This window comes from Tamandua tetradactyla, chromosome 23, assembly GCF_023851605.1.
Source record: "Tamandua tetradactyla isolate mTamTet1 chromosome 23, mTamTet1.pri, whole genome shotgun sequence".
NCBI lineage: Eukaryota > Metazoa > Chordata > Mammalia > Pilosa > Myrmecophagidae > Tamandua > Tamandua tetradactyla.
Genome location: NC_135349.1, coordinates 23,368,436 through 23,486,972, shown reverse-complemented (window position 1 = coordinate 23,486,972; position 118,537 = coordinate 23,368,436). Strand labels below are relative to the sequence as shown.

At 48.5% G+C, this 118,537-nt stretch overlaps 9 protein-coding genes and 1 pseudogene across 20 annotated transcripts in view; 4 read left to right on the top strand and 6 right to left on the bottom strand.

The window, feature by feature from the left end:
* STX4 (syntaxin 4) overlaps positions 1 to 8,305 on the top strand; it is a 14,298-nt gene extending 5,993 nt beyond the window's left edge. Inside the window, exons 9-13 of one of the 4 annotated variants that reach the window (XM_077141174.1) lie at positions 213 to 323; positions 409 to 2,452; positions 2,625 to 2,707; positions 3,450 to 3,530; positions 8,101 to 8,305. In XM_077141174.1, the coding sequence (XP_076997289.1) occupies positions 213 to 323; positions 409 to 492 (195 nt within the window). In that variant the 3' untranslated portion in view covers positions 493 to 2,452; positions 2,625 to 2,707; positions 3,450 to 3,530; positions 8,101 to 8,305. Of the gene's footprint in view, positions 1 to 212; positions 324 to 408; positions 2,453 to 2,624; positions 2,708 to 3,449; positions 3,559 to 8,100 lie in introns of those variants that run through there. The other 3 variants (XM_077141175.1, XM_077141176.1, XM_077141173.1) reach the window with 3 other exon arrangements.
* A 3,502-nt stretch (positions 8,306 to 11,807) lies between these two features.
* ZNF668 (zinc finger protein 668) lies at positions 11,808 to 19,904 on the bottom strand. 2 transcript variants are annotated; one of them, XM_077141164.1, is made up of 3 exons: positions 19,795 to 19,904; positions 13,754 to 14,425; positions 11,808 to 13,242 (listed from the first exon to the last, which is right to left on the bottom strand). In XM_077141164.1, exons 2-3 carry the CDS (start codon positions 14,401 to 14,403, stop codon positions 12,030 to 12,032), a joined length of 1,863 nt encoding a protein of 620 aa, XP_076997279.1. In that variant the 5' UTR covers positions 14,404 to 14,425; positions 19,795 to 19,904; the 3' UTR covers positions 11,808 to 12,029. The 2 variants fall into 2 exon arrangements, with proteins under 2 accessions (XP_076997279.1, XP_076997280.1); XM_077141165.1 differs by lacking the exon at positions 19,795 to 19,904 and adding an exon at positions 14,790 to 19,370.
* Positions 19,905 to 20,566: 662 nt separating this feature from the next.
* Positions 20,567 to 33,229, top strand: ZNF646 (zinc finger protein 646). Of its 4 annotated transcripts, none has more exons than XR_013167948.1 (4): positions 20,567 to 20,977; positions 22,150 to 27,587; positions 28,918 to 32,407; positions 33,122 to 33,229. XR_013167948.1 is itself a non-coding variant. In XM_077141161.1 (3 exons), exons 2-3 carry the CDS (start codon positions 22,232 to 22,234, stop codon positions 29,037 to 29,039), a joined length of 5,478 nt encoding a protein of 1,825 aa, XP_076997276.1. In that variant the 5' UTR covers positions 20,567 to 20,977; positions 22,150 to 22,231; the 3' UTR covers positions 29,040 to 33,107. The 4 variants fall into 4 exon arrangements, 2 of the variants coding, with proteins under 2 accessions (XP_076997276.1, XP_076997277.1); XR_013167949.1 differs by lacking the exon at positions 33,122 to 33,229 and adding an exon at positions 33,024 to 33,117; XM_077141161.1 differs by lacking the exon at positions 33,122 to 33,229 and having other exon boundaries at positions 28,918 to 33,107.
* On the bottom strand, positions 28,346 to 35,681 carry PRSS53 (serine protease 53). 2 transcript variants are annotated; one of them, XM_077141167.1, is made up of 11 exons: positions 34,302 to 35,681; positions 33,377 to 33,397; positions 33,110 to 33,272; positions 32,553 to 32,818; positions 32,268 to 32,422; positions 31,896 to 32,115; positions 30,962 to 31,112; positions 30,640 to 30,884; positions 30,411 to 30,556; positions 29,985 to 30,201; positions 28,350 to 29,720 (listed from the first exon to the last, which is right to left on the bottom strand). In XM_077141167.1, exons 1-11 carry the CDS (start codon positions 34,357 to 34,359, stop codon positions 29,701 to 29,703), a joined length of 1,662 nt encoding a protein of 553 aa, XP_076997282.1. In that variant the 5' UTR covers positions 34,360 to 35,681; the 3' UTR covers positions 28,350 to 29,700. The 2 variants fall into 2 exon arrangements, with proteins under 2 accessions (XP_076997281.1, XP_076997282.1); XM_077141166.1 differs by having other exon boundaries at positions 28,346 to 30,201.
* Positions 35,682 to 35,798: 117 nt separating this feature from the next.
* VKORC1 (vitamin K epoxide reductase complex subunit 1) lies at positions 35,799 to 37,809 on the bottom strand. 2 transcript variants are annotated; one of them, XM_077141177.1, is made up of 3 exons: positions 37,557 to 37,805; positions 36,700 to 36,809; positions 35,799 to 36,273 (listed from the first exon to the last, which is right to left on the bottom strand). In XM_077141177.1, the coding sequence occupies exons 1-3, from the start codon at positions 37,727 to 37,729 to the stop codon at positions 36,065 to 36,067; spliced, it is 492 nt and encodes a 163-aa protein (XP_076997292.1). In that variant the 5' UTR covers positions 37,730 to 37,805; the 3' UTR covers positions 35,799 to 36,064. The 2 variants fall into 2 exon arrangements, with proteins under 2 accessions (XP_076997292.1, XP_076997293.1); XM_077141178.1 differs by lacking the exon at positions 36,700 to 36,809 and having other exon boundaries at positions 37,557 to 37,809.
* Positions 37,810 to 43,048: 5,239 nt separating this feature from the next.
* On the top strand, positions 43,049 to 47,283 carry BCKDK (branched chain keto acid dehydrogenase kinase). Of its 2 annotated transcripts, none has more exons than XM_077141170.1 (12): positions 43,049 to 43,172; positions 43,719 to 44,083; positions 44,210 to 44,278; positions 44,374 to 44,484; positions 44,795 to 44,842; positions 44,923 to 45,042; positions 45,120 to 45,218; positions 45,388 to 45,461; positions 45,777 to 45,905; positions 45,999 to 46,088; positions 46,576 to 46,734; positions 46,825 to 47,283. In XM_077141170.1, exons 2-12 carry the CDS (start codon positions 43,889 to 43,891, stop codon positions 46,967 to 46,969), a joined length of 1,239 nt encoding a protein of 412 aa, XP_076997285.1. In that variant the 5' UTR covers positions 43,049 to 43,172; positions 43,719 to 43,888; the 3' UTR covers positions 46,970 to 47,283. The 2 variants fall into 2 exon arrangements, with proteins under 2 accessions (XP_076997285.1, XP_076997286.1); XM_077141171.1 differs by lacking the exon at positions 43,049 to 43,172 and adding an exon at positions 43,308 to 43,570.
* A 1,624-nt stretch (positions 47,284 to 48,907) lies between these two features.
* On the top strand, positions 48,908 to 59,543 carry KAT8 (lysine acetyltransferase 8). Of its 2 annotated transcripts, none has more exons than XM_077141168.1 (11): positions 48,908 to 50,176; positions 51,547 to 51,621; positions 51,701 to 51,876; positions 55,301 to 55,354; positions 55,457 to 55,621; positions 56,401 to 56,490; positions 58,145 to 58,285; positions 58,370 to 58,463; positions 58,561 to 58,711; positions 58,906 to 59,060; positions 59,364 to 59,543. In XM_077141168.1, the coding sequence occupies exons 1-11, from the start codon at positions 49,966 to 49,968 to the stop codon at positions 59,426 to 59,428; spliced, it is 1,377 nt and encodes a 458-aa protein (XP_076997283.1). In that variant the 5' UTR covers positions 48,908 to 49,965; the 3' UTR covers positions 59,429 to 59,543. The 2 variants fall into 2 exon arrangements, with proteins under 2 accessions (XP_076997283.1, XP_076997284.1); XM_077141169.1 differs by lacking the exon at positions 48,908 to 50,176 and adding an exon at positions 50,305 to 50,832.
* Positions 59,544 to 59,620: 77 nt separating this feature from the next.
* Positions 59,621 to 63,535, bottom strand: PRSS8 (serine protease 8). Its single transcript, XM_077141172.1, has 5 exons — positions 63,200 to 63,535; positions 61,534 to 61,696; positions 60,945 to 61,216; positions 60,701 to 60,867; positions 59,621 to 60,587 (listed from the first exon to the last, which is right to left on the bottom strand). The coding sequence occupies exons 1-5, from the start codon at positions 63,282 to 63,284 to the stop codon at positions 60,264 to 60,266; spliced, it is 1,011 nt and encodes a 336-aa protein (XP_076997287.1). The 5' UTR covers positions 63,285 to 63,535; the 3' UTR covers positions 59,621 to 60,263.
* Positions 63,536 to 65,438: 1,903 nt separating this feature from the next.
* PRSS36 (serine protease 36) lies at positions 65,439 to 74,831 on the bottom strand. The gene is given in 16 exon segments (XM_077140228.1): positions 65,439 to 66,164; positions 66,342 to 66,463; positions 66,552 to 66,817; positions 67,089 to 67,230; positions 67,382 to 67,403; positions 67,405 to 67,620; positions 68,029 to 68,192; positions 68,299 to 68,555; positions 68,897 to 69,026; positions 69,147 to 69,396; positions 70,972 to 71,138; positions 73,137 to 73,417; positions 73,888 to 74,053; positions 74,292 to 74,327; positions 74,529 to 74,564; positions 74,795 to 74,831. Coding segments are annotated over 16 exon segments (2,571 nt in total). The 3' UTR covers positions 65,439 to 65,885.
* A 14,595-nt stretch (positions 74,832 to 89,426) lies between these two features.
* Positions 89,427 to 89,586, bottom strand: LOC143667863 (U2 spliceosomal RNA; annotated as a pseudogene).
* Positions 89,587 to 118,537: the final 28,951 nt, after the last annotated feature.

Below are 118,537 nucleotides of genomic sequence, written 5' to 3'. Positions count from 1 at the left end.
GGGCCTTAGCTCCAAGTTACCACTGCAACCAGAGGTTGTATGGGGAGCCAGGGAGAAGGGGCTCCATGATAGAAGGGGGTTTGGGAGATACCCTCAGGAGGCTTAAGTTTCATTTGTCAGGGATATTCTTCAGTCAGTGGAGGCTGGAGTGGACAGAGAAGCTGCTGGGTCCTTCACCCCGATCACCCTAAGCTGGCCCCTCCTCTGAGCAGGGCGAGATGATCAATCGGATCGAGAAGAACATTTTGAGCTCAGCAGACTATGTGGAACGTGGACAGGAACATGTCAAGATAGCACTGGAGAATCAGAAAAAGGCACGGAAGGTGAGCTTCCTTCCTTCCACCTGAGGCCCAGGCAGCCTTCCCTCTTCTTATGAATACGCTTCCCTGAATCCCTCTTCTCCCACAGAAGAAATTCTTGATTGCCATCTGTGTATTCATCATCGTCCTCATTTTGGCCATCATCATAGGTGTCACCGTAGCGACTGGATAGCATCTGCATTCTTGGTGAAATATTGTACGCCTAACCCCTGGCCTTGACTCCCTGTGGCTCTAGCCTTTCTTTCCTCCTCCCTTCAGACCTTCCTCTCCTTCCTTCCCTTGCAGGCACTGGGAATACCAGGGACACAGGGTCTGGCCTTCTCTCCCAGCAGCTGGGGGACAGGGCAAAACCTCCAGCTGGACCCCCTTCCCTACACTGGCCCCTTTGCAAAGGGGAAGACAGTTCTTCTGGGGCTAGCAGGCACTCAGCTTGGGGGGTCTTCCTCCTCAGGCCAAGATGCCTGGGAGAGGGCCTGCAGCATTGTTTGGATGGGATTGGTGGTTTTGTAAGAAATTAAAAAAACAAACAAAAAAAAAAACTTGGTGACTCCTGTGAATGTATATTCCTGGAAGGGCTTGCCAGGGCCTTTGATTATCCAATGTTGCGCCCCCCTGGCCATCCTTGGGATAAGGCCCAGCCCAGGCAGGCTCTAGTCAGACTGCCCCAGGCGCTGTGACCAGAGCAGGCAGGCCTGGCCTTCTCTCCCACAGGAGAGGTAAAAGGTAAAGAGGCCCAGCCACATCTGGTTCCCAACTCAGTACTGTTCATGGTAAAGACCACTGGGTGGGCCTATCCCTGAAACAATGAGGCTGGGCCAGGTGGCAGGAGGTGGTTAGTAGGGCATCAGTCAGGCATTCTGGAGGCCAAGAAACAAGGAGAAGTGAAAGAGTCATTGAGGTTGTTATTTTGGATAGAGTGATCAGGAGAGGTCTCCACTCTGAGGAGTGACAGTAAAGTGGAATATTAAATGAGGAGGAGCCAATTATGGGAAGAAGCAGGGAAAGAGGTTTTCAGGTAGGGGGACTAGCAGACCAGCCCCTGTGGTGATCAGAAAAATGCACTGCCTTTTAAAGAGTTCACCTGGGAGAGCCAATGACCCTGGATAAGGCTTTCTGGTTTCTAAGGGGTCTTCTGGCTGAAGATGGTACAGGAGGCAGAAGAGGCTCTGGAGATTTCTGAGGCACTTGAGCTCCAGACCCTGAGTCTAAATTTCTTAAGGTAAGCCGGTTCCTGGTCAGATCCCTAGTTTCTGGAGGAGTCATGGCTCCTGGCCCTGGGCTCCAACACCTGGCCCTGATCCCAAAATCTGGGGCCAGGTTCAGGCTACCCAGTCCTATCCTATTTTTGATCCCACAGGCCTTTGCTTCTGCCAGTGCTGCTCCTGGCTGCCAAGTCTGGCCAGCCGCAGTGCCATTGGGTGGCTCAGGTGTGGGTGCCTGGGAGATGTGAGTCTCCGAAGGGCTGGACATGACAGCACCAGTGCGCTCTCGGACTCCGCCCCTGGACCTGTGCTGGGGGGGTGGGGCCAGAGGAAGGGACTGGGTCCAAGGGCGGGGCCAAGCCAAGCGCCAGTCTGCTTTTAATACTCTGCGGGGGCAGTCGCTGGCAGCTTCGCCCCTTGGCCCCCGAGTGGCCGCAGATACGCGGCGCCCGCGCCAGGACCCACGTGGCGAGCTGCCCGGCGTAAAAGTGTACGGGGCGTGGCTGAGGGGGGCGGTGCTAGGTCAGCACTGGAAAACGATAGGGCAACAATGCTGAGTGTGGTCCCTGAAGAGCATTAGGATTGGTCTGTGGGGGCGTGGCCACCCCAGTATTAAATAACAATTGGGTCCAGATTGCCGGAAGCAGACTGAGCCTCAGACAACTAATCAGCAGCCGGGAGGAGGGAGGTGACCTTGGCTGCGCCCAAAAGTGATTGGATCACAGAGGGAGGGAGGCGTGGCCAGGGCTCCTCGAGGGGCGGGAAGTGTGGGCTTGTGGAGGGTCTGGCAGGGGTGGAGGGCCTGCGAGAGAGGAGCTTTACTTGAGGAGGCGTGGCCAGGTTACCGTTACCCCAGCCCCTGAATTCACAGCTTTTACGGGAGGATACCAACTCCTTCGTCCTGCGTGAGATCCTGTATCTTGTGTATAGGTGAGTCCCTAAGCACCAACGGAAAAGAGTTTCTTATTTCCGAGAGTGTGCACCCAAAACTGGAGACCCAGCTGATAGGGAAGCTGCGGGACAGGGCGGATTCTGCCCCAGTAAAAAGACTGATTCAGCCTGAGGGTTTCCGGGCTCCCTGATTCTCTCTCTCTTCCTCCAGCCTGCATGCTGGCCAGTGCCACCATGAAGGGCTGTGGACTGGACTGTCTCCCCCAGGAAGCTGTCTCGGGCCTTCTGGAAGAGGTAGCTATATGGCCAGGTGCACCCCAGGATGCTAGGCTAAGGAGTTTGAACTTTTGTGTGTTGTGGGGACAGTTTTTGAGCAGGCCTGGCACAGGCAAATGCACAAGCAGATCCATCCCCTGGAGACTTGACAGGCTTTCCTGTGTATTTCCCTTCCCTGTGGGAAACTGGGGGACAAAGATCACTTTTTTGCACTGCAGTCCTAGCTTGACTGCTCTCAGCTCAATTTTCAAGGAACAGGGCCTTGATTACTTACGGGTTTCCCAAATCTGCTTTGCATTGCCTCACTCATTCAGTATTTCATGGGTCCAATTCTCAGTAAAAGGAATCTTTTTGGTCTGGTTGACTCTCTGGGTCAGGCCACTCTGACCTGCCTATGAAATAAAGCTGCCATTGAGTTGAGATTTTACATGTTATGTGCGGTGTTACATGGTACAAAATGCTGCAGCAGAACAGAATGTTTATCTGGTGGGGGGAGGATGGACAAGCTCAGTGGTTGACAACTCTGGCACAGCCCTGTGATAAACTGTATTATCGCTCCAAATATTTACTGTCCCTCCTTACTACAGGAGGATAGGATTATACATTCATGCCCCACTTATAACAGGCTTAGCTACCTGACTTGCTTGGCCAAAGGAATGTGAGCAGAAATATCAAGTATCACTTCCAGGTAGTATCTTTATGTACCATTCAGTAGTCTGTAAGTTTCTCTTCTCTTTTCCATGGGCCTGGCAATTTCCAGATCAAAATTTCTTCAGACTGGAACCCAGAATGAAGATGATATGAAGCTGAGCTGTAGCCAACCTGCAAAATGATGTGTAATGTAAGAGAAAATAAACCTGTTGCTTCAAGATGGGGGAGTGAGCTGTTTTAGGGCTTCTACCCTTCAAAGAAACTTTGAACAACTAGCAAGAATAGGGAGAAACATCTTTCTCAAAGCTCCAGAAAACAGTTAAAGGACTGTAGTAACAGGCCAAATATCGAATCAGGAAAAAAGGCTACTTAAAAGCAGTAGCATCCTCTGGCCCCTGCCTCCTCCCCCCCCCGCTGCCACATGCACTCACAGGCTTGGCCAGAGCCTCCCAGAGGGAGCAGAATACTGGGCACATGTATGTCTGGCCCAATCTGTCTTTCCTGAAGGGACCTTCAGGGACTTGCCACCCCAGAACTTGCTATGCATGTTCTAGTTCACGTAACTCCCCTAGAGAAAGCTGGGAGAGAGCAGTCAAGTTGTGCTGCTTGGGGCAAGGGATTTCTGGCTGTAGGAGATACAGTATACAATGCCATACCTGGACCAGACCTAAAGGAAGAGGGGACATTGGGAACCTTGTGAACTGTGGGGGTAGTGGGTGGGAGAGGGGTGCCCAGGGCCACACGCAGGTGCTCAAGACAAGATGCATATGCAGAAAGAACCAGTGCTTTGGGAGCTTTCTCTAAACTGAGTGTATGGATAAGCTCTGAAGGAGAGCACCCACACAGGTAAATCTGCAAAGCTGGCAAAGCTCTTTTCTTTTTGTAGCACCTGGCAATCCAGGAAAGCTCTGTCCTAATACTAGTTGGATGCAAGCTTAAGGCCTCAGAGGCTAAATTCAATTAAAATATCAAAATGCCTAGGTTTTGGTGGGTGTGGGCCTGGCCCTGGCACTCTGGGATCAACAATGCCATCCTGACCAAAATGAGGAAAAGAAGTGGAACAAATAAGGTATTGAGTGGCTGAGAGAGTTCAAATAGAGTCAAGAGCCTACACTGGAGGTAACTTTTATGCGTGCTTTCAGTTAGATATTGCTACCTATCATAACTTGCCAAACCCCAATCAAAAACATTCCTGCCAATCCTAAAGAGTACCTAGGGCATTATATAAGAGTCTACGAAGGTTCCGTGTACTTTGGAGAGAGTAATTCTCCAAAACCTACAACCTCCAGATGGGTCCCTGGACCAGAGAAGTCCTGAAGTGCAGAGGGACCAGCCTTTCCAGAAGATCAACTAGTTTCATCCCCCACCCCATATTATTGATGGCCCTTTCTGACATGAAAAAGTTAGCATGAGCATTGCCCCAGTATCCCTAAGGAGTTGTAGAAAGATTGAAGGTATTGGTGGAATTATACAGAGAAGGTCGGGTTTAACAAATGAGTATGAGTGGTGAATCATTATATTGATACTTCTGTTGGTCTCCAGTGTCTTGGAGTAGCTAAAAGAAAAAAAAAATTGTGGAACTGTAACCCATAGCAAACTTAAAAATTGTTCTATAACTGCTTGTTAATATGTACTTGGAAATTTATTGCTTTTTTGTATATATGCTATATTTCAGAATTTAAAAAAGTTAAAAAAAGAAAAAGCCTAGGTTTCAACAAAAGATCGAAACATGCAAAGAAATAGTGACAGGATAAAATAGGACAAACTTAAGTCCCTGGTTTCCTGTTCAGCTCTGAAAGAGTAAATAGATAACTGCCAGTCCCTTGTTTCTTATCTAGCTCCAAATTATAAAAGACATGAATATACACACCCAAGAAACTTAATTAACTCCAGACAGTATAAACCCAAATAGATTCATGTGGCAGCATTGTAATCAAACTGTCAGATGAGAATCCTGAGAGCCACAAGAGCGAAGCAACACGTCATGTACAAGACAGCCTCAGAAAGATTAGGTGCAGATTTCTCATCAGAAACCATGGAGGCAAGAAGGCGTGGGATGATGTATTTAAAGTGGTGAAAGCAAAAATTGCCAGCCAAGAATTCTATATTCAGCAAAACTGTCCTTCATAAATGAGGAAGAGATTAAGATATTCCCAGATAAACAAAAGCCAAGGAGTTGTCACCACTAGCCCAGCCCTAGAAGCAATGCTAAATAGAGTTCTGTTGGTTGAAAGAAAAGGACAATAGACAATAAACTGAAGCCATATAAAGAAATAAAGATTTCTGGTGAGGATAAGGACACGGCTTACCAGAACTATTATGCCAGAACTATTTTTGGGTTTGTAACTCCACTTTTTACTTCCTGCAGTATCTAAAAAGCAAATACATATAATATAATGAGAAGTCAGTGGTTTTGGACTTATGTAAATATAAGTTGTGATAAGAACAACATAAAGGGGGCGAGATGGAGGGGTATAGGAACATATTTTGTGTATATTATTAAAGTTGATATAAAAGAAAATGAGATTGTACAGGTTTAGGATGTTAAATCTAAGTCCTATGGTAACCACAAAGAATATGTGGGCTCATAGAGACAGAAATTAGAGTACAGGTTGCCAAGAGTAGGGGGCAGGGGGAACGGGCCTTAATGCCTAATGGGTGTCAGGTTTCTGTTTGGAGAGATGGGACGTTCTAATAATGGGAGGTGGTGATTGTACCACAACACTGTGACTATGATTAACCCCATTGAATGTTATGCTGGGAGTGGTTAAAAAAAAGATGGGAAAGTTTATGTTGTACATTTGTTCCGACAATTAAAACTTACAAAAGAATTAGCAACTAAAGAACGGTGAGAACTGGATACAGTATCCTGGATGGGATTTAGCAAGGGAGGAGGGGAAGCTCAGATGGACATTATTGGAACGTAGGAAGAAACTGGGGTGTAGATTGGGTAGCCTATCAATGCTAAATTTCTTGGACTTGGTGACTTCACCTAAGGTGGCTGCATGGGTGAATCTCCGTGTTCTTGGGAAATGTACATGGCAGTTTTAAGTGTTCAGGGGGCATGATGTGTGCAAGATACACTCAAACAGTCAGAAAATGGATTGATAGATGGAATGATACAATAAATGTGGCAAAATTTTAGGACTGGTGGATCAGGGGGTGGGGTGGGGGTATGTTGGAGTTCTCTGTATGGGGTTTGTATTATTTTTGTAACTGACTGAAGGTCTGAAAGTATCTCTTAATTAAAAGTTTTTTAAAAAAAAGCACCAAGAGAGTTCAAAAGGAGGAGAAAGGAAAAAGAGGGGGTTTGCCTTACTAGATATAGCAAAATTTACTACAATGCTATAGTAAATAAAATCATCTATTGGCAAAGGGTAGATAAATAGGCCTAAGGGACAGACTACATAGACTAGAATGAAATCCACACATTTAGGGAAATGAAGTGTTGATAGAAGCAGCACTGCAAATTAGTGGGAACTTGAGACTATGCATTCAATAACTCGTGCTCAATCAATTACTTAACCATATGGGGAAAAATGATATTGGACCACTACCTCACACAACAGGAAAAATCAATTACAGGTACATTAAAAACTCAAATGTTAAAACCTGAAAGGTTAGGAAATATTTTTCTGTATTTGGGGTAAGGAAGGAGTTTTCAACAAGATACAAAAAAGTAGTTTGACATATTAAAATTAAATTTTTTTCTGCACACTGGGAGAAAATATTTGCAAACCATAAACCCAACAAAGGACTTGTATCTAGAATACAGAAAAAATTCTCAAACCTCAACAGTAAAAAACAATAAAATAAAATAAATCCAATTTTTAATCCAGTTAAAAAATGTGCAAAAGACATGAACCTACCAAGGAAGAGAGATATACAGGTGACAAGCACATGAAAAGATGTGTTAACATCATTAACCATCAGGGAAATGCAAAATAAAACTACAATGAAATATCATTATACATCTATCAGAATGGCTAAAATAAAAAATAGTGATAAAACCAACTGCCAGCAAGGATGCAGAGAAACTAGCTCTAGGATACTGAGTATCTAGGATACTGCTGGTACTGTAAAGTAGCCCAGCCACTCTGAAAAATGGTTTGGCAATTTCTAATAAAACTAAACATGCCCTTACTGTTCAACCTAACAATTGCCCTCCTGTGTATCTATCCCAGAGAAAAGAAAACTCATGTTTGCATAAAAGCCTGTATACAAATGTTCACAGCAACTTTGTTTGTAATACCCTAAAACTGTAATAACCAAGATGTCCTTCAATGGTGAATGGTTAAACAAACTGTAGTACATCGATACCATGGAAACCCACTTAGCTATAAAAAGGAATGAACTATTCAGATGCCCAACAACTTGGATGGATCTCAAGGAAATTATGCTGAGTGAAAAAAATCCAACCTCAAAAGGTTACTTAATGTGTGATATATACATATACACACACACACACATTATGTATTATACCTAATACAAAATATATATATAACATTCTTAAAATAAACATAGAGATGAAAAGATTAGTGGTTGCCAGGGGTTATTAGGGATGTGGCTATAAAGGAGGGGAAAGAGGGAGTTCTGTATCTTGACGGGTGACCGTTACACACATTTATGCATGAGATAAAATTGCATAGAACTGTGTACACACAGGTGGATATATGTAAAACTGATGAGATGTGATAAACTCTGTGGATTGTACCAGTGTCAGTTTCCTGATTGTTGTTTTTTTTTTTTGGTATGGGCAGGCACTGGAAATCGAACCCGGGTCTCCAGCATGGCAGGCGAGAACTCTACCACTGTGTCACTGTTGTCCACCCAGTGTCCTGGTTTTGATTTTGTTGCCAGGGTTATCAAAATTTTATCACTTTGGGAAACTGAGTGAAGAGTACCTGAACCTCCCTGTACATTTTTGTGAATTTATAATTAATGCAAAATAAAATGTTAAAAATAGTTATATGAAGCCCTCTTGCTGTGAGTCATTGGTATTTGGGCGTTGTTTGTTAGCATAATGTAATCTGATTTGAGGTCTTTTTTTTTTTTTTTACTTTTTATTTTGAAATAATTTCGAACTCAGTGATTTGCAAAAGTAATAAAAAACCCATACAAAGAAACTCCAACATACTCTCCACCCTGATACCCAGATCTACCAACTTTTAACACATTTGCCATATTATCCTATCAATTTAAAAAATGGAAAATGACAAATATTGGCAAGGATGTGGAGAAATAGAAACCCTCGTGCATCCTTGGTAGCAATGTAAAATGGTGCAGCCACTGTTGGAAAACAGAAAGTTAAGTATAGAATTACCATGTAACTGGCTATTTCACTTCTAGGTATATGCCCAAATAACTGAGAGCAGGGACTCAGATATTTTGCACACAAATGTTCACAGCAGTATTATTCATAATAGCTACAAAGTGAAAGGAACCCAAATGTCCATCAATGGATGAATGGATAAACAAAATGTTGCTATATCCATACATGGAGTATTACCCGGGAATGAGAAGGAATGAAGTACTGATACATTCCCAGGAACAAAAAGGAATAAAGTACTGATATATTCTACAGTATGGATGAAAGATGCTTAGTAAAAGAAGCTAATCACAAAAGATCACATATTGTATGGTTCCATTTATATGAAATGTCCAGAACAGAGAAATCTAAAGAGACAGAAAGTAGACTAGTGGTTGCCAGGGTAAGGACGAAGGGGGTGGAGGTGTTGAGAGAAAATGGGGAGTGACAATAATGAGTATGCTCATTGTGGTTTTTTTTTTTTTTTTTTTTCCACATGGGCAGGCACCAGGAATCGAACCCGGGTCCTCGGGCTTGGCAGGCAAGCATTCTTACCTGCTGAGCCACCGTGGCCCGCCCTCATTGTGTTTTTAATGGGCGATTAAAATGTTCTAAAATGTTTGCAGAGGTTGCACAACCCAGAATATATTAAGAAAACATTGAACTGTACACATTATTTATTTTTTTTTGGACTGTACACTTTAAATGGGTTAATTGTATCGCATGTGAATTATATTTCAATAAAGCTTTTAAAAGAATTTTTAAAAATATTATCAGACCACCTGGGTCCTCAGGGAGTATGGACTAGGATACAGGGTGTCTTGGGTGTCAGAGAGCAAGGGATGAGTTGCCCGGGTCCAGAAAGGGAGCAGGGGTTATGTGTCCCTTCTTAATATCCACAGCAGCTGCTTCATCCTTCATTGTCAATAGATGTCTAGGGGTACCTGTGGACTCGCCCATATAGTACCTTTACTTTTTAAAGGTGCCTGCCCTTTAAGAAACCTCAGCAAGGTCACAAGGCAAGTCAGTAACAATAAAGTTCCTCGCTTCCAATCCCAGACTCCTAGTTGGGTTTTGTTTCTTGGCTGAATCCCACTGCCCCTTGGTTCCAGCCTGTATCGACAGGGAGTTACGGTCAGTGCTTGCTCTCCTCTGGGTTTAGAGACGGGCAATGAGTGTCTACGGACAAACTGATGTCCTCCTCTAGTAGCCATGACTCTCTGGCCCCAGCTGTGACCATGTGGTCCTTGGTCTGCTATGCTACACTGCCCAAGGCCCCTGCCAACAGGGGATACCTGCTACTTAGGTCATTGGCACTGATCACCTCTGGGCTCCCTGCCACAACGTCCTCCTTGATTAGCATGTGGGTCTGAAACTGGGTTGCACTCTGCCCACATTCTGAGGTGGTCCACTTGGTGGTCCTCAAGTCTTGAGAAGATAAGCATAGAAGCAGGACCAGGTTCACTCTGACCTTTGTCTTTATTTTAGCAAGTAAATGGGGAAGGTCTTAGGGGCTGGAATCTAGAACCCCAAATCAGTTCCTGAATATCCTTCTAGAAATCTTTCCCTATTCTTTGTAGGAATTTGAGCACTTAAACATAATTTGACACAAATGGGGTCATACTAGCTTTATGGTTTCACACTTTTTTTTTACTTGACCTAACATAATTTGGCTATCTTTCAACAATATAGGTTGATATGCCTCCTTTTTTTAAACAGCTACATAATATACGGTGGCTAGATTTATTGTTCCTCTGCTAATAGCTATTTAAGGTGTTCCCAGTTTTTGTTATTATAAAATTTGCTTCACTGAACATTCTTCTCTCTTTATTTTTTGTCACAAAGGTGAAAAAAAAACCCACCCATAAATTCCTTGTGTACTTGCTGGGTCAAAGGACTGTGCATTTACCTTTTTGAAAAGCATGAACAAATCATTCTCCCAAGAGGCTATACCAATTTACACTAAATGTTGGACCTTGTTCTTAATTTGGATCTTGGAAAAATTACTTTAATATATGAACATATTCTTAATAAATAATAAGAGGATATAGAAATAACTGTCTCTTATTACCACCCTCCAGCCCCTTAACCAGCTAACTTTCAATGTTTCGGGGATCATCCTTCTCTCTTTTTCTATGCATCTACTTACGCTGGTTTATGATTTGGGGAGTTACTCCTTGCGAAACAGATATACATTGCTGTACAACTGGAATTTCTCATGCAATAAAGTATTTTAGAATTTGCTCATGCCCATATCTTCTAAAAAGCTGTATAACATTCCAGAGTATGGATCTAACTGGATAGTTACTTAACAGTCTATCTTTTTTCCCCACTGATTTGACAATCACATTTATGATAAACTAAATTCTCAGAAATATTCAGGACTACTTCTCAACCCTCTCTTCTACTCTAGCGCTTATTCCCCCACAGTAATGTCATGTTTTTACTCCATACTCTAGTATGTCTGTTACTTCCACCTTCTTTTAAAAGCAGTGAACTTTAGATTTTCAGGTCTGTTAAAAAATTGGATAACACTGTACAAAGGATGAAATGGGGGGAATCAACATGTTTTATGAGTCTTTCCATTCAGATATCTGGTATATATATCTCCATCCATTTAGTTAGGTCTTATATCCTTAAATCCTTCAGGACAGAATTCTCATTTCCTTCATATAGGTCTTACACGTTTCTTATGAGGTTTACTCCTTTGTAGTTTATGGGTTTTGTTGTTATTGTCAATGGGACCTTCCCCCAACCTCAGAATATTTTCCAATTTGTTACTGTAGTATATAATAGGAAGGATATAAACTTTTGACCTCAGTTTATTATCTACAAAAGGATAAAAGTAGAACTACTCATTAAAACGTTTCCATGGTCAAATAAGTAGGGCTAAGCAAAATTAAAACCGATTTGTTCACTGTGGGATGTGTCAATACCTCTAATGAGCTTTTGATTATCAAGAACCCCCAAGAAGGGCATACAGGGAATTTGTACTCACTAGGCCGAGAAACTCTTGTTCCAAGACATCTACTTTGGGAAAGAATGCAGCCAAAGACCCTTCTAGAATCTAATTCTGTCAATCCATTGATCCCTTTGAATCTTATCTGATGTCCAAACTCCACCCACCCCACCTCCAGAACGCAGTAGGCAGACAGAGCGTCAAAGTAATTCTTTAATGAGTGCTGCAGAGAAAACCATCTTTCTCAACAGTGTGGCCAATCCCCACGACCCCCAGCTCTCTCAGTTGGGTTGCGGTGTACTGGCTGTGCAGGGGCAGGAGATCTGGAGTCTAAAGAGCGAGCAGGGGTGAAAAAAGGGTTCTGGGGAAACCCTCTTGAGGGCTGGGCTCCTGGGAGTGTGGCTGAGCGGGCGCGGGGAGCCTCAGGCTGGCCCTTCTTCAGGCATTCCTAGCAAAGCTACAAGGGGCTCGAGGGGCGGGGGAGTCCCAGCAGGCACCGGGTGGGTGCGCTCGTGTTTGCGCAGGTCACTGGCACTCAAGAACGCCTTGGGGCAGTGAGGACAGGTGTAGGGGCGCACGGAGCTATGGGTGCGGCTGTGCTTGCGCAGCCCGGCCCGGTCTGAGAAGCTCTTGCCGCACTGAGTGCAGGGAAATGGCCGGAGCTCCGGGTGTGAGCGCTCATGCCGCCGCAGCAATGTCAGCGTGGAGAAGGACTCCTTGCACTCGCGGCACATGAACTGCGGCGGTTTCTCATCAACCTCCTCCCTGCCCAACTCGCCGGCCCCTGCCAAGGGACCAGGGGCTTCCCCAACGCCAGCTTCCTGGCATTCCACATGCTCGACCGTCATGCCCACCACTTGCCACTGCATGGCCATCACCCCGCCTGACTCTGGGGGCAGCCCTAGCAACCCAGCTGGAGGGTCTCCGAGCCCGGCCCCTGCTGCCGGTGCCGCTGAGCCCTCGCCTGCCACGCCAACAGGCAACGCCAGCCCCACTACCAGCTCCTGTTGTGGGGGAGCCCCTGCGGCCTCACTGCTTCGATGGGTCCGCTCATGCTTCCTCAGGCTTGAGGACACCACGAAGGACTTCCCGCAGGCGTTACAGTGGAAGGGGCGCTCCCCAGAGTGCACCCGGCTGTGCTTGGTGAGACTGGCCCTTTCCGCAAAGGCACGCCCGCACTCCTCGCAGCGGAAGGGCCGCTGGCCCGAGTGCACCAGGGCGTGCCGCTTGAGGTCCCAGGATGCCACGAACGTCTTGTCACACTGCAGGCACTTGAACGGCCGGTCACCCGTGTGCACCCGCCGGTGCATGGCCAGGTCTGCAGGCTGCCGGAAGTCCTTGCCGCACTTCTCGCAGCGGTAAGGCTTCACGCCCTCGTGCGCCCGCTGGTGACGCCGGAAGCTCGAAGGGTCGGAGAACATGCGGCCGCAGCGCGGGCACAGAAAAGGCTTCTCGCCGGAGTGGGTGCGCTCGTGGCTCTGGTAGGAGCTGAGCTGTGTGAAACCCTTGCCGCAGGCGGGGCAGCGATAGGGCTTCTGCGCCGCGTGGATGCGCTGGTGGCATGTGAGCGAGGACGAGCGGGAGAAGCTCTTCCCACACTCGGAGCAGAGGAAGGGGCGCTCACCTGTGTGGGACCTGAGGGAGGTGGGGGACCTGGCATGAGGGTGACGGCGCCACTACCTGACCCCAATTCCTGTTCGCTGTTACTTCGGGGCCTCCTAACAACCTGGAGGCTTTGGCCAATCCCCTCAGGGCTCCAGGGCTGCACCCCGGGTTCAAGAAAGCAGGCTGAAATTTAGAAAAAGGCTTAAAGGGCCTGGGGTGCCTCAATTCCAGATAAGCTCTCTCGCTGAAGACCAGGACATGCTCACCTTCCTGGGCTTCACCGAAGACCCTCTGAGCCGCCCAATTTCCAACTCTGCCCCCTTCCGTTTTGGCCAAGAACCTAGGCCATCCGGAACCCACCTCCAGCCTCCTAGGTTCCATCCCAACCGGTCTGCCTCCCCACCTCATGCCCCATGCTGACCACCCCCTTCCCTTGGTCATCTCTGGAAGGGACCACCCGTCCCCTCCATCTTCCCATTGGTTAACCCCAAACACTCTTGACCCCACTAGCCACAGGGCCCAGCTCCCAGATGCGTCTTACCGCTCGTGGTTGCGAAGGTCCTTTAGCTCGGCATAAGCCTTGCCGCAGCGCTCGCAGCCGTAGGGGCGCAGGCCGGCGTGAGTGCGCCGGTGCTTGCGGAACACCGACGGGTCAGCGAAGCTCTTGCCGCAGTCGGCGCAAGCGTAGGGTCGCTCGCCCGTGTGGCCGCGCTGGTGTATCTTCAGCTTGGAGAGCGCGCCGTAGGCCTTGGGGCAGTGTGCGCAGCGGAAGGGCAGCTCGCCGGCATGCGAGGCCAGGTGCACGCGCAGGCACACGGGCTGCATGAAGCGGCGGCCGCACTCCGGACACGGGAAGGGCTTTTCGCCCGTGTGGCTGCGCCCGTGGCTGCGAAGTTCGGGAGCCGTCTTGTAGGCCTTGGGGCACAACGGGCAGGCATATGGCCGAGGCTTAGACGTCGTTGCCCCGGGCACCCTGTCTTCGCTGGTCTCCTCCGCCTTGGATTCTGTCTCTGGCTTCGGCTTCGCCTCAGCCAGCTCCTCTGCGCGGTCTGCAGGCCCATGTGTGGCAGCGTGGCGTGCTGCCCTGGGAGCGTTTGGAAACGTCTTGGTACATGACAGGCACTTGTAGCGACGGCCGCAGCGCTTGTAACCAGGGGTTTGGGTCTGGGCCTCTGCAGGCTCCACCTCCATGGCCTCAGTGGGCGGGGCTTCTCTGTGAGAGAGGCAAAGTTAGGCAGCCACATCCCTAGGCCATGCTCCAAGGACATGCTCCAAGGCCCAGCTCCTCACCAAAGTCCTCTCATGGCTTCAGAGGGAACCCTATCTTATCTGCATTTCCCACCCGGGGCCACTCAGTCTGAACCACAGCTCCCCTTCCCCCCTTCCTTCCAGGGATTCCTGGCTCTTACATCTTTGGCTCGAATTTTCTCCTTTGGTCAGCTTAATGATGAAGGCAGGAGGACCAGATGACCCCCGAGAGGCTGGGGTCACAAAAAGGTACCCCTGTACTTCTCTAAACTCTGGCCTTTTCCAAAACCTGTGACATCCCCAGAAGGCCCAGTTTCCATCCATCTCACCATCTTCCTTCTTCACCTCAGGCTCTGAGGACTGTGCCAGGCAAGGCTATTGACACAGAGGGTTCACTCAGATGTGGCCCTGGCCTGCAAGTCTCCAAGTATCCAGAACCGGGTCCAGAGAAGGGCAGAGCCATGGGCTAAATGTGATGGTTGGCACTGTCTGTCTGGCAGTGGTGGGTCCCTCTGGTTGGTCAGCTCTTGGAGGCAAGCAGCTGTTCACACAGAATTCAGGCCTTGCACAACTGGAAGGAACTCCACCCCAGACAGGAATCTTGGTCCACCCTCTGCTCTGGAATTCCTTTTGGCTTCTGCTCCCATACCTCTGGCAATGGGGAACTCATTCTCTCATAAGACAGCCTGAGACATGGCTGGCAGTTAGAAGCCTCTTTCTGTGTCATAATCAATGAATCTGAGCTGGTGTGGCTTCCTAGGACACACCTCCTGTTGGGCCCCCTACTCTGTCAGTACCGAGTCCAGACACCCTCCACACAGCTGCTTCCAGGAATCATGATTGGGAGGAAATAGGATTGACGGCTATGTTAGTTTTAACGGCTATGTTAGTCTTAACACCAGCTCATCCTCCCTGGGGATGAAGAGAAGAGGATTGTGACTGATCCAGTTAGGGAGAGCTCAGCAGCTACTGCTGGGAGTGGGTATGGGGATGGGAGAGAGGATAATGGTGTGGAGAGGAGGAGCCACGTGTGTTCAGAGGCTAGGTGGGGAGATAGGAGGCCTGGGTTCTCCTTCCAGGCCTGTGGATAACTTGCTGTGAGACCTCAGTGAAATTAGTGCTTCTCTGTAGGCTTCAGTTGCCTCATCCGTGCAACTCAGGGGGTTGGTGGCTTCTAAATTATAACGTTGGGGTTGAAGAGGATGCTGAAGCTGAGCCAAGCAAGGAGGGTTCTGGTCAGGCTGAGACTCAGGCTTCTCACCCCAGGAAAGAGCTGGAGGAGCAGCTTATCTGGGGACTAAGGTTGATCCAGGAAGGACACAGGAGCCCCTGGGGTGTGTGGCAATGGCTACCTCCTCAGAGTTGGCACCTTTCTGCTTGGTGGCCCTGCCTCAGTTTCCCCCACAATCTAGTGAGCACAGGCAGCGAAGTCTTCTCTCTAAAGTACCACGCAATGCTCTCAGTCCCCTGCTCAAGATTTTTCTCTGTGTCCTATCATACCATTCACCCTCCCAAATCTGTCCTGGCTGTTTCAAATTTCAAGAGTCCTTTGTTTGATCCCACCTCCCTTGGGAAGCATTTCCTGCATGTTCCCTTGTAGGTTTTTTTTCTGTTGTTGTTTTTGGTGCATGGTGCAGGAATCGAACCTGGGTCTCCCACTTGGATCCCTTCTAGGTTTTGACCCCCAATCCCACACAACTCTTCCACCTTCAGGTTGGTTATATCACTTTCCCACTAAATCCTGGGACTGGAGGTAAGTAAAACGGCTTGAGGTCCAACCTTCCTCACAGCTTGAATTCTGCCTATGGTTTCCAGGGGGTACCCTCTTCCTCCCTGGACTAGGCACTCAGTACCTTCCTTCCAGACCATCTTTGGAGAGTCTGCCTGATGGAAAGCTTCTCCTTAATACAAATGGTAGATCCTGTTTATTGAGCACTTGCTCTAAACACCAATGCTCTAAGTGTACTGACTCACTTAACCTTCAATTCAACACTACGAAGAATGTTCTATGATTACCCCATTTCATGGATAATAAGGGAACTGAGGCCTCAGACGTGGTATAGCATTGTGGTTCCAGTGCAGACTCTCTGAAACCAAACTGCCTGGCTGTGCATCTTGATGCCATCACTTCCTAGCTGATGTGGCCTTGGGCAATTTACTTCATCTCTTAGGACTCCAGTTTTCTAATCTTAAAAATGGAGATAATGATAGTAGGCTAAGGATTGAATGAGATAAGAACAATTACTGCCCTCAATTACTGAGACTTCTGAGAGCCAGCACTTTGCTGAACCTGCTACCTTATTTAATTCTCTCCTAGCTTCCTGAGATAAGAATTATTGTCCTTATTTTACAGAGGAGGTTCCAGGAGGCTCAGCAGTTTGTTGACTCAGCTAGTAATCATGCAGCTGACACTTGAATTCAGGTCTATTTAACTTGTCTTCTCTTAGGCCCTGCTCAGTTGTCTTGGTTTCCCAGACTTGGCTGTTGCCCAGAGCAGCCCCATAGTGACCAGAACCCTGAGGTCAGGTCTTACACGTGTTTTTTTTTTTCATGCCTGTATAACTGTGTTGAAACCGGACCCAGTACCCTTCATGGTCCAGAGGGCTGGGTCCATGGCCCCTACACTCCCTACTCCTGGACCTGGGTCTCAGTCTTCCTATTTGTGACCCGGAGACCAGAGCGTTCAAGGGCAAATCCCTCCTCCTGAGGTTCTTCCCAGAAGCATAGGTAGGGTAGTGCCTGGTTGGTCCCAGCAGGTACCCACTCCATGAAGAATGGAGGGCCAGGTAGGCTAGGTCCCAGCCTAGAAGCCCACCATTAACATCCCATTTCACTGTTTACGGGGAACTCTTTCACCCACTCTCTAGAGTGATGTTTCTCCAAGTTAGGTCTGGAAGCCCCTTGCATCAGAATAATCATCCAGGAATCTGTGCTTTAAACACACTCTCTGGATCATTTCAAACCAACACTTAAGAAACCAAGACTTCAGAACCCTAGATCTTCACCAGCTCCTGGGAGGGAGACACTTTTACTCCACCCCTTTTACAGATGTGAAGACTAACACCGACTTCCCCCAAGGGAAAAGAATATGACCACCCGCACAGAGAGCCAAGGAGGCTTTCTCAAAGATGCCTGTTGAAGACCCAAGTCTTCAGGTCTCTGGGTTGGGCTGGGCTGGGTCTTATTCTACCAGTCTTCATTCATTCAAGGTTGATGTGGCCAATCGTGAGACTTTCCACTACTCCCTTAATAAAGACCAGTATCTTTTGCATTGGTAGCAAGGCCCCACCACTATCTAGCCCCATTTAACTCACCTCTCCCTCCTCTTTCCCCCGGCTCACTAGGCTCCACCCATACAGTCCCCTTTTCTTTTCCTTAAAGATCTAAATTCTTTCTACCTCAGAGTCTTGGCATCAGCAGTTCCCTCTGCCAGAACCACTATCTTCCCACCCGGACTCTGATCTAGCTGCCTCTTTCATTTGGTTCTCAGCTCCCTGACACCTCCACAAAAAGGGCTTTCTTTCCTCAGTGCCAATCACTCTCTGTATCCTTCTAATTTCCTCTAAGGTACTCATCTGGATAACATTCCTTGTAAGCTTACCAGGTACCATTCTGAGCATTTTATGTGTACTACCCAAATTAAGCCATGCAAACTGCCTAGAAATGAAACAATTTTATTTCCCCTATTCTATAGATACTGAGACACATGGAGGTAAAGGAACTCTAGTGCATGGTCATAGTTAATATTCAAAGCCAGGTGTTTACCAGATCCTTGCTTTGCTAGCATTTACACATTTTACAGCTTGCTTGATAATTCTCTGTTTCTAGCACCAGAGTCCAGGCTGGTGAAGAGCAGGAGCCTTAATTGTCCTGGACTCTGGTGCTACTCCTAGAACCAGGCTGGGCACTCTAAAACAAACTGAATGTGCCAACTCTGAGATGGAATACGAACCCAGCTCTGTAGCCCCCGCCTTTCTCATAGTACTAGTTTAAGGAGCTTGTGAGGCTGCTGGTCAGCAACCAATTATTAACTGACTTCTCTGTCTTTCCAAGTTCACAAGGTCTGAATGTCACTTCAGTAGCTTGCAGTGGGCTTATTATTCTGGTGATGGAGCCTTGTCTCAGTGTCATTACTACTTTGGGGGGAAAGAAAGTTCTGTTGCCTGAATAGGCTCTAAACACTAGGGATGCAGAGACTTAATTCTCAGAGAGCTTAGGCTAGGACCCTGGGGGTCAGAGTGAGAAAGGAGCCATTTTTTGTCCTCTCAGCACCTCTAAACAAACAGCACCACCCAGGCCTCACAGCTGTGAGAGATCTGGTGAGTTGGCAGATGGGGAACTGTGCACGATAACCAACCATCCTCTAGGCCTCCAACCTGGTCAGTTCTCACCTTCATCCCAGCCTATCATTCCAGCCTAATTGAAAGGCAGCATTCCCTACCAGCCAGGGCTCCCTTCTCATACTTCCCCACCTCAATGCACCTCCACATGCGTTTCCTCTGCTTTGGGAGCCCTTGCTTGTCTTATCCCAAGGGAAAACATTTGCATTCTTCAAAAATCCCCTTCACCACTGTCCTCAGGCATAGTTCACGGGCACTGGAGGTAGGGGTCCCACTGCACTTTGGGGCTCCTTTCTCCATCGTAAAATGAGTTTGAAGGGCATTAGGAACACAAGTCACACTGAGGAGAGGCCGAGAGCAGCAGAAACGGTCTCTAACTCAACGGCCCTCACTCTGCGACAGCCTACGTGTCGGCGCTTTCGCCAAACTGGGAGTCCCCGCAGGGCAGGGCCCTCAGCTGACTCATTTCAGAATAAGACCTCGGAAAAAGTGGCCTCAGAGATCGTGACAAGAGGAATGAACGATGAGTGAGGAAAATGAACAAATGAATGGACGGAAGGCCGGACGCGGGACAAAGACCTGCAAAATGGTGCTCTCTAGGACCGCGGGAGGGGCGGCCAGGGGCTCGGCCGGGGAGGGGGACCGCAGGTACCCGGACGCCGCTGGGCGGGCCGCAAGACGGGGACAAAAGCCCGCAACATGGCAGGCTCTAGGACCCCTGGGCCTACGCCGTGCAAGGCCGGCAGCCGTGCGGGCCGAGTCCGGGTGTCCGCGGGCGCAGGTCCGTAGTGGCAGCCGGCGGGCTCTAGGACCCACTAGGCCTGGTGCCCTCCCGCGCCTGCCTGAGGCCACTCTCCTCCCGCCCCGCGCGCGCTGCCCGAGCCGGGCCGGCCCCGTCCACCCTCCGTGCCCATAGGGAAACTGAGGCTCGCTCGGATCACGTTCACGCCGAGGCCGCCCGGGCATCTGCCAGCTCCCTGCCGTCATTTCCTACCTGAACTGACTCAGACTGGCTCCGCGGCGTCGGCTTCGGCTCCTTGCACTGACGGAGCCCGGGACACTGCCAAGGAAGGGCTGGCGCTAGGACCCAGCGCGGGGGCGGGGGGGAGGGGGAGGCGGGGCCGGCGGACCGGCAAGCGGAAGTAGAGGGGAGTTTTCCCGGCAAGGAAGGAAGGAAAGGTTTACAGGAGCACCCCTAACCGCTGATGGCCGGGAACCATCTTCAATGGGGTCTCTGTAGGAACTGAGGGCAGGAGACGCCGGACAGGTTTACGATATACACCGGGCTATTGTTCGCTTGGGGTCGGGTCACCAGAAATGTCTCCGAGAACTAGAAGGGCCGTGCTCAAGCTTTATAATACCTAAATCCGCTTATATGCCACAACGTTTCCTTTAATAGCAGGGATTGAATTTAATGAGGCTTCCTCCATCGGTCTTGGGAAGTGTCTTCCAGGGAGCCTCAGGAAAAGTGTCGCTAAGGTATTGAAGCCAGGGGCTGCAGAACTCTTTTTTTCCCTCTTCTGCACTTGTCCAATATACACCGGGACGATTTTAGCGCCTTGCGCCGGAAGTGTGGCTAAGGTTAGTGCAGAAGAACGGAAACGCCGTGACCTGCATGGGCGGGACCGGAGTCGTACTTGTCTATTTCTCCTCTAGGGCCGGAAATGTGTCTGTGTAGAACGGCTGATTGGAGGCGGGGCAGGAAGTGTTCCTGAGGCGGGAGTGGGGGTGGGGCGCGGGTTTGCGGGGAAGCTTTTGCGGTTCGGACACTTCCTGTTTCCTAGTAACAATAGGAAGTGTTCGAGGAGCTGCGGGATAGACTCGCAGCTCGCGTCAGCTGCGCCCTTTTTCTCCTACCCTCTTCTTTCTCACGCCCTTCTCTTTCTTTCCCTCCCCTCCCACCTCCTGGGGGAGCCCTAACTGAGCGTGCGTGCGCGGGAGCGCGAGACCCCCCACCGCCAACCCTTAGGGCGCGCGGCAGCAGTTAGGGTGAGGGTCCCAGTGCGCAGGCGCTCTCCCGTTCGCGGTCCCACTACCCGCCGCCCGCAGTCCCCAACGGGCGCGCCCGCGGCGGGAACGAGAAAGGGCCGTCTGTGTGAGGTAGGGGGCCTGAGAGGAAATTGGCAGTGGAGAAGAGTGAGGGGAGAGAGGACTGTTGAGCACAGGGGCTTTGTGAGGTGAGACTTCGGGGAGCAAGTTTACTGAGGGGCTTTAGAGTCGGAGATAGGAGTGGGATTAGGGTCCCCTGAGAGTGAAGAGTCAGATTTGGAGGAGGACGAGGTGAGGTAGGAAGCGGGAAGGGCTGCTGTGGAGAGAGCAGAGGCTTTGCAATGAAGACTGCTCATCTTGGGTAACAGGCATTACTGAGTGTTTGAGAATTAATTGACACAGTGAATATGCCTTGCTTAGCACAGTGTCTGGCACATGGTAAAATTCATGAGTTGCTGTCATCATCGTCGGTGTTGAGAGGAGAGAGAGAAAAAAGGGATGGTGTGGAGGCATAGGAAAGAAAATGATGTAGGGGATAATGAACAATCTGAAATGGGATGGAATTTTCCAAGATGGCAGATAGTTTAGGTTCAGGGGGAAAAGGTAAAGGAAGTGGCCAATAGAGACTTTTAGGAAGTAGACCTTGTGACACTGAAAGGAATAGGAAGGTTGGGGACCAAGCCAGCCCTCTCTCTGAAACAAGGCTCTTAAGCTATCCTCTCAAGCCTTCAGGTGTCTCCTAGACAAAGAGGCTGTTTTTTTCATTGCCTCTAGACTCTATCAATAGATAACGCTCTTTAACTGAGGGGTGAAGGAAGAAAGATTGGATTTCTCTTATTGAAAGGCCCAGAAAGGGTTCTCGTTTCCTTTTAAAAAGTGTTTTGATTGTGGTAACATATAAAACAAATTTCTCATTTTATCCATTTTTAAGTGTATAATTCAGTAGTATTAATTACTTCACAGTGCTATGCTCCCACCCTGGTTACCTTGTAAGATATTAGGGGAGATATGTTTTGTTTTCCCCAGAATTATATAGAGCAGAAATTTAGGGATAGTAAGACCTTTTTGATCTGGTCTGAAGAACAGGATCAATAGGTCTGTAATCAGAGAGGTAGGTCTTATCCCTCTCACCTATAGTTTATCTAAAATTTGAGGGAGTAGTTAGGCCTAAGGGAGCTCACACATTTGGGGAACTTGTATGCAGGGAGGTCTTGAATAATGTTGCCTCTACATTAGATCCAGAAAGCAGGTCTCTGGACATTGATGCTTAGTGAGCTTCTCTAACCCCTGAACTTGTTGCTCATAGAGCCAAGAGGCAGAGTTAATTTGTGCCTATCTTATTACTGCTCCTTCTTCCTAGGCATTGGCCCCTCCATCAGAGAAACATGCTGTTGCCACCTGCCTTTGCTTGCTGAACCTTCAGATTTCTACTGTGCTGCCCCATGGAGGACTCACCTGCTTCATTCAGCTGCTCTGACTGTCAGCGCCACTTTCCCAGCCTCCCAGAACTGGCGCGGCACCGAGAACTGCTCCATCCATCTCCCATCCAGGACAGTGAAGAGGCTGATAGTATCCCCCGACCCTACCGCTGTCAGCAGTGTGGGCGGGGCTACCGCCACCCAGGGAGCCTGGTCAACCACCGCCGGACCCACGAGACTGGCCTTTTCCCCTGTACCACCTGTGGGAAGGACTTCACCAATCCCATGGCTCTCAAGAGCCACATGCGGACTCATGTGCCTGAGGGCCGCCGTAGGCACAGGCCCCCACGTCCCAAGGAAGTCACCCCTGTTTTCCAGGGTGAGATGGTGTCCACTGACTCCTGGGGCCAGAGGCTTAGCCCAAGGGAAGGCTGGGAAAGCCAGACAAGGCATACCCAAGAGATACCTGCCTCTGAGTCTGGGCCTGACCCCAGGGCAACCCTGGGTACTTGGGCAAATCCATCTGCCAGACCAAGGGATGAATGGGAAAGCCAGCCAGATCCTCAGGAGGGCACAGAGGGCTGGGGACCCACCGCCAACTCTGCCAGAGTGCCACCTCTCCCCACCCCAGCAAGCAGTCTCCTTAGCAATTTGGAACAGTATTTGGCTGAATCAGTTGTGAACTTCACAGGGGGCCAGGAGCCCACCCAGTCCCCTCCTGCTGAGGAGGAACGGCGGTACAAGTGCAGCCAGTGTGGCAAAACCTATAAGCATGCTGGGAGCCTCACCAACCACCGCCAGAGCCATACCCTGGGCATCTATCCTTGTGCCATCTGCTTCAAGGAGTTTTCTAATCTCATGGCTCTGAAGAACCATTCCCGGCTCCATGCCCAATATCGGCCTTACCATTGTCCCCACTGTCCCCGCGCCTTCCGGCTCCCCCGGGAGCTGCTGGAACATCAACAGACCCATGAGGGTGAAAGGCAAGAGCGGCCATGGAAAGTGAAGGGGATGCCTCCCACCAACGGGCACACAGAGGAAAGCAGCCAGGACCAGGTCCCTCATACAGAAATGGTGAATGGTACTGGGGAGCTTAGTACTTCAGGGGAGCTAGAGGACAGTAGCCTAGAGGAGTATCGACCTTTTCGCTGTGGGGACTGTGGCCGCACTTACCGCCATGCTGGGAGCCTCATCAACCATCGCAAGAGCCACCAGACAGGTGTTTACCCTTGCTCCATCTGCTCTAAGCAGCTGTTCAATGCTGCTGCCCTCAAAAACCATGTACGGGCTCATCACAGACCCCGGCAAGGGACCAGGGAGGATGGGCAGCCATCAGTCCCACCAGCTCCCCTGCATCTGGGTGAGACTACTGCCAGAGTGAAAGAGGTCCCTGTCACCACCCTGGAGGACCATCGCCCCTACAAGTGCAGTGAATGTGGTCGGGCTTACCGCCACCGGGGGAGCCTGGTGAACCATCGGCACAGCCATCGGACAGGAGAGTACCAGTGCTCACTGTGTCCTCGCAAGTACCCAAATCTCATGGCCTTGCGTAATCACGTGCGAGTGCACTGCAAGGCTGCACGCCATAGTGTGGGCCAGGGTGCAGACTGTTCCCTCAGCCCCCTCAAGGTGGAGCTTCCACCTGACCTGGTGGGAGCAGAGGCAGCCCCACATACAGATCAGGGGCATGGATGCAAACATGAAGAGGAGGCCACCAGTATCCCCCCGGCAGCAGATGGGACAGCACCACAGATCTGTAGTGTCTGTGGGATGCTCTTTGAGGACCCTGAGAGCCTGGAACATCATAGCTGGACCCATGGGACAGGGGAAGGGGAAAAGAGCAGGGCAGAGACCAGGATGTCACCTCCTCGGGCATTTGCCTGTCGAGACTGTGGAAAGAGCTACCGCCACTCAGGCAGCCTTATCAACCACAGGCAGACCCACCAGACAGGGGACTTCCATTGTGGGGCCTGTGCCAAGCACTTCCACACCATGGCTGCCATGAAAAACCATTTGCGACGTCACATTCGACGGAGGAGCAGGCGGCATCGGAGGCGGGCAGGAAGTGCTGGCAGTGGGGGCGGAACCAAACTCCCGTCAGAGGGGTACTGGGCCCAGGAATTGGTGGATGACCACAAGGACCCAGACTTTTCTCAAGATCCTTCAGGTGAAAGACCCATTGAGACTGAAGGCAATTTGGAAAGTGATGGGGATTGTTTGCAGGTTGAATCAGAGGGGGACAAATGTGGACTTGAAAGGAATGAGGCCCGTTTCCAGGGTGATAAACAGAGCAGAGGCACTGAGGAAGGACTGGAAAGAAAGGCCTGTTTCCTTGACAACTTGGACATCCCAGGGGATGAGAGAGGCGGTGGAGCCACCTTCTGCCGTGGCCTCACTGGGATAGATGAAGATGAGAAACCAGCCACTGGCCAACCCACATCCCCTTCCCACTGTCCTGAAGCTGTTAGCAGCTGGGAGGCTGAGGCCTCCCACACATGTTCTGATTGTGGACATTCTTTCCCCCATGCCACCAGCCTGCTGAGCCACAGACCCTGCCACCCACCAGGCATCTATCAGTGCTCTCTCTGCCCAAAAGAGTTTGATTCTCTGCCCGCTCTGCGCAGCCACTTCCAGAACCATGGGCCTGGGGAGGCGGCCTCAGCACAACCTTTTCTCTGCTGCCTCTGTGGCATGATCTTCACTGGCCGGGCTGGGTACAAGCTTCACCAGCGTCAGGCTCACAACTCCTCTGGTATGACTGAGGGCTGGGAGGAAGAGGGGGAAGAGGAAGGCACAGTGGAAACAGCCTCTTCCCATAGCCCTCAGCTGCAGCTCTCGGAAGCAGAGCTGCTGAATCAGCTGCAGCGGGAGGTGGAGGCTTTAGATGGAGCCGGCTACGGGCACATCTGTGGTTGTTGTGGCCAGACCTATGATGACCTGGGAAGCCTGGAGCGTCACCACCAAAGTCTGGGTGGTGGTTCTGGGCACACCATGGACAACTCTTCTTGTCGCTTAAGAGAAACAGTTGAGGCTGTGGAGATGGTTGCAGATGATACCTATGAGGACACATTGGCTTCTGTCTCTGAGGAGTGTGCAGATACAAAGTCTGGAGAGGGAGTAAGTGCCACCATTGCAGGTGGCCTTTGCATGCAGGGTAGTGAAAGTTCCCCGGAGGCCCAGCCCCGCCCTTTCCGCTGCAACCAGTGTGGCAAGACCTATCGCCATGGTGGCAGCCTGGTGAATCACCGCAAGATCCACCAGACTGGAGACTTTGTCTGCCCTGTCTGCTCCCGCTGCTACCCTAACCTGGCTGCATACCGTAATCATCTACGAAACCATCCCCGTTGTAAAGGCTCTGAGCCCCAGGTGGGACTCAACCAGGATGCTGGAGGTAGCAGTGAGCTCCAGAATGTGATGGAAGGACTGGGACAGGCAGAAGTGGAGACATTCCAGGAAGAACTTAAAGCCGAGCCCCCAGAGGAAGTGGCAAGGGTGAAAGAGGAGGCATGGGAGGAGACAACTGTGAAGGGGGAGGATATGGAGCTGAGGTTGGAGACAGCAGAGAAGGGCTGCCAGACCGAGGCCAGCTCTGAACGTCCCTTCAGCTGTGAGGTATGTGGCCGCTCATACAAGCATGCTGGAAGCCTCATCAACCACCGGCAGAGCCACCAGACTGGCCACTTTGGCTGCCAGGCCTGCTCCAAGGGCTTCTCAAATCTCATGTCCCTCAAGAACCACCGGCGCATCCACGCAGATCCCCGACGTTTCCGCTGTGCTGAGTGTGGAAAGGCCTTCCGCTTGCGGAAGCAACTGGCCAGCCACCAGCGGGTCCATGTTGAGCGGCGTGGGAGTGGGAGCACCCGAAAGCTGACTCGGGAAGATCGGCCCTTCCGTTGTGGGCAGTGCGGACGTACCTATCGCCATGCTGGGAGCCTCCTGAACCATCGGCGCAGCCATGAGACAGGTCAGTATAGCTGCCCTGCCTGCCCCAAGACCTATTCAAACCGTATGGCACTAAAGGATCACCAGAGGCTGCACTCAGAGACCCGCCGCCGGCGGGCAGGGCGGTCTCGGCGGGCAGCTATGCGCTGTGCCCTCTGTGGCCGGGGCTTCCCTGGCCGGGGATCTCTGGAGCGGCACCTTCGGGAGCATGAGGAGGAGGCCAAACAAAAGCTAGTTAGTGGCCAGAGAGGCCCACCTGGCACAGAGAGCAGTGAAGGGAACCTGACTGATGCCCAGGCACTGGTGGGCAGATCTGGCAGTGAGTCAGAACCCCACTTGGAGGATGGAGCCACGAAGCCAGGGGAGCACAGTCAGAGTCTTTACAGGGCAGCAGGTTCAGAAGCTGCAGGGCCTCTGTCCTGGGATGAGGGGAAGGCTCATGGGTGGCAGGCAGACAGGGAACCAGTGAATCACGATGAAACTTGGGTTCCTCTGGGAGAGGTACTAACCAAGACAGAAGAGGAACCAAGGGACAGGGTCCCCAGGAGCCCTTGCCATCTTGCTGACAGCCAACATGATCACCCTATCCTGAGTCAGGTAGATTGCCGGGACAATGGAGACAGCAGCTGTCAGCTGCAATCAGAGAGCTGCCCCTTTTCCAGCAGTCAGGTCAACAAGACCTGCCCATCGGGCAACCTCTTAAACCACCATGACACCCATAAGACAGATTACCACCACTGTCTGCTCTGCACCAAGGAATTCTTAAACCCTGTGGCTACCAGGAGCCATGGCCGCAACCACATAGCCCCTCAGACCTCTGCCAGCCCCGACCGTGGCAACGCTTTTCAGTCCCACTATGAAGCAGCCAGCTACCTGCGGACTCATGCCAGGGATCTCAATCAGGCACCACTCCAGACTGAGGAGTTCAGGGGTCCTAGAGCTGAGACTCTGGAAGAGGAGGTGCATCTCCCTAATCAAAGGAAAACTGAAGAGCGCCCACCAGAACCTCTTCGTTCTCCCAGAGAGGATGCTGGGAGAACTAGTGGGCAAGGGGTGAAGCTCTCAACAACTGAAGACAAGGAACGGCCTTTTCGCTGTGCCCAGTGTGGGCGCTCCTACCGCCATGCCGGGAGCCTGCTGAACCACCAGAAGGCCCACACCACTGGACTCTATCCCTGTTCCCTTTGCCCTAAACTTCTGCCCAACCTGTTGTCCCTCAAGAACCATGGCAGGACCCACACAGACCCCAAGCGCCACCGATGTGGCATCTGTGGCAAGGCCTTCCGGACAGCTGCCCGGCTGGAGGGCCATGGGCGGGTCCATGCACCCCGGGAGGGACTCTTCACCTGCCCCCATTGTTCCCGTCACTTCCGTCGTCGAGTCAGCTTCCTACAGCACCAGCAGCAGCACCAGGAGGAATGGACTGTGGCCAGCTCCGGTACGGGGGCATGAACGGGATCGGGCAGAGGACTGGAGGGTCCAGAAGGAGGTGGGCATGCAGCCAAGGGTGAAACCGGGCCCCAAGGTGGGTGGTGGGGGGCAAGGAGTAAGGGGAGAGGATCACATGGATTCCAAGAGGTGACCAAGGGCTTGGATATGGGATGGGAGAACTAGTTCAAGAAGCTGAGACCTAAACAACTCTGTCAGCTAAATGATGGTATGGAATTGGGGCAGTGTGGGGGGAAGTGGCAGAAGGAGCTGTCTGGGCTCTTTGCTGTGCCCTGGCCAAAGAGAAGTGCTCTTTTTATTTTGGGAGAAGTGGCACGGCCCGTCTGTCTGCTACACTTGGAGACTCTCCTCATTTGGCCAGTAATGTAATGACAACCAGAGAAAAAAACAGCTGTTGATTTGGTCTAGGTTCTAGTCCTTCCTAGAGTAGGGAGGGAGCCAGAGAATGAAGAATGGGGTGTGGGGGGCACCTCCAAACTGGACTGCATTATGGCTTCGTTGTTGACTTGCTTGCCAAAACTGGGTCACTGATTGGCACACAACTCTGTTTGTCTTTCTTCACATCTTGTCATCTTTCCTCTTGGAGACCAGATGTTTTGTCCTTTCCTACCTGTATTGCCCCACATCTTTTCCCCTTTATTCAACCTTTTCATCTCTTCTAGCATTATTTCCTTTTTAGAATCCAACCAAACCACCCTTTCCACTTGCATATCCTCCTCCATCAGTCCTAAGCATAACTGGAGTACTGAGTCACTGTTAATTGTTTCTTTGTAGCCAGGCCCAGCTGCAGCAACAACAGTCATTAGTCCCTTATCTCACATCCTCTATCAGGGAATTTGCATGGAAAATACCCTCCACCTGGCTGGCTGGCTGGCTGGCTTGGGGCTGTGGCTGTGGCTGTGGCTGTGGCTGTGGAGGAGTGGTCAGCCAGTTCCCTCAGCAAGCCTTCTTTCCACATCCATTGGAGAGCTGAGGCCCTTCTCCTGTGACCCATTCTATCTGGTGGCAGCCAGGGGTGGGTGTGCTGGAGATGGGCCCTTGACAGAGCTTGTTGGGAAATGAGGGGATGGTGGCTGAGATTCCCTGAGAGAGGCTGAAGGGATGGCTTTCAAGATAAAGAATTTTTTGTGATTCAAGAAATGGAATGAGTGAGGAGTCAGTTAGCCAGGTCTGGGGAAATAACTGGGGCTCCCGGGATTTCCAGGTCCTCATATGGGGGCTCTAGAGGGGGATTAGCCAAAAGGGTTGGGGTGGATGGGGGGTGGGGCACAAGTTTTGTGTGGTCTGTCCCCTCAGTTACCTCCTCTCTCTCTCCCCAGGAGCCCCAACAGCACCACCGGCAGGCAGAGGGGACTTGTCAACGCCCCCTGCACCCACCCCCACCACCCCACTCCTGGACCCTTCACCCCAGTGGCCTGCAGACCTCAGCTTCTCCCTCTGAACTCCAAGTCTCCAAAGATCAGACCATTGGGGGGTGGTGGTGGAGGTTGATCTCCATGGTTCACTCAGGAGTAGTTTGGGCATTCCCATGTCTTCTTTCCCCTCTCCCTGCCAAGAGGACCCAGATCTGGCTGCTTTCCCCAGGTGTGAGGAAGGTATTCCTCCTGTCCCTGTCCTTAGAGGACCTTCCTCCTCCAGCCTTTGTCACCATGCTCTGCCCCATGACCAGGCCCTGCTTAGATCCTGGGCCAGGCCCACCAGCCAGAATCCAACACCAGGGAGAGGCTGAGTCAGAGCAGCAGCAGGAATGCTGCCTGTGGAAGAAGGGGAGCCTTTTGCTACAATTTGTAACTTATTTTCTAAAGTCTATTTTGTAACAATTTATTTAAGTTTTAAAAAAGGAAATTTGCTCCCCCTAAAAAAGGAAATTTTTGAAATGCATGGCTTGCATGACTATATTAGGTGAGGCAAAATAGAAAATGCTGGTTGTGGATGCCAGGGCTGGAGTAGAGCCAGGTGTGGGAACATCACAGGCACCATCTCCCTGTCCTGCAGGGGCCTGGGCAGAGGGGAGTGTGCTGCGAGGGTCTGCACAGGGGCCAGGAAACAGTAGCTCTCCTCACCATGTTGGTGGCGGCCTGCAGTCAACCGTGAGGTACCTGTCAACAGGCAGCTGGGTGGCCTGTCAGAAAGAAAGGGGCATGGAGGTTGGCCTCATCCTACTAACTCTTGGAAAGTGGTATTAATGGCCCCATGGCATATGAGGAAACTGAAGTCCAAGTCACAGAATGACTAAGAACCAGAATTTGAGCCCAAATGGATCTGTGTACTCCACCTCACCCAGGTCAGCTAGATGTCGGTCAGAACAGTTTTCCTAGATTGAGAGAAGAAGGGCAGGCTGGGGGTTTGGAGAGGGACTCTGAAGGGAGGTCCCAGGGCCACATACTCGTGTTGGCCGGGCAGCTTCCGGCCTCGGCCTCAGGCTTGGGTTCCTCAGCGAAGTACACCTGCCAGTTCAAGCCAGTGACCCAGGCCTCCTGGTCAGGGAGCGCTGTGAAGACTGCGGGTCTTGTAGGGCCTCGGCAGGCATCTCCGAAGTTGTGTAGCCCAGCCAGGAACCATGTGCCCCTTACCTCATACATCAGTGGTGCCCCAGATAGGCCCTGTCAGGGATCAAGGGATACAAGGTGATGACTCATCTTTCTTCTCCATAGCTGCTAGGGGCAGAAGGGGCTAGGGACCCAGGCCCTGGCTATTTGGGAGGCAGTTGGCAGGGACAGAGGCCAAGCCTGGTAGAGGGCTGTTCTTAATTTGCAGAGGGAGAAGATGCCAGGGCAGGGTCTGCAGGGTGAGGTGTGGAGACTGGGCTCACCTCACAGTGGGGTGGCTCACCCACAGCACTGGTACACACCATTCCTGGCAGAATGGTAATGCCTTCATTCCCAGAGGCTGCGTGTAGCCTGTTGCAGGCCCTGGGCCCCAGGAGTGTCACAGGCACTGTCTGGAGGAAGCTGAGACCTAGATGGCAAGGGAAAAGACTCATCTACCCCAGCAGCCTTTAGGCTGCATGGGTAGCTGCTGCTAGCTCCAGTCCTACCTACCTGCTCCTTGGTGGGCCAGCCCTAGGACCCAGCCATGTTCCCCATCAGGCAGGCGGTGGTCAGCATAGGGCAGGCAGAGAGGCCGCAGGCTGGGACCCAGTGTCACAGGCTGGGTCAGCAGCAGGAGGGCCACATCACTGCCCCCCTCTGGGTGGGTATAGGCCCCATGCAGGATGAGCTGCTTCAGGCCCCATTCCTCTGGTCCGGTCCCCAGTCTGACACTCCATTCCTCTGGGATCTGGCGCCTGCAGAGGCAATATTGATAGCTCAGGGTGGCAGGGCTGTCAGCAGGGGTGGGGGGCACACAGGAGAGGGGGCTCACCCAATGAAGCAGTGGGCAGCAGTCAGAACCACCTCCTCTGACACGAGGGCTCCACCGCAGACCAGCTTGCCCTGGTGTTTCAGCCTGGCGACCCAGGGCCACAAGGAGGGGGCTCCTGCCCGGGGGCCTTCTCCCCTCAGTGACCCGCAGGCTGAAACATGTAGATTATGTCATCGGACCTCTTGGTGAATGCTCAGTGGGTGCCAGTCGTGTGCTCAGCATTTACTGTGGGCTATTGAGTCCTCCCTAGGCCCTGATGGGTTGGATTTTGTCACCCTCATTTTACAGATGAGGAAACCAAAGCCTAGAGAGGTCAAGTGATTTTCTAGCCCTGTGACCACAGACAAGTGGCAGACTTGTGTTACAAAGCCAGGGCCTGAGTTTTTAGCCCTGAAGATCTGGCCAGGCCTCCTGTCTTAAGCCTCAGAGGAGTGGCCCTCTTCATCCTGTCCCTACCCCACCCATTTGTACCCCTCCAGGCCTGGACAGGCCCCAGAATTTCTGGCTCACCTGTGCATATCTGACCAACATGCAGCTTCAGTCCCAGGAGTTATTTTGCATATGATTTGCCTATTAGTCAGTTGATGCCAGAATTCTGAGTGGGAATCTGGCTAGTCTTTCTGGGAGTCTATCCAAAAACTTGCAGCTGTCCCCAAGAGCCTTTAGCCAGATCTCAGCGAGCCCTCTTCCAACATAATCTCCAAACCCATAAAGTTCAAAAGCTTCTCTGCCCTTCAGTCCTCATGTTCCCGAGTCTGGGGACTGAAAGGGGTCTTAAGAATCCCTGTTTAGCCTCTGGCAGTGTGGATGCTCTCCATTAGTGCCTGTTCCAAGCTAAATTTTGCTTCACTGTGGCTTCCAGCCACCTTCTAGAAGTATTCATGCAGCCTTGAGTATTGCCATGTGAACCACACCCACTGTCCCCTACTCATACCTACACAGCTGTCCTCGTCACTGATCTCTGGGGTGTCTGTACTCTGGGTCAGGAAGGCTGCCTCCTGAGCATGAGCCTGCAGCCAGGAGCTGTGGGCAGCCGTGTCGGTCAGCAGCACAGGTGTATCTTCCTGTGCACAGCTTGATGCGAAGCTGATGATCCCAGCCTGGACCCAGTGCCCATCAGGCTCCTGGCATAGAACAGGGCCCCCGGAATCCCCCTGGAACCAGGGCAGTGGAGCCAAGAAGAGACACATGAGCTCCAGTTCTGGGCAGACAACCTCTGTAGCCCTGCCACCCTCCACTGCGGGTCAAGCCCCCAGCCCAAGAATCAGCTCTTTCCCCTTTGCTCTCTTTCCTTCTCTCCTCAGACCTGGCAGGGTCCCTGCACCCCAGGCTGGGCACCCCCACAGAGCATCCTGGGCTGGGCTGGGTTGGCCAGTTGTCGCTGGTGCAGCCGGTTGTAAAGGCAGTTACACGTGGGGCGGCTGATTAGACGCAGACGCAGATTCCGTAAGGTCCTGGGACCTGGCAAAAGAGATGGGGCTGGGCTCTGCAGAGGGAGGCTGGAAACTGGGACAGTGGGGGGTTGAGTTGGGTGGCCAACCGTGGGCCAGTGGAGTGCCTTTCCTAGGCTCTGGGCTGGGGCAGCACTCACCACCGCTGGTGTTCTGATTCCAGCCAGTGGCCCAGCAAGAGGCCCCAAAGGGGAAGCGGTGGGCAGGCTGGGGCAGGCAGAGAGGTGTGTGGGTCACAGGGTGAACAAGCCGCAGCAGGGCCAGGTCTGAGCCCTGGCTGTAGTGGTTGTAGGTCGTGGGCAACTGCAGGGCAGTCACCCCTACCTCCTCGGTCCCTGGGCTTAGCCCCTCATGCTGCAGAGAACCCAGGACAACGGACCAGGAGTCCAGTTCTGTGGCTGCTGGCCTGAAATGGGAGGGACAGGGCCCAGACTGTTGAGGGACAGTGATCCCCATGGGAGACAGAACAAGGTGGGTGAAAGACAGGTAGATATAAGCCAGATTCTTCCCTTCTCTCAGTCTCAGCTGTAGACTTACAATGAAAGACTAACTGCATAACATCTGTCTGGCACATGGTAGATTCCCAATAAGTAGTACTTTTATTATTTCAGGGGCAGGGACCAGTTGTGAGGGCTTGGGGCAAATCACCCCCCAACCCCAAAGTTGGAAACCCCAGCTGACCCCAAGCTTGACTCACTTTTCAAAGCAGTGGGCAGCCGTGAGAACCCAGGAGTCTGCCACCAGGGAGCCGCTGCAGATGTGGACCCCGTGTCGCCTCACGCTGGTCTGCCACGGCCATTCACCAGGTACCGTGTGGCCCTCTTGAGGTCTGGGAGGGCCGGGGCCACGCTGACCACAGGCTGCAGGGAGGGGCAGGTCAGGCCAGCAGTAGGCTCCTTTCCTGCCCTTACCCCGGGCCTGACCCAGACTCAAGTAAGGCCCAGATCTACATCCTAGAACTTACCCCACTGAGCTGCTTGAAGACCTGGGGAGAGAGAAGCACAGGTGAGATTTTGGGGAAGACTCACTAGATCACCTGGGCTGGATGGAAGGGATGGGTTGGAGGGACAGACCCTGGGCCCTTGTCTGTGACTCTGTGGCTACCTCACCAGCCCCTCCCTGAATGAAAATATTTATATGAGGTTGAGTAGCAGCTTTAATTGGAACGTATTCAAAGCATAGACTCCGTGATTAATTCTTTTTCTCAGCTGTGCTCAGCACTCCTGGGCTGGAGGAGCATGGTCTGAGGTTCCGCCTAAGACCAGGCCAACCCTCCTCTGGGCTTCTGGAATCCCCTCCCACCCCCCATTCCTGCTCCAGCCGCTGAGTCAGGGGAGGTGGCCTGTATATTCAAGGAGCTTTAGCCTAATTGTCCTCTCAGCCGTGGAGGCCTGAGAGGAAGGATTACAGGTCTGTGTCACATCCAAGGGGAGACAAACCCCACCCCTGTTCTGATGATTCAGCTGCCCCCACTTTCCCAGAAGCCAACAGAGACCCACCACAGGGCCCCCTGCCTTGCCTCTTCCCCATCACTTCATCACAGGCAGATAAATCCATTGAACATCTAAGCCAGGAGATCTGAATGACGTAAAGAGACAGACCAGAGGGACCCAGACCTGCCTGGAAGCAGAGAGGCAGACAGGGCACAAATGCACCAGATACATACACACAGGCAGAGCCATGCACATGTAATTACAGTTCCCACAGCCAAGAAAATCACACTGTGACACAGGTGGCCACACATCTCCCCACACAGAGCCAGAGAGTCACATCACCACAGGCAGATGGTCACAGGCAGACGCCTCACACACCCAGGCTGCAGGGGCTGCTGGGGCAGAAGGCAGCCCCGGAAGGCCCCCCCCCCCGCCATGTGCACTGAGGTGGCTCACCCTCTCCGAGGACCACTGCTCCCAGGATGAGCAGCCCCAACCCCGGGGTTGGCTCCATGCTGCTGCAGGATACTCTGCTGCCTGTGTTCTCCAGCAGGCCACCTGGGTCTCCTGCTCCGCCCCTGCCCCGCCCCCAGCTGGCTGGGAGTCAGGTGTCTGCTTTCAGGAGCTGGAGGGGAGCCAGCAGCCCTGGGGCTGTGGCTGGGTGACCCTGGGCCAGGCATCATCCCTCTCTTGGGCCTCAGCCATGGAGCCATGCTGTTGGGATTCAAATCCTAGTCCCCCCCCCCCCCCTTACTACTTGAGCAACCTTGGACAGGTAGCATGTTTGTGCCTTGTCTAGAAAACTAAGTTGTTAAAATGTCAAAATGCCTGGACAAAAGCCTGGCCCAACTTGAGTCACCTCACCCTGGAACGCTTGTGAAGGGGACAGCAGGCAGACCCTCCCAGGTCTCACTCTTCCTTTCAGCCTCCCCAACTCTCTTCTAGGCCCAGGTCCTGTGGGCTTCTTACATCATGCCCATCTCTTCTGTCGAGGTAGTGTGTGCACGGTAGGTGTCAAGGCCCTGGGGCTCTCTGCTACTTGCTGGCTCTGAGGCTTGGCAAATCCCAGCACCTCTCCAAGCCTGCCTCTCTGTGAGAAGCAGGGTTCCAGTGATACCCACCTTTCTTACAGGTGTTCGAAGAATCTCAACTAGGAGGAAAGACTACTCAGGGTGCATTCTTTTCCCCTTTTGGATTCCTAACTCAGGTCAGCCCAGACTGTTCAGGAATCCTGACCCCCCCCACAGAGGCAGCCAGGGGAACGGTTAAGAGCAACAGATGCTGGAGTCAGATGGGCTGGATCGATTCATAACCTGGGGACTCCCTAATCCCTTTCCCCAGCTCTAGCTATGTGATCTTGAGCAAGTTACTTACCCTTTCTGTACCTCAGTTTCCTCATGCAAGGTAGAGATAATAAAAGAATCTACCTCACTACCTCATAAATTGCTATAAAAATGAAATAAATTAATACGTGTCAAGTTCATATTGCCTGTCACATGGAAGGGCTCAATCAATATGACGGAAAACTAAACAGAAAACACTACAACCTGGCCCTGGCCCTCCAGGGCTACCAGGCCTGCCAAGACTGGCCTGGGGTTGTAGGTAAAGCAGCTAGAGGGGCTTGAGGTTAGGTTATATAGGAAGAACTTCCCAGCAAGCAGGCACAAAACCAGAAGGACAGCTTGCCCCCACAGGTGCATGCTTGGCTCTGCCAGGAGAGGAGGCCTGACTCTTGTGGGCAGCAAGGGTAAGCTGCCAGCCTGTTTCCTGGGGGTGGGGGCAGACAGCACCCAAGCCTTGCTGACTCCACACGCTGGAGATGGGACTAAACACACTCCCCAGGAAGGTCCTTCATTCACCCTCTGACGCATATCCTTCCAAGCTCCAGAGGAAGCATGACTGGGGGGTGCCCCAACACTAGGGTTCTTGACAGACAGATGGCACCCACACAGCTAAGATGTGTTCAGTTTATTTTAAAAATCTTATTGCTCAGACCTCCCTCTATGGGTAACAGTGGGAACTTTGGAAACCAGTCCTTGGGGATAGGGCCAGAGGCAGGCACTAGGGTGGAGGAAAGAATGGCACATTTGGTTCACTGTCCTGGAGGTGGGGTATAGTGGGTATTGGGTCTCAGGGCCTTTTAGGGACCCGGACATGGCCCTCTTGGGCAGGCTGCAAGGGCCAAAGCAGAGCAGAAAGATCTGGCTTGGGGTGGGGGCTCAGTGCCTCTTGGCCTTGCCCTGGGGTCCCTGGAGCCCCTGGAAACTGAGTACTGCCAGGCCCACATTGATGGCATAGGTCGTGATGCAAACGATGCAGAAATCATACAGCACGAAGAACAGGATCCAGGCCAGGTAAACAGAGCCAGTGAGAGACACCAGAGAACTCAGCACCAGCAGGACAGAGGCCCAGCGTCCCCTTAGGCAGCCTGCAAAGCAGAGAAGAGTGAGGCATGTTCTTCACCCTAACTGTAGGGGCTGCTAAAACAAGAGGCTCTGACAGGCCCCTCCAGGCCTCGGTTCCCCTCCCTGTTCAATGACCCTGGGGACCCGGCTGAACTCCCCATCAGAGGAAGAACAGACCATCACTTGACCCCTACCCATCAAAGGAATTTCTGAGTTTTTCCCACAGAACTGGGGTCCTATGTGGTCCTTTTGGCTCTGATGGTCCCCAAACCAACTGAAATACCCCAGTTGGTTCCTTCCCCTCCCTCCCCGGATGCCCAAGGATGAGGAGCTGCGAGCAGCACCCTGGTCTATGCATGTGATCGGGTTGGGCTGGCTAAGCAGGGAGAGGCCGGCTTTAGAAGGGGCAGGGTCTGCAAGGAAAGGGAAGAGCCTGGATGGTCACTCACCTAGCAACAGCTGTAGTATGTAGAAGAGGCAACCGAATAGGCTGTTGGACTGATTGAGGACGCTATCCGGACCCAGAACGTGCTCCACCAGCCCGAAGCCCCGGCCCCACCTGGGAGGGGTGCGGCGCCAGGTTAGGGGTGTCAGTCTGATGCCTTAGACGCTATGCTGTAAGGTTGTTTTCCAAAAGACGCCTAGACTGTCTCCCTTCCCCCCACCTGGTGTCCAAGGGTTGCTGACCTAGGGCCACATCGACAGGATTCCATGTCACAGCCTCTCATTCCATCCTCCCAAGATGGCAAGTGTGGTATTACGGGCTCACCGACCTTTGCAGTTACCAGAATTCCGGGTCCAAGTCTCTTTGCTCCGAATGCCCTAATCTGCTGTTTCCGGGCCGCCCATTCCGCTCCTCTGCACTCCGTCATCTCGCTCACCCCAGGCCCTCAAGTATGGGTGGGGAGCCTCGGCCACTTTGTTCCTGGGCAACGATTATCACCTGGTCCCCGGCACCACCCTCAAGATATCTTCAGTCCCCAAGCGCTAACCTACTTTCCTCTCCCGCCGGGTCACCGTTATTCCTCGGCATCCGGATCCGCGTGCTACTCTTCACAAGAGCTCCAGACCCCAGCACCATCTACTTCCCTGCCCCAAATGCTTATCATCAGTATCTCTGCGTACCCCAGGTTCTGTGCACACCCGATTCACCGGGCAACACCCCCTGGAACAGCTCCCGGGCATCCCGATCCCCGACTCTAAAATCATCAGACACTCCGGCCGCTGTGCACATCCTGTCCCCAATGGACCGCTTCCACGAGCAGCCCGGTCCCCGGGACCCCACACCGTCCAATGCCGCGCCCACCTGGAGGAGAAGACTCGCGAACAGCTGATAGCGGTGCCCACGTCGCAGAGTGCGCGGTAATTCTGGTCCCGGGCGCGCGCCGCCTTCACGTGCAGCGCGTAGAGGGAGAGCGCGAGGCCCGCGAGGCAGAGCGCGAGGCGCGCAGAGCCGGGGTTCCTCCAGGTAGCGCCCATGTCCTCGGGGTCCCGGGCCGGTGCGCGCTCGCGGGGAACCAGCCACGGGGCAGGATATGACCACGCCCCCTCCCGCCCCTGTAACACGGCGATTGGCCTGCTGGGTCTCGCACTCCCTAATCCAATTGGTTGTTCCTGAAACTTGCTAGGCGTGATAGGTAGGAAGGAAAACAGCGAGGAATACTGGGACTAGTAAACCGGATTAAGGGGGGCGAGGAGCCAGGTAGAGGCCCCTGGTCAGGCATGATGGGAGTTGTAGGCGGAGCGGCTGCAAGGAACGAAGGGAAATGGAATCTCTGTCTTTTGAGTTGTCAGCTTACAATAATATGGCTAACAGTAGATATCGCTTACTCTGTGCTAAGCCTTGTTCTAAGTATTGAGACAGCCAGGCCCCAGAGACCAGCGGATCAAGGAATCCAGCAAATACTGCAATCGCTCAGTAACCAACGTTTTCCCCTGAAATTAATATTTCAAACACCATTCGGACTACAGCCTCCCATCCTTCCAATCCTTGTTCACTAGGGCCCTTCGGCTTTGAATTTGCTACTTCCTTCCAATCTGTCTACCAGCGCCTCCTACCGGCCAGTCCCTCCTTCCATCTCTAGTTTAAATTCGCAGATCTTTCACTTCAGCCACATCTTGACAGTATCCTAAACTTCCTTGTCCCTTTGTTCTCTCGTGCCACCCGCCTGGCAAAACCTGAGCCCTGTTAGGACTAAAGTATACTAGAAGGCTGGGTGAAGGATAGTATCGTCCATATTTTAAAACCTCAATTTCTAGGTGAAACTAAAGGGTGAGATGTTTATTTGGTGCAAAACTTATATTTTGGGTAGTGCATTTCCTAATTTAACTTTTATGGTCAGTTTAGTTGAGCATCATAAATACATGGACTCTTGAATAGGGAGTGAGATTTTGTTGGTTTGCCCAGGTTAGTATGATGCCCCAATAAATCCCAGAGCGATTTGGGCAGTGAATAAAGAAGTATTTGCAAAGTCCCCTTGGGGGAATGGGGAGAAAGTGGAAAATATCCAACTTACCCATTTGGAGAATTTCAAATACTCTCGCAAGCAGTGCATAAAACCAAACCAATAGGCCAAGTCCTCGATCTTGGGGTCCACCCCATGAAACTTATCCCTGCAAAGGACAGGCTAAGCCTACTTAAAATTATGCCTAAGAGTCACCCCTAGAGAACCTCTTTTGCTCAGATGTGGCCTCTCTCTCTCTAAGCCAACTCAGTATGTGAACTCCTGCCCTCCCTCCTATATAGGTCATGGCTTCTAGGGATGTAAATCTCCCTGGCAAGGTGGGACAGAAAGCCTGCGCTAAGCCAGGACCCGGTACCAAGAGATTGGGAAAGCCTTCTTGACCAAAAGGGGGAAGAGAGAAATGAGAAAAAAGTAAAAGTGTCAGTGGCTGAGAGACTTCGGAGTCGAGAGGTTATCCTGGAGTTATTCTTATGCATTATATAGACATCCTTTTTTAGTTGATGGTGTTTTGGAGTGGTTAGAGAGAAATACCTGAAACTGTTAAGCTGTGTCTTCCAGTAGCCTAGATTCTTGAAGACAATTGTATAAAGAAATAACGTTCACAATGTGACTGTGATTGTGAGAACCTTGTATCTGATGTTCCTTATATCCAGGGTATGGACAGGTGAGTAAAAAATATGGATAAAAATAAATAAATAAATAATAGTGGAGGGAAGGGGCAAAATAAATTGGGTAGATGGAAACACTAGTGGTCAATGAGTGAGAGGGGTAAGGTGTATGGTATGTATGAGTTTTTTTCTTTTTTCTTTTTATTTCTTTTCCTGGAGTGATGCAAATATTCTAAAAAATGATCATGGTGATGAATACACAACCATGTGATGATACTGTTAGCCACTGATTGTGCACCATGTATAGAAAGTATGTGTGTGAAGACTTTTTTCAAAAAACAACCAACCATCAAGATGATGGATATGCAACTATGTGATGATATTGTGAATTACTGATTATATATGTAGAATGGAATGATCAAAAAATAAAACAAACAAACAAAAAACAACCAAACAGAACGGTGAGCCCTGGAACAACTCAACAGTAGCCCCCTCTCTAAGCCTTGTAGGCCAGCAGAACTCTTCCCTTCATAGAGATTTTCATGTTGATAACCCATCTCTCCTATATCTTTATCTTTTTCATTCCCACTTGCACTGAAACTTGCTTCTCACCCCCACTTTAGAAACAGCAACAAACCTTCCTTTATCTGGACTTCTTCCACCAGGTCCTACCTTATTAACCCGCTTGTTCCCTTCACAGTCAAGTTTCTAGAGAGATTTTCTCCCCCTGTCTACTTCCTCACCTCTTCTCTGCTGCCCAGCACACCATAAATAAGCTCCTGCCCCTAAGACTCCCTTGATATAACCTGGTACCACCAAACAAAATCCAGTGGGCACTTTTCAATTCTTATCTTCCTGGACCTTCCAAAAGTATTTGTCCACTATGGAGCACGCTGTCCTGAAAATTGTCTCCTCCTCTGACTTCTGTGATGTTTCTCTCTCCTACCAGCCTTCCACCCTCTCTGGCTGTGCCTTCTTAGGTCTACTTTTCTTTTTTCAGAGAACATATGGGAGGCAGAATAACTGTCCCCTAAAGATGTCCACATCCTAATCTCTGGAAGCTGTAAATATTTATGGTATATGACAAAGGGGAATTAAGGTTGCTATTAGAATTAAGGTCACCAATCATCTTTTAAAATGAGAGTACTCTGGAGTACTAAGGGGTGGGCCCAATGTAATCACAAGTGTCCTTAAAAGTGAAAGGAGGAGGCAGAAGAGAGCCAGAGGGAGATGTGTCTACTCAAGAGAGGCATGAGAGAAGGAACATTGCTAGCTTTAAGGTTGGAGGAAGGGGGCCCTGAGCTAAGGAATATGTGTGGTTTCTAGAAGGTAGAAAGGGTTGAGAATCCAATTTTCCCCTACAGCCTCCAGAAAGAACTGCATCTTGGTGACATCTTGATTTTAGCTCAGTGCAACCTATGTCAGACTTTCCGATTACAGAACCATGAAATAATCTTTATTTTTTAAACTATAAAATATATTCTTCATTTATTTAACAAATGCTTATTGAGTATCTGTAATGTGCCAGGTATAGTGTTAGGGGCTTGGGATAAATCAGCAGATCAAAGAAATATTTCTGCTCTCATCTTACATTTTGGAAGAGAAGAAAAAAAATAAGCAATTAATATAATAAATATGTAAAGTATATAGTATAGTACATTGTCGGTGATAAGTGCAATACATAAAATAAAATTTAAAAATCAGAGCAGAATGAAGTGATCATAGTTTTAAATAGGCCAGAAGGGTTTCATTCAGGCTCTTTTGAGCAAAAGCTTGAAGGAGATGAGGGAGAAATCTGGGCAGATCTCTAAGGGAATGGTCTTCCTGGCAGCCAGTGAGAGGCCCTGAGTGGAAAGTGCTTGGTGTGTTCCAGGAACACAAAGGAGGCCAGTGTGGCTGGAGCAGAGTGAGTGAAGGGGACCAGTAGAAGGAGGTGCAGCAGAGAGAAATGGGGGGCGGGGGGAGCGAAAGCAGGGCAAGCCTTTTCATATTCCTGGGCCTCATCTGTAAAATAAGGACAATAAAATTAATATATATTATTATGAGAGTGGCTGGCCAATGGTAAGCGCTCTGTTAGTGGTGGTTACTATGAAGATTACTATTCATGTGGGGGAGCATCTCTGAGCCCGCCTCCTCTCTGGAAGGGGGCTCTTGGAGGTGCATGTTCAGCCTAGGCCGCTGGGGGGAAGCAGCGAGTTCGGGCACTCCAGGGCCGGTGGGGTAAGGCCTTTCCCAGGCGCCGCCCCTCTCTCTCAGCTCTGGTCCACGCCGGCGCCGCGTGAGCGCCGCGTCCTGGCGCGTGCCCTGCTTTCCCCGCTGGGTCCGGCTGCCGTCTCCCTGCCCGCAGCACCCTGGCTTCATCCTTCTCGCATCCCCTCAGGCCTGGACAGTGACTGTCCTTTCACTGCTCTCTCTGCCTTTGTTGTCCCTGCCCTTCACCCCACCCCCACCCCCACCCCATCCTCCAAATCACAACAGCCAGAGGGTTCCGTCTAAGGGGCGTAGCTAACAAGTTAAAACCCTTCAGCGTGTGTCCATCAACAGAGGAATGGCTAAACAAAATGTGGTCTAACCACACAAGGGACTATTATTCCAGCCTTAAAAGGAAAAACATGCTGCTACATGCTACAAACATGGGCGCACCTTGAAAACATTATACTGACACCAAAGGACAAATATTGTATGATTTCATGTAAATGAAATATCTAGATAAGCAAAATCATAGCGACACGAAGTAGATTAGAGGTCAGCAGGGACTTGGAGAATGGGAAGTTATTGCCTAATAAGTACAGAGTTTCTGCTCTGGGTGATGAAAAATGTTGGTCATGGGTGTTGGTTGATGACAGCACAATTCTGTAAACGTAATTCATATCACTGAACTGGACGCTTAAAATGGCAAATTTGGATGTTATTGCAATTTAAAAACAACAATACAACTTCAGTGGCTCCTCACTGAGTTAGGACAAATGCAAACTCCTCACCCGGGCTGCCAGGGCCCTTTCTTGATCTGGCCTTGGCCACCCCATTCAGACCCACTTCTGGCCAGACTCTATGCTCCAGGCACGTCTTCCCATTGTCCAAGCTTCCCCGACCCAGCCAGGTCCTACTCCTGCTGCATCTGTACCTATCTCCTGGCCCCTATTTGATGCTCCCCTAGCCTCCTGTAGGTCACAAATGAGAACATGGAAATTTACCATCTTCAAGTCTGCCTTCCTCTTCAGAACAGGAAAGGATCTCTTTATCCATCAGTGTTTTCCATTGTGACGACTAACAGTGACACCTAATATTTACATAGTGCTAGCGCCACGCCTGGCGCTGTCCTAGGTACTTAACATATATCCGTTTAAGTAATCTACGCAATAACCCCGAAATTTTACCCTGACAGAAATTAAAGCCCTGAGCAGTTAAGTAACTTCTCCCAGGTATTAAGCGGACGAACTAGGGTTTCAAACAGGCGGTGTGGTTTCCCATAAACGAACCAAGGGCTGGAAAGAGAAAGATGGGACTTCGGTGCAGGAACAAGGCTCGCTCTGTGTGCCTTGCACCTAAGGGTCTTCCCGCCCCCTTCCTTTTGCTCCAAGGAAGCCCATTTTATAGTTCAGGAAGCAGAGACTCCTAGATAGCTCCGGGCGCCCGGGCGAGGAGCTTGGAATTTATCTGGGGCCCAGGGGCAGAGGCACCGCCAGGATGGGCGGGCCGCGTCGAACTTCAACTCCCAGGAGGCACGGCGCCCTGGGCCCGCGCGACGTCACGGCGGCGGAGGGCGCAGGCGGCTCGGCTTGGCTCGCCGGGCCGTGGACCGTTCCAGCCGTTCCCGCCCGGACCCCCTGCCCCGACCCCGGCCCCGCGGTGAGTGAGTCAGCCCGCGCAGACTCTGCCCCTGCCAGGCTCCGCAGTGCGCGGCCGCTTTCCGCCAGTGCGCAGGGGCGCGCCCGGACGGGGATGGGATGGGAAGAGGGACTGGTACCTACCATATGGGAGGGGGGGTACGGGCCGGACCAAGTATCCCCGCGGAGGGGGGACCCAGAGTGGGTTTAGCCGGCTATGCTCCGAGCCGCACGTAGGCAGGCCAGGCCCCCGGGGCCCGGATCTGAAGCGCTGGGTAGGGGTCCGCCCCGCCCCATGAACGAACGTGCCCCAGACAACAGTTGGGGGAGCCGCAGTTTTCAGGCTGGAGGACAGTGAGGAGCCCTTCCTCCCCCAAGACCTCCAGAAGAGCCCCCGGTGGAAACCTAGGAGACAGCAAGGTTGTTCAGGCTCGGCCTGTATTTGGAGAGGTGGTTGAAGGGGTGGTTCCCAGGTCTGGGGAGTCTGGGGAGACCCGTGCTCACGGGGAGAGGAGGCGCGGGTCAGCCAGACTCGGAGCCTTACATCCCGCTTCCTTTGCCCCCGTAGATGGGAGCTGCGTCCCGGGGGCTGAACCTGTCCGCATCCTCCAGTGGCCTTCACCCCTGAAGCCAAAGAAGAGTCCCTGCCCACACCGCACCCCCCTCCCCCTTTGCCCTGTTTGGGATCGCCTTCGTCTGTCCAACCTTCTACCCTGAGTCCGACAAAGGAGCAGGACGATGATACTGGCGTCGGTGCTGGGGAGTGGCCCTCGGGGTGGGCCATCGCTTCGGCCCCTCTTGGGACCTGCCCTCTCACTCCGAACACGCTCCACGTCAGCCACTGACACCCACCACGTGGAGATGGCACGGGAGCGCTCTAAGACTGTCACCTCCTTTTACAATCAGTCTGCCATAGACGTGGCAGCAGAGAAGGTGTGCAACAGTGGGGGCCCGGAGTAGAGGTGGGGCTGGGGCCTTGTGTTCAGGGAAGGAGCAGAGCTTATGTAGGGAGGTGGGAGGTTCTGAGGTCCAGTGCTCAAGACCCATTTGTCCCTCCAGCCCTCAGTCCGCCTCACTCCTACCATGATGCTCTACTCTGGCCGCTCTCAGGACGGCAGCCACCTTCTGGTAAGATTCCTGCCACCTATTTGTTCCTTGGCCCCTGGACCTTGGGCCTAGTCACTTAGGCACTAGCTCTACCTTCCCTTCTCTTTTTCTACTAGAAAAGTGCTCGGTACCTGCAGCAAGAGCTGCCAGTGAGGATCGCTCACCGCATCAAGGGCTTCCGAAGCCTGCCTTTCATCATCGGCTGCAACCCCACCATCCTGCACGTGGTATGATGTCTCCAGAGGGTCTGGGTCTTCCTAGTAGAGAGGGTCTCAGATCATTGTGCCCACCATGGGGCAACTGGTGACACTCAAACCCAGAGAGGAAGAGACTTGCCTGCCAAAAGATTTCAGGGCCACAGAAGACTCTGTCCCACCCTTCAGAAGCCAAGGCTGTGTATTCATGGAGGATTGAAAGGCCACGATAGAAGTCTGAACCCAGTGAATTGGGGGGAGGGTCTCATGGGTAGGCACAGGTGGCTGTTCTCTTCCTGGTACCCATGGCAGCCCCGTGACTCCCCACCTCTCTTCCTTGTAGCATGAGCTGTACATCCGTGCCTTCCAGAAGCTGACAGACTTCCCTCCGGTGAGGACTGGGTCAGGGCAGGGTGAGGGGCTGAGAGGTCAGAGCCGGACAACCTGTGCTTATGGCTTTGTGACCTGCAGATCAAGGACCAGGCAGATGAGGCCCAGTACTGCCAGCTAGTGAGACAGCTGCTGGATGACCATAAGGATGTGGTGACTCTCCTAGCTGAAGGCCTGCGGGAGAGCAGGAAGCACATACAGGTCAGTGCAGTGAGGGCTCAGGCCTGGTGGGGGTCTGACAGGGCGCATGAGGGTTCTGAGGCCCCTCTCTTTACCAGGATGAAAAGCTCGTCCGCTATTTCTTAGACAAGACATTGACGTCGCGGCTCGGGATCCGCATGTTGGCTACACACCACCTGGCGCTACATGAGGACAAGGTGGCGGGCTGGAACCTGAGATCCGGCTGGGGGTGTCAGGGGAGCCAAAGGCTAGAGATCTGGGTCAAGGGCTTAGGGGAGAGGCTTGGGGCTGCTTCGGTGCAGGCAGCTGGTGGCTGAGGAGGGGGGTGGAGGTGTTGCCTAGTCCTGACCCGCTTTCTTCTGCCAGCCTGACTTTGTCGGCATCATCTGCACTCGCCTCTCGCCAAAGAAGATTATTGAAAAGTGGGTGGACTTTGCCAGGTAAGGCTGAACAACCAAGAGGGTGTATGTCTTGGGGACAGGGAGGAGTGGAATCTGAGCCCTTGCCTGGCGTTTCTCAACGCCAGCACTACGGACATTTTGGGTCAGTAAGTCTTTGCTGTTGGGGGTATGGCGAGGTGTTATGTGAATGCTAGGATGTTTCATACCACCCCTGGCTTCTACACAGTTGACTCTGGTTGTGACAACCAGAAATGTCTCCAGACATTGCCACACGTCTTTTAGGGAGCAGAACTGCTCCCAGTTGAGGACCACTGGTTTAGGGACACCTGTCTGGACACATACTCCTATTCACAGACGCCTGTGTGAGCACAAGTACGGCAATGCCCCCCGCGTCCGCATCAATGGGCATGTAGCCGCCCGCTTCCCTTTCATCCCCATGCCACTGGACTACATCCTGCCCGAGCTACTCAAGAATGCCATGAGGTAGGCTGGAGAGTATGTACTGGGGGTAGGGAAGGGAATGTGAACTGGGGTGGAGCTGGGGTGCCACCATCTCCCGGCTCTGTCCCTTCATAGAGCTACAATGGAGAGTCACCTGGACACTCCCTACAACGTCCCTGATGTGGTCATCACTATCGCCAACAATGATATTGATCTCATCATCAGGTCTGTCCTGAGTGGGAGTTGGGCTGGGGTAGACAGGGGGTTCCTGGGCACTGTTTCTGACTTGTTGGATGACCACAAGCCAGTACCTGCCCCACTCTGGGATCTAGTCCCTGGTCAAACACGACACTCCCTAGTTCTGAGATTATCTATGAACTGATATTAAAGAATCTGGAGCTAACTGCTGACCCCGGGGCCCTGCTCCTCTCAGCAATTCAGGGGTCTATTGTTGAGAGACAGTCAGGAGTAACAGTTGATGATGCTGGGCTGAGAATAAACATCCAGTCCTGTGAGAAGGGCTAGGAAGTTGGTGGTACGGGTGGACGCAAGGGTAGAGAAAGGCAGATAATGCAGACAAGGCCCAAGGGTCTGGGGGAACCACATTCCACCTCTGGTGGAAGGGCCAGGAAGGCAGACAGCACTATCTGATGAGAGGTGGTGAGCACCCCATCAAAGCTGACCCAGACCCATGACATGGGCATTCTGCCAGGATTTCGGACCGGGGAGGGGGAGTTGCTCACAAAGACCTGGATCGAGTCATGGACTACCACTTCACAACGGCCGAGGCCAGCACCCAGAACCCCCGGATCAGCCCCCTCTTTGGCCACCTGGACATGCACAGCGGCGGCCAGTCAGGACCTATGCACGGGTGAGGCACCCCCTGACCAGGATGGAGGGAGGGGTCCCTGGGGACTTGAGTCTCTGAAGCCCCCTGTCCTGTCCCCATGCCCACCTTCAGCTTTGGCTTCGGGCTGCCCACGTCACGGGCCTACGCGGAGTACCTCGGTGGCTCCCTGCAGCTGCAGTCCCTGCAGGGCATTGGCACGGACGTCTACCTGCGGCTGCGCCACATCGATGGCCGGGAGGAAAGCTTCCGCATCTGACCCCGGAGCACTTGGTCTGCATGCCTGTCTAGCCTGGGCCACCCTCTGTTAGGACCTTCCAGGCCAGGCAGGTCTCCCCCTGCTCCACACGCTGCTGCATCTTGGGTCCTAGGTCCCCAGACAGGTGGACTTAAGTGGAGCTGGGAACCACCCCCCACTACCTACCCACCTAAACAGGGACTACTTCCCTGCCTCCAGGCTGTGGAGCAGGGAAGTGGGGACTCTTGAGGCCTCCAGCAGCAGCTCCATCATTCTCGTTCCTGAGGGACTCTCACTTTGACCTGCTGTTTATTAAAGTTCACATTTTGAATGCCCTTTTGGGCCCCATGTGTGGGGAGGGCAAGTGAGCTCTTGCTTCTGGCCCTGTTGATGTTCCCTGGGCCCTTGGGTTTAACTGGGTCCTTCCCCAGTCTTTAACTATTCTGATGGCCTAGCAGACCAGGAATGGAAATTGAACCAAGTTTCTTGCACATTGGTTTGACGGGAGCGGGGTTGACTGGCAGTTTATGAAAAGACCTATTACTCATTTAACAAGTGTTTCTAGATCCCAGAGAAGTATTGAAGGTCTGTGTTGGCCCGGCTCCAGGCCTCAGTTCTGACTCTTCCCTTCCTGCTAGTCACGGTTTCTAGAGCTGAAGGTCACCAGACTGAGCAACTTCCTGAGCCACCTGACTCCTGAGCCTCAGTAAGGTTAAAAATACTGCCTGCTAGCTGTGTCTCCTGCTGCCAAGGAAAGGAACACACAAGGTTGTGTCCTTGTGGGCCTTAGCAGGAACTGGGTGCCCCACTAGAGGAAGGGAGGCCCTGATATGGGTAAAAGGAAAGGGCTCCAGATAGCAGGTGGGCTCAAGGTTAGACTTGAAGTAGAGCTTCTTGTGAGAAGGGAAACTCCAGATGGAGTTTTAGGTGGGAGCCCTTGCCCATCTTGCCAGAGGAGGAGAAGGAGGGCCTGAGGACCTGTCTGGTGGGTCTGGGGAAGAAAATCTTAAACCTCTGTCTCCTGCCTTCACATCTGAGAGGCCTAGTGGCTAACTGCTTGAGGCCAGCCCTCAGCTTACTCTATCTTCTACCTTTCATGGTGACGCATGGCCGTCGGGGTGGGGGTGGGTTGAGGGGAAGGACAAGAAATTGTATCTGGAGATCAAATGGCAGGTGGTAGGAAATCATTGATTTGCTGGGCTGAAAAGCCTACTGGCTGCAGAGCAGGGAGGTGAGGCTGGTGAGGTGGTCAGAGGGCAGAGCCTTGAATGTGTAGCTAAGAAGCTGGGGTGTTTTCCTGGAGGCAGTGGCATCAATGGACGGGTTTTAAACTACAAAGGGAATATCTCAGGTAGGATTCCCTAGACATAGATCCTGCGAAGAGCATTGGTGTCCAAGAAAGTGCTCCTAAGAGAGACCCAGAAGGGATCGAGGGAAGCAAGAAAAAGAAGCCAAGCAAGTATTATGATCTGAGGCAAAAGTCCAGAGCCAGTTAAATTATGTCTTAGAATTGAGGCCTGGGAACTAAACTGAGTCATTAACTACTTGCCTATCCATGGCTAAACGCTGTGTTGGGAAATAGAGGAGGAGAGCTTTTCTAGGCAAAACAGCTCTTGGCCCCTGGGCAGGTCACTAAAGAGCCTCAGGTGCTGGCCTGTGAGAACACATCAGAGGGAAACTGGGCACACGGAAAGAATGAAAAGAGGTCTCGCAATCTGGCAGAGCTTCTGCCTAGTCCTAGGAGGAATAGTCAAATGCGCATGGGCTAGTGGTCTGTAGTTTTGGGGTAGAACAATGAGGGGGCTGACAGTGTGACCCTAAAAAGCCCTAGGCTAATCCTTAATTAGAAAGGACAGCATAGGTACCTGAATTTTTCAGGTGAAGTGTGAGGCACTGGGACCCTGGATAAGTGGGACAACAATCTTAAAGATACAAGGGGGGTGGGGGAAGGCATTAGAGTTTTTTTTTCTTGCCTGTTGTTTTTTCTTCTGCTTCTTATGCTGTCAGACGTTTGGCCCTCACTGGCTCCCACGTGCCTCCATTTCCCCAAAAAGCCAATTTACCAACACTTCCCACCGCTACTCCTCATCGATACCCAGCTCTCAGATATTTATTGATCCTCTGAGTATCCCACTCCTCTCATAATTGTCTAAGCCCAGTAACCAAATTATAAATCAAAGGTTGAGAGAGTGGTCAAAGAAAACGTTTGTTGCGCACTGGTCTTGACTGGAGTATGCAAAACACTTTAACGTGTCCAGTTTAACCTCTACCGAGGCTCAGAGAGAAAAGGCACTTACTTGTATACCCTACCCAGGAATTTAGGGGCAGGGTAGGGTCAGAACCTACAAGACGCTCTCCATTGTATCCATTGCTTTTAATTTATGCTCAGGGAACGTCTGGTTTGGAGGGGCCTGGACCTTTCTTTAGAAAGCCTTTATTCTGTAAAACTAGTTTGTTAACTCTCCCTGGACACATTTATCCTGCTTCCTTCACCCCAACTCAACTCCCAGCTCGAGCAAGGGAGACAGTTTCTACACTCTTCAACAAAGGGCGCTAATGTTAAGCTGGGGGAGCTGGGTAGCATGGGGAAGGAGGTTAATTCCAGGCTCAGAGAAGGCCTGATGCCAAAAGGGAAACACTGCGACATTATCCACAACCCCGAAGCCAGACAACAGTGGAGGCCACGCAAGCTCTGGCCCACGTCTTAGCTTCCTCTTGGCACCAGGGCCTTTGAAAAGACAGAGCTGAGTCATCACATCAGGGAAGTCTTTCTCCTCTCTTCGACTCTAGGGTGCGGCCATATTTCTAAACGGAACCTAAGGAACTCAAAGGCAAGCTGCGCAGTAGATGTCAGCTGGTCCCGGCGCCGCGGAGACGGTCATATAAACCAATGGAGTCCTGCTACGTCACAGAGCCCGCCCCCTACCCCGCCCTGAGGCTGACTCCGCCAAGCAGAGTTAACCCGGAGCTAAATACGCGGCGAGGCGCGGGTTTCTGACGTCACTTCCACTACAGCCATGGCGGCACAGGGAGCGGCGGTGGCGGTTGCAGCGGCGACTTCAGGGATCGCGGGGGAGGGCGAACCCGGGCCTGGGGAGAATGCGGCAGTCGAGGGGACCGCTCCGTCCCCGGGCCGCGTCTCTCCGCCGACCCCGGCACGCGGCGAACCGGAAGTCACCGTCGAGATCGGAGAAACGTACCTGTGTCGGCGGCCGGATAGCACCTGGCGTGAGGGCGGGGCCCAGCATCGGGGGCGGGGTTTTGAGATCGAGGGGCGGGGTCTGGGAACGCGAGCTCAGAGGACCCCAGAGCTGGGACTGTAAGTTGTTGAGGGCGGGGCGGGGGGTGGGGCGGGACTGAGGAATGAGAACGCGGAGTTGGGGGCTCTCGTACTCTGCGTTACTTTGGATTCCTTCCCGGGCGTCGCCTACAAACCCCACCTGTCAGGCAATCATCAGATTCTTTTTCTTCTATGCAGAGTTGTTATCCCACATTCTTGCCCTATCTTAGGCTTCTCTCTTTTTCTTGTTAACTCTGCTTCCTCACTGGTCGTTTGTCTTTGGGTCTTCCCAGTCCATCCATTCCCTATGGCCTCCAACAGAGAGGAGCTGAAAAACGAGCTTCCCCTTCCCTTGCCTTCACTCATCTCCAAAATGAACTGCAGACTCCTTAGAATGACATTCATCCCTGTGGCCTGCTTTCTGGTTTTTAGTTATCCCTAACAACAGCTTCATCAGACCAGACTGTCTGTGCCTTCTGAGGACCACCTGTGGCTTCTGCTTGGAATGTCCTCTCTTCCCTTACTCCTTGCTCACCAGGCTAGCTCCCACTCAACCTACTCATCATATCCTCTGGGATGTCATTCCTGACCCCCTTCAGGCAAAGTGAGTCGTTCCCTTCTATATGTACCTACAGTATATTCCTCATACCTCAGCTATGGTATATGTAATGTTGTAATTGCCCGTCTGTATCTTCCCCTACAAAATTGGGAATGTCTGAAGGGCAGGACCTGTTGTGATTCATTGCTGTGTCCTCTGTACCCAGCAACGTGGGATGGGGTCACACAGTGGTTACCTTACTTGTTTATTGACTAGTTTGCTAGATGTCAAATTCTGTACTAAAAACTTTACAGACATTAACTCACCCTCCAAGGTGGGTACCATAATGCCTGTTTTCCAGAGGAAGAAACTGAAGCACAGAACGCAGAAATACCCTGTGTATTTCTATATAGCTAGAAAGTGGAGGAGCTGGAATATAAACTCAAGATGTCTGAACCCAGAGCCAATTCTCTTGATGCTCCAAATAAATGAATGATGGTATAAATAGTTAAACAAGCATGAGTTTGTAGTTATACTTAAGCTCACCTAAGTATTGGCTCTTCTCACTTTTCAAACCTGTGACCCTGGGTAAGCCTCAGTTTTCTCATTTTAATCTAAGATAGCCTGCCATTGCACAGAGTTGTAGCAGAGTGAATGGAATGACAAATGTGGATGGATGGGTGAGGCTACATGTGGCCCTGGAGTCTTCAAACTACACTTCAGTTGCTGGATCCCATCCCTTCCTTGCTTCCTAATGATACTAACCATTTTCCTTCCCAGATTCTGCTGAAGTGATCCAGTCTCGAGTGAATGACCAGGAGGGCCGAGAGGAATTCTATGTACACTACGTGGGCTGTGAGTAGTTTGGGGTGCCCAGGGCCTGGGGGGAAGGGGTGGGCTAGCAGGGCAGCACCCTCATGGTTCATCCCCACAGTTAACCGACGACTGGACGAATGGGTAGACAAAAACCGGCTGGCACTGACCAAGACAGTGAAGGAAGCTGTGCAGAAGAACTCAGAGAAGTACCTGAGTGAGCTGGCTGAGCAGCCTGAGCGCAAGATCACTCGTAACCAAAAGCGCAAGCATGATGAGATCAACCATGTGCAGAAGGTCCGGGCCCCTTCCCTTTCCCTGGGGTCCCAGGAGGCCCTGCTACTTCTACCAACTCCTGTGGGCCTCTTGAGCACCAGTGCCAAAATGACAGTACCTTCCATTTCTTGAACTACAGTGTTTCAGGAAGTTTACCTACGTCCTCTCATTTACTTCTCACAGATGAGAAACTGAGGCACAGAGAGGGCAAGGGTTTGGCTATAATCCCACAGCAGGGAAGTAGCACAGCTGAGACTGCACGGGCCCCATGCACTCATAGCTTCCTTTGTCTCCTATTTCCTGTGGCACGTTAGGCAAAGTGTCTTGAAGTCAGAAGAGAAGACTGGGAATGAATGATATTGGGCTCTTGATTTTGTCAGGCTCCATATTAAGTACTGTACATATATATGAATAAATCTTCCCCAACAGTTCACCACCACAGGAGTAATTATCTCTTTTTGTATTTGAGGAAGCAGGCTCAGAGAGGTTAGGTAGCATGTCCAAAGTCACACAGCTAGTAAAATGGTGGACTAAAATTGGAATAATAATGCCAAGCATTTATTGGCCAGTGAGCCAAGTATTATGCTAAGTGTTTTACATCCATAATCTCACTGAAGCCTCAAGCAGCCCTATATGGTAAGCATTATCATACCCAGTTTATAGGGGAAGCACATAGGTTTAGCAACTTGTTAAGAATTACCTAGTTGGGACTTAGATTTATACCCACGCAGTCCAACCTCAGAGCCTGATTCCTCAACCATGGCTACACAACTTAGAAACTCAGGCCATTTGTTTCCAAAACCCCACTCTCAGCCTCAGTTTCTTGATCTGTAAGATGCAGAGCGTAAACCAGACCAGGATTTATTGAGCTCTCCAGGCCTTCCAAGATTCATTAGTTTCAGCCAAAGTGATTTCATCCTTCTAAGTGCTCACTGCTTTGCAGCAATGTATTTCAAACTGAGGCCCGTAGCCTGTAAGTAGATTGCAAAACCAATTTGATAGATTATGACCAGCATTTAAGTTTTAAAAAGGGAAAAAATAAATAGAATAAGATAGAAAATATCAGAGTGCATTGCAGTTTTTTAAGGGTAAGTATTGCTCTGAGAACCTTTTATTTCACATACAAATGCATGCACGCATATCCCAAATATGTAAATGCAAGATGCACTTCTTACTATGAGTTGTGATTAAAACAAAATTTGAAATGCCTTCATCTAAAAAGATCTCCCAGGGTCTAGGGCAGCACTATTAATTGAACTGTCCATGCTAATGGATATATTCTATTTCTGCACTGTGCAATGTCATAGCTACTAGCTACATGGGCAACTGAATTGTGTCTAGGTATTAAATTTTATTTAATTTTAATTAATTTAAATAGTCACATGTGATTAGTGGCTACTCCATTGGACAGCACAGGTCTAAGGTCCTGTTAGCTACCTAACCAGTTGACGCTGGGGAATTAAGTCTCAAGGATGTACCTCTAAACTGGTGATCAGCAGGGTGGAGGACAATGGGCCAGTGGTGATAAAATTAAAGAACGGCTATTAAAACAGCAAGTTAACAATGAGCAAGGTTCTTTAGAGCCTAATCAATGTCTAATTCTAAATAAATTACAGCATTTAAGACAAGTAGTGTTTTTGTAGTTCTTTAATGCATTTGAAGAAGAGGATTGTGTTTTGTGAAAACTGGGAAGTATGTTTTAAAGAGGCGGGTGAGGAGGAAAATCTTTCTTCCCTTGTCTTTGTGGTGGTCACAGGTAGACAGACTAGGGGTCCAGGCTAATTACCAGTTCTGTGAGCTCTGGCAAGTGATCTCACCTCTTTGTGCCTCAGTTTCCACTCTTGAACAATGGGGATAATGAGCACTCTTGTCCCAGAGGCTTACTGTGAGAACTGAATGAAATAAATGCCTGTCGCGTACTTGGCACTTGGACTCAGAAGCAGCTAGCTAGGCCTCAGAGGCAAATGACCTCTCCTCTCCTTGCTTGTTCCTCTTGTAAAATAGAAATAAGAAAACTGTGTCTCAGGGTTGCCCAGAGCGTTAAATGAGGCCCTGTGGCAAAGTGCTTTGTGGAAGGGGGTTTTTGGTAAAACATCTTCTTTTTCTTCTCAGCTAGAGGGCAAGGCTACAGCCTATTCTGGTATAGGTCACAGGCCCTCTTGGATCTCCCCTCCATTAGCAGGCTGTATTTGGTTTCTCCTACATAGTCTGGCCATGGAATTGGCTGTGTTGTGTGTGTGACATGCCTTTTAGTCCCTGTTTCTAGGAGTGGGGAGTGGGGAAGGCTTCATTGATTGCTGCGCTCCTGACTTGGGAAGGAGGGGGTGCATTCTGGATAGGAAGAATCCAGTCAGGCTCCCAAGAGCGGGGTGCAGAGTAGGGGTAGGACAGGAGCTGGGTCTTGAAGGACAGGAAGGAACACAGTAAGAACAATTACACATGATAGCTCACAGAGCCCTGCCTCATCACAGACTCATGGCTCATGCTCTGTTCCAGGTTGAGTAAACATTTTCTGGTGGCAGGAAGTGGGGAAAGGGTATTCAGAGTGGAAGCCAGTGTATATGCCAAGGCTATAAGTCTGGAAAAAGGAAGGGTGTTGAGGACAATGTGGATCTGAGGGGGTTAAACGTGGAGACATAGAATCTAAGAAAGCCTACTCAATTGTCCAGACCTAAGATGGTAACCATGGCTATGGGGAATGGAACAGAGAGGAGAGCAATTCCAGAGATGTCAAGGAGGTAGATTCAACAGGACTTCAAATGTGGGCCTCTAATTGGATACCAGGCCAAAGGAGAGGGAGGAGCCTATGACCAGGCCCATTTATTGGTTTTGGGCAGGTGGACAGAGGGCAGTGCTCCCAGGGAGGTGGGAACCCACAAGGAAGAACAGGTTTGAGGAGAGAAAAATGATAAGTTCATTCTGGATATCTTGAGTCTGATGTGCCCATGGGAGGGACCTTTGAGGCAATCCCATGGTCAGGCAGCTGCTCAGGGCTGGTGCTCAGGGAAGAGGTCCAGGCCAGGGTCCACCTTAGAAGTCAGCAGCAGTTCCTGCCATGAGCATGGAAAGAGATCCATTATTTCATCTGAGTCTCATGACAACTTTGGCAGAGCTGGATTGGTCTCATTGTACAGCTGAAGCTCTTATCAACTCAAGGACTGGAACCAGGTCTTCTGCTCCTAGCCCTGTTCATCTGGTAAAAGGTCCAAACATGGACTTCTAGGTGGGGGTGTGTGGTTGGGGGAGTGGGTGGGCTTTTAGGAGAGGCGTTTGGACTGGCCAGCTTCAGAAACAGGTAAAACAAGTCAACTGTTAATATGTTATTACTGCCATTCAGGGAATGAGTTCTAGAAGACAGTGGAAACCCGTGGAGGGTTTGGGACATGGGAGGGACAGCCTGACCACCATTTCCATTCACCTCTGTCCATCCTTTTTCCTTGCCCAGACCTATGCAGAGATGGACCCCACAACAGCAGCCTTGGAGAAGGAACATGAGGCGGTAAGCAGGGGCAGGATCTGGGCTGTGGGCACCCCTTCTCCCCTTCCTTCCTTGCCCCTACTGAGCCAGCCCCACTGCTCCCCACTCCCACCCTGCCCGCAGATCACGAAGGTAAAGTATGTGGATAAGATCCACATTGGAAACTATGAAATCGATGCCTGGTACTTCTCACCATTCCCAGAAGACTATGGAAAACAGCCCAAGCTGTGGCTCTGCGAGTACTGCCTGAAGTACATGAAATATGAGAAAAGCTACCGCTTCCACTTGGTGAGGCCGGGCTGGACTGGACCGGAACAGGCTGGGCTGGGCTGGGCTGGGCTGGACTGGACTGGGCCTGGCAAGAGAGGCAGAGACAGGGTTTGAGGCTAAGGACAGATGAGCCAAAAGTGCTAGGAAATAGGGACAGATCCAAAGGAGTTGAGTATGAGGAAAAGCCAGCCCATGGGTCAAGAGACCTGGATTCCCAACCTGGCTCTGCTATTTGCTGACTGTGGTCTTGGCCAACTTGTCGCCCTCTCCGGACCTCAGGTTCCTCTTCTGAACAGTGGACACAATATCCCTGCCCTACTTCTTTCTTGGGTCCCTGGCCCTTTGTCACATGTTTACCGAGGCTAACTCAGTACCAGTTTCAGTGCAAAAGAGGAAGCAAACAGCCCCTGAACAACCCTACAGTGTGGACAGGTGGGGAAAGGTCTTCACGTTGCTAGTACAGTGGGGTGTTCTTCAAAGTGTGAAAATCTGAGACAAATGTGTACAGCTTGAGGAAAACCAGTGTCTTAGATAAGGGCTCTTTAGAGCCCAGCAGGTCTGGACTGGTCACCCATCTAGCTGTGTGATGCTTCAGCGAGTTAACTAGCCTCTCTGTGCCTTGGTTTCTTCATCTGTAAAATTAGACCATCTCCTGAGATGCTTGGATTGTTCAATGCAGGGGACATAGATGGGGAAACCGAGACACACAAGGAGTCCTTGGTGGAGTCAGTGGAGGATGGGCCATCACATGGAACGCCTAGGGGTCTGAAGCAAATGCCCTGCTCTCCTCCCCCCAGGGCCAGTGTCAGTGGCGGCAGCCCCCTGGGAAGGAGATCTATCGCAAAAGCAACATCTCCGTGTACGAGGTAGATGGCAAAGACCACAAGGTGAGCCTGGTAGCTGAGGGGCCTGGGGAGAAGCACTGGGCCCCCCCATTTGACCCTCAGCCTGTGTCTGCTTGTGTAATAAGCACATGGCTCTGGGATGCCAGCCACAGGGGCCAGTTGCTGTTCCATGCCTGTGGACCTTTCTTCTGAGGGTACGGTTCAGGTTTGTGCAGTTTTGGAGCCATGAGTAGAGATCCTCTTGCCTCTTAGAAAGCCTTTCTCTTTCTCCCAGAAGGAAAGCTGTTTGTTTTTCCCTGGGGAGGGAATTACTTTGTGTGAGATTTCCTGTTTGAGGGCTTTGTGGTTAAGAAGGGCTGAGTTCCTTATTGCCAGCAGAAAGACTGTCCCAGGGCAGAGTGGTGCCCATGTGGGGGCTGCTTTGCTGTCTTACAGGACTTGACCTTGACTTGGTCAGTCTGGAAAGGGTCTCTCCAAGTGCCCTGGTTTCCCAGGGAGGGACAGTGGAATGTAAGATGAAGAGGACCGGCTTTGGAGTGGCTGTTTGTCTTCAGATTGCCCCGTCGCTCCCTTGCTGACCTTGGACTAGTTACTTACCGTTTTTTTTTGTTCCTGTTTCCTCATCTATAAAACAGGAGTCATAGTAATCTTTACCTCAGAGGCTTGGTAGTGGAATAGATGAGACAGCAGATGCCAATTACTTAGCACAGTGCCCGGCATTGAGTGGGTGCTTAGTAAACCACCGGCCTTTGTTATCATTGTAGGCCTGTTGGGGCTCAGTTAGCTGCCTGCTTGGGGAACACCCACCCTGGGCCCAGCCTTTGCCCGTTGCTCTGTCCTGAGCACAAAAAAGCTGGGTCGCAGAAAGGACTCAGCAGGAGAGGTGGATTCTGTACCCACCCCCACCCTGTGCCAGCTATCAAGCCTCAGGCAGGCATTTCCCCTCCCAGAGCTTCAGCTTCTTTGGATGTAAAATTGGACTACCAATGCCAGGATCATGCATTTGGATCACAGGAGGGAGTGGATGTGAAAATGAAAACTGTTCAAGGAAGCCAACCCCAAGGTCCCAAGGTCCCTGGCCTGGGTGGGGTCTCTGAGCCTTCAGAAGCAGGCTGACAAGGCCCAGCAGGGGAGGGCAGCTAAGAGGTCAAGCAAAGCTCATGTTTCAGAGTAAGGCTCAAAGCTCATCCATTCAAACATTTCCCAGGCGCTCAACTTCATGCTGTGCTAGGTGCTGGGAACAAGTTATAAACAAGACAGAGACAGCCCTAGCCTTTATGAAACTTACATTCCGGTTTGAATTCCTGCCCTGGCACTACAGGTTGGCTGGGGCCTTAGGCCAGCCACTTATCTCCTCTGAGCCTGACCTGAAAGAGTGACCACTGGGCTACATTATGCATATAAAGTAGTAGTAGTTAGCCCTCAGGGCTGGTCTGGAGGCCAGCTCTTCCCCTGCCTCCCCAAGTGCTAGGCTCCCTGGCCTTCGGTTTTCCTGTTCTTCAAAAACCGACACTCTGTCAGGGTCATTTCAATTCTAAGAACTTTTCTGGTGAGAAGCCAGGTTTCTGCCAGCTTGGCAGTGGCTGTTCTTTGGAGCCTAACTCATGCAGGGTGGCTGCTGCCCAGGCCCTGATAGGGCTAATGTGGGGAGTCCTACCTTTTCCCTGAGGTGGCTCCCTTCTCTCCCACCTCTCAGATTTACTGTCAGAACCTCTGTCTGCTGGCCAAGCTTTTCCTGGACCACAAGACATTGTACTTCGACGTGGAGCCCTTCGTCTTTTATATCCTGACTGAGGTGGACAGGCAGGGGGCCCACATTGTTGGCTACTTCTCCAAGGTTCTGGATTGGATATGTCAAGTTGGGGGAGGTTGGGGGCGGGGATGTGACTGGAGTAGAGGATGAGCCTCCCTTCCCCTGCAGGAGAAAGAATCCCCGGATGGGAACAACGTGGCCTGCATCCTGACGCTGCCCCCCTACCAACGGCGTGGCTATGGAAAGTTCCTCATCGCTTTCAGTGAGTGGCTCCTGGCTTGGGCAGGAAGTGGGTAACCATGGTGGAGAGTGCTAGGGTGGGACTAGGTCCTTAGGACCCTCGTGTCTCCCACTGCCAGGTTATGAGCTCTCCAAGCTGGAGAGCACAGTAGGCTCCCCAGAGAAGCCACTGTCTGACCTGGGCAAGCTCAGCTACCGCAGCTACTGGTCCTGGGTCCTGCTGGAGATCCTGCGAGACTTCCGGGGCACGCTGTCCATCAAGGACCTTAGGTGAGGGCCCTGGTCTCCAGCCACGTCCCAGGCAGGCCTTCTAAAAAGGACCTCGTGACAGGCATTCCAGAACGCTTGGAGGGGAGGGCTTACCTCAGATGGGCTGTGATCCTTTCCCCTTGCTCCCTTCTGCTGTCCCAGCCTGGCCTCACCAGGGCACTCTCCCCAGCACCTGCTCTAAATCCCTTCTGCAGCCAGATGACCAGCATCACCCAGAACGACATCATCAGCACACTGCAGTCTCTCAACATGGTCAAGTACTGGAAGGGTCAGCACGTGATCTGTGTCACGCCCAAGTTGGTGGAGGAGCACCTCAAAAGTGCCCAGTATAAGAAACCACCCATCACAGGTGGGTGGGGGGCTGCCTGGGGTGTACAATATGCACATGTCTGTGTGTTTGTGGGTGTGTGTTGGGGGGTAGGTAGAAGAACTATTGGGAGCCAAGGCCTCCTTTTTTTGCTGTCATATGATCCCAAACCAGTCAAACCAGCTTTCATTCCTGGGCTTCCCTGCCCCCTCTCCAGGACTCAATCTGCCCTTTTGTTCTCACCTGTAGAGGTGAAACCTGGCCTGGGCACAGAGCAGAGCAGCCAGGTGTGAGCAGGGCTGGCTCGGAGGCCCAGGTTTCTCCTCATACCTCTTCTCCCCACAGTGGACTCTGTCTGCCTCAAGTGGGCACCTCCCAAGCACAAGCAAGTCAAACTCTCCAAGAAGTGAGTGGCATTTGCCCTGCTACTGGACCCCTGCCTCCTTGCTCCCAACCTGTAAATATGTACAGACCTGTTTGTTCCCCTCGTCTTTTTTTTTTTAATAAAGCGAACTTCTGCCGGTGGCTCTGGATTTTGGAGGTGGGAGGGAGAGGTCAAGAGGCGACATCCTTCATTTCACCCCCCACACACAGTCAGACAGTTGTGCTGAAAACATTTTACTCCTTCTCGTTCTTTTTACCCTGCTCCTCAGATCCAAGCCCCAGCCCATTCCAGGGGGGGCCCAGTTCCAGGGGGGGCTCAGTCCTCCGGAGTCCAGGAGTCAGGGCTTACGGGGGGGCATGGTGGCCAATGGGGCAAGACTGGGGCCTTTTCCATCCTTGAAAACAAGCTGCTGAGTGGCAGCACAAGCCTAGAACACAGGAAGAGGTGGAGGTGATGGGCTCATCAGGCAGGGTGGCTGGAACACTGGAGCTAGCCCTTCAGCAGTGATCGGCCAGGCCGCTGCCCAGTCTTCTAGAAACACCTTGGGGGCTCCATGGGAGCCCAACTGACAGTTTGTAGACAAACAGGTGGAGGCAGCCAGAGATTTCCAGCCAATACCACAGGCAGTAAAACTCTGAGGATTAGAATCCCACAGAGGAAATCCAGAAGAGTGGGCTTATGGGTCAGGTGACCTACCCGCCCCCCCCCCACACGGGGTCCTGGGAGGAAGCAGTGGTTCAGGCCAGGCCCCGGACCCAAAGGGTGTCAGGGAGGGGCCAGGTCCATTCCTGAGAACAGGCGTCTGTCCTTGGATGTGATGTGTCAGTCCTGGAAGCAGGGTCAGCTCCCGGGTGAGTAGTTCAGTGTTCCAGCCAGGGGTGGAGGAGGCCTAGGGTCAGGCCCAGTGGTAGCAGAAGGATGGGCCCCAGCGAGCCACGGGCTGGGGCCAAATTGAGGGCCTGATGCTTGTGGCAGAGGTCGGTATCAGGCTGAGACTCCTGGGTTTGGGGCACCACATGGGGCTGGAGCTCTGCCACATGGTAGTGGATCCAGGAGGCATAGCTGGAGGTCAGAGTGTATACACCGGGCCTGTTGGGGGCTCCACAGGCATCGCCCCAGCTCACAATGCCTGCCAGATACCAGAGGCCCCCCATGGGGCAGGAGAGCGGACCCCCAGAGTCACCCTAGGGAGAAAAGCCATATAAGAGCTGTCAGGACTAGGCTCCAGGCTTCTAGTCTTCTTTGCCAGCCCACGTTTCCAAGACATTGTTCTCTGTTCCCTGGGCCCATGATTTACCTGGCAGGCATCCTTGCCCCCCTTCACATAGCCAGCGCACACCATGTCCTGTTGGATGAAGTGGGGCTCCTCAGGCTTGGCATTGATGTTGTACAGGCAATTACATGTCTCACGGCTGATCAGGGGCACCTCAAGCTGCTGCAGGGGCCTGGGGGCCTGGAGACTCACTGTGGGGGCAAAAGATGCTTACCCAAAGCCCCTTCCCCACCTTCTCCGCCTCTGGGCATTCAGTACCCCAGCTCACCTGAGGGGGCCACGTGGCCCCATCCAGTGACAGTGCATTGGAGGCCGTTAGGGAAGGAGGCGTTGGCTGCAGGGAGGCAGATGGGCCGGATGTGGCGGGAGAAGTTAACTGGCTTGTTCAGGCGGAGGAGCGCGATGTCTCCCTGGGAGCCCTCCTGGTGGTAGCTGTGGTGGGTGATCACCTGTGCCAGGGTGCGGACCTCGGTCTCAGGCGTGTAGGAGTCCAGCTGGTAGGCCCCCAACTTTATCTCATAGTCTTCCTTGCGGTGCTCCCTGCAGGCAGAGGGCTAAGGCTGGGACCCAGGAGACCTCTCCTTGTCCCACCTATCCCTGTGACCCTATAGCACCTACCTCCAGATTCTGATCCCCGACAAAGGACCCCTATTTAGGCCCCAAACTGCACCCTAGCTTTATCCTGTGACCTCTGACCCATCAGCTTCCAAACTCCTTGTGGTCATTTCAGACTCTATTGATACCCCTACTCCAACCCAAGAACTGTAGAGCTCTGTCCTGGATTGACCCTTCACCTTTGACCTTCACCCCTTTGTGACCCCTATGTCCTTTCCACCCTTCTGCAGTCCAGTTAGTACCTGGGGAAGCAGTGAGCTGCTGATAGCACCCACTCCTCAGACACGAGAGAGCCGCCACACACATGGGTGCTGTCGTAAGTGATGCTGACCTGCCAGGGCCACTGACCAAAGGCTGCGCTGTCCCCACCGGTGATGCGTGCTTGGGGGGCCACGCCACAGGAGGCTGCAGGGAAGAACGGAGCAGGATGCAGGCTCTTAGTCCTGCCACTCCTGACATATCCCTGGAGGCCTGGTTTGAAGTTTGGAAAGTTGGCTTACAGAAGTCAGCTGCCCTCTTGTCCCCATCCCATGGCTCAGCAGACACAGTCGTTTCTTCCCCCTTGCTGTGCTCTAGTTTCAGCCTATTACCTCACGTGTGTCATATGCCGGCCTCCTTCTCAGGTCCTTCCATCCAGTCGGCTTCTTACAAGTCTGAAGATCTTTCTAAACCACAGGTCTAGCCGTCCCTGCTTAAGCCCAGACCTCCGGCCGCGAAAGCCCTGCCACCACCTTCCGCCAGCTTCTGCCTGCTTCCCATCACATGTCAGGCCACAGGCCTCACAACCTGTGGGCTTTTGCTCATTCAGGTCCCTCTACCTAGAATACCATCCCCTTCCCCCCTGCTCCTACCCAGGGCAGCCCCTCGGGAACCTGGCCGAGGCAGGCACCAGCTCCCAGCTCCTGGGGCCTCTATGCTTCTCCCAGCTTTGCCCTATCCCTCAACTGTTTCCGGGCCCATGACTGTTCCAGCCACAACCTGGATGTTCCCTCAGGGACCACGTAGGTGAACTCCCCGTGTTCCCTAGGGCCTGGCCAGGCACAGGGATGTGATGAACGAAAGGACGGGGGAACCGGGCCGTGGGCTCTGAGCCTTCCAGTTCCCATGGAGGATGCTGTTTGGAGCGGGGCCCACCTGCCCTTCACAAAGTCACCTTCGTGGAGCAGAGGAAACTCCCCAGCCACCCTCCTCCTCTCCCACCTAATAATGGTTCTCAGGCCCTGAAGTAGTTTTCACTTCCCTCACCGACCCCTCGCGACAGCCCCAGGAGAGAGACATCAGCGCCCTTTTAGAGGTGAGGAAACTGAAGGGCCTTGGCCAGAGGGACACAGGCAGAAAGCTGCAGAGCCGGGACTAAAGCCAGTGCGCACCTTCAAAGAAAGGGGACCCTTGGCATGCTTCCCTCGAAGTGACCTCTAGAGCCTGGGGTCAAATCCCAGCGAGACTGGCCGTGTACACTGGGCAAGACACTTCTCTGCACTTTAGTTTCTTCATCCATAAAGCAAGCAAGGACTTTAATTTTTGAAGTGGCAGGGCCACTGGGAGGAGGGAACGAGAAGGTGGGTGTGTGGGTCAGGCCCTCATTAAACCCACCTGCGGGATCTGAGGGCAGCTCCCTCCCCCATTTCCCCTGCAAACCTCAGCTTCGGCCCCATCAGCCCCAGGAGAGAATAAGAAGGGGACAGGGATGCCAGGCAGACTTCCTAGAACTTTAGCAGCTGCCTCTTCTCTGGAAGACCAAGGCAGAGGGAATAAGGGAGGCCGGCAGGTGGGGCGGCTGAATCTAGGGGGTTCTTGAGCCCAAGATGAGGGGTGCGCCCCAGAAAAAAGTTCTGCCCGCCTGTGCCGCGCCCCGCTGCGCCTTCCTCCTTCCTCCCGCCCCAGCCCCTCCCGCACCTTCTCACTCACCTATCCCAGACCGGAATAATGCAAACAGGAACAGAAAGACCACCGCCTTCCGTCTCCCGGGCCCCAGGCCCAACCTCTGGGCCATGGCCCAGGACAAAGGCCCCTCGGGGAGACCCCAGGCACCCAGGGGAAGGGAGCGTCTGAGGCTGGTTTCGAAGGCAGGATGCAGGCGTCGGGCCCAGAGGGGAGGGATCCCGGAATCCACTCTGGGAGGGAGGATCAAGTGTCCAAGGTTGGCTTCGAGGCAGGAACCGGGCGCAGGGACGCTCCGGGTCTCCACTGCCCACAGTGAGGGCTCGTCTCCAGCACCGCCTGACTACACAGAGCCCTCCTCCAAGAGGCAGCTCCTGGAGGGGGGGGGCACCTACCTGCCCGCCCCTCCCCTGGCCCCGCCCTCCCCGCGCCACACCTCTGGCTCTCCTGCTGCCTCCGGACCACCTGAGTCCTCCCAGATCCCCAGGCTGGGAGGGGCCTGGGAAAGGCCCAGGAGAGGGAAGGCAGGGAGAACCCCGAGTGGCTGCCCAGCCAGAGCGCCCCCAGACAGGACTGATAGCCCGGCACCCACCTGGCCTCTTGTGACCACCGTCCCCTCGCTCCCCTGGCCACCAGCTCTAACGGATCAGTGGTGCACCGCCCACCCCCCACCCCGGGGCGGGCTTGGCCCGGCCTGGGCTACCCAGGGTCCACAGGCACTCCTCCCTCCCTGCTGGGACAGGTGTCTGCAGCCAGGGCGCTAGGGGCTGTCCCAGGCTAGGTGGTTCCGGGCTCCTCCTGCAGTGTTGGCAGCCTCGTGTGCCTGTGAGTGAGCGCCTGGCGGTGCCAATCATCCCACAAATATTTACTGAGCGCCGACGACGACCGAGGTCGTTCCGGGCCTGGCAAGTAACATGGACAGGATCCCTGCCCTCCCGGAGCTCACGGCGAGGTGGGGGTGATGGACTTGAATCACGTCATCACACAAACAATTATGGAATGATTGCAAACTAAGAATCCTGGTGGCCAATGAGGGGGTCTTTGGGGGCTTGACTGAGGTAGGCATTCGTACCAGGAAGCACCTTTAGAGCTGAGACCTAGGGGCGTCATGTATAGGTGTTTGCAGGGCACGAGGTGGTCTAAGCCAAGCCTTTGAAAGTGGAGGGTGCAGGTGGTACAAGATCCGGGGAAGGAGGCCTGAGGGGCAGGGCCAGGGTCACGTGAGCCCTCTGTGAGCCTCTGAGTCAATTTGGGCTCAAGGTTCACGAAGAAACCAGACCTCCCTCCCCACCCCCACCCCACCCCCAATTCCCCACTAACTTTCTAGTTCCTTCTCCTAGAAGAGTAGATGTCTGCACCTTTGAGCCAAGACTTCAAGGTTGGAGGTCATGGGATTCCCCGGGTGGGTGAGTGGGAAGTGGAGGGCTGACTCCAGGAAGGGTCTAAGCTGGGGAGGAGGGAGAAAGGCTCTGGAGATTGTGGGTAGGTTTAGGGAGAGCATGGGGTATGTTAAATGTTCGTGGGGTGGGGGCCGCTCTCGGGGATGTATGTCCCTCTGGGGATTCAGGGGAATATTCTATTTGGGATATGGAAGCTATGCATGAGGCTGGCCCTTTAAGAAGTGACACATCCCCCTTCTAGGCTTCCCAGTGGGAACTTTCAAGTCCCCTCTAGATCTCCCTACCCCCACCCCCCACCCAGAAATCTTTTTTTTTTTTACACCCAGAGATCTTGACCCCAGCCCCAGAGGTGATTCCTCTGCCCCTCTCGTCAGCTGGCTCCCACCCTGAGGCTCCGACCCTAATGCAGGACCTCATATACTCTTTCTTTGTGCCCAAATACCACCCCCTGTAGGGACGTCCTTATCTGTTCCCCACTAGATAAAGTGCACTTAAATCGGACCACAACTGTGCCGTGACTTAGAGTGAGCAGGGACTGTTGGTCGAATTAACACAAGCTGGTGCATGGAAAAGCAGTGGGCCAGGTAGCTGGCGGGATGGAATAAAAGGGACCTCTGACTGGGCCCAAATCCTGGAGGTGCTTGGAGGGATGTGAAAATGGTGGACCCTTGGAGGGTCCAAGATATCATGTCCCCAAGGTGTATATCCCTGTTATGTACATGATACAGCAGATGGACACCAGATTCCTAGACTCCTCACACACACCCTGCCCCCGCTATGGTTCTTTCTGCTCTGGGAGGAGGAGCAGCAAGGTCCCAGCTAGGGCTGGGGATGCTAGTTCCACTGGGGAGGTGACACACACCCAGCTGGCCACCCACCTCCCCCGCCCTGGGGCAGGAATGAAGGACAGCTGCCACGTTATCAGGGACACATTTCCGGGGAGCCCAAGACCTGACTCAGGTCCCATCCCAGGAGGGAGGGGCCCAGTTCCTGGAGCTTCCCCCTAGCTCAGGATGCTACTGGCCCCACAGCCTGCCCCAGGGGATGCCAGGAAGCCACGTGTCAGTGTTTACACCTTTATTGTTCACACCTCCCGCTGCCCCCAAGGATTCCTGGGCCCAAAATAGCTGGGCATTAGCTGAAGCCAGTGTTGGTGGGTGGGTGGGTAGGTGGGTGGGGTGCTTTTGAGGTTCCGGGAGCCGGTTGGGCCACATTCCACTGGGAAGCGGAGGGCTGGGGGTGAGGGGGCAGAAGGGGCGATGAGGAAAAGGGGAGATGAGGAAAAGGGGAGGCGACCCAGAGGCCCAGGTTTCTCAGCCCTGGATCAGGGGGGTCAGTATCAGCAGGAACAGAGCGGCTTGGGGGGAGCCTGAGGCCCCTGCCAGGTCCGGGGGGCAGAGGTCACTGCCCTCGGGGAACCAGTAGGGGGAGCCACTGGGGGGCAGGAAGTGGGCCTCCTCCACTGTCTGGGAGATCCAGGCCTCTTCAGGGCCAATGGAGGCAAACAGTTCCCTGCTCCCTCGAAGAGCCATGCCTGTGAGGACCCACGAGCCTCCCCTGGTTTGGCACAGAAGGGGGGGTGCTGAGGCCACCTGCAGAGTCAGAGCCGGACCAGAGGAGTCAGTCACCCCTTTGGGTCTACTGCACCTGCCCCTGGGTCCAGCCACCAAGCCTGGCTGCCTTAGGCATCCTGGCCCTGATCTCTCTCTCCAGGGGTCAGATGCCCAGCCTTTCCCCTCCCGGGAACAGGAACTGCCCAGCCCCCGTACCTCACAGATGTCCTCCTGCCCCTCTGTGTACAAGACACAGAGAGTCCCAGGGGGCAGGGCGCCCTGATAGAGGCATTGACAAAGTCGGGGTGTCAGGATGGAGACAGCAGCAGCCACGGGGACTAGAGAGAGGAACACGGGCTGTCCCTAGGGTACTGACCCTCCTCTCCCCCAGACCTCAGGGCTCTGCTCCCTGGCCCCTCCGCTCACCTCGGTCCTGTGGGTCCTGCCAGCCCAGCACCCAGCAGCTGGCCCCCGGGGGAACTCCCCCTGGGTGGAGACAGACAGGCAGGGCAGATGGGGTGGGCTCCACCCGGGAGCTCAGCTCCAGGAGGGCCAGGGCCGGCCGAAGTCCCAGGTGCCGGGGCAGGCGGATGCTGATGACCAACCGGGACACCTGGTGGCTCTGGGGGTGGGGGCTGGCCCCTGCCCTGCCCAGATACACTTGGATATAGGGTACTGATGTAGAGCCCGGCCTGTCGGAACAAGGCCCAATGTCACATCCTCCATTGCTGGTGAAGTCCTTCCCAGCCCAGGAGAAAGGGTGGTATGACTCCAAGAGCCATGCCACCAACTCTTCATTATTCCTCCTTCCAAATTTCTCTGTCACAAAACACTGCCCAGCGGCCTTCCCTGGGCTGTAAAAGCCCTAAAGCTTTGGAGAACAGCCCCAGGCTGCCATAGTCCTTTGGCCCACCTCCCAATCCATCCCTCCAGCCTGTTGCCCAGGAGATAGGTGAGACCCACCTGAGGACACAGTGAGTGGCTGCCAGGACCCAGTTTGGGGCCACGAGGACCCCAGTGCAGACCCGATCACCAGCTACATGCACCTCAGCCAGCCAGGGCCACAGGACTCCCACCTCAGCAGGCTCCGGCCGCAGGCCACAGGCTGGGGAGAGGAGGTGGCCGCATTCGGGGGGGTCCCACAGCTGACTGCGGAGGCCCCTGCCATGATCTGCGCACCCCAGGAACCCCTGACTTCCCCCACTGCACTGGTTCTCCGAGGAGTCCCCAGAGCCCACCACAGGCCCCTTCCTCACCACCATGGTCTGTGTGGGGGGGGACAAGTCTGGGTCTCAGTCTCTTCCCCTTCAGGGCCCCAGTCCCAGGACAACTGGTCCTCCAGGTAGGCTCCTCGAGTCACGTGGCTGATCCACGGGCCGTGGGGCTGCAGCGGGGAGAAGGCTCGGGGACGGAGGCAGCTACTCCAGGGGTCCCCAATCCCCGCCAGGAACCAGGTCCCCGCCTCCCGGCACACAAGGCTCCAATGTGAGTCATTCTGCAACAAGAGAGTGTGTGTGTTAGGAGCCTCTGTATGTGTGTGTGTGTGTAAGCAAGCAAGTGTGAGAGGATAACAGGGCTCCTGGGGCTCTCCTGGACCCGAATCTCCGGCACTCGGAACCAGGACAAGTTCCACCTCCCAGCCAGACTCCAACTCGTATAGGAGTTCAGCCCTCGCTGGAGGAATCTTAGCATCTTCTTTAACCCCAGGAGCAGAAAGAACCACCCCCCCGCCAGTGCCTGTCTCTGCTCCCTTCCACAAGTCCTCCAAGGGCAGGCTCGGCCCTCAGCGTCTTATGGCCCCGCCCCCGCCCCGCCCCTAGACTACAGGCCCCGCCCCCGGCTCCCGCGGCCTCTGGGGTTCAGCTCAGACCCGCCTTCCGCAAGCCCCGCCCCCTCCGCTCACCCAGCAGCGGCCCGCCTCCTCCTCTTCCTGGTAGGCGGGGCAGAGAGCGTGCGGCGGCTCCCCTGGCGGCGGCACTGACGCCCCCTGGTGGCCATACAGGCAGTGACACCACCAGCCGTTCAACAGCTCCGCCTCCAGCAACGTGCTGGGGCCGGGCGCCGGCTCTGGGTTGGGGAGACAAGTGTTGGGGGGGCCTTTGCTGCGGCGGGGTTCCGCCCCCGGCAACCCGTCCTCCCGCAGTGTCCCGCCCCGCTCCGGGGCCCGGCTCACCCCCGCGGCCCCAGCGAGCTAGGCGGCAGCGGCTTCCGGGCAGGAAATAGTGGTCCGGGTGGGGTAGGCACACGGGCCGCGGGGCCGCGCTCAGGTTCACGGGCGCGCGCAGCTGCAGCAGCGCCAGGTCCGAGGCGTCGTCCCACGACGCGTTCTCGTGCGGCACGAGGCGCGCCACCCGCTCCGCGCGCGGGCGCGAGGGCAGCAGCACGCGCCAGGCGGCCAGGTCGCGGGGCGGCTGGTCGGAGCTGATGGGGCTGCGGGATGGGGAGGCGGGAGTCGTGGGCCGGATTCCGCACACCGGGCTCGAGCCCTGCAGGCCTGCCTTAGACTCCGTTTCTCCGCGCTCAGGTTCTGCTTCCCAGTCTGCAGCCCCCGGGTTCAGACCGCGCACTCAGAGCCCTGCACCCCGGGTAGGACTTGCACTCCCCTTCTCCCCGTCCCCGCCAGACTACATCCTGCTTTCTAGACTAGATCCCCCTGCACCTCCGACCGGGACCCTGCACTCGACCCAGGGGAAGGGCTGAACTGAGTAGACGTTGTCTCAGGCCCACGGGGTTGGGGCAAGAATCCGCCGGAGACGTGGGTTCGCACTCACTTCGGAAAGCAGCTGGCAGGTGCCAAGACCCAGCTTTCCGACACCAGCGTCCCATGACAGGGTCTGGAACCTGGCGCCATCACCTGGGCCTCCCAGGGCCAGGTCCCTGGCCGCGGGGCTCTCCCGCACTCTGAGGGGTGAGAGGCCTGGGTTAGGGGGGGCCTCCTGCCCCCGGGACTCACCTGCAGCATTCTCCACCCCAACACAAAGCTCTCATCTCCAGGCCCAAGCAGTGGTCCTGCGTTCTCACCTGGCAAGGCTATAGTGCAGTTCTCCTTCGTGGGCTCTGGGGAGCTTGACTGGAGCCCAGGGTGTTGTGCTGGGAAAGCAGGCCCAGGCTCTGAGCCCATGACCTGTTCCCGGATCCATGCCTCATAGGGAGCCACAGCAGTGAAGACCCCGGGGCGGTTCCTCCGTCCACAGCCAAAGCCAAAGCTGGTGATTCCTGCCTGGAACCAGCGGCCGCCTTCCTCACAGACCAGGGGTCCCCCAGAGTCACCCTGATGATAGATGGCTCACTGTTGGGTACCAGCCCAAGGACCCTCCAGTTTATACAGGGCCTCCTGTATAAAGGAGTGAAGAACCTCCAAAGGTTCTTCACTTCCTGTTGGCCCAACATACAGCCGCTGCCCTTCCAGAAGTCTTTCTTGATTTTGCCTTATCCTGTATTTTCTACAGCTCTGAACAGAAGAAAGCCTTATCCAGTGAGCAGCGAAAGCCCAAACCACCACATATGGCATTAAAGGTCATCCAAGGGGGCCCTGCAGATCTTACTGAGAACCAAATAATTCTTGTTGAATAAGGAGTTCAAATAAACCTGTTTTTGGTTTCTAGGTTGACCCAATTTAAAGTAAATCAGAGACGCTGGCATTCAAGAGAAAGGCTGTTGGAAATAGGTGATCTAAAAGCGGCAAGAAGTGATAGTTTGAAAACAAGAAAGGAGGCAGAACTACAATGAAAGATGCTAAAACAATGGCTCTAGGGCCATTTAGTGCTCTTTGAGGCGCTGTCCAAAAGGCAGTTGTGTCAACCTGGACAGGCTGTAAGGAGTGTCAAAAAAGGCTCAGAATAATCTACAGCTGGGTTGTCTGATATGCTAAGTCACTACCCTCATGTGGCTATTTAATTTTAAATTAATTAAATTAAAAATATTAAAAATTCAGTCCCTCCATCACACTAGCCACATTTCAAATGCTGAGTAGGCACATGGGGCTAGTGGCTACAAAACTGGACAATGCAAATATAGAACATTCCCATCACTGCAGAAACTTCTAGTGGACTGAACTGGTCTAGAGGAATTTGAATTGTTTGCAACCCTGTTCCAGAAGGTGGTGCATTATGTTCACGGATCCTGGGACACCAGAACTGGGGTGGGGGTAGGGGGGACACGAAGATCTTCTACCTTGAGTCTCCAATACCACTGTGCATGTTTGTGTGCCCTCAAAAATGTGTTTCATTTGCAAAGGATTTCTGGGAAAATGGTTAAATTATGCTGTGTTTTGGCCTTCAGCCAATTATCTAGAAATTTCCTTTCTGCAAAGATTTAAGAAATTAAATTTCTTTATCAAGAACTATTTATTGTGCACCTAAGTTACAGGTGCTAGGCTACAGACTAAAATGTGGGATCATAATGATAAGAATAGCTAATACTTATTTAGCTCTTATTAAGGGCCAGACACTGCTCTAAGGGTTTTTAACATATGTGAGTTTATTTAATCCTCAAAACCACCCTATGAAGTTGGTAACATTGTTTTTTCCATCTTCCAGATGAAGAATGGTACAGGAAGGTTAAGTAACTTGGCTGAGATCACACAGCTAATAAGTGGTAGTGCTGAGCTCCTAACCAGGCACGCTCACTCCAGAAGTCTGCTACTTAACTACTGCACTGACTCTCGTCAGTAACAGTGCCCACTTGTTGAGCCTCAGGTTCTGTCCATTTCTAATCCTCACTTTGACATGATAATTGTGCCCTCTTTTTGCAGATGAAGTTCTGAGAGATGAGAACTTTGTCTGTTTCTCATCCTGCTTCCTCTTGGTTAGGGCTCTGCCTGGCAGGTGCAAGAGCCTCTGCTCACCTGGCAGGTGTCCCTGCGGCCTTCTGGGTAGCCAGCACACAGCATCCCTGGCAGTAGTTGGAAGGTGAGGTTGAAGGGACCGGGCCGACTATAGAGACATTGGCAGGCAGCCTCTCCCAGCAGCCTTAGCTCTACTTCCTGTAGCACCCAGGGGAGAGGCAGAGGGTCTGGGGACAGAACCAGAAAACCGGGACTGTAAGGCAGGGATGGAGCTTCCAGTTCTCTATGGCACCTTAGCCCAACACATCCAAAAACAATCATCTCCTCCTCCTGCTTTTATCTGTTCTTCCTATACCCTTATCTCAGGAATGGCCCCATCAAACATCCAATGATAGCTGTCATGGATGGTTGTGCAGGTTGTCAACTGCACAAAATTCCCCAGACAATATAGGGTGCACATGGGGGCTAAAATCACCAAGCCCTGAGCCCCGACATGGTGTTGTGTTGAGAGGGGTCTAGAGGGAGTCTTGGTCAGGGGGCCTCCTGCCTTTGGACTCACCTACAGCGATGGTAATTTCATAACATTTTCATTGCAACTGCCCAAGTTCAGATGGCATAACCTTGGGCCTAGATGCTTGTCCCTACCACCTCCCTGGTCTCTCCCCTAATCCACTTGCCGATAAAGAGGAGTAGATCTTAAAACTTAGCTCTGTTCTTATGTAGAACACTAAATAAATCCCAGTGCCTAAACTTAGGACCTCAGTCGTTTCCTGAGGTGAACTTGCTCTTGATGGAAACAAAGGCTAAGGATCCAGAAAGGGGTGTCAGAAAGTATAGGCAGAGCTTCCCTTCCCACTCTGAATCCTGAGAGCGCAGGTGGCTGTTGACACGTACTTGGAGATAAACTGGGGAGATAAAGGGATGGCCCAGGAGAATCTCTGGAAGTTGTGGACTCCTCTGGGCCTCAGTCTGACCTGTGGCCTTCATGGTCCAGCCCCAGCAGCTTTTGCAGCCTCTGTTGCTTCAGCCAGGCATGCAGGCTCTTCTCCATCTTATATGCCTCCCTTGGGTCCCAAGGTGGTCTCCACCTCCCCCCACCTTCCTGCGATGTCAGCTTATGTCCTCTCTTCACAAAACCGCCCAGAACTCTCTTGCTCTGGGTGCCCACTGTCAGAATGTCATCCTCACAGGCTTCCCAGGTGCTCACAAAGACGCTTCCTAGTCCCCTCCTTCCCTTTTGGGGCCCCCCCGCAGCCATAGGCTGTGGCATCTCCTGGAACCCCTCTCCCAAGCCTCCAGCGCTGGCACATGTCTGATCACAGCAGATGTGGAATAACTGTGTGGTTTTGCTAATGTGGAAAGGTAGCATTGGATGATGTGGATGGTGAGAAATGGACCACTGGGAGATGTGGTCTGTTTCCCCTCACAGCTTCTAAAATAAGTGTTTGCTTATTATTAAATGTATTCTTTTGTCTACCTACTAGTAAGCTCTGAGAAGGCAGGAGAGTTTGTTTTACTCACTGATGTGTCTCCAAAGCCTAACACAGTGCTTGGCACATGGAAGGGACTCAAGAGATAACTGTTGAATGAATGAATGAATGAGTGAATGAACAAGGGTGATCAGAACGTGGGGGAGTAGAGAGAGAGATATATGGGGGAAAATATGATGGGAGGAAGAAGAGAGGGCAGGAAAGGAGAGCAGAAATTGACATTTGCTGAACACCTACTACATGTCAGGTGCTGTGCTTTAGTGCTCAGACCTGGATTAGCCAGTGCCAGGCACTGGGGCATAAACTTTATATGAAGTGGGTACTACTTCATATAGAATAGACTGGGTGAAATTAAGTGTTTTGAAAGAACACGGCTGGGATGAGGCCCCTAGTTGGATGCTAAATGCAGGAAAGAAAACCCTGGAACAAAAGGAGGGGTGAAGAGAGATTGGGGGCGGGGGGATTGCTTCAACAGCCCTAGTTTGAGAACCCTTGTAGAAGGAGATGGATGGATTTAGGGGCGGGATTTATGGTCGGACTAGAAGAAACCCACCCTCCGAGGCTCCATCCCGAGCCCCGCCCCTGGCCCCACCTCCCTAGGCCCCGCCCACCGGCGAGCCCCCAGCACCGCAGGCCCCGCCCACGTAGGCTCCGCCCCCGAGGGAACAGCTCTGTGGGCTCTGCCTCTCGGGTGTCCCCTCCCCCCTCCCCCGGGAGCGCGCGCGCGGCACTCACCCGCCTCCTGCACGTCACCCCAGCCGGTGGCCCAGCAGGCGGTCCCGGGAGCGAAGCGGTGCGAGGCGCGGGGCAGGCAGATGGGCCGCACGGCGGGGCCCAGCCGGGCGGGCGAGGCCAGGAGCAGCAGGGCCAGGTCCGAGCCCAGCTCCACGCTGCTGTAGTTGGCCGGCACCAGGATGGCGGCCACCGTGCGCACGTGCGCGCCGTCCAGGGGCCCGTCCTGGGAGTGCACGCCCAGCACTACCGACCACTCGGCCGCGGGCGCCAAGGTCCCGTTCCTGCGCCGAGGCGGGAGGGGGTTACGTTGACCCTAGGGAGTTGGGGGGAGACCCTTTGGGGGGGGGACGGGGAGGAGAGTTGAGGCAGGCGGAAAGCCAGGACGGACGGAGTCGCATCCGGATTTGGGACGGGGGGCTGGGATAGAAGTTGAGATAGACCCATAAGAGGGAGAGGAGCGACTCTGACTTGGAGATGGTGATGGGGACTTTGGAAAGACGGGATTCAGGCTCGGATATGGGATGGAGTGGTGGCACGGAGTCTGAGAGCGGCCTCGCTCAGCCCAGATCCCTGATACCGGAGAGGGCGTTTGGCCTTAGGCGGGGCCCGGCCCGGGGCGGAGGCGGGTGGGGGGATGGAAGGAGGAGAGGCGGGGCAGTTCCTCTCCCACTGAGTCTTGAGGACGCGGGGTCCGGCGGCGGGCCCGGCTTGACCTTCTCAGGAGAGGGGCTCACCACGGGCGGATACTCACTCCACGAAACAGTGGGCGGCGGAGAGGACCCAGGAGGGGGCGACGAGGGAGCCCCCGCAGATGTGGTGGCCCTCTCTCTGGTGCAGGCTCACCTGCCACGGCCAGGCGCCCGGCTGCGCGTCAGAGCCCCCCATGATGCGGGCAGAGGGCTCGGGGCGCCCGCAGTCTGCAATGGGGAACCCTGGGGGTCATGGCCCGCCCTCTTCCCTGCTCCAGGGGTCCTGGTAACTCAGGACAAAGCCCAGTCTCCCACCCGCCTCAGTTTGCCCTTCTGAACAAAGAACAGAGACGACCTGGAAACGTCTAATTTCTGGTCAGTTCTGCCTTCCTTATCAGCTTGCCAGCCTTAACCTCCTTGAAGATCCGAAGACACCCCACCGCCAACCCCCAGTTCTCTTCCTTACCCAGATCTTCAGGTTCGTCTTGGGAAGGGCTGAGAGCTGGGGGTCAGAGGGTAAAAGAAAGGCAAATTGGACTTCCATTCCCTGATACTGCTCAGCCCCCACCTTACTGTCTTAGCCTCATCCTTGGTCTTCCCCTTCCCCAGTTCCCTGCCCTTTCAGCCCCCCTGCCAGCATCCACGCTACTGCCCCTATCTTCTCTACCTTGCTCAGGACTTTCTCCGAGCCTGGATGACTTACTTGAGTCTTGGAAGGCTCCAGGGGTAGGGCTGATGGCTGGGAAGGCAGAGGGAGGCAAATAAGGCTGGGAACCTACGTGCGCTATGTACTGAGCTCTCCCCAACTCCTGCTCCCCAGATTTTCAGCTTGATTTCCCCTTCTCTGACCCATTATTCCCTCCAAACAGACACCCCACTCCCCACCCAGAACCCAGGAGTCCTGCTTTCCAGCTCCCTGGATGCTAGGACCCAGGCCCCTTACAGCCCTCCCCTGTCCCCCGAGGTTACCAAGAATCACCAGTGGGAAGAGCAGGTGCTGGGACATGGCACTTTAGATTCAGCTGGAGGCACAGGGATGGGTGAAGTTCCGTGCCTTGCACAGCTCTGTCACTGCGTAGGGAGCTGGTGACTACTGATGGTCCCAGGAGCAGCCCCACCCTCCCTGGCTGGAGCCCATCTCTGGGAATCTGAGAAGATCTGGGGCTGGAAGGGGGAAGTGGGGAGCCTGAAGGCCCCACCCAAAGCCCTGTGCGCATCTCACATCTCTGGAGGCCTGGGATTGGCAAGGGGGGTGGGGGGAAGGACAGGTGTCCTAGCTTCTGGGTGCCTGGTGGGCTGAGTAGGAAGGCGTGGAGAACTTTGTGGGCCAAGTGGAAGGAGAGGACAGTAAGGGGCTGGGAAGCCAGTTGTCCCGGGTCTTTTGTGAGCAGTGGCCCTTTGGGATGGGGAGGGGGCCCCCCACTGGGGTGACTCACCTGAGACCTCACCTCTGTTTGGGGTGTGGCTGCCCCAATTGGCCTGGCCTTTTCTTCTCACACAGCTTTGGTTACTAGAGTTACTGGCCAGGCCTGGGCCGGGAGCCCTAGGGAATTCAATCCCATCCCAACAAAAGGATCACAGATTCCAGTAAATTGGGCAGGGCATAGGGATTCTGGGAGGGGGCTGGGCAGGCTGGCCAAGCTGAAAAAATCTCTAGCCCTTTCTATGTTAGGGCGAGTATGTTCCACAGCTCTGTCACTCCCTCTTTGTGTGACCTTGGGTAAGTCACTCAACCTCTTGGTATCGATCGGTAAGAGGCCATTCAGGGAACATGGCACCTCAAGGAGGAATTGAGCAGTTTAATGAAGGAGCTTTACAACGGGGTGGGCTGTTTGAAGGGAAACCAAGGAGATCAGTGCAGCACCCTGGGACTAGCAACCAGGGAGAACCCCTGCTACTCCCAGCCCCGAAGAGTTGCTGGAACCCAGAGAAAGCTGCAGCTGTAGGAGAGTGCTGGGCCTGTGGCCTGCTGTAGAGGAGGGAACGATAGAAGAATGCAGCCTTTACCAACCTGTGGCCTGGCAGGGAGAAAGCTGGGAAGTTCAACTCCTCATCTCCCCGTCCTCTCATTGCCTGAAACCAGAGGCCAAGGAAGCCCACAATAGGGTTCACCAAGGTCATTTTCTGGGGGTAATAAATCATATTAGTCCGACTCCCTAGAAAACAGAGACTTAGACAAAGCCATGTACTCAGGCTTTATAGGGAGGTGCAATCCCAGGGCAGGAAGAGGGACAGGGGAGAGAAGAGAGGCAGGGAGCAAGGAGAGACAAACAGCACTGGGCAGGTAATGGCCTTGCAGGCATGGCCAGTCCTTGACAAGGGATGATGCAAGAGAACTGAGTGTTCAAAGTGCACAAGTGGTAGCAGCTTCAGACTTGTCCGCACAGTCCTGGAGTTTCTGACTCTGCAGGCACTCACTGAGCTTGCCCCTCAGAGGATAAACAACCAGTCATTCATTCAGCAGGCCGAAAAATGAGGCCGAGGATCAAGACTGGAAAGAAGAGAGACTGTGCCTACAAATTGCTTGCTCCACGCAAGTGATTCTCATGCATCTGGGTCTCAGGACCCTTTTATTCTCTTAAAAAGTTATTGAGAATTTTAAAGAGATTTTGCTTGTGAGGGTCAGAGCTATCAATGTCTGCTGTGTTCAAAATGATATCATTTATTAATTCATTTGATAAAAAATGTATGTGTTCATGTAAATGATGTATTCCATGAAAAAGAACTATGTTGTCAAACAGAATAACAAAAGGTATGGCAATGTTTTACATCTTTGCAAATATCTTTAATGTCCAGATTAATAGAAGACAGCTGGATTCTCACATTTGCTTTGGCATTCAATGTGTTGTGATGTCACAGGTCATGTAGCCTCTGGAAAGCGACAGTACAGAGAATGAGAGTGACAAGAGCAAATAAATGATGTTATTATAAATAATCGTGGGTTTTTTGGTTGTTGTTGTTGTTTATTTTTGAGTTGCATGGTCCAGGAAGCAACCCCAGGTTTCCTGCATGGCAGGTGAGAATTCTACCACTGAACTACCCCTGCACCGCTGTATTATAAAAATCATTTTTGACCTCAGGCACCCCTTGAAAGGGTCTTGGGGACACCCGCCCACCCTGGGGTTCCCAGATATTCAAGAACAGCTGCTCTAAGACAATGTTTCCTAGCCCTTTCCCCAATCTGATAGCTCCAAGGTTCACTAAAGTGATGCATCTTGCTGAAACAAAGGGGGAACACTTTCCTCTAGGGAGACAGGAATTCCTGGAGGTTGTAAGTGCAGTTTGCAAAAGTTTTCCAGGTGATTCTGATAGATCCTTCGCACCAAAGTGCCCTTGCTTGGGAATCACTTCTCTAAACTTTGAACAGCCAATACAAAGAGGAAAACCCTAGTAGGGTCTCTTTCTTCCAGGTACTAGTTGTGCTGGTTTGAAAGGATGCATGTCCCCTACAAAAGCCATGTTTTAATCCTATTCCCATTTTGTAAAAGCAGCCATTTCTTCTAATCCCTATTCAGTATTGCATGTTTGAAATTGTAATCAGATCATCTCCCTGGAGGTGTGATTTAATCAAGAGTGGTTATTAAATTGGATTAGGTGGGTGGGTCTTGATTAGTTTCTGAAGTCCTATAAAAGAGTAAACATTTTGGAGAAGGAGAGAACAGAGAATGCTGCAGCACCACGAAGCAGAGAGAGAGTCCACGAGCCAGCTACCTTTGGAGAGGAAGAAGGAAAATGCCTCCCGGGGAGCTTCATGAAACAGGAAGCCAGGAGAGAAAGCTAGCAGATGACGCCATGCTCGCCATGTGCCTTCTCACTTGAGAGAGAAACCCTGAACTTCATCAGCCTTCTTGAACCAAGATATCTTTCCCTGGATACCTTTGATTGGACATTTCTATTGACTTGTTCTAATTGGGACATTTTCTTGGCCTTAGAACTGTAAACTAGCAACTTACTAAATTCCCCTTTTTTTTTTTTTTTTTTTTTTTTTAAAGGAAAGACAGAGAGAAGGAAGGAAGGATAGAAGGAAGGAAGGAAGGAAGAAAGGGAAACATCTTTTTAAACATTTTCTTGTTTTATTGTATTCTGTTTCTCCGTTTTTGGTACATGGGCTGGGGCCGGGAATCGAACCGAGGTCCTCCGGCATAGCAGGCAAGCACTTTGCCCGCTGAGCCACCGCGGCCCGCCCTAAATTCCCCTTTTTAAGAGCCATTCCATTTCTGGTATATTGCATTCTGGCAGCTAGCAAACTAGAACACTAGGACAGACAAGAAATTTCTCCTGTGGGTCCTCATGGAGAGGATATTTCAGTGCAATGGAATCTTCTTCAATACCATTGTCCTGGCAAAACCAACAAAGAGTTTGATAAGGTTGATTTTAATAGTGCTGCTACATGGGCCAGTGAAACCATAGTCAAAATAATTATAGCGGGAAGGGGTGCCTCCCAAGTGAGATGTGATACAGAGAGTCACAGTTCTCTGCTGGACTGAATGGGTCAATTAATAGATTGACTCGATTAATAAATACAGTATTAATTATAAATTAATAATTAGATTAATCGATAATAATTAATCCACATCAATTAATAGATTAACTAGCATGTTCATTTTCTACTGCAGCCATAACCAACAAATTACCAGAAGTTTAATGACTTCAAACCACATGTATTCATTATCTTATTGTTCTATAGGTTAGAGGTCCATCATAGGGTCTCGCTGTGTTGAACTCGAGGCAGCAACAGGGCTAAGTTGTTTCCTGGAGGCTCCAGGGAAAGAATTGACTTCCTTGCCTTTTCCAGCACCGAGAAGAGAGGCTGCCCTCATTCCTTGGTTCATGGCCCCCTCCCTCCACCTTGGAAACTAGCAACGTTGCATCTGCCTGGCCCTTCTTCCATTGTGTATCTTTTTCTTTACCCCAACCAGGAATTCTCTTCTGCTTTTAAAGATTCATGTGATTAGCCCAAATATTCCAGGCTAATCGTCTCATCTCAGAGCCCACCCTTTTACCATAACATGGTCACAAGTTTGGGGATCAGGGCATGCACGTTTTTGGGGGTCATTATCCTGCCCACCATAGTTAGCCAAGTGGTGACTAAGATGCTACCTGTCTCCCCAGTGTGTCCTGAGATCCAATTTTAGAAAGTTCCTCATATTCAGATGGGGAATTCGAGGCTTAAATGGGGCCAACTGCTAATCTAGTTCTACCTTGGCAGTTCTTGGCCGCGTCGGCTGGGAATGCCCAGTGTCTCAGCCTGGGTATCATGGGGAGCAGGAGAGCGGTTTATAAAAGGTTAATATGCATATGGGGAGCATTGACTTTAATACATAAAAATGAACAATATCCATGGCCACCACCAGCAGATGAAAAGCATCTGGTGAGAATCCTGTTTAAAACTGAGCGGAGGGCGGGCCGCGGTGGCTCAGCGGGCAAAGTGCTTGCCTGCCATGCCGGAGGACCTCGGTTCGATTCCCGGCCCCAGCCCATGTAAAAAACAAACAAACAAACAAAATACAATAAAAACAAGAAAATGTTTAAAGATGTTTCCCTTTCTTCCTCCCTTCCTTCCTTCCATCCTTCCTTCCTTCTCTCTGTCTTTCCTTCCCTTCCTCCCTCTCTCTAAAAAAAAAAAAAAAAAAACTGAGCGGAGCGGTGCGACGGTGGCTCAGTGGCAGAAGTCTCGCCTGCCATGCTGGAGACCTGGGTTTGATTCCCCGTGCCTGCCCATGTTACAAAAAAAATACAAACTGAATGGATTGATAGGAATTTGGGTCTTATCTGCAAAGAAAACTCTTGTTTTACAGAATTCCTAATCAAGGATCACTAAGAAAAGACAACTCAATAAAAGAAGAGGGGGTGGGGACTCTTGTAGAAGCCAAGAGTTTAAAGTAAGACCTACAGAATTTGTTGCAAGCTGCTGGCCTCGGGATGGCAGCGGTAAACTGTGGCGATTGTTATGTAGAGCAGTCTGGGAGGAAGAGAATGTTTACCCAAAACAGTTATGTGAAGTATGAAGAACACTGTGAGATAAGAATCTTGCTCCCTCAAGAAATGCCTGCATATCTATTGACATCCTGTGGTATATAACAAGGATCTGGTTGAGAATAAAGTTGTCTGAAGTCTGTCTGAAGTAAACTCAAGCTTCAGACCCCCTGAGCCGGTCTGTGTCTTTCTTTCTTTCTTCCTTTCTTTTTTTCTCATCATTCCTTAATATCCTTCGAGCTCTGTTTCTACAGAAAGCAACAGACTCTACCATTTACCTGTTGCTGTATAACACGCCACCCCAAAACTTAGCGGATTAAAACCATTTTGTGATCTCATGGTGTGGAGTGACTGGGCTCCATGGGTGGCTCTTCTGCCGGTCTCGCTTGGTGTCTCGCATGTGGGAGCAATCTGATTCACCTGGGGTTGTTATCACCTGGAGGCGCAACTGGGATGCTGGGTGGCTGGGCCTCCCCTTCTCCAAGTAATTTCAAGGTCTCCTCTCCACGTGATCACTCTATATGGTCTACCCAACCAGACAGCTGGGCTTCGTACATGGCAGCTCAAAGTTCCCAAGAGCTCAAAAACGGAAGCTGCCGTGCCTTCCTAAGGCTGAGGCTGGGAACTGGTGCAGTGCCACTTCTGCAGCATTCTGTTGGTTAAAGCGGGTCACACCCAGCCCAAATTCAGGGAGGGAGGGGGGTAAACAAGGGTGGGAATCCCAGGAGGAATGGTTCTTTGGGGGGCATCTTTGGAGATGAGCTACCACAGGTTTCAACTGGTGCTTGACGAAGGATTGCTAGTGCACAGATGAAAAGTTATGCAAGGTCATAATTCAGAGAAATTCAAACTGAGGCCATCAGGAGTTACCACCATGCACCCACTGGAATAACTGAAAAGATAAAAGCTGGGATTATTAAATGTTGGTGAGGTTGCAGAGCTGCTGAAATTCTCATACATTACCGGGAGAAAAAAACTGAAAGTTCCTATAGAAAACTATTTGGCAGTATCGACTACAGCTAAATATATCCCTGTATTATGACCCAACAATTAGACTCCTAGGTATAGACCCAAGAGAAAGGAGCATATCAAAAGACATATGCATAAAATTGGAATATAGACTGTCAGTGTCAGACCAGTGTTAAAATTTTTGAACTTGATAAATGTACCCAATGTGGTTACATTGGTGAATATTCTTTTCCCTAGGAACTGTACATAGAAATAGTAAATGTTCAAGAAAAATAATGTATGCAACCTACTCACCAATGTTTAGAACATAGATGTTTAGATGGACAAATAATTTCAATTTTTTTTTTTATGTGGGCATGCACCGGAAATTGAACCCAGATCTCTGGCATGGCAGGCGAGAATTCTGCCACTGAGCCACTGTTGCCCTAATTTCAATATTTTTAAAAGATGGGCATTGCGTAGTGTTCACAGCAGCTTTATTCCCAGGAGCCAAAGCCCAGAACCAACACAAATGAACAGTAACAGGAAAATTGAGAAATAAATTGCGGCATATGCATATAATGGAATGCAACGCAGCAATAGGAAAGAATGAATTACTGATATGTGCAGCAACAGGGATGAATTTCAGAATTATGTTCAATGGTATATGTCATATTGTGTGATTCCAACTATGGGCAACTTAAGAACAAGTAAAACTAACTGATGGAGACAGAAGTCAGAATAGCAATTGCCTCTGGTGGAAGCATTGACTGGAAAGGAGCACAAAGGGGCTTGCTGGAGTGCAGAAAATGTTCTATTATATATCCCTGATTATATAGGCATATATAAATTCAAAAAGTTTTTTCATTGAGCTGGACGCTTGAAGTTAGTACACTTTATGTGCTTTACGGTATGGTTGTCATATCTAATTAAAAAGAGACAAAATACATTTTGGAATTAAGTGGATGGTCAGGGTCAGTTAAGGAAAGACCAAGTGAACAAGCTCCAAAAATGCTTTCCTTAACCACAAAGTTCGGCAAAAGGTGCACATTACATCAGATATGCCAGGGCGGTGCAGTTTCTGAAGGTTTAGCCAATGTAATGAAACTCTTTAGTTATTGGAAAAAAGCAGTGAGAGCATGGTTCAGCAAAATTGCTGATATTACATTTCCTGATTAAAAAATACATATATATATTTAAAAATATGGTAACACTTTACTCTTTTTTCTGCACTGGACTTCTCACCAAAAAGGTTGATTATCAGTGACCTGGAAAAAAGGCATTCTTCAGACAGTCCTCAAAGAATAATGTTTCTCTCAGCTAGGCCTTTGAGAGGTGCTAAGTGGGGGAGGCAGGTGACTGTTTCACAGCTAAAAGGCAGGACCCTGTAACACTCCCCGTCAGCTAAGGCAGGCAGTGCTGCAGCAACTTGTGAAAGTTGAGGGGTACGGTCAGGAATTGGAAATCACCCCACTTCTGGTCAGAGTTGTCCTGTCATTTGCTAAATATGCCCACAGCCCACAGCCTGCTCACCACCCTATTCCCTTGGCCATAAAATTGTCTTGCTAAGTTACTGTGCTGCTGTGTCTCTGTGTAGAAGAATGGGACTTTCTGGTGTCTGTTCCTACATAACTTGGTGTAGGGACTAGAACGCAAGCTCCGTGTTACTCAATGGGATATTTGAAAGACTTTTGATAGAAATTGGAGACCTATTGACCGGAAGCCAAGTTGGGACTGTATCAAGACTTTCCCTCTGAAGCGCCTCCTTGTGGCAGAAAGAGTAACTGCTCCTCTTTCTGTTTCACTGAGCCAGACCCTGGGACGTGGGATGGTGGTGATGGTGGGGGATGCCACTGGCACCAAGTCACCACCTGGCCTCCTACCTGTTCCCGGTCCCAGTCCCTGAGCAGCTGAGGCCTGATGGAGCCAGACATTGCCCCAGGACTCATCACTATTGTCTCCAATGGGGTCCTCTACTTTAGGTGGTACCTCACTTTTGGGAGACACCCTATCAGGGAACGACTTGGGATGGAGTCTGAGGAGGTGGCAGCTCACCGCCTGGAGAAATGCCCTCAGCCTCCGAGGACAGAAGCTGCAGGGTGCTCCCAGCCAACCTGGTGGGGTGTGGCTGAGCCTGGGGCAGCCCCTGGGGTGAGAAAGGAGGCCAGGGGAGGGCCAGCCTGCCCAAACTGGTTTTAGAGTTCTGGGTGCAACCCAGGTCTTCGTCTCCAGCTTTCCTCGGGTAAATACAGGGGCTAGGGGCATCATGGGACCTTGGGGACTAATGTTTCTTCAGTGGATTGTTGGTGTTTTCTGGACTCTAAATGTCAACGACAAGACTGTGTATGAGGAAGGAAGTTGTGGGTAACAAACACATTTAGGTTGGTTTAATGGAAACCAGGACATTAGGGGATCCTGAGGGTGTCTCGTCAAATCCCAAGAGCTCCCAAGGGACCTGAAGCTCGTGTGCTGAACTAAGACCTGTGTTATCCACAAGAGATGTCATTGACCCCATGGAGCTTTTAAAATTTAAGTTAAAATTAATTTAAAAGACAGAAGGAGGAGTTGTAACAGAGAAGACGGGATTTAACAAACAAGTGTGACCCCTGAATCACTATAATGATATTTCTTTTAGCTTCCAGCTAGAAGTTAGAGCAGCTAGAAGGATAAACCTGAAAATGTGGAATGGTCACCCATACCAAACTTTGAAATATGTTCTGTAACTGCTTCTTAAAACGTCCTTTGAAAATTATTGCTTTTTATGTTGCTGTATATATTTTTAACTTTTTATTATATAGCATAACATAGATACAAAGCAAAGAAATAAAAAAGCAATAGTTTTCAAAGCACTCTTCAACAAGTAGTTGAGAAGTCTGTTGTATATATGTAATATTTCACAATAAAAAACTTCAAAAAATTAACTTAGGGCCGTGCGACAGTGGCTCAGTGGCAGAATTTTCGCCTGCCATGCTGGAGACCTGGGTTTGTTTGGTGCCTGTCCATTAAAAATAAATAAATAAAAATTAATTTAAAAGACAAAGGATTAAAAATTCAGTTCTTCAGTTGCCTTAGCCACATCTCAGTTGTTGGGTAGCTGCAGATGGTTAGTGGCTACCATATTGGAGACATAGAACTTTTCCAACATGGCGCTATTCTAGTTGGTGTGTTCAGCAGAGAGCAGCCCTTCCCCCAACTGCTCCCCTTGTCTACAGGAGTGAGGCCTTAGCTGCTATGAAATCAAATTTAAAAATTGTTTCTCACTGCTTAAAAGTGTTCTGTGGTTGCACAAGGCTCTCACCATAAAACTCAAACTCCTTCATATGACCTTCAGTGAGCCACAGGTCGCAGACTCCTTTTTCCAGTGTCCTCCTAATAGCCAACTTGAAAAACATGAACTCATCTCCCTGGCCGGTTCCTTTTTTTTTTTTTTTTTCCTAACATTTCTTATTGTGAACTATAACGAATATACAAAAATGCAATAAATTTTGAAGAACATTGTAACAAATAGTTATAGAACAGATTTCAAAGATCGGTATGGGTTACAGTTCCATAATTTCAAGTTTTTCCTTCTAGCTACACTAAGACACTGGAGATTAAAAGAAATACCAATATAATGATTCAACAGTCATACTCAGTTGTTAAATCCTGTCTTCTCTGTTATAACTCCTCCTTCTCCTTTGATCCTTCTCTCAATCTTTAGGTGTATTTGGACTCTGCCCATTCTAAATTTTTCATGTTGGGAAGGGGTATCGACAATATGGGACAGGAGGATGGAACTAGTTGATGTTCTGGAGACGTGGGCCCCTCTGGATTTCAGGTCTCTTCTGGCCTAAGAACCATCTGGAGGTTGTAGGTTTCTAGAAAGTCATCTTAGTGTGTGAAATTTTTGTATAACCTCAGATAGAGCCCTAGGTGTTCTTTAGGATTGACAGAAATGGTGTTGGTTGGGGTTTGGCAAACCATGGTAATTAGCAATATCTAGCTTAAGCTTGCATAAGAGTAGCCTCCAGAGTAGCCTCTAGACTCTTTTTGAACTTGCTTAATCACTGATACCTTATTTTGTTACAGTTCTTTTCCCCCTTTTGGTCAGGACGTTGTTGTGGGTTCTACAGTGTTGGGCCAGGCTCATCCCTTGGGGTTGTGTCCCATGTTGCCAGGGAGACTTTCACCCCCCGAATGTCATGTCCTATGTAGCAGGGAAGGTAATGATTTTCCTTGCAGAGTTGAGCTTAGAAAGAGAGAGGCTACCTATGAGCAACAAAAGAGGCTTTCTGGAAGCAACTCTTAGGCATAACTATAGGTAGGCTTAGCTTCTCTGCTACAGAAATAAATTTCATAAGAGCAAGTCTCAAGTCAAGGGGTTGGCCTATTGACTTGGGAGTCCGTAGTGTTTGAGATAGTATCAGGGGTTTCCCTAGTGGGAAAGTTTAATAGTTCCATATTTTTTCTCCTGTCCCTCAAGGGACTTTGCCAGTAGTCTTTTTTTTTTTTAATTGTGAAGTATAACATATTAAAGAAAAGAAAGAAAAAGCAATAATTTTCAAAGTACACTTCAACAAGTAGCTGCAGAACAGACTTCAGAGTTTATTATGGGTTACCATTCCAGTATTTCAGTTTTTTCCTTCTAGCTGCTCCAAAACACTGGAGGCAAGGAAAAATATCAATATAGTGATTCACGAGTCATACCCATTTGTTAAACCCTATTTTCTGTGTTATAGCTCCTCCTTCTCCTTTGATTCTTCTTCCAATCTACAGAGATCTTTAGGCAATGCCCTTTCTGACTTTTTCATGTTGAGAAGGGGTGTCCAGACTAAAGGATAAGCGGATGCAATTAGTTGATAATCTTAGAGAGGCTGGTCCCTCTGGGTTTCAGGATTTATCTGGCCTAGGAACCCTCTAGAAATTATAGGTTCCAGAAAAGCAAACTTAGTGCATGAAACTTTTATAGAGTCTCAGTTTGAGCCCTAGGTGTTCTTAAGAGTTAACAGGGTCTTCCAGCAAAACGGCAGAATAGGAGAGGCTGAGTTCCCCCCAGCTTCATGCAACAAGAAGAGAAAGGGCTGAAAAATGACGGGCATAGCACTTCCGGGGTGTGAGTGAGGAGAGAGGTCCTCATCTCTACTTAGGGAGACCCTGAATGAAAGAGCTGAGATACTGGAATGGAATGAACAGGGTGAGTGAGCTTGGCCACAACTCCATCCTGACCCTGTAGCTGGCTTGGGAGATTTTCCCTTGTGGCTTCACAAGCTGGAAGTTCTGGGTGGGTGGGGTGGGGACTTGGCAGCTACCAGACTTGCTATCCTTACATACAAAGACCAATTAGCCAAAGTAACAGTGTGTTCTCCCCACCCCTTTCGGAAGAGGCTACTTAACCTTCCCCAAAGGAGGAGGGAGAGATGCTAAGTGCTGCCAGTCTGACAGCTGGACAGGGAGAGGGAATTGTTTTACTCTGCTCTCCCCAAGGGGCCCGGAGACCTCAGGTGTACGTGGACGGAGAAGCGAGGCTGAGGAAGGCTCCAAACTGTGACTCGGGACCACCCGCCAGATATTTCCGGATTGGCTGTGGACAGGGGTAATTGAAATATCCAATCCCACAGCCCTAGATCATCCCAAGTGAGAGTTTAGGGACCACCAGAACCATCGAGCATGCAAGCCGTGGGCCCCGGCTGGAATTACACCAGGATTCTAGCTGGCACCTGTAGTCGGGACAGGTGGGCCTGAGGGGAAGAAGTGACTCAATAGCGACATTTGCTGGGAAGAAGTGGGAAGTGCAGTCTGACAAATTGCCTGCCTGCCCTAGCTCTCAATAGAGCTTTAAGGAAATTGCAATTCCCACATGAGATCTGGGACTGATTTGGGCGGGTAGGACTGACAAGCCAAGTCCAAAAGGGGACGTTCAATGCAAATCTAAATACAGACCCATAGATACATTGAGGAAATTCACTTACAAAATAACCTTATAAAACATTTAGATGCCCTGTATGCATCAGAAAATCATAAAGCATGTTAAGACTTGTGCAGATAAAGCCAAGTCAAATGAGCTAATTAAATCATCACAGGGGACACAGAATCTGGAATAACTAATCAAGGATATTCTAAGCAACATGAAAGATATTAAAAAACACTGGATGAGCATAAAGAAGAATGTGTGAGAATAAATAGAAAAATGGCAGATCTCAAAGAGATGAAAGAAACTGTGTAACAAATTAAAAGTATACTAGAGCCTATATCTCTCAGCCAACATGACAAGCAAACTCACTGCCCTCCCCATCTCTACGTGAGACATGACTCCCAGGGGCGAAAACTACCCTGGCAATGTGGGACAGAAATCCTAGAATGAGCTGGGATGCAGCATCAAGGGACTGAGAAAACTTTCTCGACCAAAAGGGAAAGAGAGAAATGAGACAAAAGAAAGTGTCAATGGCTGAGTGATGTCAAACAGAGTCAAGAGGTTATCCTGGAGGTTATTCTTACGCATTATATAGATATCACCTTTTTAGTTAAGGTATATTGGAGAGACTATAGGGAAGTGTCTGAAATTGTAGAGCTGTGTTCCAGTAGCCATGTTTCTTGGAGATGATTGGATAATGATTTAGCTTTTGCAATGTGACTGTGTGATTGTGAAAATTGTGTCTAATGCTCCTTTTATCTGTGGTATGGACAGATGAGTAAAACATATGGATTAAAAATAAATAAATAATGGTGGGAAACAAATGTTAAAATAAATTGAGTAGATTGAAATGCTAGTGATCAATGAAAGGGAGTGGTAAGAGATATAGAAAAAAAATAGGGGAAACAAAGGCTAAAATATATTGGGTAGATGGAAATATTAGCAGTCAATGAGAGGGAGGGGTAAGGGGTATGGTATGTATGAGTTTTTTTTCTTTTTTCTTTTTATTTCTTTTTCTGAATTGATGCAAATGTTCTAAGAAATGATCACGGTGATGATATTGTGAATTTTTGATTATATACCCAGGAATGGGGTGCTCATATGGTGGTGTTTGTATGTTGTTACTTTTTAAAAAAGTAAAAAAATTGAAAAAATGTCAATAGAGACACACAATAGCAGATTTAAAGAGGCAGTAGAAAGAATAAGTGAATTAGATAGGACAATTGAACTTGAACACATAAAACAACAAATGGCAAGAAAGATGGGAAAAATGGAAATAGATTCCAGGGAAATGATAAATGAAGCACAACAAATATAAGAATTATTGGTGTCCCAGAAGGAGAAGAGAAAAGGGATAGGAAGGTGTACTGGTTGGGTCGAAACTGTTGTGTACCCCAGAAAAGCCATGTTCTTTAATCCTCATTCAATGTTGTTGGATGGGATCTTTTTGATTAAGTTGTTTCCATGGAGATGTGACCCACCCAATTGTGGGTGGGACCTTTTGATTAGGCGGTTTCCATGGAGATGAGTGTTCTAGTTTGCTAGCTGCTGGAATGCGATATACCAGAACTAGAACAGCTTTTAAAAAGAGGAATTTAATAAGTTGCTACTTTACAGTTCTAAGGCTGAGAAACTGTCCCAAGTAAAACAAGTCTATAAAAATGTCCAAATTAAGGCACCAACAAGAGATTACTATCACTCAAGAAAGGCCAACGATGTTCAGGGTTTCTCTCTCAACTGGAAAGACACGTGGTGAACATGGCAATGTCTACTAGCTTCCTCTCCAGGCCTCTTGCTTCATGGAGTTCATTTGGGACGTTCTCCTTCTTCATCTCCAAAGGTCACTGGCTGGTGGACTCTGTGGTTCTCTTATTATTCTTGTCATTCTGCTCTGTTGCTCTCCTGTCATTCTCAAGCTTTCTCCAAGATGCTTCTTCTTTTAAAGGATTCCAGTAAAGTACTCAACACCCACCTGGAATGGATGGAGTCACATCTCCCTCTATTCGAAAGTTAATACCCACAACTGGGTGGGTCACATCCCCATGGAGATAACCTAATCAAGTTTCCAACCTGTGGTGCTGAACAGGGATTAGAAGAAATGGTTGCTCCCACAAGATTCATCAGGATTAAAACATGGCTTTTCTAGGATACACAAATCCTTTCAAACCGGCACAAAGTGTCTCCACCCATTCAAGGTGGAGTTGCTTACTAGAGTCCCCTAAGAGCGAACCATTTAGGAAAAGCTTCAAAGCCTATAGCCCACACAGCCAGAGACCTCTGGAGATACAGAAGTACCCCCCACTCCTACCCTAGACCAGCAATTTTGCAACAGTAAGCTGGGAGAAAAAGCTAGCAGATGTTACCATGTGCCTTTCCAGCTGACAGAGAAACCCCAAATGAGGGAAGTCAAGAGATGAAACCCAGTCCAGGAGAAGTCAAGTGAGGAACCCCCACAGGAAAGAGAGGCTGAAAGCAACAGAGGTGTCCAAAAGCCAAAAGGCACCAGCAGATGCCAGCCACATGCCTTCCCAGCTGACAGGGGCGTTCCAGATGGCATCAGTCTTTCTTGAGTGAAAGTCACCACTTATTGGTGCCTTAATTTGGACATTTTCATGACCTCAGAACTATAAACTTGCAACCTAATACATTCCCTTTATAAAAGCCATTCTATTTCTGGTATATCGCATTTTGGCAGCTTTAACAAACTACAGCTGAAGGCTGGTTGAAGAGATAGTGGGAGAAAACGTCCCAGTCTTTATAAAAGACATAAATATGTAAATCAAAGAAGTCCAATGAACCCCAAATAGAACAAATCCAAACAGGCCTACTCTAAGACACATTCTGGTCAGAATGTCAAATATTGAAGAGAAGCAAAAAGCCATCAAAGCAGCAACAGAAAAGTGATTCACTACTACACTTGATCTTAGCCAAAAGGCCGAGAAGTGATGTGATTCACTATTTATAAGGGAGACCTCATCAGACTGAGTTGAGCCCACTCAACAGCCACCATGGAGGTGAAAAGGCAATGGTATGATGTAGTTAAGGTTCTGAATGAGAACAATTTCCAGTCAAGAATTCTTTATCCTGCTAAACTGTCCTTCAAGATTGAGGGAGAGATTAAAATCTTCACTGACAAAGGCTAAAAGAATTTGCCAACAAAAGACCTGCTGTTCTAGTTTGCTAGCTGCTGGAATGCAACACACCAGAGACGGATTGGCTTTTAATAAAAGGGGATTTATTTTGTTAGTTCTTCAGAGGAAAGGCAGCTAACTTTCCACTGAGGTTCTTTCTTACATGGGAAGGCACAGGATGGTTTCTGCTGGTCTTCTCTCCAGGCCTCTGGGTTCCAACAACTTTCCCTGGGGTGACTTCTTTCTGCATCTCCAAAGGCCTGGGCTTGAGCTGCAAGTGCTGAGATGAGGAATGCCGAGCTGCTTAGGCTGTGCTACATTGCACGCTCTCATTTAAGCACCAGCCAATTAAGTCAAACGTCACTCATTGCAGCAGACATGCCTCCTAGCCGACTGCAGATGTAATTAGTCACAGATGAGGTTCACGTACCGTTGGCTTATGTCCGCAGCAACAAGACTAGGGATGCTCACCTGGCCAAGTTGACAACTGAATCTAACTAACACACCTGCCCTACAAGAAACACTAAAGGTAGTTCTGTCAACTGAAAAAAGACAGGAGAGGGAGGTCTGGAGAAGAGTATAGAATTGAAGAGTAACGGTAAGGGTAACTTAAAGGGGATTATAGGAAGGAGATGGAAAAGAATATATAGGTCTGATAAATAAATACTGAAAGATTAGATGGTAGATTCAACAACTGCCTTTACAGTAATAACTCTGAATGTTAATGGGCTAAACTCACCAATTAAGAAATACAGATTGGCAGAATGAATTAAAAAATATGATCCATCTATATGCTGTAAATTTGTCATAAGAGACAAGGAAGGACACTGTCTATTAATAAAAGGGACAATTCACCAAGAAGGAATAACAATCATAAATGTTTATGATCCCAATCAAGGAGTTCCAAAGCACATGAGGTAAATACTGGTTAAATTCAAGGGAGCAAATGACATTTCATCAATAAAAGTGGGAGATTTCAATGCACCACTCTCCTCTATCAATAGAACAACCAGACAGAGGATCAGTAAGGAAATAAAGAATTTAAACAACGTGATAAATGAATTAGACCTAACAGATATATATAGATCATTACACCCTAAAATACCAGGATAGACATTCTTCTGTAGTCCTCATAGAACATTCTCTAGGATAAATCATATGCCGGGACACAAATCGGGCCTTTATAAATATAGTAAGATTGAAATTATTCAAAACACTTTCCCTGACCCCAATAGAATTAAGTTGGAAATTAACGATCACCAAAGAATTAGAACTTTTACGAACAGATAGAGATTAAACAACACACTTTTAAACAATGAGTGGGTCAAAGAAGAAATTGTTAGAGAAATTGGTAAATACCCAGAGATGAATGAAATAAAAATGCAACATCTCAGAACTTATGGGATGCAGCAAAGGCAGTGCTGAGAGGGAGGCTTACTGTCCTAAATGCCTACATTAAAAAAGAATACTGAGCAAAAAAAAAAAAAAAAAAAACCTAACTGCTCACCGGGAGGAACTAGAGAAAGAACAGCAAACTAACCCCAAAGTAAATAGAAGAAGAGAAATAACAAAGATTAAGCAGAAATAAACGAACTGGAGAACAACGACAACAAAACCAAGAGAAAGAATCAATGCATTTATATATATATATATATTTTCTAATTGACAAAATCTAACATACAAACACGAACATTCTCAACATACGAGCATTCCATTCTAGGTATATAATCAATGACTCACCTATATCATCACGTAGTTGTGTATTCATCACCATGATCATTTCTTAGAACCTTTGCTTTACTCCAGAAAAAGAAATAAAAAGAAAAAAGAAAAAATTCATACATACCATACTCCTTACCCCCACATTGACTGCTAGTATTTCTATTTACCCAATATATATATATTATTAGTTTTTTAATTAAAAAAATTTTTATTAATAAAACCAATCAACATACAATATGAACAGAATCAATAAAATTAAAAGTTGGTTCTTTGAGAAATTGACGGACCCCTAGTTAGATTGACTAAGAAAAAAAAAAAAGAGAGCGGGTGCAAATAAACAAAATTAAAAATGAGAAAGGAGTTGTTATTATGAATCTTGAAGATATTTAAAAAAATCATAAGAAGATATTATGAACAACTATTTACCAACAAAATAGATTACTTAGATGAAATGGACAAATTTCTAGAAGCATATGAATTACCAACACTGTTTCAAGAAGAAATAGAAGTTCTTAACAAACCAATTACAAGTGAAGAGATTCAATTAGTTATTAAAAATCTTTCTACAAAGAAAAGTCCAGGGCTGGATGACTCACAGGGGAATTTTATCAAACATTTCAAAAAGAACTAACACCAATTCTGCTCAAACATTTTCAAAATCGAGAGAAAAGAATAATTACCTAACTCATTTTATGAAGCTAATATGACTTTAATACCAAACCCAAATAGAGACATTATAAGAAAGGAAAATTACAGAACAATCTCCCTAATGAACATAGATGCAAACATTCTCAATAAAAGTGTAGCAAATCAAATCCAACAACACATTAAAAGAAATAAAACAAAAACAGAAAAAAAATTTATACATACCATACCCCTTACCCCTCCCTTTCATTGATTACTAGCATTTCAAACTAAATTTATTTTAACATTTGCCCCCCTATTATTTATTTTTACTCCATATGTTCTACTTGTCCGTTGACAAGTAGATAAAAGGAGCATCAGGCACAAGGTTTTCACAATCACACAGTCACAAGGTTTTCACAATCACACAGTCACTTTGTGAAAGCTATTATCATTATACAATCATCTTCAAGAAACATGGCTACTGGAACACAGCTCTACATTTTCAGGCAGTTCCCTCCAGCCTTTTCATTACATTTTGAATAACAAGGTGATATCTACTTAATGTGAAGAATAACCCCCAGGATAACCTCTTGACTCTGTTTGGAATCTCTCAGCCATTGACACTTTGTCTCATTTCACTCTTTCTCCTTTTGGTCGAGAAGGTTTTCTCAATCCCTTGATGCTGAGTCTCAGTTCATTCCAGGATTTCTGTCCCACATTGCCAGGAAGGTCCACATCCCTGGGAGTCATGTCCCACATAGACAGGGAGAGGGTAGTGAGTTTGCTTGTGTTGGCTGGAGAGAGAGGCCCCATCTGAGCAACAAAAGAGGTTCTCTTGGGGGTGACTCTTAGGCCTAATTTTAAGTAGGCTTGACCTATCCTTTGTGAGGTTAAGTTTCATATGAACAAACCCCAAGACTGGGGGCTCAGCCTATAGCTTTGGTTGTCCACTCTGCTTGTGAGAGTATCAAGAATTCAACTTGGTTGGGGAAGTTGAATTTTCCCCTGTTCTCACCATTCTCTGAAGGGGACTTTGCAAATACTTTTTTATTTACTGTTCAAATCACGCTGGGATTTATCAGGGTATCACTCCGGACAAACCAACAAAATCTCATGTCGTACTCAAGGTTCCATGTACTTATGGTATTCAATTAAACTGTCTACATAAGTTATATTAGGAAATGCACTAGTCAAAGTATAAATTTTGTACCAAATAAACATTTTTTGCTTTAGTCTCACACAAAAATTGAAATTTTAAGCTATTAATTCCCATCTATTTTCAGCACCCTGCTGTAATGACATTCCTTTGTTCTTCCTCATGTAAAAACATTTTTAAAATTTGTACATTTAGTCACTATCATTATACACTCTAGGCATTCCTAGATTATACCATCTCAATCTTTATTGTCTATCTTTCTTTCTGATTTCATTTGTGCCCCCAACCCTCCTCCCTCTATCATTCTCACATTCAGCTTCATTCAGTGTTTTAACATAATTGCATCACAGTTAGGTAGTACTGTGCTGTCCATTTCTGAGTTTTTGCATTCAGTCCTTTTGCACAATCTGTATTCCTTCAGCTCCAATTACCCAATATCTTACGCTATTTCTATCTCCTGATGGTCTAAAAGAGATTTTCTTGAAGCAACTCTTAATCATAAATATAGGTAGGCTTAGCTTCTCTGCTATAGAAATGAGATTCATAAGAGCAAGCCTCAACATTAAGGGCTTGGCCCATTGACTTGGGAGTCCATAAAGTTTGAGACAGTATCAGGGTTTTCCCCAGTAGTAAAAATTAATAGCTTTATATTTTTTCTCCAATCCCTCAAGGGACTTTGTCAGTACTTTTTTTTTTTTAGAAAATTAAGTTTGTTGATCATACAAAAGACAATTTCCACCAATACTGCCCAGGCAATCTGAAGAACAATGGGTTAGCTACTCAACATAACCTTCCTTTCAACCACACACCTATGCTGTGAAATCATCTATAGCACCCACCATTGTCAGTACTTTTTCTTTATCTGCCCAACATACTGTGGAATGTGTCTGGGAATTACATTAAGCTGTACAGAATTGCAAGCCCTCATTCCCCTTCTGGGCACCATGTGTTTAGGTTAAATGAGCTATCCAGACAGGTTGAGTTAGATTATGTGACACAGAAAAGTTAGGTTTTGAACAAAATAAATCTCTCTTCCTTTGGTTTCATACAGTAGGTGAAGTTCTAAAATACAGACAATATTATCCTTTATCCTGTATTCTGATTTACCTTAGTCCTGACCAGATTGACCTCATTTTTATCTCTAATTGAAGCCTGGTCTCTTTTTCAGTCTCTTTAACTGTTGTTGTACGTAGAAACGCAGACTTTCAAAGCTGCAGACCTCCAACTCTGAGTCTTAGGTGACACACAGGAAGCCAATGTTCCAGGGAAATACCAGGTTCTACATATATAGCACTAAATGTGACTGCTACAAGAGTTTACAATCTAGGCCCCAATTTTTTTATAGGTATTTTCTAAGAGAGACCATACATATTTGTTCTTTTGTTTCTGGCTTAATTTGCACAACCCAGTGTTTTCAAGGTTCAATTATGTCGTTGCATGCCTCACTATTTCATTCCTTTGTGTAGCCATACAATATTCCATGGTATGTGTACACCATAGTTCACCATTCTGCTTCTCAGTCAATGTATCCTTTAGCCACCTTCATCCATTGAGCATCATGGATAAGGTCCAAAGTAAACAATCCATGTCTCACGTTATCCACACTTAATTGTACAATCGTCAACACTCTCAATTTTAGACAGTTTTCATTGTTCCAAAGAGAAAAATAACAGATAAACATACCCTCACTAAATAAAAAATCCAAACATCTCTGCCCCTCAATTATTTATCCCTGGTATTGCTGTGGTACTGTTGATGTCTTCCTGTTAAATATAAGCCATAGCATGCAATAGTAGTTCTCCCCCTATAACCCTCTATTACTGACTCTTTGTACAAGATTCTCACCTTTGAAGTAGTTCATGCAAAAACTTACTTATATTTGTAGAGATAATCAGTGGGATACATGGCTCTACACAATCCTTTTCAATCCTGTTCACCTTCAATATGGCAATATTACTTCTAGACCCACTAATGAACTGTCTTCACCTCTATCCATTCCCTTACATTTAAGTTCAACCTCATCAGCTAACCATTCATCCATCTCTAGCTTCTGCGTGTGTTTAGGTCCCTTATGTTCTACATTATAAGCCTCTGAGTTTACCTTTGCCAAGGTCATAATAGTGAAAGCATACAGTGCCTATCTTTTTTGTGTCTGGCTTAATTCATTCAGCATTATGTCCTCAGGTTCAACCCATCTTGACATATACTTCAGTATGTCATTTCACCTTCCTATTGCATAATATTCCATCATACCACACTTTGTTCATCCACTCATTTGTTGATGGGCACTTGGATTGTTTCCACCTTTTGACAACTGACAATTGTGAATAGTGCTGCTGTGAACGTCAGTGTGCAATTGTCTGTTCATGTCACTGCTTTCAGTTCCACTTGGTATATATACTGAGTAGTGGTATTGCTGGGTCATAAGGCAACTTAATATTTGGTTTCCTAAGGAACCGTTGATGTGTATTCTGCAATCCTGGCCAGTTCTTGAACAGGACACTTGACTCAAGCTGAGCCAGTCAAGGTCTTAGGTGACCCTGGAATAGTATTTATCAGAGGGGCACCGGTTTTCATCTTTGGAATTGGGTTGGCTCCCTTGGTAGCTGACCTTTCCTATAAATGGTCTTGAGTTACTGATTGTTAAATTCTCCCCTTGTTAAGTGAGTGCACAAAATCTCTGAGGCATTACGAGCCAATTTATATCCTCACCAATTCATAGAAGAAACCACGTCTTCTTGAGCCCTTTTTTAGCTAGGGGACCATTCCACAGAGAGCTATGACTTAGGAGACTTGGCCACAAGCCAGGGATCTCCAACTTGATCTCTCCCCCTGCTTCCAGGTGGGTTTTATAACAGACCAAAGTTAGATGGCTTTAGTTCTAGTTCAGGAGTTGGTACACCATGATCCTCAGGTAAACCCAGCCAGCAGTGTGTGTGCTTTTTTTCTTTTCTCATTTTTTTTCTTTTTAATTTATTTATTAATTAAAAAATTAAGAACAAACAAAAACGTTAATGTATCATCCCATTCTACATATATAATCAGCAATTCTCAATATCATCACATAATTGCAAATTCAGCATTTCTTAGAACATTTGCATCAATTTAGAAAAAGAAATAAAAAGACAACCGAGAAAGAAATAAAACAATAACAGAAAAAAAAGATACATACCATACCCCTTACCCCTCACTTTCATTTATCACTAGCATTTCAAATTAAATTTATTTTAACATTTGATCCCCCATTCCTTATTTTTATTACATATGTTCTACTCGTCTGTTGATATGGTAGATAAAACGAGCATCAGGCACAAGGTTTTCACAATCACAAGCAGTGTGTTTTTTGAGAAAACTAAAACTGTTTTTATTGTGTTAGCAATGGTTGTTTGTGAATTCTGTTACACGTAGCTAAATATACCTAATTCATACAAAGAGCTACTTTAAAAAATATATTTTTATTGAGATGTTTTCATGCACATATAGCCCATCCAAAGTGTACAATCAATGGCTCACAAAATAGTTTCACGTTATCATCACATAGTTGTGTATTCATCACCATGATCATTTTTAAAACATCTGCACCACTCCAGAAAAAGAAATAACAAGAAAAAAGAAAAAACTCGTACCTCTCATACCCATTACCCCTCTCTCTCAATGACCACTAGTATTGCAATCTTCCCAATTTTTTCACCCCTTATTCTTTCTTTTATTAAAAATTTAAAAAATATTTTCATTGTCAAAATATAACAACATACAAGCACGAACATTCTTAATATATAAGCATTCCATTCTTGGTATATAATCAGTGACTCACAATATCATTACATAGTTGCATATTCATCACCATGATCATTTCTTAGAACATTTGCATCACTCCAGAAAAAGAAATAAAAAAGAACAAAAAACTCATACATACCATACCCCTTATTTCTCCCTTTCATTGACTGCTATTTCCCTCTACCCAATCTATTTTAACCTTTGTTCCCCCTATTTTTTTCCTATACCCCTTACCACTCCCTTTTATCTGTCACTAGTATTTCAAGCTACTCAATTTAACATTTGTTCCCCCTATTTTTTGGTTTTAATCCATATGTCTTACTTATCTGTCCATACTGTAGATAAAAGGAGCATCAGACACAAGGTTTTCACAGTCACACAGTCACATTGCAAAAGCTATATCATTATACAACCATCTTCAAGAAACATGGCTACTAGAACACAGCTCTAAAGTTTCAGGTACTTCCCTCTGGCCTCTCTGACATGCCTTAAACTAAAAAGGGAATATCTATATAATGCGTAAGAATAATCTCCAGGATAACCTCTTGACTCTGTTTGAAATCTCTCAGCCACTGACACTTTATTTTGTCTCATTTCTCTCTTCCCTCTTTCGGTTGAGAAGGTTTTCTCAATCTCTTGATGCTGAGTCCCAGCTCATTCTAGGATTTCTGTCCCATGTTGCTAGGGTGGTTTACACCCCTGGGAATCACGTTCCACATAAAGAGGGGGAGGGTTGTTAGTTTGCTTGTCTTGTTGGCTGAGAGAGAAAGAGGCCACATCTGAGCAACAACAGAGAAACTCTAGGGGTGACTCTTGGGCCTAATTTTAAGTAGGCTTAGCCTATCCTTTGCGGGGATAAGTTTCATAGGAACAAACCCCAAGATTGAGGGCCCATCCTATTGATTTTTCTCCACTGCTTACGAGAATATCAGGAATTCTCCAAATGCGGAAGTTGAGTTTTCCCCCTTTCTTGCCATTTATTCTAGTTTGCTAGCTGCTAGAATGCAATATACCAGAAAAGGAATGGCTTTTAACAAGGGGAATTTAATGAGTTGCTAGTTTACAGATCTAAGGCCGAGAAAATGTCCCAATTAAAACAAGTCTATAGAAATGTCCAATCAAAGGCATCCGGGGAAAGATACCTTGGTTCAAGAAGGCCGATGAAGTTCAGGGTCTCTCTCTCAAGTGAGACGGCACATGGTGAACACAGTCAGGGCTTCTCTCTCGGCTGGAAGGGCACATGGCAAATACGGCATCATCTGCTAGCTTTCTCTCCTGGCTTCCTATTTCGTGAAGCTCCCCGGGAGGCGTTTTCCTTCTTCATCTCCAAAGGTCGCTGGCTGGTGGACTCTCTGCTTCATGGTGCTGCAGCATTCTCTGCTCTCTCTGAGTCTCTCTGAGTCTCTCATTCTCCAAAATGTTTCCTCTTTTATAGGACTTCAAAAACTAATCAAGACCCACTCAGATGGGTGGAGACATGTCATCCCCTAATCCAGTTTAACAACTGTTCTTAACTAAATCTCATCAACCAGGGAGATGATCCCATCACAGTCCCAAATACACAGCATTGAATAGAGACTATTCTACCTTTAAGAAATGGGATCCATATTAAAACATGGCTTTTCTTAGGGGGCATACTTCCCTTCAAACCAGCACATTCCACCCTCTGGCCCCTAAAAAAGACATGTTTTTCCCAAATACAAAATACATTAATTTCATAACAATGTCAGAAATCCTTAAACCTATCAGTAGCAATACAATGAAGTAAAAAATTAGAGACAGTATAAAATCTCATCAACTCAGTTACAGGCATGGTCTGTCCTAAGGCAAAATTCTCTCCATTTGCTCTGGACCTTTGAAAACTCACAACAAGTTATTTACTGCCAACATACAAAGGAGGAACATTCATAGGATATATATATACATTTCCATAGGGAGGAAGGAACACAGGGGTCACCGGACCCATACAGTTTCGAAAACCTGCAGGGCAAAGTCCATTAGACTTCAAAGTCTGAGACTCATTTATCCTCAGGGCTTTAGAAAGTGGCAGTCCCACCCTTTCCAAATGCCTACGCCTGCCTCTCTCTGAATGCAACCTTGGGGGATATTGGGGAGACCACCTTTCTCTCGGCTCCACCCTCTCCAAGCATTGGGGCCGCACCCGGGCTTTCTGCCATCTCCGGGGCACACGCTCAGCCCCTCCATGTGGTGGCAGCCAGGCTCTCCCCCAACCCCAAGAAACGTGCTTCACCCTCTCCAAGGCCTGAGGCGGCATGACTCTTCCACTGCAATGAGGTGGAATGCCCATTCTCTGCCTTTGGGGTAAACTCACCCTCTCCACGGGCTTGGGTGGGTCCACTCTCCTGGCCCGAGGCTTCCTGACTTCAGACCTCAGGCTCCATGGTTTTGCCTCTGAAGATATTTTTCCTCCAATGTGTCCCTTCTCTGAACCCCTCAGTCCAGACTGGCAGCGGCTCTGTTTACACAGGTCCCATAGCACTCTCGTTGGCTTTCTATGCAGTAGCCTTGGATCATGCCCATCAGACATAAGGAGTTTCCACAAATCTTTCCTGGATAACTCCATGTCCGATCCTGACTTTCTCTGAAATGGCTGACTGGTTCCACATCTGGTCAAATCCTCACGTGGAGCACTATTCTCTGGGGTCTCCATTTCTGGAGGCCCAGCATTTTCCAGAACTTCAATTTCTGGTTTCTTTGTACTCAAGAGTTCAGTTCTCAGCTTATCTCTTTCCTTTCGCATTTCACTATAAGCTGTGAGGAGAAACCAGGCTGCACTTTCGACACTTAATTTGGAAATCTCTTCTGCTAAATATCCAAGTTCATGGCTTTTAAAATCTACCTTCCAGCCAAAGCCACTAGCCTCCCGTGGAACCACCACACTGCCCTCCAGGGGGGCTGCACCTCTCAGCTTCTCTACCAACAGTGAATAAGTACATCTCTTTCTCCACATTTTCTACAGCGCTTGTATCTCTCTGTTCACTTTTAAATGGTTTTATTTGCACATCATACAATCCAATCTAAGTAAAAAAATTAATGGTTCCTGGTATAATCACATAGCCATGCCTTCACCACCACAATCTATATGGGGACGTTTCCATTTCTTCTGCAAAGAATCCCATACCTCTCCCCCCATATGCCCTGCTTATTGATATTTAGTTTTGGCATAATGCCTTTACTACATTCAGTGGAAGCATATTAAAATGGTACTGTTGACTATAGGCCCTAGCTTGCATTGATTGTATTTTTCCCTTTATACCATCCCATTTTCAATACCTTGCAATGTTGACATTCCTATGTTCTCTTTCACTCAAAAACATTCTTACATTTGTACATCTAATCACCATCATTGTTCACTCTCGGCATTGCTAAGTTATACCATCTCAGTCTTTATCCTCTATCTTTCCTTCTGGTTTCATGCGTGTTTCCAGCCCTTCTCCCTCAACCATGCTCATACTCAGCTTCATTCAGTGTACTTATATTATTGTGCTACCATCAGATAGCATTGTGCTATCCATTTTTGAATTTTTATAATCAGACCTGTTGCACATTCTATATTCCTTCACCACCAAATGCCCAATCACTACCCTCTATCTCCCGATAACCTGTGCTCTTAACCTTTAACTCTCAAAATTCACTCATTAATGTTAGCTCATATTATTGAGACCATACAGTATTTGTCCTTTTGTTTCTGGCTAATTTCACTCAGCATAATGTCCTCAAGGTTTATCCATGTTGTTACAAGCTTCATGACTTTATTCTGCCTCATAGCTGCGTAATATTCCATTGTATGTGTATCTACCACAGCTTATTTAGCACGCATCTGTTGATGGACATTTGGGCTGTTTCCATCTCTTGGCAATTTTAAATAATGCTGCTATAAACGTCGGTGTGCAAATGTCCATTTGTGTCCTAACCTTCAGTTCCTCTGAATATATACCTAGTAATGGGAATGCTGGATCATATGGCAATTCTATACTGAATTGCCAAACTGCCTTCCAGAGTGGTTGCACCATTTTACATTCCCACCAGTCGTGGATAAATGTGCTTGTTTTTCCACATCCTCTCCAGCATTTGTCGTTTTCTGTTTTTTTTTTTTTTTGATAATGACTATTCTGATGGGTCTGAGATGAGATCTCCTTGTGGGTTTTTTTTTAGTTTTTAAAATTATTTTAAATTAAAAAAATATGACAACAAAGAAACACAAACATTATTAATATATAATCATTGCATTCTACATACATAATCAGTAATTCACAATATCATCACATAGTTGCATATTCATCATGATCATTTCTTAGAACATTTGCATCAATTCAGAAAAAGAAATAAAAGATAACATAAAAAGAAATAAAATGAAAACAGAAAAAAAAATTATACATACCATACCCCTTACCCCTCCCTTTCATTGATCACTAACATTTCAAACTAAATTTATTTTAACATTTGTTCCCCGTATTATTTAATTTTATTCCATATGTCCTACTCATCTGTTGACAAGGTAGATAAAAGGAGCATCAGACACAAGGTTTTCACAATCACACAGTCACATTGTGAAAGCTATATCATTATACAATCATCTTCAAGAAACATGGCTATTGGAACACAACTCCACATTTTCAGGTAGTTCCCTCCAGCCTCTCCATTACATCTTGAATAACAAGGTGATATCTACTTAATGCATAAGAATAACCCCCAGGATAACCTCATGACTCTGGAATCTCTCAGCCATTGACACTTTGTCTCATTTCATTCTTCCCCCTTTTGGTCGAGAAGGTTTTCTCAATCCCTTGATGCTGGGTCTCAGCTCATTCTAGGATTTCTGTACCACGTTGCCAGGAAGGTCACACCCCTGGGAGTCATGTCCCACATAGACAGGGGGAGGGTGGTGAGTTTGCTTGTTGTGTTGGCTGAAGAGAAAGGCCACATCTGAGCAACAAAAGAGTTTCTCTTGGGGGTGACTCTTAGGCCTAATTTTAAGTAAGCTTGACCTGTCCTTTGTGGGGTTAAGTTTCATGTGAACAAACCCCAAGACTGGGGGCTCAGCCTATAGCTTTGGTGTCCACTCTGCTTGTGAGAATATCAAGAATTCAACTTGGGGAAGTTGAATTTTCCCCTGTTCTCACCATTCTCTGAAGGGGACTTTGCAAATACTTTTCCACTCACTGATCAAATCACTCTAGGATTCATCGGGGCATCACTCTGGACAAACCAACCAAATCTCATGTCCGACTCAAGGTTCCATGTACTTATGCTGTTCAACCAACTATCTACATAAGTTATATTAGGACATGCACTAGTCAAAATATAAATTTTATACCAAATAAACATTTTTTGCTTTAGTCTCACCCATAAGATGAAATTTTAAAATATTAATTACCATCAGTTTTCAACACCCTGCAGTAATGATATTCCTTTGTTCTTCCTCATGCAAAAACATTTTTTAAATTTGTACATTAAGTCACTATCATTATACACTCTAGGCATTCCTAGATTATACCATCTCAATCTTTATCATCTATTTTTCTTTGTGATTTCATTTATGCCTCCAGCCCTCCTCCCTCTATCATTCTCACATTCAGCTTCATTCAGTGTTTTAATATAATTGTATTACAGTTAGGTAGTATTGTGCTGTCCATTTCTGAGTTTTTATATTCAGTCCTGTTGCACAGTCTGTATCCCTTCAGCTCCAATTACCCAATATCGTACCCTAATTCTGTCTCCTGATGGTCTCTGTCACCCACGAAATATTCCAAGTGTGTTCACTAATGTCAGCTCATATCAGTGAGACCATACAGTATTTGTCCTTTTGTTTTTGGCTAATCTTCCTTGTGGTTTTGATTTTCAGTTCCCTAATAACCAGTGAAGTTGAGAATCTTTTCATATGCCTTTTAGAGCTACTTTTTATTTTGAAAAAATATGGGAAATTAACTTTGTAGTTTACCTTGCATTGTTTATATCAGTACAAGGCTCTCTTGGTAGTCTCAATTTGCTCTAAATGCCTGTAATAATTGTTATAACCTATATATATATAATATACACATACATATAAAACTGTGGTAGGTTTCGGGGCGTAGAGCAGGAATGTACTTCCTGGCCCCTTGACAGTTGGGGAAGATCATGTGACAGGTCTGGTCAATGAGCTGTAAGGGGAAATAACATGTCAAATATTGGGCCAGAGCTATAATTCTGAGAACTTCTAGTGTTCTTTCCCTTTGCCCCAATAACCAGTAATATTCTAGACAGTGGCTGCTCTATCAACCTGGCTGACACAGAGCAGAGCCCTCAGCCCTCAGGGGACATGCAGCATAAACAAGAAGTAAACCTTTGTTGTGTTAAGCTACTGAGATGCTGAGGTTGTTCTCTCCCACAATATAAAAATCTAGTCCAGCACTTCTCAAAGTGAGGTCTGGGAACCCCTGGGGGTTCCCAAACTCTATTAGAGGATCCATGAGATCAAAGTTATTTTCATAACAATATTAAGAGGTTATTATGCTTTTTCACTCTCTGTAGTTTTCTAGAGACTACATGACATATGCTGACGTTGTCATTCTGATGGCCAACAGGATATGTGCTTGTTCATTCTCACATTTAAAAAAATTGCTTTGATTTCTAATACGGTAAATATCTATAGATATAACCTAACAAGGAAAAGCTTATGGGGATTCTCAGTCATTTTAAGACAGTAAAAAGGTCTGATCAAAGCATTTGACAAGTGCTGAGCTCATCCTGACTGATAAAATTATTATTCTGAAAGCTCAGTTTGAACCTCTCTTTCCAGGGGAATCTTTCCAGATGAGCCTCTTACATTCAACCCACCCCCAATCCCAGATGTTTAGAAAACTGCCCTTGCTTTCTGACAGCACTGATGCTCCAGACACATTTTTTCTTGCTTGCTTTTGCTCTTTATTCTTTCCTTCCCTCCTTCCTTTCTTTCCTTCTTTCTTCCCTCCCTCCCTCCTTCTCTCTTTATCTGTTCCAACAGCAGGAGCCATTTACCCTCTTTGTTCTTTTCAGTGGGGTAAAGTAAGCCTCTTCTTTCCTTCCTCCCTCCCTCTTTCCTTCCTTCTTTTTGCACCTATATACACTTCTCTCCAAATATTTATCTTATAACAAGAATTACCTCATAAAAGCATCTATTTAAATTACACTACTGTTTCAGAGCTTTATATCTTACCCATAGGGGAGCATACTTGCCTATTCCATTCTGGACTCTGGGAGTACTAATGTAATTTACAAACAGCGGAGATAGCCTGGGCACCTGTTGAAGCAGTGTGGTGGCCCTGATTTGCTGTACCTTTGCTTCTTCTTCCCTGTACTGCATCCCACAGTTTACGGCACCCTGACATAGCCTCCACCGTGTCCAGTCCCAGAAGTGCTCTCAGCCAACACTGCAGACCCTTGTATGCTAAATGGAGTCCCAGCCTTTGGAACCTATGTTTATATTGTCCCATTTATGAAGTCATATAGGTTTTCTCTGTTACAGGAAGTTTCCTTGTTATTCTCTCTACATTAGAAAAAAAAAGTGAGATCATTTTATTTCATATTATGTTACCATTTCTATGTAAAGACTCTCCAGGTTTCACCCACTTTTCAACATGAGACCATATTGTGCCCATTTATCCTCTGGCTTATTTTGGGGGGGATATAGTGTTTTCAGGGTACAAAGATTAAAAACTAAAGATCCTTATTCCTCAGCAACTATAGAACTAAAGCAGTAGTCCGAATTATTAAGGATTATTAGGTAAAGCTGGCCCTGCACATCTATTTGCTTTTGGAAATAACTAAAAGTCTAGACATGGCAGCACAAAAATATCTTGGATCCTCAGGTTTGCCTGATAAATTCTGTTTAACAGGGGTGCGTCAGTGTTTCCAGATGCCTATTGCATGCCTTAAATTAGCCCCACTGAATCAGAGTTTAGAAATGTATTCCAGCTTACTCAGGAAAACTCTCACACAGAGTTTATTTGAATCATTTCAGTGTAAATTCTACTTGTTGTCTCCATCTCCTGAATGGAAGTTCCAAAACATACAAGTAGTAACGAGTTACAGCCCTGTTATTCCAGTACCTTTAGATGTGCTTTGATATAAGTAGCACATTTCCTTGCATTTTTGGGATTGGCCCCGAGTGTTTTTTCTGTTGTCAACCATAGCAAAAATGACCTTATTACAATGAGCCACCTTATTTTTCCCCCTGTGGATTAAAATATTCCATGCCTGTATCTCCAATTTTACGCTCTGCAGGGATTAGGTTTTTAAGTGACATGATGACATGTTTCTTCTTCTACTCCTACAGAGAAAAAGCATATCTTCACCTAATAAGTATTTCTTCCTATTTCAATAAGAATAATCAAGTAAGAAAATCCCTGAAATGAGAAGCAAATCTCCCAGTTTTATTATGCCATTTTTTATACTTTCCATTTTTAATGTTAAAAATAGTTTTTATTAAACCATGCATAACAAACCCATTCATTGTTAATATAATTAACATAGCTTTATCAAAAATAACAATATTTTCCAAAAAAAAAATTAGTGAGACGAGTGGTCAGACTTTCATATTTTTGTAAATCTCTGTAATGTCTGGCTTTATGGAAGAAAGCTGGATTCACATCTGCTTTTGCATTCAGTCTATTGTGATACCACACATCAAGCAGCTTTTGGAAAACCCCGCTGTACATTCATAAAACACTGAGGGTGAAAATGGCAAACTATCTTAGTATTATAAAAATAGTTTTCATGTTGAGTACCCCCTAAAAAGATCCTGCTTTGAGAACCACTGCTGTAGCCTAATCTCTTCATTTTACAAGTAAGGACACAATCTCAGAGAGATTGAGAGTCCAAAATAACATGGCCTGTTAATGGTAGAATATAGATCCTACGTGTTTTTTTCCACTTTTGTTTTCGGTTCTCAATCAGAAACCTGGGGAATATACACTACTGGCCTGTTTGTTTCTCTCCATTCTGAAAGGATGTCACAATATATTACCAAAACCTGTATTAAATGAAAAAGAAGAGGAAAATCAACAAACATGATAAAAAAAAAAAAAAAAAGTAGCTATGGTCTCTACTTGAACTGAAATGTTAAGACAAATTCTCTTACTCTTTACTCCAAGCAGGGTAGGAATATAAACTGCAGAGTAGACATATTATATAAATATGGAAAGAAGATGTACCACATCCCCATTTATCACATATTCTGTGGTTGCCACACAATTCAAATGACATATCCCAGAAGAATTTTCATACATGCTAGCCGAAAGGAAGGTGAGTATATTAACACACTGTAAAGTGGCAATCCAATGGGACTTTTAGGTAAAATGTAGAAGCTCTGAAATACAGATGGTTTTTCATTCCCTTCCTCAGACCTTCTTTTTCTTTTTCTTTTTTTTTTTAAATCAAAGAATCCTTTTGTCCACCCAGAAATGCTTTCCTTTGTGTCCTACCAGAGGATCCAAATCTTCTTTAAAAGGACCTTAACTTTGTTCTTTTCAACAACGTAGTACCCAGAAAAACTGGTCCAGTGGAGGGAATGCATCCCAGGGAAACCACTCCCAATTTTCATTTTTTTCAGGCTCTACATTCTTTGGTTCTGAATCTTGAGTCATAGCCATCTCTCCTTTCATGAATAGAATGACATAATGGTAATCCTCGTTCTCAATGAAAGAATTCGCAACCGAGGCCAAACGAACATTTTTCAGGTGAAGAGATGCTTCTTCCCCGCTTTCTCTCCGAGTCCACTTTTCAGCATGACACCTGGCTCTCTTCTGCCTTATGTGCAACTGACTCCAGCTGATCACCTTTTTTTGGTCCTTATGCTCCCATCATCCACAAAACCAAAGCAGAAAGGGATCTGACAGGGTATTTCCCCCACCCCCCCCCCCACCCCGACTTCTCATCTCACAGGTGAAGAATCGGAGGCGCAGCGCTTCCCTAGCCGGTTTGCTCCGTCCGGGCACAACTAAATTTGGAAGGCCAGTGAGCAGAAAACCCGCGGGTCCATTTAAATCGCCAGGATACCGTGCAACACCTCCACTGCCACGCTGGGCTCCGGGCGCTTACGAACACCACCAACTCTCCTCAGCTTAGGTTCAAGCACTAAGAAGAGGCACAGCTCACACACCAACTCCACTCTGGTCCCCGGGGAACCCTACCATTCTCCCTCGGTCAGCTCTGCAACCGCTATTTCCTTTTCCTTTTTTTTTTTTTTTAAGTACATTTCAAAGTGCTATTTGTCTCCAGTTTTTAAAAAACTTTTAAATTGTATAATACATACAAAGCAAAGAAAGAAGAAAGCAATAGTGTTCAAAGCATTCTCCAACAAGTAGTTACAGGACAGATCCCAGAGTTTGTCATGGGCTGCCATACCATCATCTCAGATGTTTCCTTCTAGCTGCTCCAGAATATAGGAGGCTAGAGGGCTTAAATATTTTTCTATCATCACAATTGACTTAATTTTTTGTGTGTGTGTGTGAAATATGACATATATACAAGAAGCAATAAATTTCAAAGCAGAGCACCACAATTGGTTGTAGATTATACTTCAGAGTTTGGATTGGGTTACAATTCCACAATTTTAGGTTTTACTTCTAGCTGCTCTAAGATACTGGAGACTAAAAGAGTTATCAATTTAATGATTCAGCAATCATATTCATTTGTTAAATCTTATCTTCTCTATATAACTCCACCATCACCTTTGATCTTTGCATTCCTTTCTTAAGGAATATTTGGGCTATGGTCATTCTAACTTTTTCATGTTGGAAGGGGCTGTCAATAAAATGAAGTAGGGAAATAGAACCATCTGATGTTCTCGAGGTTTTAGGACTTATCTGGTCCAGGGACCCATTGGAAGGTTTTAGGTTTCTGGAAAGTTACTTTAGTGCACGGAACTCCTGTGAAATCTTATATATTGCCCTAGGTGATCTTTAGGATTGGATGGAATGGTCCTCGTTGGGTCTGGCAAGTTATGATAGGTAGCAATGTCTAACTAAAGTTTGTATAAGAGCAGTCTCCAGAGTAGCCTCTGGACTCCATTTGAACTCTTTCTGCCACTGATACTTTATTTGTTAACACTTCTTTTCCCCCTTTTGGTCAGGATGGAATTGTTGATCTCATGGTGCCAGGGCCGGACTCATCCCTGGGAGTCATCTCCCACGCTGTCAGGGAGACTTTCACCACCAGATGTCATGTCACCTGAGGGGGAGGGCAATGATTTCACTTGCAGAGTTAGGCTGGGTGCAGCCACATCTGAGCAACAAAAGAGTCCCTTCAGGAGTAGCACTTAGGCATACCTATAGGTAGGCTGAGCTTCTCCGCTACCTACATAAGCTTCACAAGAGTAAGCCTCAAGATCAAGGGGTTGGCCTACTGATTTGGGTGTACTTAAAGTTTGACACAGTATCAGGGGATTCCGTGATGGTAAAGTTTAATAGTTTCATATTTTCTCTCCCATTCCACAAGGGACTTTTCCAATACTTTTTTACTTTTTTTTTTTTTTTTTTTGCATGGGCAGGCACCAAGAATTGAACCTGGGCCTCTGGCATGGAGGGCGAGAATTCTGCCACTGAGCCACCATCTCACTGCCCAATAGTTTTTGATTACCTGCTTAATATACTTTAGGATGTATCTAGGCATTACATTAAGCTATACAAGATTGAAGGCCCTCATTCTTACTCTGGGCCCCCTGTGTTTCAATTGTTCAAATGAGCTATACAGATAGGTTGACTTAGATTATGTGCTTCAGAAAATTTCAGTTCCAGACCAAATAAACCTTTCTTCCTTTGACCTCAAAGAGTATGTGTGGTTCTAAAATATAGACAATGTCTTCCTTACCCCTGTGTTCTGATTTACTTTAACCCCGACCTGATAGGCTTCGTTCTTATCTCTAAATACCAGATTACATATATTAAACAGCCTCTCAAAATACAGAAATAATAATTACCATCCCAGACTAAATGCATCTGCTATAAAAGCTCACATTCTAGGCCCCTGTTTTCTAGTAAACATTTTCTAAAGGAGACCATACTAAAATTGTTCTTTTGTTTCTGGCTTATTGTGCCTCATCAAATGTCCCACATGTTCATTCATATTGTTGCATGCCTCACGACATTGTTCCTTTTTGTAGCAGCACGATATTTGATCACATGTATACACCATCATTTGCCAATCTACTCCCCACTCAGTGCATTCTTCAGTCACCTGCATTCATTAGGCATCACGTATAATGCCCAAAGCCCACAATCCACCAACACTCTCAATTTTAGACAATTTCATTGTTCCCAAGAGAAAAATAGCAATAAACACATCCTCACCAAATAGGAAATCTAAACCTCCTCTCAACTCTTGTTCCCCTCTCCCCAACCCATTATTTACCTCTGCTGTTGCTGTGGTACTGCTGATATTTTTCTTTTAAACATAGCCCATAGCATGCAATGGCATTTTCCCCCTGTACCCTGGACTTAAACACTCTTTGTACATGAATCATACCTTTGAAGTAGTTCTTGCAAGAACTAATTTATATTTCTAGTGTTAATCAGTGGAACACATAGGACTATACAACACCTTTCAATCTTGTTAATCTTCAATATGGTAATATTACTTATAGACCCTCTAGAGAACCGGCTTCACGTCTCTCTATTCCCTTACATTGGAGTTCAACCTCATTAGCTAACTATTCGCCCATCTCTAGTTTCTCTGTATCTCTAAGTCCCCTATATTCTGTATTATAAACCTCTGATTTTACCTTTACCATGTCATAAAAGTGGAATCATACAGTATCTAACCTTTTGTATCTGGCTTATTTTACTCAGCATTATGTTCTCAAGGCTTATCCATCTTGTCATGTACTTCAGGAATTCATTTCATCTTACTGCTGCATAATATTCCATCGTATATCTATACCACATTTTGTTAATCCACTCGTCTGTGGGCATTTGTTTGTTTCCATCTTTTGGCGATTGTGAATAATGCTGCTCTCAACACCAATGTGCAAATGTCTGTGTGTGTCACTGCTTTCAGCTCTTCTGGGTATATGCCAACTAGTGCTACTGCTGGGTCATAAGGCAACTTGATATTTAGTTTCCTAAGGAGCACCCAAACTGTCTTCCATAGTGGCTGCACCATTATACACTCCCACCAACAGTACATAAATGTTACAGTTTCTCCACATCCTCTCCAACATTTATAGCTTCCTGTTTGCTTAATAGCAATCATTCTTATAGGTGTGATGTGGTATCTCATTGTAGTGTTAATCTGCATTTTCCTTCTAGCCAGTGAAAATGAGCACTTCTTCATGTGTTTTTGAGCCATCTGTATTTGCTCTTCAGAAAAATGCCTATTCATATCTTTAGCCCATTTTATAGTTGGGTTGTTTGTTCTTTTGTTGTTGAATTGTATGGTTTCTTTGTATATACAGGAAATCAAACCTTTGTCTGATACGTGATTTCCAAATATTTTCTCCCATTGAGTTGACTGCCTCTTCACCTTTTAGAGAAAATCTTCTGAGGTGCAGAAGCATTTGATTTTGAGGAGTTTCCATTTATCTATTTTTTTCTTATGTTGCTTATGCTTTGGGTGTAAAGTTTAGGAAGCTACCTCCTATGACCAGGTTGAAGATGTTTCCCTACATTTTCTTCTAGAAGCTTTATGGTGCTAGTTCTTACATTTAGGTGTTTGATCCATGTTGAGTCAATTTTTGTATAGGATGTAAGGTAAGGGTCCTCTTTCATTCTTTTGGCTATTGATATCCAGTTCTCACATGCCCATTTATTGAAAAGACTATTTTGTCCCAGTTCTGAGGATTTGGGGGCCTGGTCAAAAACCAGTTGACCATAGATTTGGTGGTCTATTTCTGCACTCTTACTTCAATTCCATTGGTCAATGCTTCTATCTTGTGCCAGTACCATGCTGTTTTGACCACTGTGGCTTTATAATAGGTTTTAAAGTCAGGGAGTATTAATCTTCCCACTTCATAATTCTTTTTAAGGATGCTTTTAGCTATTTGGGTTCTCTTTCCCTTCCAGATGAATTTGGTAACTAGCTTTTCCAAGTCTTCAAAGTAGGTTGTTGGAATTTTGACTGGTAGTGTGTTGAATCCATAGATCAATTTGGGTAGAACTGACTTTTAACTATATTTAACCTTTCTATTCATGAGCAGGGAATGTCTTTCCATCTGTTTAGATCTTCTTTGATTTCTTTTAGCAATGTTATGTGGTTTTCTATGTACAAGTCCTTTACGTCCCTAGTTAAGTTCATTCCTAAGTACTTGATTATTTTAGTTGTTATTTTGAATGGAACTTTTTCCTTTGTCATCTGCAAATAATGAAAATTTTACTTCTTCCTTTCCAATATGGATGCCTTTTATTTCTTTGTCCTTCCTGAATGCTCTAGCTAGAACTAGTACACTGTTGAATAATAGTGGTGAGAGTGGGCATCCTTGAATCGTTCCTGATCTCACGACGAGCTTTAATCTGCTTGCTAGAGCCCTTAAGGGAGAGACATTTTTGGAGAGAGCTCAGAGTCGAGAGAAGCTAAGAGAGAAAGAAAGACATTTTGGAGAGAAGGGCTAGGAGACGTCACCATGTGTCTTTTCATGTGACAGAGGGATCCTGGATGCTTTTTCTTCTGAGAAGGTATTCTCTTTTTGGTGCCTTAATTTAGACATTTTCATGGCCTTAGAACTGTAACTTGTAACTTAATTAATCCCCTGTGTAACTGCCAATTCACTTCTGGTATATTGCTTTCCAGCAGCTTTAGCAAACCTCGTTTTTAAAAATGTGGCTCTTACAATATTTAAAATTGTATAAGTGGATCGCATTATATGTATATTTTTTATTTACAGTGAAATTCCCCCCTTTCTTTTTTAGCTTTTTTTTATTGTATAATATAACATATACACAAAGCAAAGAAAGAAAATAGCAATAGTTTTCAAAGCACTCTTCAACAAATAGTTACAGGACAGATCCCAGATCCCATCCTGCTCCAGAACATTGGTGGCTAGAGGGAATAAATATTTTTTTATTATCACAATTGACTTTTTTTCTTTTTGTGAAAGATAACATATATACAAAAAATATATGCAAAAAAAGCAATAAATTTCAAAGAACAGCAAAACAGTTGTAGAACAGATTTCAGAGTTTGGTATGGGTTACAATTCCACAATTTTAAATGTTTACTTCTAGCTGCTCTGAGATACTGGAGACTAAAAGAAATATCAATATAATGATTCAGCAATCACACTCATTTGTTAAACCCTACCTTCTCTGTACAACTCCACCATCATCTTTGTGAATCGCATTATATTTCTATTGAACAGTACGGCTCTAAATAGTTCCCTTATTATTTTATTCTACTTTCTAACATATGTAATTTTAACTTTAGCTGCTCCACAGTGAGAATCTGGAGAATTCTTCTTGGAAGTTTCACATGTAGCTTCCTGTCAAGATATGGAAATAAATTTTCAGATAAAAATATTCAGATTTATTTGCATAAATAGATTCGGATTCCTTTGCATGCGTTAGGCATGTTAAGGTTAAAATCTTTTCCTTGCAGGATTAACCATAAACAGGTTTCTTCAGATTCCTTTGTGTATTTGTCACCAAGCCCCAGCGCTGCTTACTCTTTCTGTCGCCCTTCTCCCTTCTTGCTGATCTTTAGAACTGGACTGACACCCTTGAGAAAGTCAAGGATGTGGAAACAAACAAGAGCCTTTGACATTACATTTTTGTGAGCCAGATACCAGCAATTGGGGCTGGGGGACGAGCCTGATTTGTTCCCGGGGGACTGCTAACCTGTTTGTAAGTGGACCTGGCTCAGTGATGGGAGAATCTCCCACTGTCACCATGCCCCCACCCCATCCGCCCCCCCAGGAGGCCGACTCCAGGCTTCACCCAGGCCCACTGAACTGTGCTGCCCTTTCCTAGCTGGTCCAAACAAGTCCTTGCTCAGTGTGGGCCAATTATCTAGCCTGTGTCAACTTTTCTAATTCTGTTTACCATGACAACCTCACACAGACACACCAAACCTGAGTGGGCCCCACACAGGCAGAGGCGCAGCACAAGGAAATAAAGCAATTATTTTTTTTTTGCTTCAGCTTGTACATCTTGCAGGACGCATGAGAGAGAAAAGGGCTTTTATTCATGCTTGGTGTGCCCAGTTAAGAGTGATTTGCAATAGAAATATCATTTTAATACTCACAGTAGGCCTCTGTGGCTGTTTCCTTGTATTTCTTTTGTAGTCTGAGAAAACTGAGATGTTAATACGGTGATGTAGAACTCTAGGTCTCTGCTGAGGATTGTGTGGGTTTCTTTGTGCACAAAATTGCTGGTTGAGGGGACAAATTGGGTCTGGGACAAATCCAGTCCCGGTTCTCTTCTCCGAACGTGGGCCCTGCATGGGCAGTACCTGCCTGGAGGAAGGCGCCTTTCTCTGATTGACTCAAAGAGGAGTTGCTGGTTAGAGGTGGCCCAGGTCTGGCCCAAAGCCCACTTGTCCCTGTCCCTCCGGCCAAGTGAATACTCCTGTTCTTTCTCCACACTCTCCTACAGGGAGACCGCCAAGGTCCCTGGCTGGGACAGATGTCCAGCTTGCTTCTCCCTCCTTTCTTTCTGCTCGTGACTTTCTTGGGTCAGTAAAGGCCTTTTCAGCTGGAAAAATCCCAGCTAAAATGTCATCTTCTAGGGGAGGCTGACCCATCCTACCCTACTCACTGCAAAACTACACACCCTTCCCCACTCAGTCACCTTCTTTTATTACCTACCATGCTTGGCTGTTTTGTAAGAAGCCGTTAATTTGTTTCTTGAATTGGTCAACATGTGCTCGTGGTCAAAACTGAACATTATATAAAAGAGGATCCAGGGAAAAGTGAATTTCCTTTGCACACTTGACTCCTAGTTTCTTAGATTTCTTCCCAAGAAATAACCATTATCAGTTTTCTCTTCTTCCAGAGATATTTTATTAATAAACAAACATATTTGTCAGCCACTCTCCTACCGCCTTTTGTCAAACTGAAATACAGCATTTTTTACATACCGTTTGGCCCCTTGCTTCTCCAACCCTCCCTTAATACGAGAACTTGGGTAGCCTTTAGATCTGTACATTTAGATCCACCTTAATCTTTTTTTTAAAACTTCTTAAACTGTATAATATAACATATATACAAAGCAAGGAAAGAAAATAGAAGTAGTTTTCAAAGCACTCATAAACAAGTAGTTACAGGACAGATCCCAGAGTATGTCATGGGCTACCATATGGTTCTCTCAGATTTTTCCTTCCAGCTTCTCCAGAACATTGGAGTCTAAAAGGAATAAATATTTTATCATCACAATTGACTTTTTTATCTGCGAAAAATAACATATATATATAAAAAAGCCATAAATTTCAAAGTACAGCACAACAATTAGTTGTAGAACAGATTTCAGAGTTTGGTATGGGTTACAATTCCACAATTTTAAGTGTTTACTTCTAGCTGCTCTAAGATACTGGAGACTAAAAGAAATATCATTTTTTTTTTTAAACATGGGCAGGCACTGGGAACCGAACGCAGGTATCCAGCATGGCAGGCGAGAACTCTGCCACTGAGCCACCACTACCCACCCAGAAATATCAATTTAATGATTCAGTAATCACATTTGTTTGTTAAATCTGACTTCTCTGTATAATTTCATCATCACCTTTGATTTTTATATCCTGCTCTTTAAGAGTATTTGGGCTATGGCCATTCTAGCCTTTTCATGTTGGAAGGGTAGGGAGACGGAACGAGCTGATGTTCTGGAGAGGCTGGGCCCTCTAGGTTTCAGGACTTATCTGGTCCAGGGACCTCTCTGGAGGTTGTAGGTTTCTAGAAATTTACCCTAGTGCATGGAACCTTTGTAGAATCTTATATATCGCCCTAGGTGTTCTTTAGGATTGGCTCGAATGGTTTTGGTTGGGGTTTGGGAAGTTATGATGGGTAGCAATGTCTAACTGAAGCTTGTGTTAAGCCACCTCTAGAGTAGCCTCTGGACTGTACTGGAACTCCCTCTGCCACTGATACTTTGTTACACTGCTTTTACCCCTTTTGGTCAGGATGGAATTGTTGATCCTGCAGTGCCAGGGCTGGACTCATTCCTGGGAGTCATCTCCCCTGCTGCCAGGGAGACTTTCACTCCTGGACGTCATGCCCCATGTAGCGGGGAGGGCAATGATTTCACTTGCAGAGTTGGGCTTAGAGAGTGTGCAACCACATTTGAGCAACAAAAGAGGTCAGAAGTAACTCTTAGGCATACCTATAAGGAGGCTAGGCTTCTCTGCTACCTACAACAGCTTAACAAGAGTAAGCTTCAAGATCAAGGGGTTGGCCTATTGATTTGGGTGTCCCTAAAGTTTGACACATTATCTGGAGCTTCCCTGGTGGTAGAGTTTAATAGTTCTGTATTTTTAATTCCATCCCTCAAGGGATTCTGCCAATACTTTTTGATTATCTGCTTAATATATTCTAGGATGTACCCACGCATTACATTAAACTACACAGGATTAAAGACCCTCATTCTTCTTCTGGGCTGCCTGTGTTTTGATTGTTGAAATGAGCTATCCTGACAGGTTGAGTTAGATTATGTGCTACAGAAAATTTAGGTTCTGGACAAAACAAACCTTTCTTCCGTTGGTCTCAAAGAGCAGGTACTGTTCTAAAATACAGACAAAGTCTTCCTTCCAATGTTCTGAATTACCTTAATCCTGACCTGATCGGCTTCATTAACATCAGATTATACATATATAAAACCACCTCTCAAAATCCAGAAATACCACCCCCATCTTTTTTTAGCTCATGGTATAGCTGTATCACATTGCTCCTCAACCTTTGTCCCTACCCTCCTCCTCCAGGGAACATCTGGCAAATACTTGGAGACAATTTCGGTTGTCAAACTGGGGGTTTGGGGGTTGTTACCGGCATCTAGTGAGTAGAGGTCAGGAGTGCTACTAAATATTCTATGATACACAGGTTAGCTTCCCACAGCAGAGTTATCTGACACGAAATCCCAATAGTGCTGAGACTGAGACATCTTTCTGTTTAATAATTAAGTCAACCAGATCCCCTATTGATGGGCATTTAGGTTGTTCCTAATCTTTTGATATATAAATGCTGTTGCAATGACAGTGGTTTAAACTGAAGTTCTTAGCAGCGGGAGACATAATCTACTTTATGTAGTTTAAGCAAAAAGAGATTATGATAGGTGGAGAGATTATTACAGATGGTTGCCAAATTTCTGGGAGGGTCAAGGAGTCAAGCTTGGACATTTCCCAACCAGTATTACAAACCAGGTTAAGAGTCCAGCAACAGCATAGGACTTTTCTAGTGGAAATTCCAGGGCTGTTGCTTCATGCATTTGGCTTCTGTGATACTAAGGATGTTATAACTTCCACCAGAGCTATCCCTGAAGAATCAAAGGTCTCAGCCACTCTACTGGTCAGAATCTGAACTTCCCATTTGCGGCTGCTGCCTCAAATCTTGTGAGGTGCATTTGCTTGACAAAACTGGGTTGGAGATGACCCAAAGTATGGGCCTGGAACTCAGGAAAGTCAGGATTGGACATACACATTTGGGGGATGAACGCATGACATGAATGAAATCACATTCCAGATCACATTTTAGTCTACAGCCAGAGTTTTTAACCTCTAGAGTTAACTCCAGAAAGCTTCTGAAGATAGCATTCAGCAGTTCCAAACTTGAATGAGAAAATATTGTCCTTATTTTCACTTACCTTTAACTGCCATTTAACATTTTTTTTTCCCAATCTGATGACTAGGGGAACAAATCACAGCAGGATTAGCAGTACTAGGGTGTTCACCACGTACAGAAATCTCATAAATTTTCAGATCACATCACAGACGTTACAGATAATATTAAAATATTTTTTACATTCCAATGTACTTCAAAATTACAATTATTAGACTTGCCAGTAGATTGTTACATTTAATGCATTAGTATATTACAAAGATATTTTAAAACAATATTTTGACTACTACTTCCATTTAATGTTTTCTTTGCATTCTTACGTAGGGAGTCTCCTTGATATTACAAGTGGTGAATTACAAGCGCGTGCCCCAGCTAAAGGTGGTGGCTTCTTCTTCAACTTGACCCTTGTCCTATGAGAATGTGGGACCAGGACGGTCAGAACCTCCAATTTTCAAGAAAAAGCCAGAAGTTTGGATTTTGATGTAACATTTTTCTATTTCAGTGTTGGCAACTACTTAAAAAAATTAAAATACAAGAGGATAAAAAGAAAAGAAAAAATATACATAACAGGATATCCTAAAGTAGGCTAAATTAGATGTCAGGCTGCAGTTTGGGCCTTGCATTTTGAGGGAGAAGTTAAGAAGGCTGAAGACAGAGCCTCTGGTGAGCAGAGAAAGAGAATGCAGGAGGACAAGACAGAGAATCAACAGTGGGAGAGGTGGGAGGGCTGGGAGCAGGGGTGTCCATTAAGTAGAGGTCCCCATGTTACATGCTCAGGTGAAACTCACTGAAAGAGTTAAGTCTGGTGACATGGACCCTGTACGGAGACTTTCAGGGGCCCCAATTTGATCCTGCCACCCCCCATTATTCTGCCCATGAATACCCTTCCCCATCCATACCTTTGTCTCTGACACTCCTGCCAGATGCACCCTTTCTTCTCTTCATGGTTGGTGAATTACTTATCCTGCAAGGCCTAGCTTCAATGTTACCAAATTATCTCTACCTTTCTGTCTACCTGGTACATGACTTGCTCTCTCAGCAGAGTTTCTGGAGTCCCTCATTCCATGTTAGAGTACTTACCACATTTCTTTTAGGTTCACTTTGCGGTCTGTGTCTCATTTCACCCCTGGTCATAAAAGTCCTACGGTTTAGGGACTGGATCTTCTTTTATCCTCTCTTTGGGTCTGACCCCTGGCTTGCACATGCTATGCAGTGTTCAAGCAATGTTTGCCCAAGCAGGAACTCTGAGTCAGACTGACCCATTTGGGCTACTTTCTGAGTAGCCCTGGCAGGGCGTTCAACATTTTGTGCCTAGCTCCTCATCTGTAAAATGCAATTCTCACACCGACCTCCACCTCGTAGGTTTATTGTGAAGAATAAGATTAAACAAATTATACTCAAAGCACTCAGAACAGTGCCTAATACTTAGAAAGCCTTTTGAAGTGTTAGCTGTTATAAAAATATATATACAAATATGCAGAATACATGAATATTATCATTGTTAAATGTTAGCTTCATTATTAAATGTTAGATTCAGGGTGGGCCACGGAGGTTCAGCAGGTAAGAGTGCTTGTCTGCCATACCTGAGGACCCGGGTTTGATTCCCAGCGCCTGTCCATGAAAAAAAAAAAAAGTTAGATTCATCTGTTTTGTACACTAATATATCCCTAGAGCTTGTTATAAATACTGAATAAATGAATGAAACGAATGAGTGACACACTTCCCTTTGCCTTCACTCCGGAGCCACATTCCCTTCCTA

Excerpts from the sequence above, each read along its gene's own strand:
- ZNF668 (XM_077141164.1), bottom strand. The coding sequence starts at position 14,403 with ATGGAGGTGGAGCCTGCAGAGGCCCAGACCCAAACCCCTGGTTACAAG. Across the intron at positions 13,243-13,753 it reads GACCTTCGCAACCACGAGCG|GTCCCACACAGGTGAGCGCC; the intron begins GTAAGACGCATC and ends CACCTCCCTCAG.
- ZNF646 (XM_077141161.1), top strand. The coding sequence starts at position 22,232 with ATGGAGGACTCACCTGCTTCATTCAGCTGCTCTGACTGTCAGCGCCAC. Across the intron at positions 27,588-28,917 it reads ATGGACTGTGGCCAGCTCCG|GAGCCCCAACAGCACCACCG; the intron begins GTACGGGGGCAT and ends CTCTCTCCCCAG.
- PRSS53 (XM_077141166.1), bottom strand. The coding sequence starts at position 34,359 with ATGGAGCCAACCCCGGGGTTGGGGCTGCTCATCCTGGGAGCAGTGGTC. Across the intron at positions 33,273-33,376 it reads TCTTCAAGCAGCTCAGTGGG|CCTGTGGTCAGCGTGGCCCC; the intron begins GTAAGTTCTAGG and ends CCCTCCCTGCAG. Across the intron at positions 32,423-32,552 it reads GAATCAGAACACCAGCGGTG|GTCCCAGGACCTTACGGAAT; the intron begins GTGAGTGCTGCC and ends CTCTTTTGCCAG.
- VKORC1 (XM_077141177.1), bottom strand. The coding sequence starts at position 37,729 with ATGGGCGCTACCTGGAGGAACCCCGGCTCTGCGCGCCTCGCGCTCTGC. Across the intron at positions 36,810-37,556 it reads TCGCGAGTCTTCTCCTCCAG|GTGGGGCCGGGGCTTCGGGC; the intron begins GTGGGCGCGGCA and ends CACCCCTCCCAG. Across the intron at positions 36,274-36,699 it reads CATACTACAGCTGTTGCTAG|GCTGCCTAAGGGGACGCTGG; the intron begins GTGAGTGACCAT and ends TCTGCTTTGCAG.
- BCKDK (XM_077141170.1), top strand. The coding sequence starts at position 43,889 with ATGATACTGGCGTCGGTGCTGGGGAGTGGCCCTCGGGGTGGGCCATCG. Across the intron at positions 44,279-44,373 it reads AGGACGGCAGCCACCTTCTG|AAAAGTGCTCGGTACCTGCA; the intron begins GTAAGATTCCTG and ends TTTTTCTACTAG. Across the intron at positions 44,485-44,794 it reads ACCCCACCATCCTGCACGTG|CATGAGCTGTACATCCGTGC; the intron begins GTATGATGTCTC and ends TCTTCCTTGTAG.
- KAT8 (XM_077141168.1), top strand. The coding sequence starts at position 49,966 with ATGGCGGCACAGGGAGCGGCGGTGGCGGTTGCAGCGGCGACTTCAGGG. Across the intron at positions 50,177-51,546 it reads GCGGCCGGATAGCACCTGGC|ATTCTGCTGAAGTGATCCAG; the intron begins GTGAGGGCGGGG and ends TTTCCTTCCCAG. Across the intron at positions 55,355-55,456 it reads TGGAGAAGGAACATGAGGCG|ATCACGAAGGTAAAGTATGT; the intron begins GTAAGCAGGGGC and ends CCCTGCCCGCAG.
- PRSS8 (XM_077141172.1), bottom strand. The coding sequence starts at position 63,284 with ATGGCCCAGAGGTTGGGCCTGGGGCCCGGGAGACGGAAGGCGGTGGTC. Across the intron at positions 61,217-61,533 it reads GCAGCTCACTGCTTCCCCAG|GGAGCACCGCAAGGAAGACT; the intron begins GTACTAACTGGA and ends CTCTGCCTGCAG. Across the intron at positions 60,588-60,700 it reads GGGGCAAGGATGCCTGCCAG|GGTGACTCTGGGGGTCCGCT; the intron begins GTAAATCATGGG and ends TTTTCTCCCTAG.